This window comes from Canis lupus, chromosome 23 (assembly GCF_011100685.1).
Source record: "Canis lupus familiaris isolate Mischka breed German Shepherd chromosome 23, alternate assembly UU_Cfam_GSD_1.0, whole genome shotgun sequence".
Lineage (NCBI taxonomy): Eukaryota > Metazoa > Chordata > Mammalia > Carnivora > Canidae > Canis > Canis lupus.
The window spans coordinates 46,865,788-47,009,966 of NC_049244.1; the positions used below are offsets into that span (position 1 = coordinate 46,865,788).

The 144,179-nt window shown below is 36.3% G+C and overlaps 2 protein-coding genes, 2 long non-coding RNA genes and 1 pseudogene across 5 annotated transcripts; 3 read left to right on the forward strand and 2 right to left on the reverse strand.

The window, feature by feature from the left end:
- Positions 1-21,537: 21,537 nt before the first annotated feature.
- Positions 21,538-45,904, forward strand: AADAC (arylacetamide deacetylase). Its single transcript, XM_038571236.1, has 5 exons — positions 21,538-21,843; positions 33,678-33,900; positions 36,774-36,843; positions 38,233-38,404; positions 45,072-45,904. The coding sequence occupies exons 1-5, from the start codon at positions 21,706-21,708 to the stop codon at positions 45,666-45,668; spliced, it is 1,200 nt and encodes a 399-aa protein (XP_038427164.1). The 5' UTR covers positions 21,538-21,705; the 3' UTR covers positions 45,669-45,904.
- LOC106557649 lies at positions 23,507-29,370 on the reverse strand. Its single transcript, XR_005377213.1, has 2 exons — positions 28,981-29,370; positions 23,507-24,079 (listed from the first exon to the last, which is right to left on the reverse strand). It is a non-coding gene; the product is annotated as an uncharacterized LOC106557649 (long non-coding RNA).
- A 9,968-nt stretch (positions 45,905-55,872) lies between the features above and the next one.
- LOC119865429 lies at positions 55,873-86,914 on the forward strand. Its single transcript, XR_005377214.1, has 3 exons — positions 55,873-56,016; positions 60,386-60,494; positions 86,784-86,914. It is a non-coding gene; the product is annotated as an uncharacterized LOC119865429 (long non-coding RNA).
- Positions 74,221-75,588, reverse strand: LOC106557612 (annotated as a pseudogene).
- An 11,956-nt stretch (positions 86,915-98,870) lies between the features above and the next one.
- SUCNR1 (succinate receptor 1) lies at positions 98,871-106,849 on the forward strand. 2 transcript variants are annotated; one of them, XM_038570195.1, is made up of 3 exons: positions 98,871-99,090; positions 101,111-101,342; positions 103,815-106,849. In XM_038570195.1, exons 2-3 carry the CDS (start codon positions 101,334-101,336, stop codon positions 104,766-104,768), a joined length of 963 nt encoding a protein of 320 aa, XP_038426123.1. In that variant the 5' UTR covers positions 98,871-99,090; positions 101,111-101,333; the 3' UTR covers positions 104,769-106,849. The 2 variants fall into 2 exon arrangements, with proteins under 2 accessions (XP_038426123.1, XP_038426124.1); XM_038570196.1 differs by lacking the exon at positions 101,111-101,342 and having other exon boundaries at positions 98,873-99,090.
- Positions 106,850-144,179: the final 37,330 nt, after the last annotated feature.

Consider the following 144,179-nt stretch of genomic DNA (forward strand, 5'->3'; position numbering starts at 1 on the left):
CAAGATACATCTATGAAGGCAAGGGAAACAAAACCAAAAATGAATTATTGGGACTTCATTAAGATAAAAAGCTTCTGCACAGCAAAAGAAACAGTCAACAAAACTAAAAGAAAACTTACAGAATGGGAGAAGATATTTGCAATTGACATATCAGATAAAGGGCTAGCATCCAAGATCTATAAAGAACGTATTAAACTCAACAGCAAAGAAACAAACAATCCAATCATGAAATGGGCAAAAGACATGAACAGACATTTCACAGAGGAAAACATAGACATAGCACTGCTGGGGATTTACCCCAAAGATACAGATGCAGTGAAACGGCAGGACACCTGCACCCCGATGTTTCTAGCAGCAATGCCCACAATAGCCAAACCGTGGAAGGAGCCTCAGTGCCCATTGACAGGTGACTGGATAAGGAAGATGTGGTCTCTATATACAATGGAATATTACTCAGCCATCAGAAACAATGAATACCCACCATTTGCTTTATGTGGATGGAACTGGGGGGTATTATGCTGAGTGAAGTAAGTCAGTTGGAGAAAGACAAACATTATATGGTTTCATTCAGTCAGGGAATATAAAAAATAGTGAAAGGAGAGAAAATGAGTGGGAAATATCAGTGAGGAGAGAGACTCCTAACTCTGGGAAATGAACAAGGAGTAGTAGAAGGGGAGGTGCGCGGGGGGTTGGGGCGATTGAGTGATGAGCACTCTTGATGGGATGAGTACTGGGTGTTATACTATATGTTGGCAAATCGAACTCCAATAAAAATATATATGAAAAAAATAAGTTAAAAATATAGAAGGAAATTTGTGTGTATGTCTGTGTGTATGGTGCAAATTTCCCAGCCAGTTGACCCAAGAGCAACAGAGATATCTGACTTATTCAATCGAGACCAGGCATTATGTCAAACCTACATTTTTTTTTTCAGCAGGCAATTAACAATGACAATTTCAGCAGTCCATAAACTCATACATATTTTTCATACTTTTTTTTAATGTAGAAAGAAATTAAGTATGTGCAAAGAGCAGTTTGTCTTCAGTTTACTTTCAGCACCCAAAGGATAGGAAAACTTCTATGGCTATCAAAAATGAGAACAAAGTGAATTTCATTGGAGTCCATTATATTTCTTCTTTGAGGTTTATAAAATCTATATGGAAAGCTGATCCTATGACAAATTATATTGTCATAGTTCTGATTTAATTTCCTTTCAATTCTTTTAAAATATTTTTTTAAGTTATTGTAAAAAAATTTATAACAGTGAATCTGATTCCAATTCTTTTTCACCATTTACTATACTGGCCACCAGTTCTAATGAGGGGGGGGGGAACCTCTTGGAAACCTCTTTACTGTCACAGCACATTCAACCAAAAGAACTGATATGCAAGCAAACCACAGAAGGTGCAGCTCTCCAGAAAGCTCATTTTGTTGATTGTCCACTGTCTGAATATTCTTCATAGTGATTCTAGCCGAAAGCCTCTTTTAAGCTTTTGTGAGCATGAGTGTGTAGTCTCACTAGCATGCAATTTCATATCCTTGCACAGGAAGGCTAGCTCACAGCTTGAGAAAAGTTCAAGGAGTTTAATTCCAGAAAAGCCTTACATTCTGCAGAGTAGGAAAGCACTTTTCCTTTATGGTTTTAATTCTAATTTTTATTGTTATTTTTTTGGATACTTATGAATGTGGCAGAAATGTATGCTAAGGCAGCCCAGTCAATCCTCATTTATTTATTTTGTAGATTTGGCCTCAGAACATTTCCAAAAGACAGACATTTTGTAAAAGCCACTGCTAGACAGGCTTCCTTTGTAATCTCTGACACTGGGCTCTTGGCTACTCAGTGCCTTTATCCAGCATTGATGACTGTTGACACGCTACAAGGTTAGTTGGGCCATATTCCCAAAATTGGTTGCCTTTTATGTGGTGGTATTTGAGTACTGTGACAAAACCATCAAGATTGGAAACATCGGGGTACCTGGATGGCTCAGTGGTTGAACCATCCAACTCTTGGTTTTGGCTCAGGTCATGATCTTACAGGCCCTGGGGTCGAGCCCTCCTCAGTCAGGCTCCATGCTCAGTGAGGAGTCCACTTGAAGATTCTCTTCCTCTGCCCCTCTCCTCGTTTTCACTCATGAGCTCTCTCCTTCTCTCAAATCTTTAAAAGAAGATTGGAAACATCCAAGCAAAAGTCGTGTACTCTAATTTCTATATTGGTTAATATAAGAGGAGATCTGATCATATCCCATACCATGTCTCCTAAAATCTCCAAGCTTTTTGTTCTCCTTTCTAGCTAAGTTATCCAGACATTGATTAATTTCCACAGTTTGTCCCAAAGAGAAATAGTGATCTGGAACATGATAATCAGGGTAAATATTCTCTACATACCGAGAGAAAGGTTCACATTGTAGTTTGTGTCTTAGACCAAGTTTTGTGGATATATCTCTGTAATCTATTTTTGTAGTACCTGGGGAAATTATATAAAAGAAATTATTGATTTCATCTCTAAGCTCTGTGAGTCTTCTGTTACTTTTATTGGTAATCTGTCCGGTGCTCCTGGAAACATATAAGGCATAGACTTCCAAAGCACATAACCAACATGTAAGCAAGTAAACAAATTTTGAGGTGTTCTCAAATACCCATTCCAGCATTGTTTTATGTTAGGATTACTTAACAAAGTGGTTTAAACAACAAGAATGGGTTGTCTCACAGTTCTGGAACCCAGAGCTCTGAAATCATGTGACCAAAGGCTCATGTTCCCTCTGAAGCTGCTAGGGAAGAATGTGTTCCAGCCCTCTCTCCTAGCCTCTGAGAATTCCCTGGCTTGTGGCAGCACAACTCCTGTCATCACATGGCCTTCTATGTGTGTTTCTCTCTTCAATTTTTTTTTGAATTTTCTCCTTTTTATAAGAACACCAATCCTATTGGATGAGGACCCACCCTAATGACCTTGTTTTAACTTGACTGCCTCTATAAAGACCCTATCTCCAAAAAACGTCAGAATCTCAGGCAGTGGGGTTTGGGACCCCAACATATTTTTTCTGGAAGGTAAGATTCAGTCTTTGTATTTGAAATTAATTTTGACTGGGTTAAAAAATCATATATATATAAGACTTGGTCTCATAAGGGAGATTTGGAGATTTTCAAAAATTAAGGACCTATAGTGGAAGACTTGAACTCGTCCTTTTTCAATAAATGATATAAAAAAACCCCCACTACCTTCATAAAATTATGAAGTAGACAAGATTTCAACAACATAATTAATAAAAATGATTTATAATTTACACATATGGAACTGAGTAGGAAATAATGTCATAATACACATTCCAGTACACAATGAACATTAAAAAATCTTAGCCATTAAGCAATTGCCAAATTTAAAATGATGGAAACCATGTACAGCATATTCTCTGACTATAATGGAACTGGGCTAGGATTTTTTTAAAGATTTTTTAAAAATTTATTTATTCATGAGAGACAGAGCAAGAGGCAGAGACACAGGTAGAAGGAGAAGCAGGCTCCCTACAAGGAGGCCAATGAGGGACTCCATCCCAGGCCCCCAGAATCATGCCCTGAGCCAAAGGCAGACACTCAACCGCTGAGCCACCCAGGTGTCCTGGAATTGGGCAAAAAGTTAATAACATGATAATTTGAAAATCCCCATCAGTTTGAAAGTAATAAATGTATTGCTAAATAACTTAGAGTTAAAAACTCATAGAAATTAGAACGTATTTTGCACTGAAAGATAATGAAAACACATACATATCCTGGCTTGTGGGATGCAGGTAAAGCTGGTCTCAGAAGGGAATTAATAACACACAATTTCTAGCGCATACATTAGAAAAGCAAAGTCAATTATCAATTAGCTAAATGATCAATCTGATGAAGCCTTCAGCTTGTATTTCACAGAGTCCCTTCTGCCTTTCACAGTCTAATCATCAAAATACCTTACAACCCTATGATCACGTCAGGCTATCACACCTGTGGACTTGTGCTCATATATACCCCTCTCCTTAGAAGACCATCCTGGCCACTACTTGTGTCCAGCCTCCATTTTTGCTTTGTAGACTTTTATCGGTAACTGTAACACTTTGATTGTTTGTGTAGAGAACATGAATCTCATTTAAGAAGTTATATTTAAAAAAATTCCTTTTTCTTTTTCCTGAGGAGCTAGGGCAATCATCTGCTGAGCAGCACAGGGGTTTGGGGTGGGGTAGAGCCTATGAAAGTGTGGACGGCCTTAAATGGACTCTCTATCTGGCTTACATGTATTAGAGGTTACCCAGGCCCTTCAAGAGTGAATTAACTTTATCTTCTCTCTTTTGAAACTCTTAATAATAAAACACCATGAAGTCACTATTATGTTCACTTCAACTGAATATTACCAATGTGTTTTATCTACCTGTAGGTTTCTCCTATCCAGTCTCTGTTTCTCTTAAAATACAAGTAAAATTCTGATTTGGGGGTGTGAAATTCTCTCTCTTTTTTTTTAAATTAGAAATATTTTAAAGATGTGTATAAGCAGTCCTAAACAATATGTTTGGATTTGCTTGTTATAGGGGCAGAATATGGAATTATGTAGTCTTTCAAGACATGATTTTCCCTCAGTTGTATGTATAGTAGCCATAGATATTGCATGAAATGTAAGCTTATTCATTTTCACCAATGTATAAAATATTCTATAATGATAATATGCCACAGTTTATTTAAGCATTATCTTGTTTTGGAGTATTTAGTTTTTTTCCCCAGGTTTTGGGAGGATTTTTTGGGGATGTTATTTTGCTATTACAAAATACGCTGTTATAAATATGCTTTTCTAGGCCTCCAGGTGCACATATATAAGTTTTTCTCAGATACACACACACACACACACACACACACACACACACACACACACACACAGAATTGCTGACTCATGGAAAATTTAGTGCTGTATTATTTTCAAAATAGCAGTACCAGTTTACATTCTCAAAAGCAGAGTATGACTATTCCCATTGATTTGCATCTTTTCTAGTAATTTAAGCTTCTTCATTTTTGCCAATTAAATTTGTGTAACATAGTATTTTTTTGTGGTTTTAAATGCATTTCTCTAAATACTAATGAGTTTGGTTATCTTTCTGTGCTTTAATGGTCTGAAGTGTTTTCTTTCATGAGGTATGTATTCAAGTGTTTTCCTTGTTTTTTCATTGCTTATTTTTTTCTAATTGTGCAATGCACATATATCTTTATACAGAGGCATATGCATATATAGAATTCTGAATCTTTTAAAAAAGATTTTATTTATTCATGAGAGACACAGAGAGGGGGGGAGCAGAGACACAGGCAGAGGGAGAAGCAGGCTCCATGCAGGGGGCCTGACATGGGACTCGATTCCGGGTCCCCAGGATCACGCCCTGGGCTGAAGGCGGCGCTAAACTGCTGGGCCACCTGGCCTGCCCAAATTCTGAATTTTTTTGATAAGGTAAGAGGTACCTTTGCTCAGGTGGTGTCTGGAGTAGCTGTGGTTCATCCAGGCGGAAGGCCTAGTACTTGTGTATACCAACTGGAGAAGAAATACAGACACAATTTACCTTCGCTTGGATGGGACTCCACTATATGTTTATCATCTCCCCTCACGGAGGTCTGACCTCTCTCAAATACTGTCACTACTATGTTAGGGGCAATTTTAGCCTAGTGAATATTAAAAGAAAGGTATTTCATTATAGTAGTGTATCAGGATCATTTCTCACTGGGGAGAAAGCCAAAGACTCTACTGATGCTCATGATTAGCTGAAGACGGTTATTAAAAATAGATAAAATACAGGAACTTACCTAATCAGTAAATTTTCTAAGAATAACTTGATGCAGAATCTCGAGATACATGGCACAGAATAGTCTCTGCTGGATGAACACTAGGAAATAAACACAGTCCCTGCAGACTGTTTGGATATGGCTAGATGTATATACCAACATAGGCACCCTGCTAATTCCTGTACATTAAATTAATAAATTTGGCCAGAGTCTAGAACAAAAACTAGCCTGCAGACATGACACGTGGTCATTCTTATTTATGTCCTTTTGTAGTCAATATTTCTTTTTATCTCTGGATAGTTTGAGGACTTTTTTTTTTTTTTTGAGGACTTTCTTTTAAAAAACCTTTTTAGCATTTTGATTAAAATGTGATGCTGTCATCTATATTTTTATTCTCTTGGAATTTATTGAGTTTCTTTGATTATTGAGTTCACAGTTCTCTTTAAATTTGGAAAAAAAAATGTGACTCTTACATTCAAGTAATTTATCCTCTCTTCTCCTGCCCCAATGATATATCGGACTTTGGAGATAGTCCCTAACACTTGCAGATAAAGTCAAGCACTGCCACCAAGTGGTGTCTTTTGGGATTCTGGGTTCAAAATCTACGTGATGCGGTAGCAAAGTATTACTTCTGTGAACAATTGCTAGTCTATTATTGGGCCCCGATGCAAACATCTTCTGTTACAGAAGTCCAGTAGCTAATCTTAAGAGCTGAGACACCTTTTATATAATGTGAGGTGTCAGAGAGACATCCTTTTTGATAACATGGAAATTACATATATAGGACAATATCTGGAGACATAGAGGGATGGGATGAAATCATCTTGCTAGTTGTTTCCTGTTTGTTACATTTGATTTTTTCCCCACCCTTTGCCTTCTTTTTTTAAAAATTATTTCAGGTTTTTTAAATTTAATTGTTTTCTTTACTATTGGGTTATGAGATATACCTCTGGGTTTTATTGTTAGTAGTTGCTTTAGAATTTACAATATGCATCTTTGTTATCACATCTAACTTCAAATAATGTACTACTTCATGTACGTAGGAAGAACTTTCCAACTGTATGCCGCCATCTCCTCTCCTATCTTTTTTGGTTATTGTTACCATATATTTCAATGCTATATGTCATGAATGCAACACTATAGTAATCATTTTTAATTGTTGATTATCTTTTCAAGCATTTTGAAGATGAGAAAAAACATCTATATTGACCCAAATGATTATCTTTCTGTAACTCTTCATTCTTTCATATAGGTCAAAATTATCTTACTTTTCTCTTTCTGGAGACCTGTTTTTTATTATTTTCTGTAGTGCATGTTTGCTTGCAATGATTTCTCTCAGTTTTTATTTCTTGAATACATTTTTCTTTTGCTTGAATTTAAGAGAATAGTTTCGCTTTGAATAGGATTATAGTGTAATTTTTCTTCAGAAAGATGTTGATCTAGTTTTACAAATTTTATAATAAGCCTGTCAAGTTTTCCTCCAAAAAAATTTGAGATCTTAAGTCAGATTTTGTTGAATCTGTAGATCAATTTTGGAAGAACTGGTAAATTAAAATTAGTACATTTCTCAATCCATGCATGTAGTATATCTCTCAACTGATTTTAAGTCTTTTCTAATTTGTCTTGACAATGTTTTCAGTGTTGTAATCTTACAAATCTTTGGTTAATTTAATTATGGTTTTGATGTTTTACATTGCTATTATGAATGGTCTTGATGTTTTTATTTCCCATTTTTGTCATAGTGTACGGGACGATGTTTGATATTTTAATATCCGTATATTAAGACTTCATTAAATTTACTTATTAAACTGTGACTTTGTAAATTCCTTAGCAATTTCTTCTCACATGGTCATGTCATCTTCCAAGAGAGGCAGTTTATTCCTTCATTTTCAATATGTATGATTTTGATTTTTCTCCTGCCTTACTGCTTTGGCTAAGACCTCCAATGTTAAGGTGGTGAGAGTGAATATCTTAATTTTTCCCCCTGATTTTAGGAATAAAGTATTTCGTATTTCACTATTAAATATGAGAATATATTATGTCTGAGTTTTGCATAGATACTCTTCTTTAAAAAGACATTTTTTTAAAAAGTATTTATTTGAGAGAGCACAAGCAGGGTGAGCTGCTGAGAGAGAGGCGGGCTTCCCACTGAGCAGGGAGCCCAATGTGGATGCTTGATCCTAGGACCCCGAGATCATGACCTGACCTGAAGGCAGATGCTTAACTGACTGAGCCATCCAAGTGCCTTTCAGAGATACCCTTGAGGAAGTTCTTTTCTATTGCTTGTTTGGTGAGATTCATTATTATTACTATGATTATCATTATTACTGCATGTTGAATTATTTCAACTGCTTTTTCTGTAATTTATTATTATTATATTTTCCTCCATTAGTATGGTTTTCAAATGCTAAGCCGACATGTATAACCAAAATGAATCCCATTTGTGATCTCTCTCTCTCTCTCTCTCTCTCTCTCTCACACACACACACACACACACACATACACATAGTAGTTTGTCCTATTTTTTGTCCTATTTGCTAACCTTGTGTTTGGAATTGCAGTATTCACTCATGAGAAATTTTCATCTGTTAATTTCTTCCTTCCTTCTTCACTTCCTTTCTCTTCTTTTTTTCCTCTTTTCTTTTACTTCCCTTTTCTTTCTTTCTTTCTTTCTTTTTTTTTTTTTTTTTTCACCTGCACCTGGCATTGAGGCCAATTTACCTGGCTTCATAAAAATGTTTTGTGGATCAATCAGTTAAGCATCTGCCTTCAGCTCAATTCATGGTCCCAGGGGCCTGGGATTGAGCCCTGCATCTGGCTCCCTACTCAGTGAGAAGTCTGCTTCTCTTTCTCCCTCTGCCCGCCTCACCACTGCTGATATGTATGCTTTCTCTCTCAAATAAATAAATAAAAATATTTTTTAAAAAAGATTTGTGATGCACTCTATATTTTTTTCTCTTCTCTGGAAAGTTTGTGTAAGACTGATATTCTTTCTTCTTAGAATGTTTTGAAGACTTCAACAGTGAACCTATCTTGCCTATGGTTTTCATTGTTGGTAGTTTTTTTTTTTTTTTAATAGAGCTTAAATTTCTTTTATAGTTCTATTGACATCCAGATTTGAATTTATTCTTGGATGACTTTCTTAACTTTTTTCAAAGAATTTATCCATATCATCCGAGATTTTAAATTTATTGACATAATGTTGTTTATAATATTTTATCTTTTCAAATGCCAGTAGATTTTGTAGTGATGCCTTCTTTCTTATTTCTGTTATGTTTTCTTGATGGGCCATTGAAGGATTTACCACTTTATGCCATTTGCAAAGATGTTAGGACTTTTTGTTGATCTTTATTTCATATTTATTTTTATTAATTAATGCTCTTTATTAATAATTTTCTCTGCACACTTTAAGTTTTATTTACTGTTTATAATTTCTTGCAGTGGGTGATTGGATCATTGATTTTCATCTTGAGCGATACTACCAAAGGAACACTTTAAACATATATCATACATTTAGATGTGCAGAATCAACTAAACAACTTTTCAACTTTTTAAAGTTTGACAGCAATGTGGATTAATGAGGAATTCTTTCATGATAATAGATTTTGTTTCTTTGCCAAGTGATTTATAGATCTCATGATGAATATAGAAGTGATTTAATAATTACAAGAGTATAATGTTAACATCTTTCAGTTTCCTGTACAAAAAATAATTGTAGCACAATGTAAGGTAACAATACTACTGACCTTCATTAGGAAGATAGATCATCAGTCTTTAGTTAGGGAAAAATACATGATGTATGAATAATGGCAATGGCTTTGACACAAGCTTGGACAATAATTCAAATGAGACAAAGCAGTGAAAACTGTTTATTAAATGGAAATTTGACAAAGAAATTCTTGGTATTATATTTTGCAGATACGAATACTATATGGTGTTCATACTAGTAACCAATTTTATTTAAAGTAAAAACAACTTGTTTGCTAGAAGTTGCTGAAGAAATAAGCATTCTCCTATACCTTTACTGTTCAACTATTTTTATATAGTATTTGTTGTAAAAACAGTCCTTTCATTCTACTCTGAGGAAGTTGTCACACTGATGAAACACAATAAAAACTTTGTTTTTTAGATATTTTGTTATCTAAAAAAGCCTGTTAGATACAGACGACACTTATAAAAATCTCAGAGGGATTATGCTGAGTATAAGAAGGCAATCTAATTTAACTACATGTCAAAAATCCCCACACTATTTAAGGCATAAACTATATTTTACAACTAACAGTATAAAATTTATAATGCCTGTCATTTAATAAAAAATGAGAAGGTATTTAAAGCAGAAAAATATGACTCAAATCAGAAGAAAAATTATATAATTGACCTATTGGATATCATGACAGATGGTATAACTAATAGACAAGGACTTTAAAACAGCTATCATAAATATGTCCCATATGTTCAAGAAGTTAGAGAAAAATACGAGCATGATGAAAAAAGAGGTGGAAAAAGCATACAAAAACATATTTAAAAACTCAAGTGGAAGGTCTCAGGTTGAAAATTATAGCATCTATAATTTAAAATATATAGATAAGATTAACAGCAGATTAAGAGAAGATCCATAACCTTGAAAATATGGAAACATAAATACCCAAAATGAAACAGACAAAATTAATAGGAAAAATGAAGAAAGAGTTAGTGACTTCAGGAGTAATATCAAACTGTTTATGTAAATGTAATTGAATTCCCAAAAGTGGAAGTGGAAAGAGGGATCAGAAGAAAATATTTAGAGAAAAAATGTTGAAAATCTTCTCAAATGTGAAAAATAAGACTTCACAGATCCAAAAAGCTCACAGACTCAAATTTGAATGTAAAGAACATTGCAGCAAGCTATATCAAGATCACTTCCAGGAAATCAGCGGAACAGAGTAAATCTTTAAAACACAGAGAAAAGGGCTCATGAGGGAGATACAAAGATAAGAGTGAATGCAGACTGGTCATCTGAAAATATGAAAGGAAAAGATGATGTAATGGCATTACTAAAAAACTGAATGGGAACAAAAACTGTCGATGTAGACTTCGTCACGGAGGAAAACAATTATTTTAAAATTAAGACAAAATATCAAAGTAAAGATATTTTCCAAATAAAATGAGAGAGAATTTATAGCCAACAAATCTGCACTATAAAAATTGTTAAAGGCAGTTCTTCAGATAGAAGAAATGTCCTAGCAAATGGAAATTAGGATCTACATGAAGGACCGAAGACTCCTGGAAATGGGAAATATGTGTATAAATTAAAAATATTTCTTCCTATTTATAATCCAACGAAAAGGCAATTGACTATAAAAGCAAATTGGATTTAAAACATATTTAGAAGTAAGATATATGGCAAGTTTGGCACAGTGTATGATGGGGAATAATGGAAGCAGGTTATTGTGTTGTTCTTACACAGCTTCTGAGGTGGTGTAATATTGTTTGAAAGGTGAGTATGCCTACAGCATACAGTAAAATATAAAACAGAGATATAGCTATTAATGGAGGTAAAAATGGAGTCATTGAAAAAAAACTTCTGTAATCTGAGAGAGATGACAAATGGAAATATTTAGCAAGATGACAGATTTGAACTCAATCACATCAGTAACTAGTGGGAACCCTAATGAAGCATAAATTTAAAACACTAGATTGGTTTTATTAGTATCAGACAATGTTGATTTCACATTTAAAAAATTACCACAAATACAGAAAGACATTTTATGATGCTAAAAGGATTAATCCTTTAAGAGGGCATGACAATCATAAATATTTTTTTCACTTAAGAGAGCTTCCAAATGGAAGAAAGGAAAAATAATACAACTAGGAAATATCAGAAAGGGAGACAGAACATGAAGACTCCTAACTGGGAAACGAACTAGGGGTGGTGGAAGGGGAGGAGGGCGGGGGCTGGGGGTGAATGGGTGACAGGCACTGAGGGGGGCACTTGACGGGATGAGCACTGGGTGTTATTCTGTATGTTGGCAAATTGAACACCAATAAAAAATAAATTTATTATTAAAAAAAACCCTAAACACTGAAACAGACAAATCCAAAATTATAGTTGAATTATAGTTAACAATACTGTATCACATATTTGAAAATTGCTAAGAGAATAAATCTTGAAAGTTCTTATCATGAGATAAAAAAAATTTGTGGGGTGCCTGGGTGGCTCAGTTGGTTACGCATCTGAGTTTTGATCTCAGCTCAGGTCTTGATCTCAGGGTTGTGGGTTTGAGGCCCACATTGGGCTCATGATAGGTGTGGAACTTACTTTTTTAAAAACATGTATAGTTATATATGGTGACGATGTTAACAAGACATTTAAGAATAATACAAATATTGAATCATTATTTTGTATACCTGAAGCTAAATGCTATTTGTCATTTATAGTTCAAAAAATAATTATAGTTGGAAATTTCAACACTTTTAAAAAAGTAATTGGCTGGAAAATTAAACAGAAAATAATAATATAGAAGATTTGAATATTGTCAACCATTTTGACTTAACTACATTTAGGAAAGACTCCAGCTGATATTACCAGAATACTCATTCCTTTCAAGTATGTGTTGGTAATTTGCCATTGTAGACCATGTTTTAGCTATAAAATAAGTTGTGTAGATTATTGAGATGGCAGTAACAGAGACTGGATTCATACCAGTGCCTGAAATAGCTTAAACAACAACTTGACCCAACATATGAAACCATGGTTTTCAAGAAACTGGAGGTCAGAAAATGAAGGACGGTGATCTCTGAGTGGCCATAAACAAAGGAGGTGAACCCTGTATGTGTTCTTATTCCCTTGTGAGGGCTACACAGCTTTGGTATAAGGAAGGGAAACCCAGGTGGATGCTAATCATCTTCCTGATATGAGAAACCGAGAACAAAACAGCTAGAAGTTTCAGGACAAAATGCTAGTTTTGCCACATTAATAAAACTAAAAAGGGAGTCCAGAAATAGATGCCACACATATATGGCCAATTGATTTCTGACAAAGGTTTTAAAAATTTTTATTTATTCATGAGAGACAGAGGCAGAGACATGGGCAGAGGGAGAAGCAGGCTCCCTTCAGGGAGCCTGATGTGGGACTTGATCCCAGGACCCGGGGATCATTACCTGAGCCGAAGGCAGATGCTCAAGCACTGAGCCACCAGGCTTCCCGATAAAACTTTTTTTTTTTTTTTCCTGACAAAACTTCTTAACTAGGACACAAAAGCATGAACTAAAGAAGAAAAAATATTAAAATTTTTATCTTCAAGAGCCAGTGTTAAAAAATAGGTAAGCTACAGAGAAAAAATACTTGATAAGCACATATTTGAGAAAGAGCTGTAATTAGACTATGTGAAAAATTCTTCAACTCAGTAAAAGATAAAGTAATGAGCAAAATTTTTGAAGAGACTGTTCACTAAATAAACATACGAATGACAAAACAATACAGGAAAATTATTGTCATTTGTCATTAAGGAAACGCATGCTCAAACCACAATGAGGTCTATCTACATGTGCATTAGATTGGCTAAAATTAAAAGAATACTGACAATATCAAGTGTCAAAAAGGATAGTGGAGCAAGCAACTCAAACTCTCATATGTTGTTACTGGGAATGCAAATTGTACATTTGGAGAATATGTTTAAAATATTATCTTGCATGATTAGAAATCTCTTCTATGCAGTTAAAACTTTTTGGAAAAAAGTACAGTCATATTGGGAAACACTTTAGAGATTTCTTATAAAGTTTAACGTATGGCCCAGGAGTGACATCCTAGAAATTACTCAAGAGAAATGAGAAAGTATGTCCTCAAAACTACTTTGTAGACATGGGCACCTGGGTGGGTTATTCAGTCAAGGATCTGACTCGTGATTTTGGTTCAGGTCATGATTTCAGGGTTGTGAGATTGAGCCCTGCATTGAGCTCATGCTGAGTGTGAAGCCTGCTTAAGATTCTCTCTCTCTCTCTCCTCCTCTTTCTACAACACCTCCTTCTGCTGCCAGATTGCATCCTCTCTCTGAAAACAAAAACAACTTTGTAGACAGATGTTCACATAAGTCTTATTCATAAAAGTTACAAACTAGAGAAAACCCAAATGCCCATCATCTGAAGGATGGATAAGCAAATTGTGTATATTTATATAGTAAAACAATATTCAACAATAAAAAACTCAAAATGCTGATACATGAAATATCATGGATGAAACTCAAAAACATTTTACTAAATGAAAGAAGCCAGACGCAAAAGAATACATACCAGTTGTAGATTTTCACTGATGTAAAATTCTTGGAAAGGTAACACTATAGTGACAAAAAGCATTTCGGTGCCTACTGATACCTCGAGCAAAGGGGAGATGATAGCAACCATGGTGTTGGTAACAAGGCTGTATATGTTTGGCCAAACTCCTCAGACTATACGCTTAAAATATGTGAATTTTATCTGACATAAAATTTACCTCAATTCAACTGATTTACAAGAGGGGGAATTGGGAAGGGCAAAAGAAAGTGAGGATGCACCACCTTGGAGGAGACATGAACAAAGGGAAGCAAAGTGTTAGACTGGTGCAAAACCCTAAGCACCAAACTCATTTAATGCTTTGGGTTTGCAGGTCCCAACAATCAAAATAATAGACTATTTTAACCACTTAATCAGACTTTATCTAATTGAAGACCCAAAGCATTTATTCTTAATTGAAATAATATCCTTTATGATAATGATCATATGGAAATAAAGTCACTAGACCATTTAATTTCCAGATTTTGTCAAGTATCTTGCAGGCCCTATTTGGCAACATACTTTCATTAACTTAATCTTTTTAAAAATAGCATTTTATCAAACATTGAAGCAAATTTTAGATGAAAATTTTTGATAGAGGTGGCCTTAGAAAATGAACTAGATGTCTCTTAACTTTTATTTATTGTAATTCATTAGAAAGTTTCTTTAAGCCTATTTTAATTATTCAACTGGTTATAAATAATGAGTATATATTTTGTTGTCAGGTACATGGGGGATTTCTAGCAAATTATTTACCCCTGGCAAGGGAGAGGCCTTTGGAGAATATGTTTAAAATATTATCTTGCATAATTAGAAATCTCTTCTATTCAGTTAAAGCTTTTTGAAAGGGCTGCTAGAAAGTAACCACGCAGTAACACAGACAAAGAGAATTAAAATCTTTCTCAATGAAAAGGGCATCAAAATGTTCTCACCCTTAAATACAAATTTATTCAGAAAACAAGTACCAAATGTCTAGGTTAGGGATTAGGCAAATAACGATGAAAGAGGCTCTTGTGAAAAGTCATTATTAGGGTGCCAACCATCCTGGTTTTCTGAAGGCTGAGGAGTTCCTCGGGATGCAAGACTTTTAGTGTTAAATCTGAGACAGTTTAGACACAGAGACATAAACATGTGGAGACAGAGGAATAATTATGATGAAACATCATGCGTGTTTTGATAGCTTTGATAGAAATCTATCTGTCCGTGTTGGATACATAGGCCAGATTCTAGTCTATTCAATGCTCACATCTAGGGGATAGTCCATGAAACCAGCAGGCAAATTGTCTCCCTCCTAGTCTGCAAATTTCCCTGCTTCCCCTTGCACAAGTTTGTGACCGACCCTATGGTGAGGAGTACAGAGTCTTCATCGAGGCTCTCTGGTGGAAACCGGCAGGCTCTCATGGGGCCTGGACCTGGGAAGCTGATATTAGGACAACTTCTAGGTCCTCAGCCTTCATCTCATTTGAAGGTGACCCTATTTTATCATTCTGGACTTCTTTATTTCTTTGTGTCTCTCTAAGTACCCTTCCGTCTCCATTCTGGAACTCTGGGAAAGGATGTCTTAGACTCCTGGACAGGTACCTCCAGGAAGGTGGGGGGAATGGGGATGGGGTCATCTTGCAAACAGACACAAAGCATGAAACCGACCCCTAGAAAAGACGTGTGCTACTTTGCCATGGAATGCACCGTTCTTTCCCTCAGGTACTTGCATTCCCCACTGTGCCATCTCTACTCAGTATTTCCCATCAGAGAGTAAGAAGGTACTTCCCTTCAGCACCTTTGGGAGGCCTGGCTTACTTTGTCTTTTATATCGTCTGTTTTCTAGAAGGAAGAATATGACCCTGATGGATGCTGGGAAAGCTTAGCCACACAATTCTCCATGTTTATATGCAAGCTGCACTTCTTTAAATCTTAAAATTCTGCTTAGAAGAACTAATTTGTGCATGGTCTCTTTTATCCATTGGCAAAAATTATTGAAAAAAAAAAGATTGCTTCATAAGAAACAAAGAAAATAAGGTTTTGACACCTTTTAGTCAATATACCTCTATCCCTCCTCTCTTTCTTTGCTGTGCAGACATGGCTTTTCCTCTTCTTATAATGACTTCTGAGCCCTGAGAGATCCATAAATGACTTATGTTAAAATGCTGAATTTCCATTTACTCCAGTCCTTGAGTCTGGGCAGCAGCACGGGGGAAGGAAATACATGGTACGGATGCAGACGCATCTGGGCTTGAATCTTGACTGTGTCCTTTTCTCACTGTAATAACAATAACAATAATAGTCATTAAATGAACAACAGTAATAACGGTTAACTGTGGTGTTACCATTTATTGTTGACTGTGTGTCAAAACCTATGCTAAGTTCCCCAACTTCATTACCTAATTTGAACCTAGCCAGTGAAGGTTAAGTATTAGCATGCCTGTATTCTAGATGAATAGAGTCTTGCATCAGGAATCTTCATTATATCACATAGGTAGCAATTATGTAAGTGTCCGTTACCTCATCCATAAAATGCTCAACATAATATGACAGTAGGTATCCTATTGTGGAGTTTTGGATTAGAATGCCAAGCACATGTATTACACAGAATGAGATAGAACGGAAGTTTTATTTGGTTCTTTGAGTTTTGGTTTTCCTTAGATAAAACTCAAGATCCCTGCTTTCTAACATAATTCAACTGCTACTTTGCATTGGCCTGGCCACAACGTGATATTTATGATGAGCTTGCTTTCTGGAGCTGCTCTGTAGGAGGTTGCTGATCTTAGAGTTCTTTCTTCATATTGCTTCTGAATTTATCTTCACAGATTTGGGTGAAAAACCTTCTTCTCCTTATGTTTCTAAGTTAGTAATGCTGTAGCAAAAACAAACAAAAAAATAGACCTTAAAGATGAAGGACTAAATTTTCACGTATACATTTTCACTAAACAGGGTATTCTTGATAGAATTAAACTCATAGCTAACAAGGGATGTTTGGTAATTATAGTATATTATGGATATTTTATTTTGGTTTCTTTTGAATTTTGTTTACAATATACTTAAAATCAGTCATAAAGAGGATAGAAAAGAAAAGGTGGTTTGCATTGTATTCTACTTTTATGTTTTTTATATATGAGTAATATTTATTGTTTCTTCCAAAACTGTATCCTACATTTTTTTCACATTTTTAATATTTATTTCGTTTCTTCCAAAACTGTATCCTACATTTTTTTTTCATTTGTAGAAACACCTAGAAACAAAATAAGATATATTCATGGTACTTTAGGTGATTAGGAAACAAGAGATTGTCCAAGCCACTGTCCAAGCTTGGGAGCTTCTATTTTCTTGGTGTTCAAACTCCTTTGGCAAGTTTAAGGAAGACTTTTAAAGCTTTTTTTTTTTTTTGTCTGAAATAATATATTCTCATTTAAAAACATTTGACCCATATAAACATATGACTCAGATGTAAACATAAATACAACCTCCTATTTCCCAATCACTTATCTAGATTATCACTTTTATCAACTGGAGTATTTCATCATCATCCTCCTATTAACATATATGTTACTTTAAACATTTTCATAGCAGCAGGACAATATAATATTTCATGGATTCTTAATACTAAGGAAGACCATGTCAGAATAATTTAAGAGTTTTTTTTTTTTTAATCTTCATAGTACCCCTTATACCACATACCTCCCCTCCCCACATACACTGCCAGCCCTCTTAAGGATTTGATGCTTTGCTCAAGGGGCACTTGAACATCTCAGATGAATATAACTCCCACTGTGAGTCATCATTACTAATGAAGTTAGTTAAGGAATATGTTCCTTAACTCTGTTGAGGCTGGAAGGAGAGTAGGAAATCACCAAAGTAAAAGAAAGAGCAGAAGTCTTCTAGTCAAACATATCTAATTTTAGACCTCAGCTCTCTCTTGGTAGGAAAGTCAAGACCTAGGAAGCATCATGTTTGTTTAACAGACTTCTCACTATGTGATGATGGACAAAGTCCTTATTCTTCCCTGATCTTCAGTTTCCCCATTAGTAAGAATTGGTAAACTAGTACACAGCTCATAAAATAGTTGTAAAAACTGAATGAAAACAGTCTTTAGAAACTCCTAGCTCAGAACCTGGAAGAGCATGGATAGGCACTCTTTTTTTTTTTTTTTTTTTTTTTGAGTTCAATTTGCCAGCATGGATAGGCACTCAACATGACTTCTGTTTGAGCTGGGTCTCAAATAGTCACTTCATCCTGTCGACTCGTCTTCCCAAGTGAACACACATAAACAGAAAATTTTTCAAAAGATCACTTTATTGCCACGCAACATTACACATGCTAGAAAAGATTTGCACTGAGTAGTTTCCTGAGGGGAAAAAGTCAAAGTCAAAAATTTTAAGAGCTAGAAAGGAAGAGGAGAATTGTTCATGGAGGTAATAGCAACTGATGATTAGATAATGACTGAAAATGAGCTCAAAGTGTAGGGCAAATGAATCTATAGGTCTGTACATGATTGGTTAAACAAGTCTCATTGTTCTTTGGCCTAGAAAAAAAAATCTTCACTTACATTCAGTAACTATCTGACTTAGCACAATTACTAAGATCATGGTTCTTTCAGAGCATTAGTGTTAGAACAGTTGATGTGAAGTACAACGTTCAGCAAGCAATACTAGTGATATTATAAATCCAAAGTGTTCATTTTACATTCCCCCTCTATCTATGCAGGAATCCCCTCAGTAATGCAGAAGGACGTGCTTATCCAACACAAACACCCAAAGTCCATCGGCTCTGAATCAGTTTAATTAATCATCAACAAATAGGACAAAATTCCATTAGCTAAAGTTGTATATTAACTAAGACAAAACCTGTATGAAAGAATAGTTACATATTAAACAGAAATTTCTCTAAAAGTGTATTTACTGACTCTTCTTCAGGGCTCCTTATTTGAAAAGAATTTGGGCTGGAAAGTGTTACTTTCTCTGACACACCAACACATCACTCTTTCCCAAACAAGTGACTCAGTGTAATCTTTGCCACAAGCCTTTATGATTTGCATATTATGTAACTCTTATATTTATCTTCCTTCATAAATATTTCAAAACTTACAGAATTCCTTTAGTCTCCTCCCCTCCTCAATGGGGAGTGTTGACTTGAACATATGGCCCCCACAGAGATGAGCTCTTTGAAATCAGAAAACATTTTAATCTTTGCATTCCCAGCACCTAACACCATGTCATTCACATTGAATGAAGTAGCTACCCTGATGTTGAATGCTGGTAGAGGATTTGGTTGGGTCTTGAGAGAATGCAACTTGTTTGGAATAACCAATGTGGAAATGGAAAGGAAAGTTAATCAGGGAGCAAGTTACTGAACAGTATTAGTGGAAGTTTGAGGCCACTCTTATTTTCTCCCTGGGAATTCTATGTAAATTATAGAAAAATAAAATTATCATGGGGGGATTTCATGAAGAAAAAAATCACACGATTTGTTAATTCTGATTAATATTTTGATTTTGTCGTGGTTTTTCTTTTAACTCTTTAGATATGATTTCCTGTCGAGATGGACAATAGACAGACTTGATGCGCTATCAAGTAATTGAAGTGTTGATTATACTTTAACCCAAATGCACTATTTATCAAAGTCCTCTCAGCTTTCTTGAATGATTTATTATGCCCAAAGTAAATCTGTGTCCCAGATGGAACTAAGTATGGAAAGACAAGCTGATGTCAGTACGTTCCCTGAGAATAGTTAGAAAAGGACAGATACAGGTGGGTAAAAAGAGATGCAAGTCCTGGAAGTTCAAGAGATTTTTTTGAATAAAATAAATGGTGACACTCTATGGATGTAACCAGCTCCTATGGATTCCTACTTCTCATTGATTTGCCGACTTAAGAATAATGACCTCAGAGCCATTCCCCTTTAAAGGGGAAAGGAGAAAAAATGAGTGGGAAATATCAGAAAGGGAGACAGAACATGAAAGACTCCTAACTCTGGAAAATGAACTAGGGGTGGTGAAAGGGGAGGTGGGCGGGGCGTGGGGGTGACTGGGTGATGGGCACTGAGGTGGGCACTTGACGGGAAGGATGAGCACTGGGTGTTATTCTGTATGTTGGCAAATTGAACACCAATAAAAAATAAATTTATATATATATATACCTCAGAGCCAGAGAATCAAGGCTAAAATGATAGCTTTGGAAATATATAACCGTGTGACCTTGGGAAAGAAAGAAACCTTTCATAATATTAGTTCCTATGTTCTAGTGTCAGTATGAGAACCAAGTGAGGCAATGTATTTAAAGTGATATGATGATGAAGTCACACATTTTAAATTCAGCATGAAATTTTCTTGCTCCAGAAGTAGACTCTTATGGCCTTTGACCAATTAAAACCTTGGGTCCCTTAGCAATCCAAACAACTCACATTTTATGATACTCTCATTTTATTTTATTTTTTATTTTTTTATTTATTTTTTATTTTTTTAAAGATTTTATTTATTTATTCATGATAGTCACAGAGAGAGAGAGAGGCAGAGACACAGGCAGAGGGAGAAGCAGGCTCCATGCACCGGGAGCCCGATGTGGGATTCGATCCTGGGTCTCCAGGATCGTGCCCTGGGCCAAAGGCAGGCGCCAAACCGCTGCGCCACCCAGGGATCCCTGATACTCTCATTTTAAAAGATAGTTTCCAGGTCTCGTGGATCTTAACTACTTCTGTGTGGTACTAACACATGACTTTCTATCAGCGTCCTTTTGCCAGCACTAGGTCCATAACCTCGCTTAACCTCAAGAGAAGGGATCTAAAAATTGCAAGCGCACATGCCTAGTGAACAGTGAATGTCTCTTGACACTGCTTTTTGATTTTGTATGACCGTAGCAAGTTACTTAATCTTTTTAATCCTAATTATTTACCTGTAACCTGAAGACAGGGATAAGTGAGTATTTAACATGTACTTATGGAGGAGGACTACTGGCTTCACTCCATCCTATTGAATGAACTTGTACAAGTTTCTGAACTTTCCTCTGCCTCAGTTTTTCTCTCTCGTGTGACAATAATACTTTGGAATTAAATAAGATTTAATTTTTTTTTTTTTTAGTCCACTTGCTTCGATCAGAGTAAGTGCTCAAAAACTATTAGCTCTCTCCGTGATTATTGTATAATTTTAACATAATTGGCATTATTCATGGATAAGTTCAATTGTAGCAAGATAATAAAAGCAATATAAAATACACATGACCATATCTATCTTACTTTGTAAAAGCTCTCAGTACCTTCAAAATATTTGTTGATTCTCCTCCACTCTGAGATTTGTTATTTGAAGCATATCCTGAAATTCTTGTAATTTATTATGGCCTTTTCTTTAATAGTTAAAGTATTCTTCACCTAGTAACTGTGCAAAAAGTGTCTGTTCACTGACTGCCTGGCAGCATAAGAAGGCTGTTGGATATGACAAAATTTGCAGACAATACAGTTCTTTGTACTTTTACTAAGTATAATCGTATCTGGCCAGCCAATGAAGTGATAGCCTGAGCAGTAAAATATGTGTTTGGGAAGTTAGATAACACCTTACGATGGTGCCAAACGTGGGTGTAAATTTCAGGAGCTGAATATTTCAAGTATATCTAGTGTGTTGCCAAGTCAAGAGAGCAGAAGGGAACCATCATGGGAAGAAAGACTATTTTGCTTCTGATCATGGGGGTCTTCTGGGCATATTATATATATATTCCTCTCCCAGATAATATTGAAGAGTCATGGAAACTACTGTGCATGACCACGTATTGGAAAATTCTAACAGATTTGGTAAGTATAGAGTTTTATTGGCTCTGAATATTTAACATTTTAATCAGGAGAAAATAATTATTTGCATTATTGTTTTTATAAAAATTTCTACTGTTTTGGAAATTTTGTTCTTATTGCTTGCTTGCTGATGCTAACACCTTTTTTTTTTTTTTAATTTTAACTATTTAATGCAGATCCCTAACAGAATGAGTAGAGGAAGTAGTCAAGTAGCTTTCATTTAAAATTTTAAAAGACATAATCATTTAAATATTAAAAGACAGGAAGACAAAAAAATCTTATTCTGAGCCACAATGCAGTGCTTTTTTTTAAAATATGAACTTCAGAAATAAAAAGATTGAACAGTGTTGTGATTAGCTACAGAATTCTATGCGATAATCTTGTATTCTGACATGAAAATGCATTTGTATTGAAATATTTGTAAACAAGTCAGCTGGCAAAAAGCCAAGGGAAACTGGATGCACACAATTTCCAGTTGTAAAAGTGTGAGCTACTAAGGTAACAGGGTAGCTGGTTGGCTGACTGCCCATGGTGTCCAAGCTGCCTCTCGAAGATCTGTGGTTCTTTTCTAATAAGGCTCATTCTGTGAAATTGAAACCATTCTTTAAACTCTCCTGTAGACATCTCTGTAGTAAATTGCTTTCTGTGGCAAAAAGCAAAACAAAATAAAACATAAAATGAAATAAAAGTAAGTCAAGGACAGTTAGCCTGGGTATTCAACCTCTGGCTCATTATTTCTTTCCTTGCATATTTTTTTTAAGTTGTTTTTGTTTTTGTTTTTGTTTTTTTAAGCTCTCTTCTGGAATTGAGTGTAGCTCTGAATAAGTGCAAGGCATGTCTTACTTTCATTTTCTTTTTAGTGATTTGATCACTTGTAATAATTTTGCTAGCACATATGTTGTTAGATTTGGGTCAGTTTCACTGGAATAGAGTTTCAAGTCTTATTTTTTCTAAGTTATTCTTGAATTATATTTAAAATATTTATTTTGGAAAAGAATTTCAAAAAATAGAATATTTTCATTCATAGTTTTGTTTTCTTTTATTATTTAGATTAATTATATGTACATATATACTTACACATACAAATACATATATGGTCGTCTTTGTATATTTCTAAAACGATGTCATTTTTTTCTCCTAGTACTTTTTCATCTTTTTCTACATTTTCCCCTCTTTTTGTTTTTCTCATTTCTATCATATATAATACCTTGGGCTTCTTTTAATTTGATGTTTACTTCTGAAATTATTTTATCTTTCTTATATTCCTTTTCTAATTTCTACCAGTACCAGATTTTAGTCACCCTTCCTTTTGACAAGTGATCACCTCCAAATATCTTTCTATATCTTCCATGAATATGTGTATTTCTCCTTTGTGATATTTCTTCTTACATAATTTAAAAAATCCATTCTGCAATATTGTGTAATGTATTTCATCCACTTTGAAGCAACTTGTTTCTAATTTGTTTTCTTCATGTGTTGGAAACTGTTATTTTTCTTATAGTACCTAGTACCTTTCATGAATATCATATATATACAACTTTTGTATTATTTCTATTTGACTGAGATGGCTTTTATTGGACAAACTATTACAGGAATGTCCTGGAGAACAGAGGTAGGGTCAATATATTTTTTTTCTTTCAGTTTTTGTGCTATGACACAAAATTGCTAAGTTTATACATATATATTTATTCTCTTAAGAATGAAAGAGTCTCACCAAATCAGAGATTCCCACTAGCAGGATTAAAACATTATAAGGCTTGACAGTGGGAGAAGTAAAGAAAGTCAGAAATTACCCAGGAAGGTTTAGAGGTAACCGGTATCTTTGTCATTATTGATTTGTTGTTTTCTCTCTTGTTCTATGTGGTTTTCTACAGAAGAAAAATGTAGATTTACCTTAAAGCCTTCACTCCTTTTTTTTTAAAGAAAAAAATGAGTTTATTTATTAAATACATCAGATTACCATAGAATGTGACATCTTTCCAAACCTCTGTGAAGTCCATCACACATTGATGAAGTAGCCAGTTTTTTGCCAATCCTCTTTTCCTCCACCAAAAAGAAAAAAAACCAACAGTTTCTCAGTTGAATTTAATGCCATCGGGTCATATTTTGTGCTTCGCCAATCAATTTGAACTTAAGATAAAGAGTAGTAATTCAAACTTTTGATAATTCGGAGATGAAGATAAATGGAAGCCATTGAATACAATCAACTGTCAACTTGTTTGTGGTGAAGCATTATGTCCTGGAATAGAAATATCAAATATAGTTAACTAATATGCCAACTCTAATAGATTTCTCAGCATTACCTTGAAAGGACTAGGAGATTGCATTGAGTCTTGGTAATAAATAACATTATTGTCAAATAACATAATACTGTCAGACCCACCGGGGTGAGGGATTACAAGCATTTGTGAAAAGTGTTTTCCACCATTATACCAGAATGTAAGGTTTTCCTTAGCTGCACTGAGACAACTGGAAGCTTCCTAGGTTTGAGGCCATTTTTAAAAATACCAGGTTTATCATCTCTGTTCTTTGTCTATATTTGGCATTGATTCCTCTAGCCCTGCTGACTTCTTTTTGCTACTGTGGCCTCAAAGATAACCCTAGTTGGCCTTTAGGGGGTGAGGACCAATGGTCATTTCAGTTTCCAAGTTGCCAAATGCGTATCCTTCCTATGCAAAACCCTAACTTGGGTGCAGCCAATGACATAGGTACTGTTTCTTAACTTTGAATGATCAGAAATTCAATTTTATTATTTTTCCTTCAGGAGCTAGATCTATCTCTGTATGACAGATTAAGATACAAGAAATAATTTTGTCCATAAATTGAAGGATATAAATTCTAGAGTTGGTCAGAATTTTCCTTCTTTGTTATCTGATATTTCAAATTTACATAAAAAATTCCTTTTAAGGGTATAGAGTTATACAAAGAGAGTAAGTGATCTGAGAAGATATGTCTGTTAAGCTACTGCTCTCATTCATCACAGTTCACTAAAGGAAAGACAATTAAAGAAACCATAAAACCTTTGTGATTCAACTCAGACTCCAGGGACACTGTACAATATTTTTAACACATTGGTAACTTCTTAGTCCTTTTCATTTTTTAAAAAAATATTTTATTTATTTATTCATGAGAGATAGAGAGAGGCAGAGACACAGGCAGAGGGAGAAGCAGGCTCCCTGTGGGGAACCCGATGTGGGACTCGATCCCAAGACCCTGGGATCACGACCTGAGCTGAAGGCCAATGCTCAATCACTGAGCCCCCCAGGGGCCCCATAGTTTTTTGTATATATTTATTACACTTCCTAGTCGGATCCAAAAGCTTGTAAGATTATAAAGTCTCATCTTACAAAATTTTATACTTAGTACTGTCTTACACAGCATGGTATAATTACTATTTTTTTTTAACAATTCTCATCTTGTATAACATAGATAATTTTCTATCATTTTAAAAATATTTATTTGAACTAACCAGTCTCATTCTTAGCAGATAAAATACTTGGGTCTGGTGATTTATGTTTTAAAAGAGGGACTTATATTTTCTCTATTTGACTTTGATTTAAAGCCAGAGGGCCAACTAAATTAGCATCATTTACTTTTGTGACAACTACTTTGTGTCATAGGTTGTACAAAGTTTTAAGTTCTAATTTGTAAAAATTAAATAAATATATGCTTATAATCTATTACTTTTCTATGTTGACATTTAAAGTCAGCAGCCCTGATGTTTATGGGATTCCTTCAAACATTTTTGTTAATTGGTTGGAATGCTGTACAAAAATCATACCCAGCAGAAACATGGAGGATATTATTCAATGCTCTGTATAAATAATGTAGAAATAAAGAAGACAGAAGATGGTACACTGGAGGCAGGAGTCTCCATCCCTTGCATAGTTGTAGGGAGGAGCAGGTAAGAGACAGCAAAGTGTTGGGGCGCATGGTCAGCATATGTGACACTGTCTGTGTGGGAAGTATATGCAGAATATGGACAAGGCTTGAGCATACTTGTAGCAAGAATGATTGGTCTCCCATAGCCTTTTAAACATGGATTAGATGGGATGCCCGGGTGGCTCAGCAGTTGAGCACCTGCCTCTGGCTCAGGGTGTGATCCTGGATTCCACATCGAGCTCCTTGCATGGACCCTGTTTCTTCCTCTCCCTGTGTCTCTGCCTCTCTCTCTCTCTCTCTCTCTGTGTGTGTGTGTCTCTCATGAATAAATAAATACAATATTTAAAAAAATAAGCATGGACTAGGCATTTGCAGTTCACTCTGCATGAAATACTGCCCTCCTGGCTGCAATTGTAACATGAGGGCAGTCATTTGTTGGAAGTGTATATGTTTTGTGATGGGCCAGACCCAACGTGACCAGAGAGTTAAGTTTCTGCCCAATTTCTTATACCATGAAAAGTTCCATGAATACTGAGGGATCTTGGAGGGCTACATCTGCTGTCACCCTCTGTCTTCAATGGGCCTTTTGCAATGATGCTCACTAAGGGACAGAATATTAGCTAATCATGAGTGACACTCGACTCCAGAGTCAGACTTGGGCTTGAGTCCCATATCCAGCACTTATTGCCTGGGTGGACGTGAACAGATCTTTTAACCTCCCCTACCTCAGTGTACTCAACTGAATATCTGGGGATATAGTACTACATACCAGGTCTTACTAAGAATCGAATGGGTACAAGCACAAATCTGGCAAAAATTAAAAAACAACAAGTATAGTGTTATTTATATCTATCTCCATTCAACTGCCTTTGGTATCACTGGATGTTTGCGATTTTACAGCTGGATACAATTGCATGAAAAAAGTTTCCAGCTGAACGTTGGCAATACTGAATAATATAAATATGGTGAATCATGTTCAAGTCAAATTTCTGTAAAAATACCTGTAAATTTTATAGAGATAGATACAGACAGAGCTAGGGATATGCATATGAATACAGATTTGGACTTGGATTAGACATAGATATTAATAAGATCTATATAAATACATATAATACATTATATACATGTGAATATATGTATTATGAAGCTGTTAGTATTTATCAATCTATCATCAATCTGTTAGTTGATTGCATGGTGTCTTTTATCCTTTCTTTTGATTATAACTGACTTTTTTAAAACTAACTTTTTAACTTCAGGAAAATCTAATAATTCCACAATATCATAACATTGATTTTGGATCAAATTCTACTGCAACATTAGACTAAATAAAACAGGATAATTACTGGAAATGACCTTCAATACGTGAATTAGAAAATTAGAAATGGATTATTATCAGTGCAATTCACAGCTATTTCACAATGCCTACAATTTAAAAATTTTTTAATTTTAATAATTTCTTTGGTCATTATATTTAATGATACATGATATAAACCATTTATTTTGTTGTTAGCTAGTTAGAACACATTAAGCTGCTTGTTAAAACTCTTATAAAGAAAGGAGACCATGTTCTGAAAACAGCTCCCCACAATGCAGCCTCAATAGAGATTCCCAGTATAACTCAGTATAATTCAACAGTAAAGCTTAAGAAGGTTAGTTAGCTTCGAGATAACTTCTAGGTTTTTGTAAATACTCTGTCATTCATTTATTTCAGGCTTTTGATCAAATTGTCTTGACTCTCTTACTAAACCTAAAATTTTTAAACACTCATAATGTACAGATTTAACAGATTAAAAGCACCCATCAGATACTGTCTCCATATTGATCCCCCTCCTCTTCCTACCTGACCACCCTACTCAAAGTCTTTCTTTACTCTGTCTTCTATAATAGGTTCTTTATGTGAATGTCCATTTTTTCCAATGTCCATGAAGGTGAAAATTCTATCACAGGCATCTTGCATCAATACATTTTCTAGCACTGTACTTTGCACACACTGAACCAATGCAGGATATTTTGTGGAATTACATCACGTTCACTTGCACTGAAGAAACTTGCACTCCAGGGACTCCCCTGATGTGGGCCTGGGTCCCTGCACAGACTTCATTGGCATCCTGACTCCTTTATGCTTTCTTCTCTAAGGGACCCCAGGGGGGATTGTTGCTCCTGGAACTTTTAAAAAAAGATTTTATTTATTTGAGAGAGAGAGAGAGAGCCTGAGCAGGGTGAGGGGCAGAAGCAGAGGGAGAAGCAGACAAAGTACACCAAAGTATGATATACTTAAATATGTGTTTGTGTGTATGTGTGTGATGTATATATACTCATACTCACACGTATATTTTTACTCATATACACAGTCATATATATATGCTCATGTATAAACACACACCATATATACATATATGATTAAATACAAATATATTTTTATTTCATTAATACATGTTTATTAAGCAGAGGCAAACATGAGAAGTTTATAGGACAAAAGTGGTGCAGATGACTAGCGAAGGAGTAAGGCATTCTCATTGGGAATTTGTACAAAGTGTTGCCATTGCCTAAAAAAAAAAGCAAGTCAGGATCATTATCGCAGAGAGTGTATAGTTACTTGTAGAAGGGGAATAGGAATATATTTGCTCAAAATCAGAAGTTCCTGAATTCCTAACAAAACTTGCCACCACCTCCCTACCACACCCCTAGTTGCCCCAGACCTTTTGATCACCACTGGATCTGCTCTGGGACAGAGCAGTTTGCAGCAGAGCCTGGACCTGGTGCAGAGCTTTCCTTATCTTTTGTTCCCACTAAAATCCAATGGGCTGAGTTATCAGCCTTACTTGATAAGTAATTGAGAGTATTTTGCTCCCTTAATCTGAAGTGAGTCATGGAGCATTTTGCCCCTTTTTTAGTGGTGAGGATACAAATATAGCAACTTTTTCCTCACTTCAGAGATACTATCTCAAGAAGTCCCAGACTACTGAACACCTAGAAACCAGGGATCCCTGGGTGGCGCAGTGGTTTAGCGCCTGCCTTTGGCCCAGGGCGCGATCCTGGAGACCCGGGATCGAATCCCACGTCAGGCTCCCGGTGCATGGAGCCTGCTTCTCCCTCTGCCTGTGTCTCTGCCTCTCTCTCTCTCTCTCTCTGTGACTATCATAAAAAAAAAAAAAGAAAAAAAAATTAAAAAAAAAAAAAAAAAAAAGAAACCAAAGTAGCAAGTCCCTAAATTTCCATGAAGTTTACTACATGTCCTTTGCCACATATATGACTTACCAAGGCATGCATAGTATTTGCTGTTTCCCAATCACCAGATGTATCAGCTTGATGACACAGTGTTGTGGACCAGTATGATGTCCTGGAATATATGGAAACAGTCAAATCCTTGTAGACCAGATAATGCAGGGAGCAGGAGAGTTCCTAGAGACTTGAAACAAGACAGTGATGGTGCACTGTCTTCCTTGCTAACTGGTAGAGAAGGAGACAGACTCAAATGAATAGCTGTGTCCTAGAAGCCAGGGGCTCTGTGGATTTGTTCCGTTAAAGAGATCCTATCTGGAGTAGCAGCTACAATTGGATTTACTACCTGATTAAGATAATTATGTCTTTCTCAAATAGTCGCCTGTCCTCTGTATATATCATATAGTTGATACACTCTTTGACAAAATAAAACCAGGCACCAGTTAAAAGGGGTAAGGTCAGATTTTAATCAGTAATATATTATTAGAACAGGATAGTGAGTCAGCATGCTTTGAATTTCAACTTCAGTTTGCACAGAGGTGATTTGGGTATTTTAAAGGGAGAATGGGAGTAGTGAAGGGAGCAAGGGAGGGCTCAGGGATCAGGAAATGAGAAGTGACAAGAGGTTGCTTATTATACATGCATTTCCGGGCACTGGCAATTATGGAAGTTAGAATTCTATCCTTCAGTTCTTACTACTGATTACATCCCACAGGAATGGCTTTTAGGTCCTTGAGAAAGACACTCCTAAATTGTAGGAGATACATTTCAAAGAGGCAGAGAAAGGATTCACCATTGTAAACCCATTTAGTAAATACTCTCAGAAAGGATGATCAGGGGCTTGTCTCTAGGGTGTTGGCTAAGAACAGCAGTACATTTTTGCAATAGCGTTGAGCTTTCTCAGGCAGGCCCTTTAAGGAAATCTAGAGTTATCCTAGGGATGGACCTTGAGCTTGACCTAGTTAATGTTTTAGGTTTGTTAATATGAGAAGAAAGAGGGTGGATGAAGTCCTTAGTCCTTAGTGGATGAAATCCTAGTTTTCATAGGACAACATTGAGGCCCAGTTGAGAAGGGGGCTCAGAAGAGTCAGGCTAGTACTTAGGGAGAGAGAATCTTTGTCATTTTAAGACTTGCAACCGAAATGATGACTTCTAAATTTTTCAGATCTCTTAATTGTGGCAGTAATCTTTGTGATTCCCTGGGACGTATAACTGCTTTTGTTTTACTATTTCAGTAGGGAGGAGCAGTTCAAGGTGTCTCTACCTGGCCCTCACTTCCATGGAGGGCCTCTTGATTAATCTTTTTTTTTTAATTTTTTAAATTTATTATTTATGATAGTCACAGAGAGAGAGAGAGAGAGAGAGAGAGAGGCAGAGACACAGGCAGAGGGAGAAGCAGGCTCCATGCACCGGGAGCCCGATGTGGGATTCGATCCCGAGTGTCCAGGATCGTGCCCTGGGCCAAAGGCAGGCGCTAAACCACTGCGCCACCCAGGGATCCCCTCTTGATTAATCTTGATTAGTGGAATAAGGAGCCAAAGTAAGGACACTGCCAGTTGCCAAGTATGTCTATTTCAACTATCCATTGAGAGAAACTGGGGAAATAAACACCCACATGGATATATACACCCAGTGGACCCATTTCAATTTGGAATCAATCTAGAACACTATTTCATACTTTTTTTTTTTTTTCACTATTTCATACTTAATATCCTTAAGCTTCCACTCTGCTTGTAGGCCATGGAGGCTTTGGAGTCCCCAGGAATTAATAGCACTTCTGAATGAGTGCCTAGTATTCTCTTTCCAAAGTCTGGGCATTCCCCTTTCCCTCAATATTAACTCATCCAAACCAAAGGTCTTGGTTCTCCTGAGGAATGCTAGGAGGAAGATGTATAGTACATTTGTAATAGTTTTGCGTGAGTCTCTCCTGAGGAGACCCTGCCTTTCCTCCATTCAACGAGTCTGAGTCCTTAAATGTCTCACCTCTGGAAATTGGGTAAGAAACCATAATAATGCAGAGTAAGTCAGACTTCAGTCGATTGCCCTGCCATTGTTTTCAGACATCAAGATCATTTTATTGCTGCAGTGATCTCCGAAATTATGTTTCACTTCATCACTGCTGCTCATTCCAGTAACTACATAGGCCTTGTATTTGATAGTTTATCACTGCTATTTGGGTGATAACTTTGGGATTTCATCCTTTCTATTGAAATCAGAAGATCCATATCAATATCACAATCTTCCACTGTCATTTCTGGGCGATAGATGACAATCATTGCAAGTATTTTTACTGAGATTCTAGAGTTCCATTCACCAATACATTTCTCAGTGTCTTAGTATAGAGATTATTTTCTGGACTTGGCTGAAATACACAATATAGGGGGTGGGTTGTAGGCTGCAATAATAAATTACATCCAAGATTACTATTTCCCTAAGCCTTTGGCTTTCCTCCCTTACAATACCTGGGAAATTCGGCATCTCATTTTCCTCAAATGCTTCTACTGATGGGCTTGGTTTCTGTTGCTTCGGCTAGGGGAGGCCTGATAGGATTTGGGAGTTTAGGGTGTTCAGTACTCCTGTAGATGTTTCCAGTCTAGTACTCAGAATATCATTTACAAATGAAAGCCAGACCAAGCTTTAACTTCCAACTAAAATAGCTGGCAAGACAGTGACTTCACCTTGCATTGCAATTCTATACTTTGCAAGTTCAAACTTTGGTTCTATTTTCAGACAGAGAGGTAAGAGATGAGATTTCTTTTAGGGAAAGTTTACAGAGTATCCGCTTTACTGACTGATTTGATCAACTAAAGCCTTGAGAATGTATTTCTTCTTTCAGTAACCTTTCAAGTTCAGTCAGTGCTTGAACTCATTTTTTTATTTATAAATTTATTTTTTATTGGTGCTCAATTTGCCAACATATAGAATAACACCCAGTGCTCATCCCATCAAGTGCTCTCCTCAGTGCCCGTCACCCAGTCACCCCCACCCCCACCCACCTCCCCTTCCACCACCCCTAGTTCGTTTCCCAGAGTTAGGAGTCTCTCATGTTCTGTCTCCCTTTCTGATATTTCCCACTCATTTTCTCTCCTTTCCCCTTTATTCCCTTTCACTATTTTTTATATTCTCCAAATGAATGAGACCATATAATGTTTGTCCTCCGATTGACTTATTATTTTCTTCACAACATTTTATTGCAGCAGCTACTTGGTCTCTCAAAACTCTCCTTTAATAGGAACTGTTACAGGTATTCATTTAATAACTATTTTGCTACTACATTTTGTTCATTAACTGGTTCTATTTTACATTGGCAATGAGACCATTTAGTATCTTTAAAAGATTTTATTTGTTTACTTATTCATGAGAGATCCAGAGAGAAAGAGGCAGATACATAGGGAGAAGCAGGGTCCTTGGAGGGAGCCTGATGCAGAACTGGATCTGGGACCCCAGGATCACAACCTGAGCCGAAGGCAGAAGCTCAGCCACTGAGCCACCCAGGAGTCCCCATTTAGTATCTTTAAAGCTAACCAGGTCGTTATCTAATTACAACACATGTCTTAAATGTTCTCCTTTCTGAGAACTCTCCTTCTAGACTATATTCTCTACCAATTATCATTGTGTTAGAATATATATATATATATATATATATATATATATATATATATAATCAGTAGGAATACATTGAGATTATGGAATGTGAGATATACAACCTTGCAGCACCGAACTGGTAATTTTCAGAACAACCAGAGGCATGGAAAGCCACGTATTTGTCAGTATGCATATAAATACCGACAGGGGCTCAGAGAAAATAATGGCTTTTTCTTTATTTCTGCTCTCACAGTCTTGTAGGAGTGCCTCTTTGTGGCATAATTTCACCTGACATGGAGGTCTGGGAAATGTATTTCCCTGACATGCCTTTTACAGACAAGGTGGAGATGATTCAGTGTTGAAAACAGATAATTTTGCTTATTCCTTTTGTACCTATTTTATCTTCATATGATGGGAAAGGGGTTGACCCAACTCTTTAATCGATCTCCTAGGACCATAGTCCACATGTTTCCACTTTAGGATTGGAAAACAAATCTTTTGATTCTTGGAATTCCAACATGATAGATTCTTCATGGTTTGGCTCACACTCACCTCTTGGGGTCCCTTGTCTTTTATGCATCCTTGGGTGGACCTGATTTAATAGCTTTACTAAGCTACCTGCATTTCTCCAATTGCAGTAGGAATCTTTAAATTTGCCCAAAGTGAGATTTCCTCCTTTATTTGGCCAAACTCTTGCATAACAGAGTTCACCTACTATTTGAAAACTTCTCCCCAGGTCTCACGTCCAGGCAATTAGAGTTTATCTTCCTATTGACCTTTGCCAAAGTTCATTGTACATGTTTATGATACATGCAGTTATGTTACTTCATGACTGCTTATATATCATTTCTCCCACTTGGCTGAGCTTATTTAGAGTAGGGAACATACCCTGTTTGTCTTTGTACTCAAAGTAGGAAGCATAGAACCTTCCAAGTTGTAATACCTCAATAATTCTTTACTTTTTTTTTAATCTGAGGCAACTATTGTGGTAAAAAGTCTGAATCTCCAGTATTTCTAATTGTGTCATGCAGATTCACCTGTGACAATCTGACACAGGACCATTGGAAGCATGCAACATACTTCTATGTCTGTAAACAACATTGACCTTTGATGTTTATAACCTGGTGTACTCCCCCCCACCTCTTTAGAGTCTGTTTGCTGAACTACTGGGAGTCAACCATTTCATGAACATTTTTATGTTCTTTATGAACCTTCAAGAAGTTCCACCCACATCTGATGAAAATGTCACTGTGATGGAGACAACTTTCAACAATGTTCCTGTCCGTGTATACGTACCAAAACGAAAGCCAGAGAGACTAAGAAGGGGTTTATTTTATATTCATGGTGGTGGTTGGTGTCTGGGGAGTGCTGGTATGTGCCCTTTGTTGAAAATCTTAGTTTATTGTATAGTGTGTGTGTGTGTGTGTGTGTGTGTGTGTGTGTGTATTTAAAGATTTTGTTTATTTATTCATGAGAGATCTAGAGAGAGAAGCAGAGAAACAGGCAGAGGGAGAAGCAGGCTCCATGCAGGGAGCCCGATGTGGGACTTGATCCTGGGACTCCAGGATCATGCCCTGGGCCAAAAGCAGGGACTCAACTGCTGAGCCACCCAGGGATCCCCATATAGCATATATTTTATTAAGATGTTGACTTCAGCATATCAGGAAGATATATTTGTTAAACATCCTAGATAATATAACACTTAGGCTGTCTGAAATCCCTTTCTTTGGATCTATGTTAGTTTAAAGGAATTATTTCAGATCTCTTTCTGAAAGAGAATAATGATTTGCTATAGCAAATCTCGGGCCAGAAGGAAAAGTGTCTCATAAGCATTTATTATTTAACTTGTTAATTGCAGAAATAATGGAATGTTATGATGAAAACCAAAATGAAGTACATGGATTAGTGGATATGAAATGAGGAAATGGAGATGATGACTCTAGTCTTTCATTCAGCTTAGACAATAAAGAAATGAAAAAGGTGCTAGATGGAAAAGCAGCCAAAGTTGAGTAAGGGTATTTTATCTTTATTTGATATAAAGAAATAGTTATTTTAGTTTATTTTATGCATTTTAATATTTACATAAATCCATGAAATATATATTTTATTGTATATAATGTTCCTTTATATAAAAGTTTATACCTTATTTTATGTGTAAGTACATTTTTATATTATACGTATTTTATATTTACATAAGAAAGATCTATGAGCAGATTTATTTTACATTTTTTATAATAAATTTATTTTTTATTGGTTTCAATTTACCAACATACAGAATAACACCCAGTGCTCATCCTGTCAAGTGTCCCCCTCAGTGCCCGTCACCCAGTCACCCCCACCCCCCACCCTCCTCCCCTTCCACCACCCCTAGTTCGTTTCCCAGAGTTAGTAGTCTTTATGTTCTGTCTCCCTTTCTGATATTTCCCACACATTTCTTCTCCCTTCCCTTCTATTCCCTTTCACTATTATTTATATTCCCCAAATGAATGAGAACATATAATGTTTGTCCTCCTCCGATTGACTCATTTCACTCAGCATAATACCCTCCAGTTCCATCCACATTGAAGCACAGGGTGGGTATTTGTCGTTTCTAATGGCTGAGTAATATTCCATTGTATACATAAACCACAGCTTCTTTATCCATTCATCTTTCAATGGACACTGAGGCTATAAGCTGAAGGTAAAGATGGCAGTTAATAGAAGTATGTTGGAAGAATGGGGGTTAGCTGGGGGACGGAATGAGGTTTGCATGATCTTGGGGATATGAGAAGAAACTGGACTTAGTTTGGAGGAGAAGTACTAACAAAACATAGAAGGAGGAACACTTTCTCTGTGACAGGAGGAAAAGAGATGTCGATGGTATTGATGTAGACCGGAAATGTAAATCAGAGTAGTAAGGGGTGTGATCCTGTCTGTCACTTTCTATAAATACAGGCAGTGAAGTCATTAGCTGGCAATGAAGTGAGGTTTCTAAGGCAAAATTTGACTATGCTATGCCTCAGTTGGTTTCCATGAGTCCCTGCTGCCCAAAGCACTTCCTTAAAATCTCATCAAAGTATTACTGAAGAATGGGAATAAGCTTATCAGGATAAAGGAACTAAATAAGAATGAGCTCTGAAACAAAATGGTATTTTCCTGATTTTTGTATTTTTATTAAAAAGACATGAAAATGTATATTCTAATCCCAAATATAAGAATGACTTTTTACAGCAAATGTTAAATAAAAGCTTACAACTTAGTATGTATGTGATATTTTAGGAATATTCAGCACCTTACTTCAGAAATCATTTCAAGATAGTATCTACTCTTCATGGTCCACATGATTTAATGCTTGTGACAACTATATATTCTGAGATTTCCCCCATAACACTTTACGATTTGGCCCTCCTGTCATTACTGGCAAATTCCATTTTATCTTACAATTTTCTTATCTGCGAAAGGGAGCACTTGCCCAAGCCCAATAGCAAACATGTGTGACTCATCCCGACTCTATACACATGGCCAAAAAAACCCCCAGAAAACACATTTTTCTTCTTGTCTGCCTAGAACATATGAATATATAAATCAGGTTTTAGCTTTCCCTACTTCATCTTTTCTTTATCTTTCTCTGGCAGTTTCTTAATTTTTTAAAAATATTTTATTTATTTATTTGACAGAGAAAGAAAGAGAGCCAGAGAGCACAAGCAGGGGGAGCAGAGGAAGCAGGCTCAGCAGGGAGCCTGATGCAGGGTGGGGATCATGACCTTAGCTGAAGACAGGGAGTTAACTGACTGAGCCACCCAGGCGCCCCTCTCGGGAGCAGTTTTAATAAAGTCTAGTGCTATTTCCACACAACCCTTTGTGTACCTCTCCATTAAAATTGATGGGATGAGCACTGCCAATATGTTGGCAAATCGAATTAAAAAAAAAAAAACCACTAAAATTTTGCATGGTTGCTTTTTGTTTATATGCTTGCCCCTCCCTACCCCTGTCCCTAGTAGATTGTGACTTACTGGAAGTCAGGGATTTAATATGCATGTGTTTATTCTTTCAACACCTAATGTATAGGGAAGGACAAGAAAGCTGACGACATAGTAAAAGGATCCCTGAGCAGAAGAATTCATATTCTATAGCTATGATGAAATCTTAAAAAAATTTTCCCAGAACATTTCAGTGAGGAATAAGGTATAGTGATAAGCTTTCTGTTGATAGAAAAACTCACCAATTCATTTGTCATATTTTGATTTTATTCTCCTTTATTTCAGCTTTTCTTGGTTATGACTCTCTGTCAAGACGGACAGCTGATAGACTTGATGCTGTTGTCATTTCAACCAAGTAAGGAGCACTGTTGATTTGTTTGAGTTTGAGCCAGATACCTTATATAGTGAGATGCTCTCAGCTGTCTTGGTTGTTCTTTGGTTATGCTGGGAGTGTTACAAAGAAATTAAGAAGATGAGGCTAAAGTGATCTTGACATGACCAGAAACGAGTAAGAGAGAAAAGAGTTATACAGTTTGGTCAAACGGGGCTCAAAAACAGGAAGTCAAAAAATTGTTACAATAAAATTAAACTACTGCATCTAAGGGACAAATGACCTCTGTTGGACTTCTAGCCTACTCCTTTTTTTTTTTTTTTTAGAGGCTCCACATGGGGTTTGAACTCACAACCCTGAGATCAAGAGTCAGAGGCTTCACTGACAGAGCCAGCCAGGCACCCCTAGCCTACTCTTAACTAGCAAAGTGAGTAAGATAGGAGCTTTGGAGTCAGAGAATCAGGTTCAAAGCCTGGTTCTAGAATTAATTGGATGACTGTGGCCACTGAATATCATTTTAGCTCAGTTTTCTCAGATGTAAACTGGGAGTCATATAATATTTTCTATATCACAGAGTTATTTTAAAAATTAGGTGATAAAATGCATTTAAAACAATTAACATAGTGTATTTCATGATATAATCCTTCATTAAATGAAGTTAGTCAGCAAATAACATACAGGAATACAAGCAAATCTATTCTCAAGAAACATTTTATTTATTATTATTATTATTTAAAAAATTATTTATTTATTCATGAGAGACACAGAGAGAGAAAGAGAGAGAGAGAGAGGTAGAGATACAGGCAGGCTGCATGCAAGGAGCCCAACGTGGGACTCGATCCCAGGACTCCAGGATCAGGCCCTGGGCTGAAGGTGCTGCTAAACTGCTGAGCACCCAGGCTGCCCTCAAGAAACATTTTAGATCAATAATTAATAATAGAAAACAAACCCAATGGAATAAATAGAAAAATGAAGAAACTATGAAAAAAATCCCATAAGAGTGACTGCATGTCAACTTGATTATTAGATTAAGTTGAAATAGAATAATTCCTAAGCTTTGTTTGCTACTTATTGGTTAGTAATAAAGCATAATGATTACAAAGAAAATCACATTTTGGTAAAAGCTTAAGAGAAGTGATCACTTTTTTTTTTCTTAAATCTAATCCAAGTTTTACATTCAAGCCGTTACTTGTATCAAAATGTAAAAATTTGTAAAAGCTTTCATATCAACATTATCATAAAAATGAAGTTTGGATTCAAAATGACCGTAAATATCAGGTTTGCTAAAGAAAATTTTTTACTTTCGGTTTTACGGTTAGAGTATGCCCTCTCCTACACACAGATGCACATTTTTCAATGAAAAATAATTGACTTAAAGAATATCGCTAAAGAATATTGTTATTCTGCTTACAGCTACAGACTAGCACCTAAATATCACTTTCCAAATCAGTTTGAAGATGTATATAATGCATTAAAGGGGTTCATGCGCCAAGATGTTCTTGATAAATATGGTGTGGATCCTGAAAGAATTGGTATTTCTGGAGACAGTGCTGGAGGGAATTTGGCGGCAGCAGTGGCTCAACAGGTATGTTGCTTAGATTTGCTCCTTTTAAAAAACATTTTACACTTAAATATTTATTTCAAACATTAAAATATCAAAGCACTTATGTTACGTTCATATGTTAGAAATCAGAGATACATAAAGATAAGTATTAAAGAACATTTATATCCTTAGTGCTTCTATTTCTACTTTCTGCAGATTTCTTTTTTAAGATTGATTTACTTGAGAGAGGGCATTTGTTGGGGGTGTGTGTGAAGTAGGAACAGAGGGAGAGGGAGACAGAGTCTTTGTTTTTTTTTTTTAGATTTTATTTATTTATTCATGAGAGACACACAGAGAGAGAGGCAGAGACACAGGCAGAGGGAGAAGCAGGCTCCATGCAGGGAGCCCAATGGGAGACTCGACCCCAGCCAGGGCCCTATGATCAGGACCTGAGCCTATGGCAGATGCTCAACCACTGAGCCACCAAGGCGTCTTGAGGGAGAGAGAGTGTTAAGCTGACTCTGCACTGAGTGCAGGGCCTGATGTGGCACTCAATCTCATGACCCAAGGATTCCGACCCTGAGATCACAATCTGAGCCCAAACCAAGAGTTGGATGCTTAAATGACAGTGCCACCCAGGTGCCCATACCTTCTGCCAGATTTTTAAAAATAAAATGATAAAGTACTCTTCCTAGATCATTGGTTTAAACATAATTAATATGGTCAGCTAAGTGCTACACTATTTAGTTTTATTAGGGCTGGTATTTCTGAAATCAATGATACCAGTCACCATAGCTACAGAATCAGATTATTCCAGTATCTTTCATGGAATATACTAAAATTTACATGAAAACTATTATTATCAGAATACTCAATTTGCCTATAAGCAAAAAATGATAGCAGGTTTATAGATACTTTCCTTGCAGAAGGAATTATAACTTTCAGATATCAACCATTACACTATTATTAAGACATTTAGCTAAAACTGGAGAATTAGCTATCAATTTAAAGTGATATATGATCATGATTAGTTTAGTAATGAGTGAGAGTGTTTTTGATGCTGGTTATCTGACCTAAGAAATAAACCAGGCTCTGATGGCTTAGAAGCAATGTTCCTCTCTGAAAAAAGAATTCCTTGTTGATTTATAAATGAATGTCTGCAATTTAATAACTAACTCTAATCATAAATATTGCATATTAATTTATTTTGCAATCAAACCTTGCTGTTTATTTTGTTGATTGTATTATTCATTTTTGTACACGTATTTTAAAGTATATAAATTTTGGCTATTGATACCTTTAGAAATACCTTCTCATGATTTATAGCCAAAGAAAAGATATAAATTTTGTGTTTTGTTATAAATATACTACAGAACAGATATCTGCTACCTCTATATTGCCTACGATTGTCACCCTGAGAGGCATCTTGATGCAGTACAAGGGAAACACCAGGAGACATGTAGTTTTGGAGCTAAAGAAATGTCTAGCTCTGTGACCTTGGACAAGCTACCTAATCTTTTCAAGCATCAGTTCCTTTTTATTGCGTTGCATAGTAATCCCTTCCTCTTGTGGAGTTCAGGCTTCTATAGTGGTGAACCAATGAATTCTGACCCATAATTATGAAAAATCTAGTTAAAATATCTTGTGCTAATCTGAGAAGCATTAAACTGCTAATAAGGTAGGAGAAGCTTCTAGGCCAAAAAGTTTTTTAAAGACACACACACAAACAAAACACACACACAAAGATAACTCTATTACTTGATGTCCTCTCTGCTCTAATGGGATATATCTATCAGAAAAACAAAAACTGTTTGACTAAGATTAGATAGAGATTGAAGTCAAGTTCCTGGGCCTCCAAAAAATGGGGACAATTATGAAGTACTCCTGACTTTAAGTGAGGCCCTGAAGAGATACAGTCTCACTGTTGGGGTGAATGTGTTGTAAAACAAGACCCATACTCATTTGAAGCCTTGCTTCACATCACCTGGATGGTTTGGAGAAATCTCGATCTTTGAACTTAAATTAAGTTAGTATGAACAGTTAATATTCAAGTATACTTGATAGAAATGTATAAAACTTATCACTGGAGAAATATGGTATTGTTATGGACTTCAAATTATTCCTGCAAATATTTTTGGAATTCAGTATCCCGCACAGAATAAAACATATCGAGGAAAACAAGTAAACAAGAAACCATGAAGGAAAGCATGCAGAATTAACAGACAACAGATAGACATTTTAGAAAATTCAGATACTGCAGTTATCAGCCACAGAATATAAATAATTATCCTAGTTTCTTCAATTAATTCACAACCATAATTGCAAATTTCAGCAGAAAAGTAGTTTTGAAAAACAAATAAAAATGCCAAAACTAAAAAATAAAATTATCAAAATAAAAACTTTATGAATTGCTTAAGTGATTTTACATAGCTGAAGAAATCATTTATGAGCTGAAAGATGGGTCATATGACTCATAGGTGATTATGCAAAATGAAGCATGGAAACCCCCAAAAGATAGACAATACAGAAGAGAAGAGAAGAAATATAGCAGACACAGTATGAAAATCCAATAGACTTTTAAATATTATGCTAGAAGAGAGGGGAAAGAATGGGAGAAAGGAATATTTGAAAATATAATAGGACATTTTGCAGAGCTGATGAAGGATATCAAGATACAGATAAAAGAAGCTCATGAACCCTAGACATATTTTTTAAAAGATTAAAAATAAATAAGTAGCTAGAGAGAAATCTATATATAGACACTGCAAAGTAAAAGTTTAGATAACCACCAATACAAAATCAAACAAAAAGAAATAGAGGGGTGCCTGACTGGCTCAGTTGGTAAGGCATGCAACTCTTGATCTTGGTGTTGTATGTTGGGTGTAGAGATTACTTTAAAAATTGTTTTAAATCTGGGGAAAAAATGAAATAGAGAAAATCTTAGAGAAGAAAGAGTACCTTCACAGAAGTGCAAGTCATACTGACAGCTTACTTCTCAGTAGTGAGAATGTAATTTTTAAGTCAGTGGAATGTTACCAAAGAACAGCACAAAAATTACTGGCAACCAAATCCTTTGATGCACAAAAATATTACATACAAATAAAGAGAAATGGCATATTCAGGTACACCAAAACTAAGAGAACTGCTATAAATGGAACACACTAAAAGGTGGTTTAAATAATTTCAGACAAAATGAAAATGCAGATAAAAGTTAACAATAGAGGAAGGAGCAAAGAGCAAGAATGTGGTTACAATGTGGATAAATCTTAAACCTGGAGAGTTTAAAATAATAAGATATAAGAAAGACAAATAATCAGTTCAAGAGTGGAGGGGAGGGCAGATTATAAGTCTTACCGGCTCTTTTTATTATCTAAGAAGAAGTAAAGATTTAGATTGGCCTTTAATAATTTCATTTGTTTTTGAGAGGTTACAAATACACATTATAATTCTTAGGGTAATCATTTAAAGAATAGAAATAGGGTAAAACTTATAAACTATAAAAGGAAAAAATAGAATAATTTAAATGTCAACTCATCTAAGTCAAAACTAGAGAAAAGAGAAAAGAAGGAAAATTCACAAAATAAGGTAGATCAAAATCAACTGTTTTAGTAATTAGAGTAAATATTAGTAGTCTAAATAATCTGGTCGTAAGATCAAGTTTGTCAGATTAGAAATATGAGTAAGCAGAAAATTTGAAAGTAAATGTATGGAAAATATATGGATGTTACCTAAGGTAACATCTAAAAGAATTACTACTGGGATCCCTGGGTGGTGCAGCGGTTTGGTGCCTGACTTTGGCCCAGGGCGTGATCCTGGAGACCCAGGATCGAATCCCACATCAGGCTCCCGGTGCATGGAGCCTGCTTCTCCCTCTGCCTATGTCTTTGCCTCTCTCTCTCTCTCTCTCTCTCTGACTATCATAAATAAAAAAAAATAAAAGAATTACTACTATATTAAGAAGATCATATCATTAAAGAAAAAGGTTAAACCACCAAGAAAGTATGACAACTCTAGATCTGTATGGATTTAATAATATGGCCTTAAATGTATGAAGAAAATACTAGAGCTACAGGGAAAAACACAAATGTTCAAAATCACAATGAGAGATTTTAAATTACCTCTTTCAGTAATTAAGACAGCAGGCAAAAATAATAATAAGGGTATACAGGACTCGATCAGTACATTTAATTCGATGGGTCTATAAAAAAAAGGGAAACAAGCAAGTACTGTGATTATATTAAAAAATTGGCCAAATACTGGTCCATAAAGCAAGTCTCAAAAAATATCACAGAATTTAAATCACACATTTGGACTCTTAACCACAATGCAATGATTGGGAAATCAACAAGAAAGGGCAAATAAGAAAATATGCTTCTTTGTATGGAAATTTAAAAAATACATTAAGTACTTATGGGTCACTATTTAATAGAATATATATCTTGTATATGCTCCCCACATTTAGAACAATACTCTTAGGAAATTGTATTTCCTCAAAAGCATATATTGGAAAGGAAGGCTAGAAATAAGCATCTGACTCAAGAAAAAAAAATAGAAGGAAGATAATAGTAATGGCAAGAACAGAAATTATGATATTCAAAACCAAGGCTTATAAGAAATATGAACAAAAAGCAAAAAGTTAATTCTTTAAAAGGACTAATAAAATTTTTAAGTCTCTGGAAAGACAAAAAAGGAAAAGCAAAATCAGGCATAAGTAATGAACATCAGGATTGATAAAGGGACAATACTGCAGAGCCTTCAATATGAAAAAGAATTTGTCTTTGATGAGTGAACATTGTAGTCTTTGAAAGACATTTTGAAAAACTTCTTGAAGTTAAAAAATATCTAATAATATTTAAATTCAATGGAAAAATTCTGAGAAAAATATAACAAGTTATAAAAATATAACTTGCAAGCAGACACAATAATAAGTGAATTTTATCACATTAATAGATAAAGGAAGCAGAATCATAGATCATCTTGCAGAAAAAGATTTAGTAAAATTCACAATAATAATTATTGGTTCACTAAGAATCGATGGAATGTCCTCAATCAGGTAAACTGCTTTGATTAAATGATATAATTTTAAAGAAGTATACAATATTGAATTCCACAGAATGAAGGATGGGGAAGAAGAAGGATGAGTGGTCAGTTCAGGGTGTGTGGGAAAATCTTGAGCCTTAAACATAGTTACATTTATATTTATTATGAAGTTCTTTACTTGATTTTATGTGTATTAGCTATAAAGATAGTTTTTTAAAATCTATATGTTCAAAGATTTTAGCTACCTGTTGAGTTGAATTTATTGGTCAAATATAAAATATTTTTGTATTTCTTCTTAACTCAATCTAAAATCAGCCCCCCTTATTTATTACCACACTTCTACTAATGTAAACAGTGTTCTTCATACTAGGTATTGAGCTAAATGGAATGTGGTAATCTTACAGGAGACAAAACACTGAAATGATTATTTAAATTCATTACTTTTTCTTCAACATAAAATGGTTATTTTTACATAAAACAATCTGGTAATGGATTTATACATATTTTATTTTAGTAACTAGATCTAATTACTAGCTGTGCTTAAAATGCAATGAAATAAATAAGCAGAGCTGCCATTTGCTTTTGCTAGTGTGTGTGTATGTGTGTGTGTGTGTGTACAATGTATACCAAAGGAAAAAATGTCACAATGCTCTCCCTCTTTAACTCTACATTAAGTTTTTAGAAATAGACTTCAATTTAGACATTATACTTTACTCTGAGAAGCATCAGAGTACCTACAGCTTTGATAATTACTATTTGTGACCTATGCTAGCAGATCTCAAGTTTTTGCATGCATGAGAATAACATGAAAGACTTATTAAAACACAAATTGCTAAGAAAAAAACAAAAAAACAAAAAAACAAAAAAACACAAATTGCTGGTTCCTCCCTATCTGACTTAGTAAATCTGGTTGAGGACCCAAGAATTTGAATTTCTAATAAATCCTCAGGTGATGCAGATGCTAGTGGTCCAGGGGCCACACTTGAGGAATTAATTAACGTATGAGACACAATGGGCCATTCCAATGTTGTAAGACCAAATAATGTACATAAAAACATCTGCTAGACTGTAATCCTCAAGATTATTGGTCTCCAGATATTTTTGGTCATGTATCCTATTAATAAAAAACTTCTAGTATACCCCAAATATATGCATTTTATAGATAAATATGTTAATTCACTAATGTAGTTTGAATATTTAAAAACATAAATATTAAAATGAATTAGACTTTGGCCCAGGATTTATCTGTTTAGTATCAGAGCCAAATTGGAGTTCCTAATTATGTGGTTTTTCCTTTAAGTGTTAATGCCTGTTGATATAATAATATATGTACATATTTTTTTTTTACTTACAAAAAATGTTTCCTCTGATTGCCATTCCTAGTTGTCAGAGTAAATATTTTGCATTTTAATCACACATTAGATGGTCTCTTTCTCCATCTATGGGGAAAATCGTACAAATCAGTTTGTTTATATTCATAGGATTTAAGTATAGACATATATCTAATATTCAATATAATACTGAAAATTAGAAAGTTCTTTGAGATATATTTTTGTTGTTTCTGATTATCTTTTTGAGATTTTGGATTTATATCAATCTATTGTTTTTAAATAAAAATATTTTTTCAATGAAAACTACTATTTGAGCAACTAATTTAAATTATTTTCAGCTCATAGACGACCCAGATGTGGAGATCAACCTCAAGACCCAGTGTTTAATTTATCCTGCCCTTCAGACTCTTGATATGGATTTACCATCATATCGGGAAAATTCACATTTTCCAATTCTGCCCAAATCATTGATGGTCAGGTTCTGGAGTGAATACTTTACCGTGGACAAATCTCTTGTAAAAGCTATGTTCTCCAATCAACATGTACCAGTGGAATCAAGCCATCTGTACAAATTTATTAATTGGAGTTCCTTGCTCCCTGAGAAGTTTAAGAAAGGATACTTTTATAAAAGTCCAACTTATGGTAGTTCTGAGCTGGCTAAAAAATATCCGGGGTTTCTAGATGTGAGAGCAGCCCCCTTGTTGGCTGATGACAACAAACTGCGAAGTTTACCCTTGACCTATGTCATCACCTGTCAATATGATGTCTTAAGAGATGATGGAATTATGTATGTCACCCGACTTCAGAATGCCGGGGTTCAGGTGACCCATAACCATATTGAGGATGGATTCCATGGAGCATTTTCCTTTTCTGGATTTAAAATTGCAGATAGACTAGAAAATCAGTATATGAACTGGCTAAGTGAAAATCTATAGTAAAAATCTGAGGAAGGGGTTCATAAAAGTATGTAAACTTCAAATAGGAAACAAACTAGTGAGAATCAAAGGGTTATGTTTGGGTTGATGTTTATCATCTGTGACCTTTCTAAGTCTTCATAGCTATCATGTGGTTTAGTTTTTTAAATCAGAGGATTCTTTATTTCTTGTCCCAAATGCTGTTTACTCACTTCTGTACTTTAGAAACTATCTACTTTCCTGTATATTTTTTTCTGCTTCTGTTATTCATTTCTTAAATTTTTTTTTAATTTTTATTTATTTATGATAGTCACAGAGAGAGAGAGAGAGAGGCAGAGACGTAGGCAGAGGGAGAAGCAGGCTCCATGCACCGGGAGCCTGATGTGGGATTCGATCCTGGGTCTCCAGGATCGCGCCCTGGGCCAAAGGCAGGCGCCAAACCGCTGCGCCACCCAGGGATCCCTGTTATTCATTTCTTATAGCTGTAATTCACAGCCCTGGTTTTTAAATTGCCTACAGTATTACTATTGAGAAGAAAGTTTTAAACACATTTAGCTCGTGAAATGCCAGAGCTTCACCCAGCATGGATTTAGAGGCTTGCAATGCTGTTTTGTAGGCATTAATATGAATTATGTGCCAATTGTCTTTCAAAGCATTTGCCTCAATATGATGCCATTTGTCTATCACTACAAAAATCATTTCTTAATACAAGCTTTTCCTGTGCTAGTTACCAAATTTAATGCCAATGATCTTTTAGGCACTTTGGGGAAAAGCAGCTCCATACTTATAAAAATTAGGGACACTGAGGTAGGAGACAATAGCTCCACAATGTAGTAGTGGTGAACGAAGCTTGAAATATGGGAGAAATAATAAAACCAAATAGAAAAATTTGAATTTCTAAAAGTTCTTATGTCCATGTGGGCAAAAATTTGAATTTCTAAAAGTTCTTATGTCCATGTGGGCATAGTAGAAGGCAGCCTGAAATTAAGTTGTGTTCTTGAGCTGTCTTAGTGTGGATCGCTATAACATAATACCATAGAATGGGTGGCTTATAAACAATAGAAATGTGCTCCTAATATTCTGGAGGCTCAGCATGGTTGTCAGCATGGTCAGGTTTTGGTGTGAGTCTTCTGGATTGCAGATGTTAACTTCTCACTGTATCCTCACTTGGCAGAAAGCAGAGAGGAGAAGCAAGCTTTCTCATGATTCATATAAAAGCACTAACTCCTTATGAGTTCACCTATTCCTAATTATCTCTCAGAGGCACCACTTCATACCATCACATGGGAGCGTAGGCTTTAATGTAAGAGATTTAGGAGGATACAAACATTTAGTCTATACCCTAGACCATGAACTATAGTATATACTATGACCAACTATGAAACTTAGGAGGATAATAAAAACAAATAAAAATAAATAAATAAAAGAAACTTAGGAGAACACAAACATTGTCTATACCCTACACCTTTCTGTTCAACTATGAAATTTAGAAGGACACAAACATTTAGTCTACACTCTAGACCATGAAGAATAAATTGTAGTGACTGTAATTATCAATCTTGATGATCTTGTGGAAGCATTGAAGAATTCAGCCTAGGAGTAATATGGTGGTTTCTCGAAGCCACCAGAAATCAAGTCTTTACTTTTCTGCTCAACTATTATCAGGCAGAAAGAGGTTTTGGTCTTGGGATGGGAGAACCACAAACTTTCATTTCTGTTTCTATCAAGAAAAATAACAGAGTAGTCCTGGAAGCCTGGCCAATATATTTCTCATTTTATGTCTCATTTTATAGAACTACATTTCTTGTAGACACTGTCAGGGTTGCTTGAGGAATCATTTTTTTAACCTGGGCACATCCTCCTGAACAAAATTAGTATTCTTTCAAGTAAAACCATAAGTGAGAAGTGGATAGGCAATTGGCAAGCCACAAATTCAAATGGTTTAAGTAAAGTGGAAAAACAGAAATGTTTAGGGTCATATATTACACGAGATATGTATACAAATCAATCATACCTATGATTTCCAGTGGAGCATCATAGGGTCATTTGTATACTCAGTTGGAGAGGACTTTTTTCTTTTCTTTTCTTTTCTTTTCTTTTCTTTTCTTTTCTTTTCTTTTCTTTTTTTTTCTTTTCTTTCTTTTCTTTTCTTTCTTTTCTTTTCTTTCTTTTCTTTTCTTTTTTTCTTTTCTTTCTTTTCTTTTCTTTTCTTTCTTTTCTTTTCTTTCTTTTCTTTTTTCTTTTATTTCTTTCTTTTTTTTTTTGCATCTCTATGCCTCATTCTTTTACCTTTTTCAAACCACCTGCCGATCAATAAAAATAATCTATGTTAATAACTAGGTGGGGACATAGTCTTAATTTGGAATTGTAAGATTCATTTAAACATGGACAAAAGTTATGACACAATATACATTATTAAAGCTACCTACTTTGTTTTTTATGCCGTAAAATAAGGTAAATAATTATAGGTGTTCCTACCTTACCATGTGGTTTCTTGGATCCGAAGTTGCCAGGACTGGCTATTTTAATTGCTCTTTACCCCTCTCTACATTGGCCATCACTTCCAATTGCCCTCATTCCACACCTTAATTTCTGTGAGACATTCCTTGTCTCTGATTCTGTCCTTTCCCCAGTCTCTTCCCAATTTCTATTATCTTTTTCCACTCTGTTTTCTGGAACTCATGGATCATCATGAGCAGCATCCAGAAGCTTTTATCTTGCATTAACTTCCATCTGAGATGCAGTACTTAGGACCATGCTTCCTCTATTCTTCCCACATTCGTCATACCATAGTAGCTGAACATGTGCTAAATGTCTTCCTTGATTATTGCTGCTGCTGCCAGACAGTTCTGTCTCCTTCTGGCTTCCTGAATCATAGTAACAGACTGTATCACCAATTACCCTTCCATTTTGTAGTCAACTGTTGACCCCTGAGTCACTGGCTCTCATGCTTCAAAAATTTCACCTTTCAGCTCATTGTCAATACTTCAATATTACTATTGGGGATTTCAGAATCTATGTAGGTAACACAACCAGCAACATGGACTTACTTGACTTGTGCTTCCCCTAATGATCTTGCCCTCCATTCTGCATAAACTATTTGCCCTTATTATCATGTCTTGGACTTTCTTACAAACAAAAATTCCACTCCAATAATCTCAATGTTAAGTAGGCTACTGACTGTAATATGCTGTCTTTTTAGGTCATTCCCATCGATACTTATGATTTCTATAATACTTGGATTATACCAGCATTTAAAAATTCCTCATGACTAAGAAGTGTTTATGTCAGGAATGAAAGGATCATTCAACATTTTTGTTAGCAATAATGAGAAAAATCATATGTTTATTTCTAAATATCTTAAAGAGATAAAATTAATATTCAATTTTTAAATTTAAATAATCCTTATGTGATAGTAATAGAATAATAGAGTAATAGAGTAATAATGCTCTATTAATAGAGTAATAATAGAGTAATAGAAGGTTTATGTATACAATGGAATATTACTCAGCCATTAGAAATGACAAATACCCACCATTTGCTTCAACGTGGATGGAACTGGAGGGTTTTATGCTGAGTGAAATAAGTCAGTCAGAGAAGGACAAACATTATATGTTCTCATTCATTTGGGGAATATAAATAATAGTGAAAGGGAATATAAGGGAAGGGAGAAGAAATGTGTGGGAAATATCAGAAAGGGAGACAGAACATAAAGACTCCTAACTCTGGGAAACTAACTAGGGGTGATGGAAGGGGAGGAGGGCCGGGGGTGGGGGTGAATGGGTGACGGGCACTGAGGGGGGCACTTGACGGGATGAGCACTGGGTGTTATTCTGTATGTTGGTAAATTGAAACCAATAAAAATACATTTATTATTTAAAAAATTAAAAAATAAAGGGTTAAAAAATAGAAGGATATCTATATGGATAAATATTTGCCATATAAAATTTTGCCTCATGCTAATCTCTTTTAAAATTATATAGAAATTATGAATATCCATTATCACCTTTACTATATTTCATTGTTTTAGATAGATACTATCTATCTCAATTAGGCAAGAAAATAAAATTTAAAAGGTAAAAAATTGGAAAGGACTTAAATGATCACTATTTCAAATGACTTGGATGATTTAAGATAATCAAGCCATTATAATAGATATTCAGAAAGGTGACAGTTTAGCAAATTAGGAAGTAAAAATTGTTATATTTTGCACAAAAAACAACTAGTTAGAAGGAAAGTTAGAATCTATTTACAAATTTTCTCTTTTCTGTTTCACTTTGTTCCCTTGTCTCTGTAGAGCTTCTCTCTTTTCCATGCCCTCCCAATGAGCAGTGTACACATTTTATTAAGTCTCTTCATTTTAGTAAATTCTATGATCCACTATGACTCATGTACAGAATGTTCACCTCTTGGGTGTATTTTCTCATTTGGAGGTGGGAGGTGGGATTTTTTTTCCTCAGTCTAAGGCACTTCATTTTTTCATCTCTTCTTTGTAATTCACATCTAAATGCAAAAACCTAAAGCTTTAAAACTTTTAGAAGAAAACACAAGAAAAAAATTTTGTGTCAACTTTTTTTAGGTAAAGATTTCTTAGATGAGACTTGGGACAGAAAAAAGGTGCCAGACATTTAAAAAAGCAGGGGGTGGGGCACCTGGGTGGCTCAGTCGGTTAAGCATCTGCCTTTTACCCAGGTCATGATCCCAGGGTCCTGGGATTGAGCTCCATGTCTGGCTCCCTGCTTCTCCCTCTGCCTCTGCCTGCAGCTCCCCCTGCTTGTGTACTCACTCTCTCTGTCACATAAATAAATAAAATCTTTAAAAAAATAAATAACTAAAAAGTAAAAATAAGAAAAAAGATACATTGGACTTCATCAAAGTTCAAACCCTTTACTTCCTGAAAGGCATGATATAGAGAATAAAAAGACAAACCACAGACTGAGAGAACATATCTGAGAAGTATATATGTAATAATAAACTTGAGTCCAGAGTACAAAAAGGACTTCTATAATTCTGTAACAAGAAGCAAAATATACAAGGAAAAAAATGGGTGGAATATTCAAGCAGCTACTTCACTGAAGAAAATACATGATTGGTCAATGAGAACATAAACAAAAATTTAGCAATGTTAATCATTAGTACAGTTTATCCATTTCTTATAAAGTTAAACAGAACCTATTATATGACCCAGAAATTCCATTTCCAAAAAAATATGAAAACATATATCTTCATAAATACTTGTTTTTGTGTTCAAAAGAGTTTTAGTCATTATGGTCAAAACCCAAACAACTATTCATCACCTGGTGAATAAATTTTGATATATGTATATGATGGAACACCAATGTATGATGTAAAGGGATGACAGGACATGTACTTTGTAAGAGATGATAGAGATTCCTGTAAATGTATGGGTGCATGGATCACAGTTCAGCCTGTTTTGATGCTCTCTTCAGTGAGGCATAGATGCTAACTCATATCCTAAATCCTATGGTACTTCTAATGTTTCCTAAACTACAAAACTAAAAATTTCATACTGAGGAAATCACAAAAAAAAGTAATGACATCAGCCATTTCATTAGCCTTGTGCAAGCATTCAAAATCTCAGCACTCGGAGGTTGCAGCATGATAGAACTGTGGGGTCTAAGTTCCCCAACATTATTTTGTGCTCCTGACCTACAGTTAAGTGGGTCAGGCCATAAAGGAAGTAGCCAATGTGTCCAATTCCAAGTCCGATTCTCTCCTGCTTCCCATCATGCAACTAGTGACCCTGCCAGTTTGAGGCACTGCATTGCAATATTAACAATTGCTTTATTTTGAATGGCTTATGTGCATGATTCAAGATTTATGTCAGTGTTGGCTTTGTGTATTTCTACAGCAATAAATTGCCTTCATTAAGTTAAATCCCTTTAGTCCATCAACAACTAATTAGAGCAATTGAATAAACAGATTGCGCGGAATCAGCTGTTTTTCCTAGATGGGGTTGAAAACTGAGGGGAGTAAATGCAACCATTTGCATTATGTTTTCCTCTCTCTAAGATCTTTTACAATATCCACAATAACATTTCAAGTGCCTGAGCAGATTCTTGAATCCTTGGAAAGAAAGATAGGTATTAATTAAAAAGCTGAATAAATATGTAATATGAAGTGAATTGGTGAGAATCATAAGCTCTCAAATTGCAACCATTTACTAACCATGTGAGAAAAGCCTTAATTTTGCTATTAGAAACAGAGCTAAATATTAACACTTATTTGGGTCACAGAAAATAAGATCTTAGATCTTAGTTATTATTTAAAGTTTAGAAGCATTTCCATTACTGTTTTGGAAACTTATTCATAGCTGCAACATTGGAAGTTATACATGTCTCCTGCCTGGGTGAAATTTGTTTGAATATGAGTGAAATTATCAGAAAAAAATCACTCAGTACATAAGAGGCAAGCTCTTATGTTGTATTTTTACAATGCTGTTGTGTATGATGTTTTGATGTGCTATTATTTTTATTTCCTGTTTTAGTTCTCTAGATCCATGTAAGGGAAAAATGTCCTTTTCTAACCTTTGCCCTACACAGCATGCTTCTCTGTATTTGATATTTGCTCACAGATGAAGAGGTGACTTTTCCTATCAGCTTGCTTTTGGAAGCCTGACTGCCTTGATTCTTACATAGTGTGCATTATCTAAAAGACAGAGTGTGGTCTAGGTGGACAGTGGGAAAATAATCAACAAAAACATTTTCATACCTTTGTAAAGCTATACTTCTTTAATTTACAGGATTCCACTCAGAATGCATTATCTCTTTTCTACATTTTTAAAATGGTCATTAGTAAACAATTTGATTCTCAATGGTCATCACACTTTTATTCTACTATATCTTCTATATATCTTCTATCTATATCTTCTGCACTGCACAGTCTTGGCTTTTTCTATGTTGCCACCCAGTTTACTGGAGCAGTTCTTAGGGCTCGTTCAATAATTTGCTACACTTCACATTTCAATCCACCAGTTCAGGCAGCATCAGGGGGTAAATTTTTTTTAAATGGAGGATACTTAAGTCAGATCCATATGGGCATGAATTTTGATTGTGTTTCTTTCTTACTGTAATGTTAATAATAATATGTACAATTATAACATTACCATTTATTGATGACCTCCTAGATGCCTAGAGTTATTATTAGTTATTTATATTCATTAGGAGTTTAATTCAAACAACAACCCTAATAGGTATGTATTAACATACCTTTATCATAAATGAAATTATTGCCTCCAGAATAGTCTAAGAACTTTCCCTTATCATACAGCTAGTAATTTTATGTTTCAATTACTTTACCTTTAAAATTGGGGCACCTGGGTGGTTCAGTCGGTTAAGCTTCTGCCTTCAGCTCAGGTCAGGATTCCAGGGTACTGGAACATGGAGACCTGCATCGGTCTCCTGGCTGAGCAGGAAATCTGCTTCTTCTCTCTCCCTGCCCCTGCCCCCCAAGTCATGCTTGGGTGCTCTCTCTCTGAAATAAATAAAATCTTTAAAAAGATAAAATTGTAAGCATAATACAAACATATTTTTTAAACTATAAATACTTTTATTACATAAATTATGATTGAACGGAAGAGAGTTTATTTAGCTTTCTTCACCTTGATCCTACTCAGAGCTCTAGCTTCATGATCTTTGGCACATGGCAAACTTTTGATTACCCTGGAATTAAATTGGACTCAAAGCGATGAATACAAGAATGAACCCTGCTGGAATTCCAGCTGAAGTTTATTGACCTTAGTATTCTTTCTTCATTGCTTTTGAATTCTTCTCGGTATAGTGTGAATGAAACATAGGACCAGTTAGATAGGATTCACTAGGGCTTCTAGGTCACTCTGTGAAAGTCATCTCAAAGACAACCTGCTTAAAACTGTAATTTTTTGAAGACACACACACACTCACAACACACACACACACACATATTTAGGGAGATTCCTGCAAATGCTTCCCAGATTTTGTAATCTTGGGAGGAGAAGAGCAGCTGTTGCAGACGAATGACATAAGTTGACCAACACCCTTACCCTTTCTCTCTCCTTTATGAAGTAAAATCTTAATGAGCAGGAGACAAGGACACGGAAGTGTTGTCTTTCAGAGCATTGGTGAAAACCTATTACAGTTGTCAATAGGGAACAAAAATGGCAACAACAATAACAAAGACCTTCTAGGATCTGGGCAGGAGCAGTATTTAAAGTGAGATTACTAGTTAAGGAAATAGTTTTTTTTTTTCACTTCATTGAAGCATAATTCACAAAACTGTCATATATTTAAAGTATACAATGTGATGATTTTATATATATATAATATATATTTATATACACAATTTATATATATATATATATATATATATATATATATAAATTGTAAAGGATTTCTCCCAACAGGTTAATTAACACATCCATTACCTCACATATTTCCCTTTGGTGTTGTTGCCATGAGAGTATTTATGTTCTGTTCTTTTTTTTTTTTAATTCTTTTTTTATTTTATGATAGTCACACAGAGAGAGAGAGAGAAGCTGAGACACAGGCAGAGGGAGAAGCAGGCTCCATGCACCGGGAGCCCGATGTGGGATTCGATCCCGGGTCTCCAGGATCGCTCCCTGGGCCAAAGGCAGGTGCCAAACCGCTGCGCCACCCAGGGATCCCTATGTTCTGTTCTTTTAGCAAATTTCAGTTGTATAAGACAGCATTATAGTCACCATGTTATACTTTGGATCCTCAGACTCTCAGACCTTATTCATCTATACCTCAAAGTTGGTACTCTTTTATCATCCTCTCCCTATTTTCTCCAACTCCTGGCAACCACTTTTCTACTCTCAGTTTCCAGGAGTTTGATTTTTAAAGACCTGTTGACTTGAGAGAGAGCACGAGCAGGGAGAGGAGCAGAGGGAGAGAATCTTTAAGCAGACTTCCTGCTGAACATGAAGCCATAATTGGAGCTTGATCATGACCCATGAGATCATGACTTGAGTCAAAATCCAGTAGGACAACTAACCAACTGAGCCACCCAAGCATGCCCCCATGAGTTTTATTTATTTTTTTAAATATTCCTCATATAAGTGATACCATGCAGTTTCTGTCTTTTTTGTCTTTTTCACTCAGCATAAGGCCTTCCAGTTTATTCATCCAATGTTGTTGCAAATGGCAAGATTTCCTTCTTTTTTTAAGGCTGAGTAATATTCAATGATAACATAGAGTGATAGATGATAGATAGATTATAGACAGCCAGTGAATTGTAAATATTGTGCTACTGTAAATAATACTACAATAAAAATGGATACAGATTATCTTAGCCATGATTTTTTGTATTTGACACCACAAGCAATCCAAAAACAATAATAAGTCGGACTACATCAAACTAAAAAAGTTCTGCACAGCAAAGGAAACCATCAACAAAATGAAAATGTAACCAATGAAATGGGAGAAAATATTTGTAAACCACATACCCAAAGAGTTACTATACAAAATATACAAGGGACTTATACATCTCAATAGCAAAAAAATAAATTGCTGTCTTAAAAATTGGGCCAAGGATCTGAATAGACATTTTTTTTTCCCAAAGAAGATGTGCAAATGGCCAAGAAGTACATGAAGTAAGTGCTCAGCATCACTAATTATCAGGTCAGTGAAAATGAAAACCACAATGAGATATCACCTTGTTACTTGTTAGGATGGCTGTTTACAAAAGATGAGAGAATAACGAATGCTGACAAGAACGTGGAGAAAAGGGATGTGATGCTGGTGGGAATGTTAACTGGTACAACCCCTATGGAAAACAGTATGGTGGTTCCTCAAGAAACGTAAAAAGAATCTCTGAGAAGGGTTTGCTTTTTGATAGGAAAGTTATCACTCACAATTTCTATTGCTTGTATTTATTGTACCAACTTATTACTAATCTTTAATTTCTTTAAAGTATATTTTAAAAAGGAAATAGTGTTGAACAAGGCAAGAAACAAAGGAATAAAGAGATAGAGAATAGAAATGTTGTAGGTGATCTTCAATAATCTTTCCCTCTAGGCCTTAAGCTGCCATTTATGCCTGCCCACTACCTTCATCCACTGTCAAATAATACAACAAAGGTTATGCTTTTTTGCTTTTGGTTGTTAATATTGAGTAAATTGCCACGCAGAGTACATACACCGGACAAGAAATTCATGGAGTCATTTCCTAAGGAGGAAAAGCAGACTTTTTTTGGTAAGTACTAACAAGTGAAAGGGCATGGTCCACATTGGCTGTGATAAGTAAGAACTAAGAACTAGCCATGTAGTAGAGATGAGTCATGTCTGTGCTCAATGGGTTCAAAACAAGTTCCACTGGTGACGAGCCAGAAAAGAATCTTCAGTTAGATTCAGGTAAGTGTTTCTTAAAGTTCATGGTTCTTTAAGAGCATTAAGGTCAGAGCAGTTGTAGAGACACACAACCTTAGGTTTGATTCTCAGCCAGGCAAGTACTCCTGGAAATTTACTTCTTTGTTTTTACCACCCACTTTCCACACAGAATTCCCTTGACAACAGAAAAAGGGTAGTGATACAAACTATTTTTCTTGCTTTTCTAGAAAGTAGAACAATGACAAAGAAAAGATTAATAATCTTACATTAAAGTCAACAGAGTAGCTTAACAATACCCCTAAGGTGCCTTTGTTTCTGATACGATTTGGTGGGGTTATTAACAACATATCAACTGAAATTATGTATTAGCTAAGATAGAATTTGCAGGAGCAAGAAATGACATATTAAGCTGAGAAATGCACATTAAAAATAGGGCTTAGAAGCTCTACATCAGTGCCTTTTGTTTTAAAAGGTCCTTTATCTTTCTCCAGCATACCAAACAATGGACCTTTCTAAGACTTGACTGTCATCTTTGCAACAAAGTTTTCATTATTCCTCCAAACTATTCCAATACTACATAGCACTTAATATATTCAATTCACATGTAATAATTTTGAATTCATGAAGGATATAATAAAAATTAGATGTACCAGTAAAATATAACAAAACTTTTAATTTATTGTTATTATTGTTTATGTTATTTTTATGACTCCCTTTGCTTTCCTTCTCTTCTGGGGGGAATCTGCTTCTACTATATTTTCCAGAATCTTTGAGAATTAACATACTCTTCTCCCAGGGGATGTTCCACAATTATTTGCGCTGTGACTATCTGAAGGTAACACAATGCTGGTAGATTGGACAGGACTTGCCAGAATGTTGAATATTTGCTTTTACACCATGTACATTGAAACTTGAGCTCTTATTAGCAACACCTGATATCACATGATAAAAACTTTTGTGCTAATTCAGGGAACTCTGTGGCTAAGAAGTTAGGTAATAATAGTTCTGGGTAGGGCTTGCCTCATGTTTCCTTTGTTTTAGGCATTGAAATAAAGTATAATACTGTCTTGCTGAAGAAACAGAACCTGAGTTACAGGATGGTGGAAATATCTTTTCACTTTCTCATCTTGGGAGTCTTCATAGCTAGCATATTATACTCATACATGCCTCTCAGATAATGTCAAGGAACCGTGGAAAATGGTGTTTAATGCTGTTGCAAAAATGGCATCATATTTGTTAAATCAAATTATTTACTAATCGAGAGAGACAAGTTTTCTAGGATTCTAAGGGTTTTTTTTGTTGTTGTTGTTTTTGTTTTAAATTCTACATGTCTCTGGCTTCCTATTGTCAAAGTTTCCTGATTCCTTTATTATATCTCTGAATGACCTCAGAATTGATCTTGATAACCAGATGAGCAAGGAAGCATTCAATTTATATTTCTAAAATGATCCATTTTAAAGTAGCAGTGAATTTTTTTAAGTGACAATTTTTTCCTTCAATTTTTTTACTTACATGTGATTTTAATATTTTATACAAAACTCAGAAGTCAGATGTTTAAATTACTCTGTAGTTATCCATGACATGTAAGCATTAATACTGGATTTGGATTATAAACTATGGACATGTAAGTAGGTTCTTATGAAAATATACTATAGATTGTCTGACTGAAAAGAGTGCCTTTAAAAAACCATGAGAGAAAAAAAAAACACCATGAGAGGTTAGTGGCAGTGGAAGAATGTCTATTATTATCTCTTTTAGGGCTACTTCTCTGGGAGCCTGACCTAGTTTATTTCCTCTAATCCTCCCACTACCAAATTAACCTTCTCTCCTTCCCTTTCTTTTAACTTTTTACTTTAATCAGGAAAGATTTTTTTTGGTGGTAGAGATTGGAAACTGCTAAAGCTCTGATAGGGAGAAATCCTTGATCTTCATGTGCACATTTCCAGGAATGGAGAACTCATTACTTTTTTTTTAAGGTAGCCAACCCCATTTTTTCTAAATAATTTAAAATTTTATTTTTTGAATAGTAATGCATTCATATAGTTCAAAAATAATGTAATCAACATGAAAAAGGTATACAGTGAGGCACCCTGCTTCCATTCCTGTCTTTACCCATCCTTTAGACACTGAGAAATTATCATTTTTGATTTTGTTTCCAAGATATGTGATAAATTATATTCTAGTACAATTTTGTTCTGTGTTCTTCTTAATAAGAGTAAGTTTTAGAATCAGAAAAGCTCCTTTGTGCCCAGTTTTCAATTGAATTTTCTTTTTCTTTTTCTTTTTCTTTCTTTCTTTCTTTCTTTCTTTCTTTTTTTTTTTTTTTTTTTTTTTTTTTTTTTTTATTGTCCTAGGGAGATTAGGCCTTGGTAGAAGGAAGTGTAAATTTTGTTCCCCATTTCTCTTTGTCTTTAATACAATAAATTGGCCATAATGAAGTGGTTTTAAAAAAACACTTTTCTTCATTTAAAAAATTTTAGGGCAGCCCTGGTGGCTTAGCGGTTTAGTGCCACCTTCAGCCCAGGGTGTGATCCTGGAGACCAGGGATAGAGTTCCACATTGGGCTCCCTGCATGGAGCCTGCTTCTCCCTCTGCCTGTGTCTCTGCCTCTCTCTCTCTCTCTCTCTCTCTCTCTCTCTCTCTCTGTGTCTATCTCTCATGAATGAATAAATAAAATCTTCAAAAAAATTTTATAATTTATCCGTGTTTAAATTATATCTCCTGGACTTTGATAGTTAGAAAGGCTTTTTCCATGACTACAGGAGAATTCACTCAGTTTCTTCCAGTACTTTCATGGCCTTTTTTATACTTTTTTACACCTTAGTTCCAATTAGAATTTATGTTAATAAATGATGAGTGATATAGATTGAACTTTACTTTTTTCAGCTTGTTATCCCAGTAGAATTTGTTTTAAAGTCCCTTAGTGATTTGAGAAAATATAAAAGATTCATACAGACTTCTAAGAAATAGCCAAAAGGAAATGCCTCCGACATTATATATCAAAATATATTAGAATAGAATGTGTATTGCTATGGTTGGGTGGAATGTTTTCAATCTGTCAGTGGATTCTGTATGTTTCAAACTTTCTTTGTGCCTACTGTTTTTCTGTTTTCTTGCTCTATCAGTTAATGAGATGAGTGTCGATCTTCTCTAAATTATTAGTGAAACTAATACTTTTGGATATTTCTATTTATCTTTTCAGTCTTCCCAGTTCTTGCTTTCAATTATGAAGCTCTTTTACTGTATGCATGCACAGTTAGGATTGCTGTGTCTTCTTGGAGAACTGGCCTTTTATTTTATTATGAAATGTCTGTAATTATTCCTGGGTGTATGCCTTTTTCCAGAAGCTTGTATGAATATATTTATCTTTTTTAATGTCATCATAATAAGATTTCTCTTTTGCCATCATTTTAATAAAATTTGGAGAAATGAGGAAAAGTTAAAATAATGCTTATTTCACCATCTTGTTCTATAAGGCACTACTTTTGAATTACACATTTGAAATATGAACATTTTTTTGTTTCTTAGAGCCCCAATCATTCTAGACCTTTATGAAACAACTGAAATCTTGAAATCACAAAGCCTTCTGCTCACTTTGTCTATTGACTAGTTGGACTATTTATTTCTATAAGTTATGTATTCTAGGTACTAATATTTTCTTATTTAAATGTATTGGAAGTATCATTATCCATATTGTGGCTTTTTTTCAATAGCTTTATAAAATATTTTGAGTAATATAAATTCTTGACCTTAGCCAAACTGAATTTATCAATATTTATGTCATAATTTCTGTTTTTTTTTTGGGGGGGGGCTATGTATGTATATTTTATTAAATTCTTCTGAAGCATTCTTTGCTCTCCTTTATCCTCATGGACTCTGGAAGTATAGGGAAAGCAAATGACCTGAAGTTCTCTATCATCACATATTTGGTTTTCTTCAGGTAACTTTAACCTGCCTGAAAGGCCTTCTGCTCAGTTAATCATACAAATTTATCTTCCCTCCAAGTCTCAGTTCAGTTACAGGTTAAAAACCCTTTTAATTTCCCAATATCTTTACAGCAATCCTGAAGAACATTGCCCTTACTTATAATAAGATATTATCTTATAACTTATGTCTTTCATTTGGCTCTGATTTTTTTGACGATGAGGAACATTTAGCACAGAATTATATATTCCATAATAGTATTCCTATGGGTGAATGCATAAATAAGGATTAATTTCACATATGGTAATTCATCATATGGTAATATAGCATCTGGATTTCTATATCTTCTGGTGCTGTCATGGCCAGTTTTTCTGAGAGAATGTAATTAAGATTCTTTGAGTCACATCAAATATTAATGTGCACTTCTTTGTTCAAAACATTTTGACACTGTGTGCATGTTTTATTTTAGGCCCAGCTTGTTGAAATGTTGGGACTAAACTACTTCAGGGAATCCATGATGTTCTCTTCAAGCTTTTAGTATGTTCCACCAACATCAGAGGAAAATGTGACTGTGAGAGGTACAACATTTAACAATACTTCTGTCCATATATATGAACCAAAACAGAAGCCAGAATCATTAAGAGGTTTATTTTATATCCATAGTGGTGGTTGGCATTTGGGTAGTAATGATAAGTGTGATATGTTGGAAAACTCACTTTATTGCTATAATTAGCTATTTTTCAGTTCATGATCTATAAATTAAATATTATGTTCCTGATTTTGGAATTAGTTTCATTAAGCGACATGAATTAATGGAGTTTTTGAAATCTCTATTTAAATAAAAATTTAAAATATTTTTGTTACCAAAATTATAAGAGTTTCTGACCTTACCACTGTGACAGAACTTAGAAATTTTACAGGATGATGATTAAGCTCCCTAGCAAATATATAAGGCTTTTTGTGTTGTGAACTTGCCAACATATAGCTGGGAATGTTTTATTTTTCCTTCAAGACTCAAATAATTATTTTCAAAGTATGCTTTCTTAATGTCCCCAGATGAAGGTGGAAAGACTATAAAGTTTCTCTTTACTGAAATGTTAGGGTCTGCTTTCTTCAAATTGTCTCTTGCTAACAGTATAGAACTAAATAGGAGTTCTTTTCTTTTTTTTTTTTTCAGTTTTTTTCCTCCAATATACTTATCCCTTTCTCAGATCAAAATGAACTCCCCCCACAAAAAATACTTCAGATCAAAATAAACTCCAAAAAATAAGAGATTTCCCTCCTTTGGGGTATTACAATAAAAAGGAAAATAGACTAAAGGTAGAAAGACTGCGTTCAAGGCTCCAAATCCAGAGTAGGGAGTAGGGAGTGTGGTCTATAAGGAAAGACATGCCATGGTTCTGGTGGCTCTGTGCTCTCTGACAGCACAGAGGAAGTCCAAATAGTCCTTATAAGTGTGGGGCCTGGACAGGGGCCCAGATGCTTAGGTCCAAGGGGGTTCTGATGGTCAGTGTTCTAGGTTGGGTGACTCAGAGAGTGCTGGCATGAAACTATTTTAAAATGGTGAAGAAATGGGTGAGTCCATCATTTCAAGTGATTGAGAATGGTCAGAGATATGAGGGATACTATGAGAGAAGAGGATATCTAGAAAGAGGATGGAGTTGGCAGTACCAAATGATGCAGGAATCCTGAACTATTGAAAGAATGCTTCATGGACTTGGACATTTATCCAATTTGGGTGAGGGCAGACGTTATAGAATGATAGGACATTAACTCATGATGAGTGAAGAGTAAAGGAGAGTTGAGGAAATTTAAGCAGTGATTATATATAGTATTTCAAGAAGCTTCATCAAGGAGGGAAAATGAGAAAGAAAGAGACAAAAAAGGAAATACAGACATGAGAATTTTTACATTTCAGTAGAGGAGAAATGTAAAAAAATACATAAGATTTAGTTTAAAAATAGTTAAATAGCAATATGTTGAAGGAACAGGGTTGATGACTGGGGCAGCATAGTCCCAGATGCAACGGTAGGGAACCAGGGTGAGATCTGAGGGCAAAGAATTTCCAACACACAGGAGGAACAAGTCTTGCTATGAGGGGGAAGGAAAAGAAGGCTTCAGTTGAACGATTGTATGCTAGCAGCAGGAATGTGCAAGGTAGTTGAGAGAGTGCAGCTCAGTGACATCTGTGAATGAGTTTGTCTTTTAAATGGGTCCAAATTCTCAAAGTTCTTGCTCTTCAAACTATTTTGCTAAAGCTGTCCCTCTCTGAGTGCCAACCCTCCACACACACACACACACACACATACACTTTTCGCAGAAACACCCCTCCAACCTTGTTGTCTCTAGTCTACCCAAATACTTTTTAAATTATTTTCAACACCTCCTGACTGATTAATGAAGGATCTGTCCTATATGTCAACACTGTTCTCTCATCACCTCCATTAAGGAAGCTATTTTTTGTGTTTCTGTTTTTGGCCTCTCTCTTATAGATGTGACATCCTTAAAAGTTAGAGAACATGTCTCTTCAAATGCATATGCCCAGCCTCTAACTACATGCCAATCACGTAATAGGCAACCAAAGCAAGCTAGTTTGGAATAGACTATTTGGAAATTTGGCAAATGGAAAGGAAGGCTTATCAATGGCTAGTGAAAGGGTCACTGAGAAGAATAATTCACATTCTATTGAGATGTGAGTATGAGCATTGATTAATATGAACCTAGTATTTAATTTTTTTCTTTATGTCATAGTTCAAGTTAAATGGAAGAAATAGAAAATCATCACAGTGATTTCAGTATTCTTTTTTCTTTTATTTCATATCTTAATACCTATGACTTGTCAAGATGGATAGGAGACAGACTTGAAGCAATTGACATATCAGTCAAGTAAGAATTATGTTGATTTCATTGTAGACTAGATGCCTTACATGCTAATATTCACTCAAGTATTTTGTTTTATTATGTAAAAAAAATTAATCTATGTCACTGATGATACTAAGTATGGCCAGAGAAACCTAATGTCAGAGGCTGTATCAATGTCAAGTCCAGCATCAGATAAAAAAGGCACATAAACCTAATGTCAACCCCAGCATCAGAGAGAAAAGACACATACATACAGGTCAAGAAAGCATGAAAGCCAGAAAGTCAAGAAGTTGTTCAAGTGAAATTTAACTGTAGTATTACTTCTAACATCCCCCTCCTCCATTAATTAGCAGAGTATTGAGGATGAAGACTTTGGGAGGGGGTCCAAAAGCACCCCCTAGGCATAGGAAGATCTGCACTCAACTTCTCCCAAGGACACATGAAATCTATAGCTACACGTGGGACATTTCCCTCTGAAAAATAACTGAAAACTACATGAACCACTCTCCATGATGTAAAAGGACCACACAGAGATGAATAGGAGAGGCAGAGACTCAGTCTCACAAAAACCTCACCTCTGGTGTGGTGATACACAATGTGGGAGGGGGCTCACCAGACAGGTGCTTCACCCAAAGGAATGAGGCATTGGTGCCCTACCTCAAACACCCTGGCCCTTGGATCTGCACTGGAGAAGACAAGACCCCACAATGTCTGACTCAGAAAACAAACAAGGCTGATCTCTGGGCATCCCAGAGTGCTAAGGAAAATTGAAATTCTTCCCTTGAGGGACTCATATGTGGTCTTGCTTGCCCTAAACCCAGCAATCAATCAATCAATCAATCAATCAATCAATAAATAAAATAGCAGTTTGAAAAGCACCTGGATTGTATGTGAGGGAGAGTCAGTTGCTTGGAGGACAGTTAGAAGCTGTCTGGAGACAGAGAGGCTGGCAGATGTCACTGTGGCAACGTCCACATAGCCTGTTAGCATGGGCAGCAAGCTCACAGCACCCTCGCACTGCCGTGCTGGGCCACCGAGGGTGGGGGCAAGCATTGGACTCTTGGTTTGGGTTCAGGTCCAGCTCAGGTCGTGATCCCAGGGTCATGAGATAGGTGATTGCAGAGTAGTTCCATTTTTAACTGTTTGAGGAACCTCCATGCTGTTATCCAGAGTGGCTGCACCAGTTTACATTCCCACTAATAGTGTAAGAGTGTTCTTCTTTCTCCACGTCCTCACCAACACCTGTTGTTTCTTGTGTTGTTGATTTTAGTCATTCTGACAGGTGTGAGGGGATATCTCCTTATAGTTTTGATTTGCATTTCCCTGATGATGAGTGATGTTGAGCATCTTTTCATGTGTCTGTTGGCCATCTGGATGTCTTCTTTGGAAACAACGTCTATTCATGTCTCCTGCCCATTTTTTAATTGGATTATTCATTTTGGGGGTGTCGAGTTTGAGAAGTTCTTTTTATATTTTAGCAATTAACCCTTTATCAGAGATCTTAGTTGCAAATATCTTCTCCCATTCTGTAGGTTGCCTTTTAGTTTTGTTGTTTGTTTCATTCACTGTGCAGAAGCTTTTAATTTTGATGTAGCCCCGATATTTTATTTTTGCTTTTGTTTCCCTTGCCCCAGGAGACATATCTAGAAAGAAGTTGTTATGGCCAATGTCTGAGAAATTACTGTCTGAGTTCTCTTTTAGAGTTTTTATAGTTTCAAGTCTCACCTTAGGCCCTGAATTTATTTTGTTTATTTTTGTATATGGTGTAGGAAAGCAGTCCAGTTTCATTTATTTGTGTGTAGCTGTCCAGTTTTCCCAACATTCGTTGAAGAGGCATTCTTTTTGCCATTGGATAGTCTATCTTGCTTTGTTGAAGATTAATTCACCATATAATTGTGGGTTCATTTATGGGTTTTCTATTCTGTTCTATTGATCTATGTGTCTATTTTTTGTGCCAATTTCACTTACTTACCAAACCATTTCACTTACTCTAGTTTTGTGATATAACTTGAAGTCCAGAATTGTGAGGCCTCTAGCTTTGCCTTTCTCTTTCAACGTTGCTTTATCTCTTTGGGATCTTTTGCGGTTCTATGTAAATTTTAAGATTCTTTTTTCTAGCTCGGTGAAAAATGCTGTTGGTATTTTGATAGGGGCTGTATGAATGTGTAGATGGATTTGAGTAGTGTAGACATTTTAACAATATTTGTTCTTCCAATCCATAAGCACAGAATGTCTTTCCATTTCTTTGTGTATATTCCATTTCTTTTATTGGTTATTTATTTATTTATTTGTTGTTTATTTATTTATAAATATTTTATTTATTTGACACAGAGAGAGAAAGCACAAGCAGGGGCATGGCAGAGGGAGAGGGAGAAGCAGGCTCCCCACTGAACAGGAAGCCCAACATGGGGTTCGACATGGGGTAAATACTATAAGTTTTACTTCCTCCTTAGCAATTTGGATGCCTTTTATTTCTTTATGTTGTCTGATGGTTGAGTCTAGGACTTCCAGTACTATGATGATTGGAAGTGGTGAGTGTGGATATCCCTGTCTAGATTCTGACTTTAGAGGAAAAGCTCTGTTTTTCCCTATTGAGAATGATATTACATGTGAGTTTTCTATATATGGCTTTTATTATGTTAAGGTATATTCCCTCTAAACCTACTTTGTTGAGGGATTTTATTATGAATGGATGTTATACTTTGTCAAATGCTTTTTCTATGTCTAGTGAAATGATCATACGGTTCTTATTCTTTCTTTTACTGATGTGATGTATCACGTTGATTTGTGAATACGGAATCTCTCTTATAACCCAGGAATAAATCCCACTTGATCATGGGGAATGATTTTTTTAATATATTACTGCATTCAGTTTGCTAATATTTTATTGAGAGTTTTTGCAACTATGTTCATCAGAGAGATTGGCCTGTAGTTCTCTTTTTTAGTGGTATTTTTATGTGTTTTTAGTAACAGGGTAATGCTGGCCTCATAGGATGAATTTGAAAGTTTCACTTTCTTTTAAGTTTCTTGGAATAGTTTGAGAAGAATAGGCGTTAACTCTTCTTTAAATGTTTGGTAGAATTTGCCTATAAAGTCATCTGGTCCTGGACTTCTCTGTTTGTTGGGAGTGTTTGGATTACTGATTCAATTTCTTTGCTGATTATCTGTTTGTTTGTTTGTTTTTTAAGAGTTTATTTATTTATTCATGAGAGACACACAGAGAGGCAGAGACACAGACAGAGAGAGAAACAGGCTCCATGCAGAGAGCCTAATGTGAGACTAGATTCCAGAACTCCAGGATCATGCCCTGGGCTTAACCGCTGAGCCACCTGGGTGTCCCTTACTCTAAGCCTTATTATTTCCTTCTTTCTACTGGCTTTGGGTTTTGTTTGTCTAGCTTCATTAGGTGTAAAGTTAGATTGTTTATTTGAGATTTCTCTTGCTTATTGAGGTAGGCCTGTATTGCTGTATACTTCCCTCTTAGGACTTCTTTCCTTCCTTCCTTCCTTCCTTCCTTCCTTCCTTCCTTTTCAATTGCGTTCTTTATGGATGTAGGGAGGGAGGGAGGGAGTTCTGGAGGGGAGGTAGTTTGGGGGTATGAGGGAGTTTAGGGAGGGAGGAGGGTGGAGGGAGGCGGGTAGGGGGTGCGTGGGTAGGGATGGGATGTAGTTGTCTTTATGTATTCTTTTTTTCTTCTTTCTTTCTTCTTTCTTTCTCTTTTTTGTTCTTCTTCTTCTTATTTCTTCTTTACTCTTTCTTTTTCTTTCTTTCTTCTTTCTTCTTTCTTTCTTTCTTTCTTTCTTTCTTTCTTTCTTTCTTTCTCTTTCTTTTCTTTCTTTTCTTTCTTTCAGACTGGTTTTGCTGCACTCCAAAGGTTTTGAGACTTTGTGTTTTCATTTTTATTTGTCTCCCTGTATTTTTTTTTAACTTCTTCTTTGATTTCCTGGTTGGCCCATTCATTGTTTATTAACATGCTGTTTAACCTCCATGTATTTATGGTCTTTTCAGAATTTGTCTTGTGGTTGACTCCCAGTTTCATAGTGTTGCGGCCAGAAAAGATGCATGATATGACTTCAATCTGTTTTGAAGTCTAGTTTGTCAGACATAAATATTGCTACTCTAGCTTTCTTTAGACATGGATTTACATGATAAATGTTTCTTCATCCCCTCATTTTCAATCTGCAAGTATCTTTAGATCTAAAATGAGTCTCTTGTGGGAGGCATATAAATGTGTCTTGTTTTTTTATTCATTCTGACATGTCTTTTGATGAAGCATTAAGTCCATTTATATTCAAAGTAATTACTTATAGATATGTATTTTTTGCCATTTTATTACTTGTTTTGTGGTTATTTCTGGAGATTTTCTCTGATCCTTTCTTTTCTTTCTCTCCCTCATGTCTTGCTGATTTCTTTAGTGATATATATATATATATACATACATTTCTCTCTCTATTCTTTGCCTGTTTGGTAGTGGTTTTTGATACGTGGTTACCACTAGGTTTGTATATAACCTCTTCTGAAAATAGCAACCTATGTTAAGTTGATGGTCATTCACATTTGAACTCATTCTTCTCTCCTCCCCATGTTTTAGGTATATGTTATATTTCATATCCTTGTTTTGTGTGTGAGTTCCTTGACTGATTTTTACAGAAATATTCATTTTTACTGCATTTGTATTTCCTGCCTTAATACTATCACTTTTAGTCTCTCCATTCCACTCAAAGAATCCCCTTTAATATTTCTTTCAGAACTGGTTTAGTCACAAACTCGATTAGTTTTTGTTTGGGAAATTCTTTATCTCTCCTTCTATTCTGAATGATAACCTTGGGAGATAGAGTATTCTTGATCACAGACTTTTACCGTTCAGCACTTTGAATAGATCACACCTGATTTGCTTAGACTTTAAATGCCAGCATTTGAAGGTTGTAAAATGTGTCCAGTGATAACTCTCCAGTGGCTTACTTTGACAACTAAAATGTCAATATTGATTTTGTATGATAAATCATTAAATTTTTAGCATTTAAACAGGAATTTTCTAAACTATAATATTATTAATCAATATTATACTTTACTTAGCTTTATATTACTTAATCCATATCTTTTGTTTTATGTTTTATATTACTTGCAGTTTTTTCATGCATTAGAGGGTTTGTTTTTGTTTTCTTTTATTTTTTTGGTGGGGTAATTTGTGTTTTTAGTTATCCGTATTTGAAATATAGAGTATTCTCAAATGAAATGTATAAAGAATAAACATAAGTATTATAATCAGTCACAATGTCATTTTCCTGAGTAGTGTTTTGATATGACCATAATCTCTAAGTACAGTGCAGTATATTGTTTCTGATTGGAAATGAAAGAAAGCCAGGTGAGCACAAACATATACTCACATATGTACACATGTACACACAGACACACACAAAATTTTCTCATCAAGACTTTCACCTCTTTGGATTTACATTTATTACATACAAAATGCTAGTGTGGGAGGTGGTTAGTATTTTTCAAATGGAGGTCTACAGATCTTAGTGCCCACCAGCCTTCCAGAAAAAATTTACAAGTATTTTGTTTTCATGATTATGATCATCTAATTATACATATAACTTGTATATCATTTAGATGAACACTTTAAAATTGGGCATGTTCATGAAGCCAAAACCTAAAGGAAAGCCTTTGAATTTGTAAGAGTTTTTCAATACATAGTCCAACAACCTTTGTCATCTTCAAAGAATTTCTTGATAGTCCGCAAGTGCTTAAATATGAGAAGCATTTATTAAATTCTTTTCAGCATTTGATATTTATTTTAAAATATGATACTCACTTCCTTTAAGTGAGCTACCAGCAGAAGGCAGCACACCACAGAAGAAAGACAAATTGATTTTTCTCTGTTATTTTTGAGTGTTCAGGTTCTACAAGCATTTCAAAAGAAGCAAACTGATTTAGAAGACTGTTAGGCATGTGATAGCTAAAGCAAAACTGCAATAGTGTTGTGAAAGAAAACTGACAACCTCCTGGAAGTGTTTGCTGAAATATCTAGCATAATGATGGTAATCTGGAGTGCTTCTTGGCAGAGTGTGCAGAAGGGATATCATGGGATCTGAGGGAAAATGAAAGGAAAAAAACCCCATATTTGTAAAATCAATCATACTGAAGCAAAGAACGTTAAGAGTTTTAAGGAAATATATCCACAAGCACACAAGTCTGTCCAGTAAGTCTTCAAAATAATTGAGCTTATACAGAGGTGAGGTTATGAACAAATGGATTGAAGAATAATAAGAGCAATCGATCAAAAGGCAGATTGGTTGCTGATCAGGTTCAGACTAAGCATACTCCAAAGGGGAAGATGGTTCAGAATATTTATACTAGGCAGCTGGAATAACTCCAGACAGAAGGAAATAGGTGATATATAGACTAATATTTATTTATTGGACTTCTTACACTTGTTTGTTTATAACTAAGATCATAGGACCAACAAAAATGATAGAGTCAAACTCCATTACCATTAACAAATAGTTTAAGATCCACAAATTTGTTAGGACCAATAAATAGGGCAATATTCAAAAATTGTCAAATATAGTATTTCTTGCTTTTAAGAGGCAATATAATTAGCTAACTAGTTAATATATTGATGATACTTTCCTGATTTGATTATTTGAATTTTATTTGATTTAGTCTGATAATTTGATTATAACACAATTATGAGTCTGTTACTAAAATATTGAGTGGTTAAAATTTTTCATTAAAGCATTATAACTAAAAATTCATCACTAAATAAAAAATTTTTTATACAACATATCATATCTCTCACTTACACATATGTTTTATTTTGGTACATAGAATAGGAGAATTTATTATGGTATTGTGACTACTTTTTAAAAGCTAAGATTACTTCTTTTATAAAGAGGATTTTTTTTTATCATAAAGAAGACTCCTTATGGCCCCATATAGTCATTCCTGATTAAACACAGCCAAAATAAATACACAAACTCAGATAATAACAAAACTAGACATCTATGTTGGCTCTGCCCCTTCCTTTCGTACCAATAGAGAAAAAATAACCAGCTTGAACAACTTTGTAGGAGAGATGCAACTGACCTAGAGGTCAAAGACAAACAGCAGAACAGGCCATATTTTATTATGATGTTAACACAAATAAAAGAGAGAGCAAACATCTCTCCCTGCTTTCATAATACAGGATTAAAAGCAACAGCTGGCTTAGCCTTCCTAAAGCCATCTATCATGAACGCAATTGCCTAACACTTACTTACAGAGAACACAGTTTCAAATGAATTGAAGGTATATGAAGAGAAGGAGCCTATCATTTCTCTCTTGGGACTTCTAGATGACTGAGTCTGTTAAATCTACAGCACACCCTCTCATGTTCTCCCTCAGCTCAGAACAATGTCTCAACACTTCACTAATTTGTGTAAGAGCCTCCTGATTTTGCTATATCCATGTGCCTCCTAGACTATCAGTTCTCTATTTTTTTGAGTAATTAACTATTGTAAATTAAACATATTTATTCTTAAAAAGCGAACTTCATATTATATCATCAGCAGGAAATCAGTGTCACCTCTCATGAATGTAATGAATTTAGAATACTAATAAATACATACTATCCGAGTCTTTTTGCCTATCAATGCTCTGAGCCTGAGGAGATTGCATACCCCCTTTTAAAAAAGAGTAATAGCAAGTGCTAAAGAATATTAAAAACGTGAGATAATCTAAATCAGACTCTCTTCTTGAAAGGCAATTGAAAAGGAGGTAAATATTTTTCTTATGATGTGAATGAATGTCATGGTATCTCCTAGAGTCATCTGATGTCTTGCCATCAATAAGAGGATGACTTTCTGAAAGTACAAGTGGGATCCAGGTATAGCAAGTCCAAGATTGATGATAGTCCAGATCCTTAACTTTCTAGGCACATTATACAGAAAAATATGAATTTCTTATCAAGTTCTTATATGACTTGGCTTAGCCTATCAGGTCTCCTCAAGTAGAGGTGGAGTCTGTTCAGAACTTACTGCAAGAGGCATAACAGGTTTTATCGTCCAAAGACTCTGCTTTGCATTTGTCCTTGCCATTTCTCTCTCTTGATAGGCTGTTCTTTCACCATGTTATCTCCAAAGCAATTGGTCATTGACATACACTAGCTATTGTATGAGACTCAGAGCAACTAAGGGGTGTAAATTAAACACAGTTTAAAAAGATTTGGCAGAAATGTGAAGTCTGGAGTATGTTGTTGTTTCCAAGTTCACTTCCCTCCAAGTGCCAGGTCGAGGTCAGAGTTATGTTTTTGTTTTCTCACATTTATCAATCATTGAATGTTTAAAATCCATTTTTTGTTTGCCTCCAAAATCTGCCACTGATCAACCTATAATTCCATTTCTAGGAACAAATGATAAAACTTGACAAAATAAATTATGCCAAATCACATTAGGACTTTGGTCAATTAACACCACTTAGGTGAACACTTAAATCTCCGAGATTCAAATCAAAAGCATACTCTCTTCCTTTAGTTCCTTGATAAAAACTTTACTTCTTTAATTTTAGTGTTAATTAATTTCATCCTCTTTTTTGTTACTAGTTTTTCATTTCTGTGTTCCCCTCTGGTGCCTATCATAGTGTTTGTATTTAAAAACCAAATAAGTCTTTCCTGAATCAGTTTAGGGAAGGAATAACTAGGAAGTGATGATATTCACGTAATCCCTATTCCAGTCTTCACAAATAATATGTTGATTTTGTAAAGAAGATATCTGTTACTTCTTGCATAACAATATATTGAATCTCTAATAAAAATGAGCTTTGAAATATAATATTTAGGACGTTAACTTTGTATTTTAAAATCCAACATGTAGAATTTTGCCATGCATGACAAAGTTCAGCATACAAAGGTACTCTCTTCTTCCCCAAGAATGAATAAAGTCATACTTTTACCCTTATTTCATTTAATAGAAATGTATATCAGCCCTCAGAGAATTTATTTCACCGAAGGTTTATTTTTTATAAATCAAAACTACTACAACTATGACACAGAATAACAACTTATATTCAGATGTAGAGGCTAAAGCTTTTAGAGTTGTTTCACAAAAACAGGACCAGCAGACTCTTTTAAAATGTTTATTTTTTTTACGTAACTATAATTTATTACTGAATAAGATGAGTCAAAGTTAAGCATTCTCTCTATTTGTATTGTTTTAAGAATGTGTCTGAAATGGTGAATTATTTTCTCATTGGAATTTTAATCAATTACACATGTTATATTTTATAAATTATTTAGCTAATAATTAATCTGCTCTTACGTGTTAGGCACTTCAAGTATATCATGATTAATCAGTTTTTGTCCATTCTGTTTATTTGGGGCTCTTTGGGTTCAAGTTAAAGAAACACATTACAGCTGGCTACAGAATAGAGCAGTTAGTGGGGAAAGAATGTGAGAGTGAAATTATTAAGCTATGAAGAATGGCTCATAGAAAGCCAAGGGCAGGACCACATAGAGCAAAAGTTCAAGGGAATAGAGGATAACAAGCCCTGGGAACCTCAGATTCTTAATCCCAGGATGGGGGTTCCTCTTCCTTGCCTCAGAATTCTGATATAAAATGGAATAAATGACACAACCACACTCTTCACTTCATATGAAACCTTGATATATATATATATATATATATATATATATATATATATATATATATATAGTGACTTCTGCTCTTGATGCTGCCTTATTTCGTCAGTGACCCAAGCTTTTTATACATTTTTATTTTTTTAAAGATTTTATTTATTTGAGAAATGGAGAGAAAGAGAGAGCATGAGCGGGTGAGAGGGGCATAGGGAGAGGAAGGAGGCTCTCTGCTAAGCGGGGAGCCCAACCTGGAGCTCATGGCCCCAGAACCCCAGGATCATGACCTGAGTCAAAGGCAGATACTTAAATGATTTAGCTACCCGGGCACCCCTGACCTGAGCTTTTCAAAGAGAAATCTGATTGTTAGGCATACTTTCCCAAACCAGGCCATTTGAGTGATAAGTCAGGTCAAGACCTGCTACCCCTTTTCCCACAGAAGAAGGACTCACTTGTTCAGCAGGGCCTGGGGGTGAGCAGGATCTTCTAAGTGCGAGTGGGCTTTCTCATCCATTTCCCTCCAAAAGCTTATGATTTTGTTAAGGTAGGCAAGCATATTATCCCAAGCCTTCTTTGCATATTCAGAGGTAAAATCTAATTTCACCCATTCATTTTTCAAATAATATGTTGATGTAATAATAGCACTTTTCTATGTCACTTTCCAAGTAAAAATCTTAGCAGGTTACAGACTTAATTCTACTTTCTGAGATATTTTTCAACACTCTAATTAAAAATCCTTAAAACTATTTCCTAAGATTTTATTTCAGCTCCGTGTATCTATTTTCATAATATGCTGGTATTAATATTTGCCTTTTGGTTTTGCTCTGGTCAAAACTGGGGGAAAAGTCACATTTTTTATCCTTGCTAAGAGAAATCAGAAATAAATCATGCTTTTTATATCTTTGAGAAGTGTTTGTAAAGCGGATACCATAAAAATTATTCAACACTAAAAATTTTTTTAAATTCTGTGCAATTTATTTTTGAGGTTGTTTCCTTTTTACCATTAATTCCTCTTTTATTGTTCCCTTTATGTTCCCTACTTGATACTCTTATTTTTTGCTATTTTGTGTTTCTAAGAAGTTTTCCATTTCCAGTTGGGAATAAAAATTTACATTATTTAAATATAGTATTTAGACTTTTTAATGGATAATCTTTCTCTAGTTCTAATTTTATTTAATGGCACATCATATCGGTCTTTCATGAATTAAGTTGATACTTTGACCATTTGGAAATCCAGATAATTGATATCACTTAGCTTTCAATTTTATTTACTTCCACTCTTTTCAAAATTTCCCCTTCTGGGTTCCGTTTTGGTTCTGTAAGTGGAGACTTACTGGTAGTAGTTGCATTTTGGTTGTTTTATGAATATAGACAGGTCAATACATTACCCTTAAGGAAGATCTGGTGACATGCCTTTTGTAAAAGATTATGTTGTTATTTTTATTTTTTTGTCCTTTCTTTTCCAACACTTAACATAAAAAATTCTTTTTGTTTTAAATAAGTAGGATTTGATTTGGACCTTGAAATATCAATAGAATTTTTTTTTTCCATCAAACTTTTGTTTTAATGGGTCTCAAAATTCTGTTACAGATTTTTGGTCAAGTTGTTTCCATTAAAAAGTACTGATTTTAAAAACTAATATCTTAAAACTGCTCCTCCCCCAAAACCAAATGGTCCACAACACATTCTTCTTTCCTTCTGAAGGTTTTATGATTCACTGTTATCATTAACCAGTCTTTTACTATTAAACTTAAAAGGCCAGTTGACAGAAACAGTTGTGAGACTTTTCTTCCAACACTGATTACACTGGCAGATATTGGGGAGAATATTCATTTAGCCTTCTGAGCTTTCTGGGCAGACTTGGTGACCTTGCCAGCTCCAGCTGCCATCTTGTCCACTGTTTTGATGACACACACAGCAACTGTCTTATGTCATGAACAGCAAAACAGCTCTGAGGATAGTCAGAGAAGCTCTCAACACACATAGGTTTGCCAGAAACCATATCAACAATGGCAGCAGCATCAGATTTCAAGACCTTGGGACCTCTTCCAGCTTTTTTTCCAGAACGACAATCTATCTTCTCCTTGAGCTCAGCAAACTTTCAAGCAATGTGAGTCATGTGACAATCCAGCACAGGTGCATATCCAGCATTGATTTGGCCTGGATGGTTCAGGGTAATCACCAGAGCCATGAAGCCAGTTGCTTCCATTGGTGGGTCACTTTTGCTGTCACCATTGCCATGCGAACATCATTGACAGATATGTCCTTGGCATTGAAGCCCACATCGTCCCCAGGAAGAGCTTCACTCAAAGCTTCATGGCGCATTTCAACTTCAGTTGTAACATTGACTGGAGCAAAGGTGACCACCATGCCAGGTTTAAGAACACCAGTCTTCACTAGCCCACAGGGACAGTACCAATACCACCAATTTTGTAGACATCCTGGAGAGACAGACACGAGGGTTTATCAGTTGGACGAGCTGGTGGCAGAGTGCAATCCAGAGCTTCAAGCAGTGTGGTTCCACGGGTATTCCCATCTTTATGGGTGACTTTCCATCCCTTGAACTAAGACATGTTAGCACTTGGCTCCAGCATGTTGTCACCACTCCAACCAAACATTGGCACACATGCTACTGTGTCAGGGTTGTAGCCAATTTCCTTAATGTAGGTGCTGATTTCCTTAATGATTTCTTTGTATCTCTTCTGGCTGTAGGGTGGCTCAGTGCTGTTAATCCATCTTGTTAACAGCAACAATCAGTTGTTTTACACCCAGTGTGTAAGCCAGAGGGCCTGTGCACAGGTCTGCTCATTCTTGGAGATATGTGCTTCAAATTCACCAACGCCAGCAGCAACAATCAGGACAGTGCAGTCAGCCTGGGATGTGCCTGTAATCCTGTTTTTAATACAGGCTCTCTGTCCTGGGGCACCAGCGATGGTCACATATTACTGGCTGGTCTCAAATTTCCACAGGGAGATGTGAATGTTGATACCACGTTCATGTTCAGCTGTCAGTTTATCCAAGACCCAGGCACACTTGAAGGAGCCCTTTCTCATCTCAGCAGCCTCCTTCTCAAATATTTCGATAGTTCTTTGGTTGATCCCACCACATTTGTAGATCAGATCACCAGTAGAGGTAGACTTGCCAGAATTTACGTGTCCAATGACGATGATGTTGATGTGAGTCTTTTCCTTTCCCATTTTGGTTTAGGTTTAGTGGTGGTTTTCACGACACCTGTGTTCTAGTGGCAAACCCATTGCGAAAAAGCAATAGGTAGAATGTTTGACAGGAGGTATTGGAGGGAGCATTCCAAGAGGAGGAGTATCATGAATTAAAGAAAAAAAGAGTGTGTCATCCAACGTGTGTAAGAGGCAGTATGCAAAAGAGTAACACCGTGGACTAGAAGGATAGAGTAGGATGTATTGGCTACGCTCCTTGCATTGGAAATTGGGGGGTTTAAAGTTGAACCCATAGGGTAGGGAGCTGCTGAAAGTTTTTGAGTGAAGGAACATTTTGATTAAAAAAATTGCTTACCACTCAGATATTTTGAGGAATAATTGAGCTAGAAATAAGAATCTCGTGAAATTATTCTAATGATTCAACCATGAGACAATAAAAGTCAAAATTAGAAAAGTAGAGAAAGCGTGCGTGTGTGTATGTGCACACATGTGCACATGTGTGAGAGAGAGATTCTTTCAAAATTCAAATGTGATTATGATCCTGTCATTTCTAACACTTCAATTGTTCCCTCTGCCTTCATGATATATATTATCTCCAACCTTAAGCTGGCCCACGTGGTTTTGCTGCCCGAGGTAGCCCTGCATATTTTGTTTTTTTTTCTGTTCCAGTTTCACTGGCCTCCTCTCACTTCCATGATGTTCCCCCTCGACACAAAGCCCAGGTTCCTTGCAATCCTCACCCACACTTTACTGGTTGACACAAATTGCAATCTTCACCCTGTTTATGCCCATCACGATGAGAAACCTGGGCCTCCCAGTACTATTCAGGTTTCAGCTACTCGGGGCTCTGAATATTATCTTCCTAACTTACCTCATCTTGCACTTTCTCCTTCTTGAATCATTCTATTGTTCCCTCCAGTGGTCATGCAGCTATTAATTAGCCGTTAATAGTAAGATTTCCTTTACTTCAAACCTCAAACTCTGCTCTGAAAATTTTTTATCTTCTCACTCTAACTAAAACCTATCTTTCATTCTCCTGTAGCCCTTGAAGTCAGTGCCTCCCTTATACTAATGCACCGATGTGATTCTTCACTGCCTCTTCCAGCCCATTCTCCTCTCTCTTCTTTAAAACCCCCAGAATTGAAGCCCCCGCTTCCAGACTATAACCACCCTCTAGCCCTCCTTATTGCTGTCATATATAGACTTCTGAGCCACTCCCATTTTACCTTGCAGATTTCAGCTCCTGGATTACTGATAATTCTATCCACTCTCTTCATTCAGAATTGGGATTCCAATATTCACCTAGATGATCATTCCAGTACCCTTTCAACTCAGGCTTTTGGTCCTCCTCACTTGGGATGTCCAGGTCTCAGCCACTCATAGCCACTCATAGCTCCCTAGATTTTATCATTACCAGTAATTGCTTTTCCTTCATAAACTCAACTTCTGATACTCCACTCCCTGACTGCTTTCTCCCATCTTTCAGATCATTTTCTGTTGATATCCCAACTTCAATAATTTTTCAAACTTACGAGGATATTAAGCCATGAGAATCTATTACAAGTATTGCTTATTTTTTCTCTCTCACTAAATTAATGCTCTTACATCTTTGCTTTCCCAGCTTAGATTCCATGGTCTATCATTTCCATCCAACCATTTTACAAACGCTAAATTGCCTGCCCCTCCCTGTCACTCCCACACTTATCTGGCACAATCTTAATTGTAGTTAAATCCAACTCTGCCTCCATACTCACAGCCAAATGAGCCTGGAGAAATACAAACAATTATGCAGACTCATAGCAACTAAAACCAAGTGGACCCTTAAAACTACCCAGAAATCCCACACTTTTTCCTATTGCATTGGCAATGTCTAATACATAAACACCTACTTCACACCTTTTCTTTTCTCCCCAGACCTCTGACACATACTTCTCTTTACTATAGTAGACCACCTACTTAACTGAAGCAAATAAATGTAAGAGGACTTCTCAACATTCCCCACTACCTTTTCTACCAGCATATCTACATTATTTGCAAACACTCTTTCACTTTGTAACTATGTGTTCTTAAATAAAACTGAGCCATCTATAGATTCTTTTTTTTTTTTTTTGGTATATATATTTTTGGAGTTCAATTTGCCAACATATAGTATAATGCCCAGTGCTCATCCTATCCAGTGCCCCCCTCAGTGCTCATCACCCAGTCACCCCATCCCCCTGCCCACCTCCCCTTCCACTACCCCTTGTTAGTTTTCAGAGTTAGGAGTCTCTTATGTTTTGTTACCCTCTCTGATTTTTCCCACTCATTTTCTCTTCTTTCCCCTATGATCCCTTTCACTATTTTTTATATCCCCCTTATGAGTGAAACCATATAATGTTTGTCCTCCTCCAATTGACTTACTTCACTCAGCATAATACCCTCCAGTTCCATCCACATTGAAGCAAATGGTGAGCGTTTGTCCTTTCTGATTCCATATATAGACCACAGCTTCTTTACCCATTCATCTGTTGATGGACACAGCTGGCTCCTTCCACAGTTTGGCTGCTGTAGACATTCCTGCTATAAACATTGGGGTGCAAGTGTCTCAGCTTTTCACTGCATCTGTATCTTTGGGGTAAATCTATCCCCTCTTGCCTGACAAAGCCATTGCTCCAAAACAGTGTTAATACTAGACTCCAATTCCTCGCCATTTATCCTCTCATATCCACTGCAATTTGTTTTATTCCATAAATCCATCAAAATAGTTTTGAATGTGTCACCAATGGCTCCATACTGCTAACTGTAGCCATGAATTCAGCCAACTATGTCTTACTTGTCTTATTGGTTAGGAATCCTACCAGTTGATGATCTGATTTTGGAATGTGGAACTTAACAGTCTTGATGTTTTGGCTTTCTCAGTTTCCTTTGTTAGTCATTTCTCCATTCTTCAATTTTCGAGTGTTGGCATACCTCAACGTTCAATCCTTGATCTGTGGTTTTTCTTTTTTTCTCTTTGGATGATCTTTTATTACCCCTAGCTATATTGAGACATGATTGACATTCAACATTGTGTAAGTTTAAGGTATATGACATAATGATTTTCTATATGTATATATTGCAAAATGCAGTATTATTAATTGACATATTTATATCACCTCACGTAGTAACAATTTTGTGTGTGTGTGATAAGGACTTTTAAAATCTACTCTCAGAAACTTTAAACATGCAATACAATATTGTTAACTATAGTCAACATTACATCCCCAGAATTGATTCATCTTATAACTGAAAGTTTGAATATTTGACCACTTTCACTCATTTCCCCCATTCCTTGCTCCCTGCCCCTGCTAACCACCAATCTGTTCTTTATTTCTAGGAGTACAGTTTTTTTCAGATTCTACATGTAAGTGATACCATACAGTATTTGTTTTTCTCTGCCTGACTTATTTCACTTAGCCTAATGCCCTCAAGGTTTATCCATGTTGTTGTTAATGGTAGGATTTCCTTCTTTTTTTATGGCTGAATTATCTACCTATGTGTGTATACGTTTACATATATCCCATTTTCTTTATTTATCTATTTACTGGACACTTAGGTTGTTTCCATGTCTTGGCTATTATAAATAATGCTGCAATAAACATAGGAGTGTAGATATCCTTTCAAGATAGGCATTTCATTTGCTTTAGATATATATCCAGAAGTGGAATTGCTGGATCACATGGTAGTTCACTTAGATGATCTTTTAAGATGGCTTTACTTACCACCGAAGAGGGCTTCAGATTTGTATCTCCCATTTATCTCTATATTTCCCATCTATTTCTCTCTCCTGAGCCCCAGAAACATATGTACTATTGGAGATTTGACATATCTAGCAGACAATCAAATATCACAAGATAAAAAATAGCTGTTCCTATAGTCTTCCAAACTATATGGAATTTTTCCTTCAGTAATCTCATATTAGTCTTTTCTTCGTCCTTCCCTTACATCTCACATCTATTTCATCAGTAAATCAGTTGGCTCCACTTTCAAAATTATCCCAGTAATCCCAAATATATTTCTCATACTTGCTGTCACTACTAATCTAGTGGAAGCCACCATTATCCTCATTGAAATAAACTCTGATAAACTGCTATACTTTGGGGAGTGAATTAAAAATTGATATTTTAAGACATAATTTGTTATTTCTTATAGTCAGCCACTATAAAACATGACCAATAGAAACAAACTTGTTTTTAATTAAGGATTAAGTAGGATATTTACCAAATAATTTAAATATGTTTTTTTGTTTGTTTGTTTGTTTTGTTTTACCACAGAAATGAAAGCCCAGTACAGAGGTTGCTTAGAATGCTGTTATAGTTCATACAAAATGTTTGGGTCAAAGCCCCCCCTCCTTTTTTAAAGAATCAATAACCAAAAATGTGGAATGCTTTAAAATCAATAAGATTTGTTGCATGTATCGTATGTCCCTTGGAACTCCTAATGAATATACCCTCGAGTTTAATTCTAAAACGTTTAAGAACAAAGGACAATATTTTTAAAAATATGAAGAAGGAATATAAGCATAAGATTCAATCAGTGTAATAGTGCTTCCCTTTAATTCATGTAACATTTATTAAACTCCAAGTATGTGCTTTTCCTATGAGAAGTGCTCTAGAACCTTAACAATGAAAACAATAAACTGAATATAATTATACATCAGAATGTGTTATTTGCCCTAACAAAATTATATTAAAAAAATACTAGGGAAGGCTAAATTTTGAATTGATTAAAAGTAAGGAGGATTAAGAGCACAGCACAAAATGGTGGCCATTAAAGCAATTACATTTTTTTTCTAGAAAATAAGTAATAGAGATCATAAATCAAGGTCCTATAATTTTGACTGGAAGTCATTTTGTACATACACTTCCAACCCTCTGTAAATATATTGTTGCAAAGTGAATCAGAAAGTGGGACACTGTAAAATAGTTTATAGATTTCTATATAAATCTGACCAAGAATCAACATCACATAAATTACAGCTTTGGTCATCAAAGTCATAAGAACAGATATGCAATAATTAGATGCTTATTATTCAAGTTAAAACAATTTACACTCTTTCTTGTACAAACATATGCATGAAGACATTGGGGCACACAATTCTCATGAGCAAATATTTGTAAAGAATAAAGACTGTTCTATTCTAAATATTGAGGGAAATATCACTGCAATTAATCAAATGAAACAGGGCCTAAGATGGATAAAGAAAAAAATTATAAGAATAAAACCAAAATGCAGAATTGCTCTTACACCCAAAATTTCTTTAAAATATGGGAAAGAGTAATAAATTGTGCCTCTTTCTTTATCTTTTATTTCTAGGTAGTGCTACTCATGAGTTTGCTGAAGTAAGGCTAGATGTATTTAAACTTCTCATTTCAAACCCCATAATGCAGAGGCCCAAGCGCTGAACTGAGCCAGGTATTCTGGGTACCAGGGATGGTAAGGAATCCTGGCTGGAAACGGGAATGGAGTCAAGAAATAATTCAGACATAAGAAGTGAATAGTCATTATTTTATCACTATCCAGTTAGCTCCCTTGCTGTTGATTAAGGTAGGAATTAATAAGTAATTTACCTATTAAAGGATTAACAGTAGTGGCAAAATAACTGCAGCAAATCCAAGGTTCCTTGACTTTCCTGGTTACAAATACTCAAATCTCCTGTTAGAGATTTCCAAGGGGAAATTTGGCCAAGGGGATTTCCAGAGTCAGAGTGCCTATGCTAAAAACCCGGTTCTGTCTTTTACTATGTAGGTCATTTTGAATAAGTTACTTAACTGCTCTAAGTCTCCATTTCTTCATCTATAGAATATGGATACTATATTAAATTTGTACTTTTTCTGAAATTGAATGATAATAATATACATAAAATTCCATCAAGTGAATGGCACTTGAATCATATAATCAGTGTATTATCAGCTGTTAAGAACAAATTGGTTATGTGGAGATAAAGAACGAAAGCCAACTGTATCTCTCACCTTTTTTTCTTTAAAGATTTATTTATTTGAGAGAGGGAAAGAGAGAGCAGGGGAAAGGGAGAGAGAAACCTAAGAGTATACTCTGGGCTAAGCATGAAGCCTGACACAGGGTTTGATCTCACCACCCTGAGATCACGATCTGAGCCAGTACCAAGAGTTGGCCGCCTAACCAACTTTACCACCCAGGTGCCCCTCTCCTATCTTTTTGGATTAGATAACTAGATGAATGGTGATGCTTTTCATGAAGATAGGAATATAAAGAAGACAGATACAGTGTGGATATGGGTTGGAAAGATGTGGAGAAAAGAAAGAGGATTCTAGTTTTAGGCATATTACAGTTAAAGCTTAAACGAGGTGCCATTCACCACTTTCCATCAATATCCCTTTCTAAGGAAAACTACATTCAGCAGGTATTGAGAGATGATAGATGGACAGATAGACAAATATAGATATGTAGAAAGAGAAACTAGCTTTGATTTTTAAAATTGCTGGCTTTTAAAATTCCATGTTCTTAGTGAGGCTTAACTGTACTTGCATTTATATTCTTATCTGTGATTGCTTCCTGAAAATATGCCCCCTTTGCAACCAGATGTACCCTGACTAGTGTGGGTGAAGCCATCCATCTACTGGTGTTCTCTGTTTTCTGTAATTCCCCAAAGGGCTCTATATCATTACCACATTTTCTCAATAAAAAAAAAATGATAGATTCTATTTTTAAAAGATTGGGGTGATGATATTACTGAGAAGTTCGTATCATACTCATGTACTTTGAACTCACATATGTATATTCCTCATTTCAGAGTTGGCCTGACATGAAGGGCTATGTTTATTTCAAGCTACTTAATCTAATCCTCCTCCCAGAAACCCAAGAAAAATCATCACTAAGCAGACAGTTTTGTTGCAAGCCCTTCTGACATGATGTCACATAAAGTTTAATAAAGAAACATAGCAAAAGGCATAAGATGCAGTGTGCTAAGAAACCAAGAGTCACATAATTTCATATTTTTCTAAGTCCCATATTTAGTATTCCGCATGCCAGTGAGTCTTTGAGGAAAGAAGGGAAAGGTGAAGCCTCACATTAAGAGTCTAGCTCAATCCTCACTCTCATACTTCTGTGGTTCCTGGGAGGTAACTGATAGTTCCAAATACATTATTAAGTTGTTTTTAAAGGTTGGGGCTTTATTTGATTCATGTTTCTTTACCTGGAGACAACTAATGTAATATTTAACCATAACAGGCAAAATTTAAACATATCATTAGTATATTTATTAACAAATCTACGTGAAAAGGTGGCACTCTTTTATTTATGGAATGTTGTGAGTAATACGATGCAATGTAGCACAGAAAAATTAATGTGTTTTTTAAGTTACACTTACTCCTAAAGATTTTGCCCAACTACAAATAGTCTGCAATAGACATCATTGGTTCACTGATTCAAGCAAACTGCTTCTTAGCTTGCCTTCCATGGAACTCTGGTCTGAGGAATCAAGAGGGTAATACGAGACTCAGAGTCCATGGCCTTGGAAAGGGAGTATCATTGAATTATGAGCTGTGGGAATTGAAAGATATAAGAGGTCAGGGAACTGACTGTCACAGGACATGGCCACACAACAACTATGAAACACAAGAAAATACACTTTGTGAAAGAAGATCGAGGGAACATAAAAATGCAAGTAAAAGATCTTTGAAACCATCATGCAAAATTTTAACTATTGATGAATAATTGTGGTATGTGAGTGCTAGTATGGAGAAGAACTCACTAGGGTATTCTATCGGTAACAATAAAATGTTGCCTGTTCAAAATTATAGTCCTCATTGGGTCTTTCTCATGAACATTATCAGAGCTGCAATTTTTACCCTGTAAGCTTTGCATCTCAGGGACCTTTAAATCTCAGAGAAAAAAAATGCAAGTCTAAAAAAGAAACACTATAATTAGGTGCATTCTCTTTAGTATAGTTCTCTCTCATCCAGAATCTGAAAAGTTCCTTTCTTTAAGGCTTGGCCTCTGGTAGGTGGGAACTCTGTTACATCCTCTGTGTATAGACATTGTCTCAGAGACATGACAATTTGCTAGTTTGAATTACCTTGCTGACTTATTTTAAATCTGAAATTTCCTCTGTTTTACAACTAAATATGACCCAATGTCATGTTTGTAAAGAAAAAGGCCATTGAGAGGTGGTGTGGACACATGACTCATATTCTTGTAATCAGTTATCACATTACTGGCCGAGCCATCATGGAGGTAGGGAAGACTCACTCATTAGGATTACAAAATCCCAAGCATTTGTCCCCTTTGTCTGCAACAAAGGACAGAGGAGAGTGGAATTGCTCTATTCTGGGAACACTTTTGGGATTAAGCATGGGCTTCATTTCTCCCTACAAGATGAAGAGTGCCAATTCTTCACAACAGAACACTCATATCCCTTGACCCTGATAAGGCCCCAATCTGACCTCCTAAGATTATGCCACTTTAGGTTTCTGGATATACAAGGTCAGGGAAAGATTTTTAAGGGGCATTTCTTTCTCCTTTAGATGAGAACTTTTGTAAGGACAACAATGAATCATATTTTTTTTCTAGTTCATTTAAATCAATTCTCTATGGAAGTTATAAAGCCTTTATTGCCAGAGTTAAGACAACTTATATGTTTATTTTTTTTTCTTTATGATACTTGTAGAGTTTGAAATGGGATACATTAAACTAGCAGAAATTTGAGAACAAAACCATACAAATGATAGTCAGTACCATAAATGCTATCAAGAGAATATTTCATTTGCTGTTATGATTACAGCTAATACAGTATGTAACTTTAAATTAAACTAAGACAGGTGCAAATCTAGATGCACATAATTTTCCCTCTGAGGACTGTGTGGCAATTATTTATGTGATGACAGAAATAATACTCTTAAATTTCATAATTTGAGCAAGCTACACAATTTCAAGCCATTTATCATTTAGCTCCTTAAAAGCAATAATAAGACATTAAAACAGAATCATTATCAGTTCAAACTTAATGATCTTAATCATGAATTATATTTTCTCATTGTACAGATATTTTATTTTTCTCTATTTAACTGATAAATGCCTGAAGGAGACCAAAATAAAATAAATCGACATTCAACATTTATATTATACAGCTTTCTCTCCCTTCAGGCCTAAACAGGCAGTTTAAGTGTTTCTATATTAGGAAATTTTAAAAAAAATTTGTAGTTGGGAGTGAGAGGAAGGGCAGGCGTCTTATTGAAAGATTTGAATGAGGGATCCTGGGTGGCTCAGTGGTTGAGCATCTGCCTCTGGATCAAGACTCCCCAGTCTGCTTCTCTGTCTGCCTGTGTCTCTGCCTCTCTCTGTGTCTCTCATGAATAAATTTAAAAAAAATTAAAAAGGGAACAAGTTGAGGTTAAGGGGTATGATTTTCTCAGTCTTTTTTTAAATAAATAAATAAATATTTTTTTTATTGAAGTTCAATTTGCCAACATATAGTATAACACCCAGTGCTCATCCTGTCAAGTGCCCCCTTCAGTGCCCGTCACCCAGTCACCCCATCCCCCTGCCCACCTCCCCTTCCATTACCCCTTGTTAGTTTCCCAGAGTTAGGAGTATCTCATGGTTTGTCACCCTTTTTGATATTTCCCACTCATTTTCTCTCCTTTCCCCTATAATCCCTTTCACTATTTCTTATATTCCCTGTATGAATGAAACCATGTAATGTTTGTCCTTCTCTGACTGACTTACTTCACTCAGCATAATACCCTCCAGTTCCATCCATGTCAAAGCAAATGGGGGGTATTCATCCTTTCTGATGGCTGAGTGATATCCCATTGTGTATATAGACCACATCTCCTTTACTCACTCATCTGTCGAAGGACATCATGGCTCCTTCCACAGTTTGGCTATTGTGGACATTGCTGCTATAAACATCGGGGTGCAGGTGTCCCATTGTTTCACTGCATCTGTATCTTTGGGGTAAATCCCCAGCAGTGCAATTGCTGGGTTGTAGGGCAGGTCTATTTTTAACTCTTTGAGGAACCTCCACAGGGTTTTCCAGAGTGGCTGCACCAGGTCACATTCCCAACAGTGCAAGAGGTTCACCTTTCTCCACATCCTCTCCAACATTTGTTGTTTCCTGTCTTGTTAATTTTCACCATTGTCACTGGTGTGAGGAGGGATCTCATTGTGGTTTGGATTTGATTTTTTTTATTTTGTATTTCCCTGATGGCAAGTGATGTGGAGCATTTTCTCATGTGCTTGTTGGCCATGTGTATGTCTTCTTTGGAGAAATGTCTGTTCATGTCTTTTGCCCATGTCATGATTGGATTGTTTGTTTCTTGGGTGTTGAGTTTAATAAGTTCTTTATAGATCTTGGATGCTAGCCCTTTATCTGATAGGTCATTTGCAAATATCTTTTCCCATTCTGTAGGTTGTCTTTTAGTTTTGTTGACTGTTTGCTGTGCAGAGCTTTTTATCTTAAGTCCCAATAGTTAATTTTTATTTTTGTTTCCTTTGCCTTCATGGGTGTATCTTGCAAGAAGTTGCTGTGACCAAGTTCAAAGAGGGTGTTGCCTGTTTTCTCCTCCTGGATTTTGATGGATTCTTGTCTCACATTTAGATCTTTCATCCGTTTTGAGTTTATCTTTGTGTCTGGTGTAAGAGAATGGTCTAGTTTTATTCTGTTGCACGTGGCTGTCTACTTTTCCCAGCACCATTTATTGAAGAGAGTGTCCTTTTTCCAGTGAATATTCTTTCCTACTCTGTTGAATATTAGCTGACCATAGAGGGTTTGTTTTTGTTTTTTAATATTTTATTTATCTATTCATGGGAGACAGAGAGAGGCAGGGAGAGAAGCAGGACTGATGCGGGACTTGATCTCAAGACTCTGTGATCATGACCTTAGTCAAAGGTAGATGCTCAACCCCTGAGCCACCCACATGTCCCCTAATTTTCTCTGTCTTAAATGTGAAGCCATGAAGCGAGATGGGGAGGGCTGAGCTGGGGCCAGGAAGAGAAGGAAGCAAAGTTCTCAAAGACCCTGAATCCTTGTGGTGAGTCCTCCTTCCGTGCCCAGCTATAGTCACACAGCTACCCCTGCCTATCTGCTGCATCTAAGCAGGAGAGACCTGCCTTTCCATGCTTGTGATGGATACCTCCTGACAACGGGAGGATTTCTAGACGCTCCTGGAATGTATCCTACAGTGCTCTATGTCACTATTATTTGTAACTTCCTTTAGGCAGAGAATCTGTGCATGCTCCCCAAAAGTGCTAAGGAATTTTCAAGCAGTCATATCTGTAAATATTTGTTTAACTATCAGCTGTCTGTAAGAAATATTTACTTCACGACTCCAAGAGGAAAATGAGGCAAAGGTAAGAAAATGTCACAATATTATTTCTTGTTTCAAATTAGGGTTTTTCCTAAAACTAAGGCGGGGATTTCTTGAAGTCACTTGTGTTCCCTAATGGACCTCGTACAGGTTCTACCGCAGGGCAGTGTTTAAAACACATCCTGGTTGGAAAAGTAATCTTGGACTATGTGTGTATATGTTTATATATAATCATATGTGTGTATATAATTGTATAATAAATAATATGTATATAATGTTAGCTATACACATTGGCTGTATTTATCTATTTATTTAATATATATTTAAGTGCTAGTTAGTAATGATGGCAAGTGTAAAGATTTATGGAGAGGTGTGCTGGCAAATGTTTAACAACTATCTCTTCGAAAAGCGGGTGTTGAGGGGAAGATGGTGCTGATTTAAATGCTTTGCCAGTTTCCATGATGTAAATTTTCTCCTATGTCCAGTTCAAACACTACCTTGTCCCCAACTAGCTCAAAAAATTGCTGAAAATTTGACAATAGGATCTTAGGAGCTGGTCTGAGCGGGATTCAGCACTCCATTGACTATGGATGTATGTATCTGCTTGTATATGTAGGTAGTCAGAATAAAAGGTATCAAATTATGTAACAGTATTCCCTGAATCCCTGAACAGTAGTCAGAATAAAAGGTATCAAATTATGTAACAGTATTCCCTGAATCTTCCAGGAAGTGACTTTTTTGTGTCATATTCCTCTAGACATTCTCATTCTATATTGCCATTAGCTTTCTGTGACTTGTGTTGCAATACAGTAAATCAAATTATAAGTGTATCAACCATGGACAGTCTTATCAGTGTCCTTAGGTAGTTGGATACAATAGATTGAGCACAATTGATCTGCTGGCAAGAATACATAAATATTTTTTAGAATTTTAACAAAATAAAAATAAAAATTTTAACTGGCATACATCTATAGTATACACATGTATTTGGTTCTGAAATTTCTGTGATACATAGACAATGGAAGAAATTAAATGTTTCATTACATGAAAGAAACTACTATTTTAGTGATACAAAAGTTTAATGTAAAATATAACAGCTATTCTCATTTCTTCTTAGCATTTATCTTCAAAAACTCACTTTCTAACTCACTTCCTATTTTCTTTTCAGATGACCTCTGGCAAGAATAACCTTTGTAATTAAAATTGAAAAGAAAAAGAAAAAGAAAAATCAGTTTAATATCTTTGAACTTTCTAATGTCCAGAATAATTCTCGTGTTATGCTGGCACCTTTTTGAAACTTTTTGAAGTACCTTTTAGACAGATTTAAAACTTAATTGGGGGACTAAAAATTAGTATATCTGAGCCTTGAAGTTCTTCCAAGTAACTGAAGTCATTTCAGTTATCACTTATCCAGATAATTTTGTGCAAGAACACTTCCAGAAGCCAATCATGGCGGTTTTCTTTTAACATTGAAGCAGCCATGACACATAACTACAAGAGGGAAATACAAGAATGTATATATCAACACTGTGACTTATTTCTGTTATCTTAAAGGAAAAAATGATTAATTTATGTTGTTTAATTTAAATTACCATGTTAGAGGACCTCCGCTTCCAGGAAGATGGAAGACATATAGTTTTTCCTAATCTCCTTGTTAAATGCAACTAAAAAACATAAGACAGTGAATGTGGGAGAAAGGAAGGCAGACCAGCTGGAAACTTTGGTATCCAAAGAATAACAGTGGTGACAGTGGTGACTCTTTTTTTTTTTTTTTTTTTTTTGCCTCATATATGCCAGACCTGGAGCTAAAGAAGCACAATCTAAAAATGCCAAAGAGCATAGGCAGAAAAAAAAAGAGCTCCAAAAGTTTGTCCTTTCTAACCAAAGGGATAGATAAAAAGGCGAAAGGATAGAAACCTTTCAGGCAAAAAACACTAATGAAACCAGACACCAGAGAGAAAACTGGTGCACCACCAGCCACTGCAGGAAAGGCTGAGCGAGGAGTCTAGGATCCTACCCTTGTCAGGCTTTTAAGGGTAGACTTCTGTCCTTTCAGGTACCCTGTGGCTGCATACTCTCCTCTGGGGAGGCAGGACTTTCATCCCCATCGGGCACTAACAGGGCACCACCCTCACAGCTATTCCAGCTGGAGTGGGGTTAGAGGAGGCCAAGTGGAAGGTCAGGACTGTCACCAACTTCCCGGTGGTAGTGAGCCACCGACACAGCAATGTCAGCAGAAGCCCCATAGGGAATAGCAACACAAAATACTGATGAGGATGCAGAAAAACTTGAATCACTCATATGGTGCTAGTGGAAGTGGAAAATGGCAAAGCTAGGTGAGGAAAACAGTTTAGCAGTCTCCTAAGAAACGAAATAGACAACTACTACGTAACTCAGCAGTTTTATCCCTGGGCATTCATCCTAAAGAAATGAAAACTTAACGTTTACACCAAAATCTGTACACAGATGTTCATGGCAGCCTGATTCCTAGTAGCTCAAACCTACTGGAGAGAACCCAGACCTCTTTCAACAGTTGAATCATTAAACTAACCATGGTACACATATCCGATAGACGACTACTCAGCAGTAAGAAGGGATGCACGATGGATACACACGACAACGTGGATGATTCTCCAGAGACTTAGGTTGAGTGAAAAAGAAAAAAATAAATCCTAGAGGGTTACATTCCACCTGATTTCTCTTACATAACATTTTTGAAATGACAGACTTGTAGAAAAAGAGAACAGAGTAGTGCTTACTAGGGTTCAAGGAAGTGGAAGTGGGTAGAAAGTGAGAATGGGTATTAGAGGACATCATGGGGGATCCTTGTGATGCTGGAAACGCTTTGTATCTCTGTCAGTGTCCTGGTTATGAGACCATACTACAGTTTTGTAAGATTTTGCCGTGGGGGGAAACTGAGTCAAGAATGCAGGAGATCCCTCTGTGTTACCCCTTACGATAAGCATGCATCTCTACTGTCTCTTAAATAAAATTCTTAAATATTACACTGTGACTGAACCAGAAAGTGTGAAATGCAGATACTCTTATATGAATTCAAACGTATTTGTAGGCATAGTCATATTCATAGTCCTTGCTTTTTAGTGCCGTGACTGTGATGGAAACTCCTATTGGCTCATGTTAACCTTTCATCTGCACAAATAACATTTTCCCACCTCCCCTTTCATGCCAGACAATCAAATCTTTGTTCTTTTTCCTTTATTTCTCGGTTTAACAGTACAGGTTTCTTTCTAAAAAATATGATCATATTATTTTTTAATTTCCCTAGAGCTAAACATAATAAAACTTCACCTGCAAATTTAGAACTTTGTATTGCTGAATACCTATAAATAAACTTTAAAAATTATGATTGGCAAGTATTTCCAACTTTGTCAAAGCATAGAATGCAAACTAAAATTAACAAAAACATATCAGTTCTGGCAAAATCTTTCCCATCTGTGTAAATAAAACTGGATAGTTATAAAGTTAATGGAGGCCATGGACTGTCTTAATTAAAATAAATATGCAACAGACCCAGTTAAAGAGAAAGGTAAATCAGATTCCTTAAATTTTGCTAATTTTTATCATCAACAGTGTATTTATTGCTTATTGTTGATGAAGTACTTGTTCTTCCCATTAATTTCTGTTCTTTGACCTTGGCATGCATGTATCTATGCTTCCAAACATTCCTCTATGTCAGCACTGTCTTTGATGTCCTGGATTCTCAGAGGATTTTCCCCCATTTCTATGATTTATTTTCTTCTTCATTTTCTTCTTGAGTTCTAGAATTGTTTTTCCTGCATTCCCTCCTCCCACAGATTATCTAAGAGGCTGGGATTTCATTTCTCTAGGGAATAATATTTGGAAACTTTTTGTCCCTGTTCTGTATACATAATTCTTTCTGCTATTTAAAAGGAAGCTTAGGGAGCAACCAAAGGTAGACAAGGCCCTTGCATTAGTCACAAGTCTACATATTACAAAAATGAATTGTGAAGATTTCAAGCACTATATGTTGGCACATGGTCTGGATTACTTTAAGGTGAAACTGTTACCCTATAAACCTTGAATGAGGGTATAAAGGTCATACAAAGAATAATCACTGAAACAATAATTCACTTATTATTTTTTAGAAGCTGACATTTTTCAGAAAGTAGTTGAAGCAGCTTATAATAATTTTCAGACATAATAAAACCATTAAATCCAGAATAAACAAATCTAGCTAATGTGTCAACTGTGGTCAAACTCACAACCAGGAGTTTTCTAGAAACCTGGACAATAAGGAAACATGAAAGGGTAGGAAAAATTGGGGGAAAATAAAACTGCCATATGATCCAATTATTCCACCAGGTATTCATCTAAATGCCAGGTATTTATCCAAAGAATATGAAAACACTAATTCAAAAGGCTTATATGTTCCCCTATGCTCGCTGTAGCATTATTTACAATAGCCAAGATATTGTAAGTGCACATCAGTAAATGGATTAATAAAGACGATAGGGTCTATATATACAATGGAATACTGCTCAGCCATTTGTGACAACATAGATGGACCTTGACAGTATAATGCTACATGAAAAAAGTCAGAGAGAGACAAACCATGTTATTTTACTTAGTTGTATGGTCTAAAAAAAATGAAACAAATGAGAAAATGAAACAACCCAAAAACAAACTCATAGCTATAGAGAATGGATGGATGGTTACCAGAGGGAAGGTGGTGGTGATGGGCAAAATGGATGAAGAAGATCAATTGTGTGTTGATGGATGGTGACTAGACTTACAGTGGTATTTACATTGTAGTGTGTACAAACATTAAATTATAATGTTGTATGCCTGAAACATATATAATGTTACATACCAATTTTACCTCAATAAAAACAATGAATAGAAAAGAAAAAAAACAAATTCTCAATTGGTACTAGATCTTTGAGAGGAAGTTATCACATGACAGAACCAAGTAAATTATAGTTAAATGAGAACGCCTATATTCAACCAAAATGTATCAAGAATGTTATCTTTAATTTGTATGGAGTTGCTGGAGCATTCTGTTAAGAAATATTCTGGGCATAAGTTTGTATACAGAAGCAGCAATAGCGTGATTGATAAATAATGTTTACCATGAACTCAAGCATGGGGAGGGGCAGCCCTTGTATCTCTTATTTGCCATTTGTAACTCAGCTCACCAATTTGCTCCATCTGTGAGAAAATCAAGGCTGGGTAACGATGTAAAATGTTCAAGATCACATATGAAATATTTGTCTTCGGCAATCAAGAAGAGTTTTTCAGGGACTATGGAAGACCTAGATCATTAATAGAGTATGTAAAAAAATTTTTTCTTCTAAGAATTCAAACAATAACAAGCATATATTATAGACTAGTTGATGTGATGTGAGCAAGAAAAGTTCCACGGGGGATTAGACTTTATTGAGAATTCTTAAAGGATCTGAGTGTAAGAAGGCCATTAATTCCTTGAGGTTAGGTTTTGTAACTATTCATCCTTTTATTTTTTGTATCACTTTGAACATAATAGGTGATCAATACATTTTTGTTGAATTCATTTAAAATGAAGGCAGGACATGAGCTAGGCAATGAAACATTAGTGTCTGACTAATGAGGAAGGAATGGAAATAAGGAGAGAAGAGAAATATCAGATATTGCTTGTGGAAGTCTTTCTTAATCTCTGCTTTTTCTCCTCTCACAAAGCTTGTTATTTAACATTCAAGAATCTAGTATCATTGAAAAATTCATATTTTATTTTCCCTATATCCTAAGCTCTGCTATAAATGAGCATCTCACCATTTCCAGTTCTTGATGGATATACATAGAGGTCTTTAAAAGATGTTGAGGAAGGAGAAAGAAATGATAGAATAAAGAGATTGGGCCTCTATTATTCAAAAAGTTTGCTTGGAGTTTGAGAGTTGCAGGCTTTATCAGTGGCAAAAACAAATTGATGCAGCTGGGGCATTTCACTATGGTCACAATGTACAAACAAAATAGGATTTTGTTTGGAGTTCATCGTCTTTGACATAAGCTCTTGTGTTTTGAGTTCTTTGGCAGTGAGAAGCTCCTGATTTGTTATACCCTTCTCCTGAAGATAGAGGCATCATGGTGGGTCAAATTGTTGGAGCCTTTTTCTCAAATTTGCTGTTATTTTTTCTTTTCTTCTTTTTTGTTAAATAAAAGAGACAACTTTGGGCACTAATCTGGGGATGGATCATGAGTGGTTTACTCTTCTTTCAATAGGAAGCAAAAGATAGAATAGATCGATCGATCCATAGATAAATATCACTCCTTCCTCCCTCAATACGGATCCTGGCATCTCTGTTGTGCACAGAACATCCCTCCGTGTTCCCAGAGTCAACCTTCTCCATGTCCTTCAAAACCGTTGAGCCTGATGTCCTTGTGCTCAGGGTGAGGCAGCTCTACGCAATGGTTTCTAAGCATTTTCCTGATCCAACAGCCTGTACTAGAGTTTTGTTCAGCAATAATAACTCTTTTACTTACTTTTTAATTGAAGTATAATTAACATAAAGTGTTATGTGAGTTTCAGGTTTGCAATATAATGATTCGACAATTCTATACATTACTCAGTGCTCCTCTAGGTATGTATTCTCTTCTTTTAAATCATACAAGCGGTGTTGGGTTTTAAAGTTAGGTTAACATGAAAAAAAATACTACTCATAGACACAAAGAATACAGACAGGGTGGGAGATATTTTGAAAAGGCAGTGTTTGAAATATTTTCTTAACATTTTATGTTTAATTGCTATCGTCAGAACTACTACAGTCTGAAAATTCTTCATCACATTACGTCTATTACAATACTGGCCTAAGGTGAAATCAAATTTTATTAGTTTTGTAGTATAGTAAGCATAAGACATACTTCAAAATTAATAGTTGTATCAATGAGTATGTTGCAGAGGTAAAGATACTAAAACAGAAGAATTACACCACTAAATGTTTTATTAATGGAGCAGGCAATTTCCTTAATTTAACCTATAATGCACTCACAAAGCACTTAGCTCTCTAAATGAACATATTTCCCATACTCTAGGGACTTTTGAAAACTTCTCAACTCAATTATTAAAGTGCACAGTGAGACTCAATCAAACTGACTTCTTGTTCCTTGTTCCAAAGGTAAATGATGAATTAGAGCAAACAAGTAATGCGAGATGGGGAATGGTTGATTAGTACCCAACTGAAAGCACATGTATGTACATCAAAACAATGAACTAGCTGTTTTTTGTTTTGTTTTCATAAATAATGCAAAATATTCCAAGAATTAAGTGAATTCATACAAAATACAATAAATGTGACTGGAAAAAGACTGACTAGGTCAATAACCAATTAACAATTGGATAAATTATTTCAATATTTCAGGCAAACTCTTCTTTTAATCAAAAAGGCTATGCCTTAGTGACTGTTAATAATGAAAATTGTCACCATATTTCACACAAATGTTTAAATGTTTAAATTTCATATCAAAGAAACAAGACAACATTATTTTTGTTGGGAAACACCTGTGATTAAGTTTGCCGTCTATCAGTAAAAAATCATTTATCTGCTGGAATTTGAATATAAGCTGAAAATTAAAAGGTGACTTTGCCGTGTTTCCCAATAAACTATTATTAGTTCAAAGAACTTAGAACTTTTTCAGCTGTAGCCAGATACTTTTAACAAGTAACATATTTTATTTAAATCAGCAGAAAACAATTTCTTTGAATTATGCCCCAAAATAATAAACATGTCACATTCTTCTAAATTGCATGATACAAGAAAAAATACTGGCAACAATGTTGTACAAATCTGCATTACTAATGTGACTCTTACGTGACAAGAACTTTTATGTAAAGAGGAAACAGATTGCTTTGCTTCAGCTTGCATGCCTATCTTGAATGGACAACTTTCCTGGTAAAGCATTTTTGGTCAATAGATCGTTTGGCTTCTAGAATCTGGAAGGGTTTACAGGCAATGCATATATACCTTGTATTATGTTTCCTGTCTTGCTGTTCTCTTATTAATTTCTTATGTAGAACCATAATTGGATGGGAAAATAATCATGTAGCCCCGGGTATGTCCACCCAATACAGCAACACCAAAATATCCTCCTCAAAAATCTTGATTTGTTTCAATCTCTCTAGAGTTGTGATATTAGTAGTAAAGCAATAATATTGTTACCACTCCTACAGGTTTAGGAGAAATTCCTCGAATTGAATTAATTGTCCTTTTCATTTTCTGCTTGTGATTCCTTGAAGATGTCTGTGACCCTTAGGCCAGCTTGTTTTCCACACAGACTTGTTTACGCTGTTGCAAAAAGTGCATCTTCCAAACATGCGTAAGGATGTCACTAGTAGTACCTTCCTGTAAACACTTTGCTTACTCATTTTCAACATTTCTGGTTTCTTATCTAAAATGTTTTATTCTACTTAGATGGTAGATAATTAAATTTGATAACCAGTAAATCTAATAGCTAATAAGTAAACTTAGTGAAAGTTTTAAACTTACTTTTATTAGGCCAAAACACACAAAAGTGCCATATGTAGGAGTCAAAAAATATCCAGCAATAGTCATTTTATGTTTTGACCTCATATTTCCATGAGAGGGACAAAATAATAGTCAGAGGTTTAGTCAGGAGTCAAACAGATAAGACTTAAAATTATAACCCAAGCACTTATGAGCTGTGTGATTATAGATAATTATTTAATCTTTGTTCCTCTTCAGTTTCTTCATCTGAAATTAGGGATATTAACAGTATACATTGCATTGAATCCTAATAAATATTAAAGGAACTAATGCACACAGTGTTGTTACAGAGTGAGTCCTCAGAAAATGCTGGACTGATTATGAACATTGGATTTAATTGGTATTTTGATTGTCCTTCCACCCTTTTATTTTCCCTCTTGAATTTCCTGCTGAGTGCTCCTGGTTTACATGAACTGCCCTTTGCATTCCTGGTTGATAGCATTTTTCATATAATATCTTATTTGATGTGAGGAACACTATGAGGTTTATGGGGTAGGAATTATTATTCCCCTTTTCCAAATGAGGAAACCAAGTTACGTTGCCTTTTCAAAGACCACACAGAGAGTAAAAGGCAAGGCCAGAATTAGATTTTTTTTTTTTTAACCATACCGGTTTTAATAGCGTCATTTTCTTTTATTTATTTATTTATTTATTTATTTATTTATTTATTTATTTATTTATTTATTTATATCATTTTAAATGGACATTCCTGGGCAGCAAATATTCTAACATTGATAGTATCGGATTGACATGATCATTTTGAAGAGGTCTTCTTCTCATTTGTCATAAACTTCTAGAATAACCAGCATTTTTATAGAAATTAATAAATACCCATATCATTTATTATATGTACAAATTGTATTATCCCTCATTTTCAGATAAGAAAAGAGCAAGATTTGAAAGGGGGCAGCGTGCCTCCAGGGCATCTGCTCTTAGCCAGTATGTTACCTCTTAGACAGTAAATTATACGGCAAACTTCCATTGCCTTTGAAATTTAAATTGCTCTTCCAGCAGTAAGTTTCAACAGGTCACACTGTTTCTAACAAAACAAAAATCCCCAAACCAAAAACGTTGCCCGGGTGAAATTTTATATGCTGACTAGAAGTGATTTTCTAGATGGGGACTCTCACAGTTAAGACCGCTACACGATTTGCACAGCCCAGTGCCAAATGAAAAGACAGGCCCCTAGTGAAAAAGTCATTAAAAAATTTCAGCTGGAATGAGACAGTAGAGCATTAAATCCAGTATGTGGTCCTTTACAGCGTAAGGTCCTGTATGGCGGAAAGGTAGCACAAGCCCAGGCCATGAGCCCTGCTCAGAGCCCATAACCCTGACTCCGGCCTTGACTGCTCAGTAAGGTCCTGCAGACCTGAATAAAGACTCATAACATGAATAGAACAGAAGTGCTGGAGACCTTTTATTAAGTCTGTCCTAGAGTCACTCTAGCTTCTCCATTAAAAGCATCCTGAGGAGGGACACCTGGGCGGCTCACAGGTTGAGCATCTACCTTGGGCTCAGGGCGTGATCCCAGGGTCCTGAGATCGAGTCCCACATCGGTCTCCCTGCATGGAGCCTGCTTCTCCCTCTGCCTGTGTCTCCCGTGAATAAATAAATAAAATCTGTAAAATCAATCGATAAATCAGTCAATCACCCTGAGGCAAGGGGAGCTTTAGTAAAGCGAGACATAGTAGGGAAGTGAGGCTACCAGGCAGTAAGTCTGATCACATAAAAGGAGAAAGGAGAAGTAGAGGCCACTTTTCATCTTAGAAGTCTAACGTCAGGATGTGGGGAGACCAAAGGGGAAGTTCTGGGGAACTCACAACACCCCACAAAGAGGGAATAGAACTTGGCTTTTCATCAGAATAGCACAGGAACTTGTGACATATATCCATGTGCCCTGGTTGTTTGGAGGGAAGCTGTATTAATTTTTATTTAAGTTAATAAGCCTGGCACTGATCATCCCAATTCTTTGCTTTTTGCCCTTTTAAAATCATAGACAAAAATGATGTTTTTAGCCCTTTTTTCTTCCTTTTAAAAATAGAAAAATGCTGCAATTCTGAAAAATAGTTTTCATTAATTCAATCTGTCGTGTACATTAAAGGTATTGTTATTCAGTTTTGTAGACAATCAAGAATCAGAGCAGGTGATTTTAGAATCAAAATATAGGGATCCCCGGGTGGCTCAGCGGTTTAGCGCCTGCCTTCGGCCCAGGGTGTGATCCTGGAGACCCGGGATCGAGTCCCACTCTGAAGTGGGAGCCTGCTTCTCTCTCTGCCTGTGTCTCTGCCTCTATCTCTCTCTCTCTGTGTCTCTCATGAATAAATAAATAAAATCTTTAAAAAAAAGAATCAAAATATATAGATTTAGATTCAAAGATCTGATTCAAGAATCAGAGCAGGTGATTTTAGAATCAAAATATATAGATTCAGGTCCCTCTTACAGATTCTGTGATCTTGGAAAAGTAAATTAATGCATCTCTCTGAGCCTCTGTTTTTGAATCCATAAAATGGGAAAATATTTAAAAAATAATAACCTTGGAGAGTTTTTGTAAGCATTCAGTGTATAAAGGTTCTAGTGCAAAACCTAGAATATCATAAGAACCCAACAAATTATAGAGACATCATTTGATATAAATACACATGCATTTCCTATATAAATACATTTATATTTTATGCACATGTATACTCTTTTAAGTATGTAACCATATATATGGGGGTCTCTATATATAAGGTATGTTTTTTTTAAGTTTCTAAGTTTTGGGCTCTCAGAATGGGAAAGGCTTGGCTAGAAGAACTGGGTGTAATAATAGAGTTTCTCTGGGAACTTCTGCTTGTCACTGCTAACTCAATATTCGACTTTATAGTGTTCCAATGAAATGACTACATGACAAGAGACTTCCTCAGTATAAACCCTATGCTTCAAATTAAGCAGACTGAGTGTTTACTTGAATATAAATCTAATACTCAGAAAAAGCCAGGTGTGCTTCCTGTCTGAAATCGTAGTGATGTGCTTTCAGGTGCTCTGGCAAACATTGATTGGGACGTATGAATTGCCATGTATTGAGGTTATTTTACCTCCCTAATCCTCAGCCATCTGATGTGTGTGTGTGTGTTTTAATGTGTCTCTTGATTTTAATCAAGAAAATAAAACAGGAAATACCTGAAGCTCTAGTGTCCCTTTTGCTGGAACACTGACAGAGCACATAACCAGAGTAGTTTTAAAAATTTCAGTTTTACAGCTCCTACAAAATTGTTGATAACGGTTGCTTAGTTATATGCCCAGTGTGGAATTCACTAAAAATTGTCAATTTGAGAAATATAGAAAAAGTCTAAAACACAGAAGCAATTGTATATCCTATAGGAACTATGCTAACTTTGACTATGCAAATCAACATGAAAATACCGAATGCTTCTCTGAATGTCACTGTTTTGACAGTGAATAAAATGATTTCGACAGCAGTCCTTACAAACTCTACTTGTGAAATGCATAATTTGTGTCTTGACCTCACAGGAAATTCCTCTTGAACTGTACTTGGAAGTTCGACTGAATAAATTATTCCTGGACTTTTGAATTATTAATCTTGTCTGCATGATATGCAAATTAGACTTCACTATGTCCAGTGACACAGCTTTGGGTTAGAAGCTGTGTCAAGTTGCTGGCAAAGAATATCTGTCAAGGGATCAGGGCCTTCCAACGGAATGGTAAGTTATAATGCAACTCATGTCACACAGGTATACAAAGTAAGGCTGGACTTCCCATTACGGGTTTCTTTTAAAAGTGGCCTGTGAACAGTTAAGATGTGTAAATGAACTATTATTCATAACACATAGAACAACAACAAAAAAAAACTAAGAGGAAGTCATAATTTTTCTCCTGTGTTTATTTTTTACTAAATCTAATACCTTTTTAAATTGCCAAATACTAAATTTATTTTACAGAGGTTTATCACGTTTGCTAAGTGGGACAACATATTGGTAACATTTCAACAAAAAGGGTAATCAGGTTTAGTTAAATATAACTACTTAAAAAAATTTCAAGTTCCTAAATCCAATGAAACAATGAATATATATAATAGTTTATGTTTAGAAAATACTATGTGAGAGGAAATCTCAAGGCATTCTAAAAATTAAATTTAGCATTTAGGTTATAAAAATTACAATTATGTTTGTAAAAATTGCAATTATTCAAAATGGGGAATTGCAAAAACTATTGCTGGCATACCTTTCCGAACTTTTTATAATTGGTGAGTTATTCTTTTAATTCATAAACGTATAGTTTGATCTCTTACTATCACTTTTTAATGTATTGATTTACAGTGTAAATTCTGGAATATATAAAAAATGTAGTTATCAATATTACATGATTGTCTCTTTTCAGTATGCATTTCTATTTGTCCATTCGAATTGTTTATTACTGAAAATAGCAATGGATTTAAAAATGCTCATATGTAATAATGAATTAATACTGCAAGTGTGTCTTGAACCGGGTCAGGGTTAAAATGCACAAATGATCTTTGTTTAATCGTGATATTCGTAAGAAAAAACAATTTAGGGGGGCCTGGGTGGCTCAGACAGTTAGGAATCTGCATTCAGCTCAGGTCAGGATCTCAGGGTTCTGGGATGGAGCCCCTGTACTCGGCTCCCTGCTCAGTGGGGAGCCTGCTTCTCCCTCTCCCTCTGCCCCTCCACCCTGCTCCTGCTCTCCCTCTTGCTCTTGTGCTCTCTCTCTTACAAACAAACAAACAAACAAACAAATAAATAAATAAATAAATTAAATATTTTTAAAAAAGAAAAAGAATTGAAAAGCTAGCAAGCTATCAAATATGTTTTTAAATCTAAGCTTCAAAACTGTACGTTTTTAAAAGGCTGAATTCAGCTAAAGTGAAAGAAACATTATTCCAAATTAAAAATGAATACTACTGATCTGCTTCTGTCAGTAAATTGAATATTGCTTTTAACTTAATAATTCTAACAGGTTTAGATATATATTTGGATATGTAATTAAAGACTTCACTTTAATTACTGATAGCTTAAGAATAGCTAAAAATAATTCATCCCAAACAGCTATAACCTATTTATCATGATTTCTATTTCCTGAAAATTGAACATACAACGACTAGAAAGTGGAAGAGAGAGTTATAATTTTTCATGAGGGACTTTTCCTTCAATTGAGAATTTCCCTTAAAGGATCAGCTTACTTCACCAATTTGTAGAACTGTAATCCCCACACTAAAAACACATTCAACTACAAACATCATCTTATTTGGACTCTAATACCCAGAAAATTATGGGTCTTGGTGAGGTTTAAATTGACCTGCAAACATTAGACAGATTGACATTTAAAAACCATAGCTCTTTAATATTAAGGATTTAAGAAAATTATTGTAAGAATAAAATAAATGTATCCAAAAGCAGATTACAAAATATCATAAAGAGCATAATATCATTTAAAAAAATAAATTCAAATAAATATTAAACTGTAAGAGGATATCCAAATAGTGGGAGTGTTTGGTTTATGGACCATTTTCATTTCTTCTTTTTGCCTACCTGTGTCTTCTTAGTGAGTGCTACAGAATATCATGCATTTTTAAAAGTTATTTTTTTTTAAAAAATGGATAAAGCAACCACTCTCAGAAGTAGGATAAAGGTGAATTGTCATTCATTGTCCTTATTCCAGTTCTGGTATTCTCTACCTATGATCTCCCTCAATTTCCATTCCCAGTGACACCTCGAAGCAGGAGACTTCTCCATGGCTTTAGCACAGCCCCTGACTTGCCCGAACGGTAGATATTGGGAATCTGGCACATGCAGTTACACGTCTTTACGGCTGTCTTTTCCTGCAATGGCAGTCAAAACCTCCTGCTGCATGACAAGCTAGTCACATGGATCATCTAAGAACTGAGTAGTTGGAAAAATAAGAGAACTAGAAAAAGAGGAAATGCAAAATGAAACAAGTGAGTCTTATGGAAACTTTCTCTTGCCTTAATATTCCTTTGAGGGAGTGCATCTGCTTTTTGAGCTTTCCCAAAATAAGGACGTTGCCCAGATCTGAGCTCTGAGGAGCTCCAACATTTAAAGTTGGGGCAAATAGTCTACAAAGAGAGGTAGGAGAACCATAAGGATATTGCTGTAACATAGAAGGCAAGGAAGAGAGTGCTTCAGAAGTCTTGGAATTGAAAGCAGCTGGGAAGAGAGTTAAAACTAATAGTGAAGAATTATCACTAATCTTTAAAACAAAGCCTTTAAAAAAAAAAAGACCATTAAACTTTTTGCTTTATTTCTACAAATCTTAATAATATCAAATACAGGCTGATTTGGGGAAACAAATAGAGAATCCAGATAAACTAAAAGGAAAAAGGACTCATTAAAAATTATCTGGTGTCTCATCTCTAGGAATAAAATTCTTAATGCCTTGGTTACATATTCTAGGCTTTCTGATGCTTATTAATTTCAGATAAAAATTCCTAATTTTAAAATAACCTCAGTTTTTTTTTAAAAAAAATTGAGCCTGAAGATATATATGAAATTTTGCCTTTCACAAATGTGTGTCTAAGCAAAGCTACCTACTTCAATTGCCAGTTTTGAATATTAGTCATATTACGTGCAGTGTCAGAATTATAGTGAGATAAAGCAATGCGCTCAATTTGGTGGACTTACTACTACTTATCTGACCTTAGAGGAAAAAATATTTATAAAAGTGTTTTCCAAACAGTCAAATATTTACCTTCATCTCCACGCAGCAGGCATTTACAGACCATCTCCTATCTGGCGGTCACTGTGCCAGATGTGGAAGATAAACAGGAGTAACCTAAAGTTTCAAGAAATTTGAGCAAGCTTCGTAAACGATGAGAATATCAAATGGGGAAACTGAGCTTAGACTGATGGGTCAGAGTTTGTCTTGTGAAACCCGCTCTTACACTGAAGCCTAAGGCAGTGTATGTGATGGGGCAAAGGTCACAGGGCGGAAAATGTGAGTAGTGAACTGAGCATTCAGTGAACTGAGCATTGGGAAAGTTCTCTGTGGGGTCTAAGAACAGGAAGACAGAGGCAAGGAGTAGAGCCATGCTAAGTGAGCTGCACTGGCCTAGAGGAGCCAGATCATGCCTGCCTGAATTCCTCATTCCCTGGAGAGTGAAAGGTCATTAAGTGTTTTGGGTGAGGAGAGTAATATGATCTGAATCTTGGTAGTAGTTTCCAAGATTGTTTGGCTCCCAGGTTGAAGGTAGGTTGAAAGGGAGCCAGAGAGGATGTGAAGAGACCATAGAAGATACAGTACAGTCTAAGATAAAGGTCATGGTGGCCCGGATTTGAATGGTGATGAAGGCCATGGAGCAGCGGTGATGGACTCGAGAAGTAGCCAAACATTACAGGCAACAAGACTCGGTAGCTTATTTGTTATTGGAGAAAAGGTCCAGCTGACTTCAAGGAGACGGCTTAGATATGCTACAAGATTTCAGCAAATCGTGGTCACTCCTCTTATTATTACTGAGATTTTAGGCTTCATATTTTAAATTAAAAAAAATCATGTTTTAAAACTGAATTGAAAAAAAATAAAAATAAATAAAACTGGAATTGCATTTTATAAATTTAGGAAAATAACCATAAGTCTTTGACAATATGGAAGCAAAATAAAATCTATTAAAATAGCAAGACTGGAGTTCTAAGAATCTCTGTGTCGTCTCCTAGATTGTGCTTCAGTTAAATCTAACTCAGCAGACTTCGTCACACAGTGGTGCTATGCTGGGGATCATGGTAGGTGCTAGAGACAGAAAAAGGAATTAGATGCTCCACGTGTTTTGTTGCACCATTTCTTGGCCCCTGTGCTATTTGTCAAGTCCTTTGTGTGTGTTTCCACCTCCAGGCCTTTGCACGAGCTTTCCCTTCCATCTGGGATATATTTTTACCATTATGTGTGACATGCATTTATTTGTGTCCTGGATCTTTCCAAGATAGTATAAATTGTTTGAGATTAGGAACTTTGTTTGACTCAGTGCTGTTATTCCCAGTGCCTACCATATAGTTCAAAGGTATTCAATATTTGTTAAAATAATATATTAGTGACATGTCCGTATATGAATATGTACGTATATGCACTCCTTCCCAATATAGTCAGCCTTTCATAGTTCAAGTGTTAAGTGGTTTTTAAATTCTTCTTTTAATGTTTAAAATATTTAATCAATTAATTTACTTGACAGAGAAAGAGAGAGATTGAGCACAAGCTGGCAGAGGGAGAGGCAGGGAGCCCAATGAGGGGCTCCATCCCAGGACCCTGGGATCATGACCTGAACCAAAGGCAGATGCTTAACCGACTGAGCCACCCGGCCACGTCAGAGTGGTTTTTTAAGAAATTATTATTATGTTCTGTGCAGTTTTGTCTTTAGTCATAGTCCAGAGTTTCAACCTTCTCTTTTCTCTTTCTTTTTTAGGCGTGGAATGCAACTTGCCTGAATTGGCTGGCAGCGGAGGCTGCCCTGGAAAAGTACTATCTTTCCATTTTTTATGGGATCGAGTTTGTTGTGGGAGTCTTTGGGAATACTGTTGTTGTTTTTGGCTACCTCTTCTGTCTGAAGAACTGGAATAGCAGTAACATTTATCTCTTCAACCTCTCTATCTCAGACTTGGCTTTTTTGTGCACCCTTCCCATGCTGATTAGAAGTTATTCCCATGGAAAGTGGATATATGGGGACGTGCTCTGTATAAGCAATCGATATGTGCTTCATGCCAATCTCTACACCAGCATTCTCTTTCTCACTTTTATCAGCATCGATAGATACCTGCTCATGAAGCATCCTTTCCGGGAACACTTTCTGCAAAGGAAGGAATTTGCTATTTTAATCTCTTTGGCTATTTGGGTTTTAGTAACCTTAGAGCTACTGCCCATACTTCCTCTTATAAATCCTGATCTAGCTGCCAATGGCACCAACTGTATTGATTATGCAAGTTCTGGGGACCCCCACAACAGCCTCATTTATAGCATGTGTCTAACCTTCTTGGGATTCCTCATTCCTCTTTTGGTGATGTGCTTCTTTTACTTCAAGATTGCTCTTTTCCTGAAGCAGAGGAGCAGGCAACTTGCTACTGCTTTGCCCCTTGAAAAGCCTCTCACCTTAGTCATCATGGCAGTTGTGATCTTCTCCGTGCTTTTCACTCCCTACCACATTATGCGGAATGTGAGGATCGCTTCACGCCTGGAGGAGTGGAAGGAGTACCAATGCACCCAGGTCGTCATCAACTCCTTTTACATCGTGACCCGGCCGTTGGCCTTTCTGAACAGTACCATCAACCCTGTCTTCTATTTCCTTCTGGGGGATCACTTCAGGGAGATGTTGATGAGTAAACTGAGGTATCAATGGAAATTCCTTACATCCTTTAGAAGATGAGGTCTTGGATGGATGTTCCCACTCATCAAAAGTGAGATGCTTCTATAACCCATTGTTTTATATATGCAGCAGTCGGCCAGTTACATTTGGATTCAATGCACAGATGTAAATCAGAGAGGGACAGACCTGACACTTGTTTGAAAGACACACTGCGTCTGGATTATGTGAAAAGAAGAAAATGGGGGAGTATGTATTGGTTTCTTCACCTAAGAACTGAAAGGAGTTAGGCCGGCATTGTCTAACGTTTTGAACATGGAAGTCCAAAACCCTACGTGTTATGAGACTGTCTCATCAGTATAGAAGAAATAGCAGATAGATGCAGCATCAAGTAGTTTAATCATTGGTCAGATCATAAAAAAAGAAAAAAATATCTGTGTTGGCAACATTGTCTAGGTTATTCTTATTTGTTTGATGTTATTAATGTGAAAACTGAGTAACAGATTAGGCATATATGATTAAAGTTTGTGTTGAGAAATTGTGCTCTTGAACAAAATTTAAAGTAAACAGTAGCAGGATCCCTGTGTGGCCCAGCAGTTTGGCACCTGCCTTTGGCCCAGGGCGCGATCCTGGAGACCCGGATCGAATCCCACATCAGGCTCCCAGTGCATGGAGCCTGTTTCTCTCTCTGCCTATGTCTCTGCCTCTCTCTCTCTCTCTGTGACTATCATAAATAAATAAAAAATTTTTAAAAAAATAAAGTAAACAGTAGCAGTAAGCAAGAAACCAATGCCTTGAGTTCAAGGATGCCTATATGACATTTCTTTAGGTTGGTCATGAATTGGGGTCAAGTTGTAATCAGAAGTCCTATTTTGTTATATGGCTTTTAGTGCAAAGAATCATATTAAATGGAAACCAAAGAGATGGTTCAACAAAGAGAGAGACAGGTTTGAGCTTGTCTCTCAAGGAATTTAGGTTTAAATGATTGTACCAGAATACTAGAAGAGAGGTATCAAGGAGAGCTGCAAAAATCTCAGAGTTCTAGAACAGAAAGCACCTTTCAGAAAACCCAAAGCAAATTAAAACAAAAGAAAACAAAGGTAAATGCTTTTGGACAACTTTATCTCAATGACAGTGACTTACATCTGGAATGAGCCTTGTTTTCACAGAACATTACAGAAGGCCTTGAAGTAAGTGTACTAAACACAATGCACTTCATGAAATTATAGAAAATGGGGAATATTTATGTGCATATCAAAATGGATTATCCAGATACTACTCCATGCCACAAAATAAATATAGGAAAAAAATAAATGGATGCTCCATTAGCTATTTAGGGTCAAATTAAGTATCACACAGTAATTAACTTATACACAACAATATGCATCCAAGGCCACATATCTACACTCTTTTTCTTAAGGTTATTAGCTGTAACATAAAGGATACAATAAGCATTATGAGTGCAAAGAAATAAAATTCTCTTGCCCGTCCTGCTCTGAGATGCTCTGGTGCTGTTGTAATTCTGACATTACAAAAACCCAAAATACTCCCAGTTAATGCTTCCAATATGTGAAGCTACTGAGGTATTATAAAAACATATTACTCCCAAAGTATGTATTTTCATACTTATCATTAGGCTTTAAGATATTTTTTCATGCCTTGCCTTTATCGTCAATATTTTAAAAATTTTAATGTGATTTCATAACTGCCTCATAATAAACTGAAAACACAATCTCCTGAATTTCCTCATCAAAAAAGGCTACGAAAGGGCCTTAGGAAAGAAGCATTCGCTTATTTCTGCAAACGTAGACATGATTTAATTGTAATTTGTGTTTTATGCATGGGCTTTAATTTGTAAATATGGCATTCAGTTTTCCCCACCCCTACCCAAAGAAGTAGTGGACTCCTCTAAATAGTACAGCGAAATATTTTATGAGACCATAAACTCTCAGATACATCTTGTAACCAAAATGTTAAGTAATTTCATAGCACATTTCTTAATCCTCTTCTTGCTCAAATCTATCATCCTGTAACCTAATCCTCAATAGACTAAAAACATCTGCCCTAAAATTATTAGGGCTATTCCATTTACCTTTTGTACTAGGTGATTGTGAGAAGCATAAACAATAAATAATGGAAATCCTTTCTGGGTTTGTAGTTTTCAAAGGAAGTGATGTTAAGTTTCTACGTCTTGTCTTTTAATTGGTTCCTTACTGCTTCTAGAATCATGTGTAACTATTTGGCCCAGCATTTTGCAACCTGGGCCCACCTACATTACCATATATTGTCTCCTCCTACTGTTGTCACAAACTAAACCCTCCACCCAAAGGTGGCTACTACATTTCATTATATGCAGAACTTTCTTCACTATGTACAGCTCAAGGCTCACTCCTGTCCCATCATGCCCACATATGAACACTTTAAGCGTCTTTTAAAGTCCATGTCATCTGACACTCCTTCTTAAAGCCCCCCTTTAGATCTCCTCCACAAATCTGGAAATAAATGTATCAACCTCTGGGACATCAGGCTGCTCTTAAACACTTTTCATGAAATGCATTATTTTTTACCTTATAATATTGTTGTGTACATTCAAGTCAACTCTAAGATCTGTGACTAGAAGAACCACATCTAATTTTTCATTCCCCTCTAGCACGCAGCAAGGTCTACTTTAAATGGTTGCTAATTACAAATGAATGTCCTACAGACCAAATTTGAATTCAATGCTCCTCTTTACTGTGCATAATTGAGCTACCTTCTGTTCTCTCATTACTTTTATAAGTAATGCTATCTTATATGAAGAATAGAGTGTGAATACACAAGCACGTGTGCCAGACACCATTGCCCCCTTATATTTTCCCCTATACCTTTGAGCATAGTTTTAAGAGATGCTTAAAATCTGTGTTACTAGTTTCAAACTTCAGTCATATCAAAGTTGATCTCCATTGATTGCCTTTTATCTTGAGTATGGGCTACAATTTCCTGTTTTTTTTTCATATTTAATAATTTTAGAATGTATTCTGGACATTTTGAGTAATATATTGTAGAGTCTCTGGATTCTCATATAGTCCATTGAAGAGTACAAATATTTTGTTTCACGGCTGAAGTCAAACTCCAAACTCTGCAATCTCATTCCAGTTATCGTAGCCCTAACCGAGCTGCTTAGAATCTATGCAGCACATCCATAGTTCAGAGGTCGGTAGGGTATATACAAGGTGTACGGTTCCCTTTCTGTGGCTCTTTCTTCTCCAGGATCCTTTTCTTCATTTTCGAGTTGCTGAGTTCACTCTGAACTTGCCATTTGCTTTTTCATTGCCAGATAGACTGTGGGTTTCTTTCTGAATTTTAGCAATCCTGCATGGCCTTATAAGGACCTGCACCCAGGATAAAATTACTTTAAAATATAACTGGGAATGTCATTCAATGCCTTTTACTTCTGCCAAGTATTGGTCCCCTTCTTGAGCTTTATTTTGTTCACTTTCTAGTGTCTTTATATAGTTGGTTGTATATCATGTTACTGGAGTTTAGAGATGTTCTTTGCAAGAAGCATGGTTTGGTAGGAGTTACTAGGCCATTACCAGAGCATACAATTTTCCCCCCTTTGAAGTTAATGAACTTAACTAGATAAAATAACTCTATATCCTAAATGGTTTAGATTCCCACTCATAGCTTCTAAATATCAAGGGCTTACTTCATCTTGACCATCATTTGGCTTTAGTTTCCGCATTCAATCATGCTTTTTCTCTTTTCCTTTGTACCTGTTTTGGTTTTAAACCTAACCTCTGCAGTCATTTCCAACAAAAAGAGTAGTTTAAAAAATAATTTTCCTGAAAACAAATAGCATTCACTGCTCTTCGTTCCGCCTTTTGTTGGTCTCCATACCTCCCTCAGTCTAAATTCCCACTCCATGCTTTGTGAAGGATAAATTTGCCCGACTTGGAGAGAGTGGTACTAAGAATATCTGAGTATTCCAGTGATCTTAACAAACAACTCTTTTAAAAGGAATGGGTGATGGTGTTAAGGAGGGTACTTGTTTGATGAGCACTGGGTGCTATATGCAAGTGATGAGTCACTAAATTCTACTCCTAAAACTAATATTACACTATAAGTTAACTAACTAGAATTTTAAATAAAAACTTGAAATGTTGAAAAAAAGTAAGATCATTCCTAAAGGAAACTCTTGTCTCAAATCCAAAGGGAATTGAATATTTTTCATTCTCCAGATATACTTCTCATTTTCCTATGAGAAATGTTTAAAACATTTTCTCGTCCATTGTTATAGGAAAGGGGGTATATAGGGAAACATCTTCTCCTGGAGAATTTTTTCCACTAAGCAATTCTCTGTGACACCACCTGAGTATCCTATAACTTAACTCAATTCTGATACTATTAGAGAAGATAGATATACCTATATCTCTACAGATCTATATCTATCTACCATCACGTGAAAGAGATTCTTCTTTATTTCCCTACAAAAATGTAGAAGAGGCCTCAGGTTTTCTAGTTGTCATATCTCTGATTAGATTCATATGTTTAAATTAGTGGCAATACCCCACTTCGGTCTTGAGTTCAAGCTCACTTTGCAATCCAGGCTTACCAGTAACAAATCAGGTGCTTTGATCTCTATTTGCTATGGATTCCTGCAGGGATGCTCTATTATTCAGAACTCTAAATGAGATTGGTCAGGATTGAGTCACCAAATCCCATCCTAAACCATCAACACAAGTAATAGTAATAGCAAACACTTAGGTTGCACTTAAAATATGCCAGGCATGGTTTGCTCTAGCGCTTTATATATTTAAGTCATTCAACTGTTGCCAAGCACTATGAAGATTTCAGATGAATAAACCAAGGCACAGAGAGTTTAATAATCACACAGCCAGTAAATGGTGTGGCTGCACTTCAGAGACCATGGTCTTTACTTCCATACACTAGGCTACAACTGCATAGAAGAACTTCATGGTCATTTTCAGATTCTTTTTTTTTTTTTTAACTTATTTTTTATTGGTGTTCAATTTACTAACATACAGAATAACCCCCAGTGCCCGTCACCCATTCACTCCCACCCCCCGCCCTCCTCCCCTTCCACCACCCTTAGTTCGTTTCCCTGAGTTAGCAGTCTTTACGTTCTGTCTCCCTTTCTGATATTTCCCACACATTTCTTCCCCCTTCCCTTATATTCCCTTTCACTATTATTTATATTCCCCAAATGAATGAGAACATATAATGTTTGTCCTTCTCCGACTGGCTTACTTCACTCAGCATAATACCCTCCAGTTCCATCCACGTTGAAGCAAATGGTGGGTATTTGTCATTTCTAATAGCTGAGTAATATTCCATTGTATACATAAACCACATCTTCTTTATCCATTCATCTTTCGATGGACACCGAGGCTCCTGTTTAATCACATCGTTTGATCCCAGTGTCATCTTGGAACAGAACTTGAAAGAAGACAACTCCAGGATGATGTGAGAATGAGTTTTAGAATAGGCTCTTGAGTCAGTCACATTGTATTTACACATGCAGGATATTGGACTCATTTGTAATCTTGAATTTAACCATGTGGTATGAAATCCATGGATAATGTTTTCACAAGATAGAATTATCTTGAGAATATGTAACATATCAGAATAGAAATTTCTATATATAATGACCAGGTGTACAAGGTTTAGAGGTAGCTGGCTCCTTTAGCAATGCAATGTTAAGTCCCATAACCCAGAATCTTGTGATTATGTTTTAGTGAGATTCCCAGATAGAATCATTAAGTCATGTTCATACTTTGTCCAAATTTTAATCATATGGACAATATTTTATTAGAAAAATTACGCAGGACACCTGGGTGGCTCAGTGGTTAAGCATCTGCCTTTGGCTTAGGGTGTGATCCCAGAGTCTTGGGATCGAGTTCCACATTAGGCTCTCTGCAGGGAGCCTGCTTCTCCCACTGCCTGTGTCTCTGCCTCTCTCTATATATCTCTCATGAGTAAATAATTAAAATATTTTTTAAAAATTACTCTGATAACTTTCTATTGAAAGTAACAATGTATTCAAATACAAAATTTGCTCTCATTCTATAAAACATAGAATTAGGTTTATAAACTCTTGCTGTGAATATATGGACTTGACTTGATCCCCAGAGATAGTAAATCATAACTTTTTCATGTCACCTTTAAATCTATGTAGACCATTACTTGAAATACACAATGTTATACTGATTCATAAAGAAGATGACCAAGGAATGCTCTGTAGAAAATAATTGCTATGTCTTGGTAACTCATTAGATCCCTCAAGAGCCTTGCCATATTGGTTGTATTATTGTTTCCAATGTACTGTTGAGGAAACAGGATTTAAGAAATTAACTAAGGCCAGTGTCAGAATTGGCTTTGAAACTTACACCTGACTTCAAAGAAACATGAACTCTCCAGGACAATCTCTGTTAAGAAGTCCAAGTGATCACCCAAGTTTTAATCCATGAAAGTATTTTTAAAAAGCTATTTACAAACCATTATGGAACATTATTTTCAATAAGAAAACACTGATATGAGGAGGGGAGATTTTTAATTTCCTCTTCCTCAAAATGTAGGTTTCTTCATTTGAAATTTAACTTTTAAGAATTCAAAGAGTTTGACATTAATTTAATGAAAGCTAATTTCAGAGCTTTCCATTCAAAACATACCAAGTTAAGATATATAAAAGTGCATGTTTTAAAAGTCTCCATTCAAATTAATTTGTAGAAAAATTTAAAATTACTATCATGGGGGAAAGGATGAGGGGATTCATTCTTTTTTTTTTTTTTTTTTTTTTTTTGAGGGGATTCATTCTTAAAGTCAACAGCAGTTGCTGAAACAGCTCTCAGCTTGCATGCATTACATTGTACCCACTTCCTGTGGTTTTAACGATCAAAAATGAAGTAGTAACTATTATGGTGTGTTCAAAAATTGTAGAAAATCCTACAAGTTATCATGTGTGCGTTAGAAACTATTACCTCAATTTTAGCTTCAAGTTGTCTGGAACGAGGACAAACTCTTGCTCCGTGAACCATGGGGCAGGGCAGCATGCATTTTGTGTCTGTGAAGGGTTCCATGGGGGAAGAACTCATCATCAGTGAATACAGGTGAATGCAGCCAATTCTTTTTCTGGACAAGGCCTTTGACATGAGAAATAGGTGATTCTGAGTGCAACACAATTTGGGTCACTTAGGTTTGTTTTTGTTTTTGCTTAAGTCTCACATAGTCATGTCTGAGTTTTGTGGAGAAGAGTGGATATAAGTTAATTGAAAAAGAGTGGTTCCGTTAAAATCTTTGTAAAACATTGGGGCACAAGTGGCATAGCTTTGTGAGCAACACCCCCTACCAACACCTACACCTATTACCCAAAACTTCCACATAGTAGAAGGTAAATATAAAGAAGATTTCCCCATGTAAACTTGGAACATCAGGCTATTTTGAAACTTGAATAATAGTATAACATCTATTGGCAATGATGGTGGTTTCCATTAGAGCTTTTGATGCGAGATCTAAGTGGAAGTACATATCAGAAGCAAAGTGGTTAATCAGATTTGGGTTCAGCAATCCCAGCAGGACGCCATGAGAAAGAATCTGCCAGAAGCAGAAAAGGAAGTAAAAGCATATTTATGATCCTAAATGAGGCATTTCCCAGTGGCCTTACATCAATACACACCTGGGCAGGATTTCAGACATGTTGAGTTAGTGGAGCATAAGTAAGACAAAGCACTGGTAACTATGACTCTACTCATCCTCTCAAATTGGTGGACCTGGAGGAAGTCTTGACATACCCATATAAATGTGTTAGATAGAGAGATAAATATATACATATATAATAGCTTTAACCAGAAAGTTCATTATATCCATCATCAAATCGGTTCGTTTCTATGTCATATTTTCTCATTAAACTTTTGTTTATACTGGAGATTGATGATACAAAATAAACTGAGATTGCCCTTGGTTTTAGATACATTCAAAATTGAGTGCTGATTTAGTTGGGTGATTCAGTTGGTTGGGCAACCAGTTCTTGATTTCAGCTCGAGATCTTAGGGTCATGGGATCAGGCCTTGTGTTGGGCTCTGCCCTAAGGGGGGAGTCTGATTGAGATTTTCTCTCCATCTCCTTCTGTCCCCCACCCCGATATCCCTCTCTCTTAAATAAATAAATAAATCTTAAAAAACTAAAATACATTCAAAATAAAAATAAAAATCATATTATGAAAACAGGCAGAATGATGTGGCAACTTGCCACTTCTATTAATAAATATACTTATTCAACAAATTGCATAAATATTCAACAAATAGTCACCAAATCCCCAGTATTTGCCAGAAATTTTGTCATTGTTAAGCTACGAACAACAAATGTTCCCTCCCTTCAATGAGCTCATGATCTTAATAGGAAAAACAGATGTATAAACAGACACGCATAATGTGGTCAGGGCAAAATCAGAGGTATGCCCAAATTGCAAAAAGTGCTTGGAGGAGAAGTCCTAATTTTGTCTTTGTAGTTTAGAAAATGATCTGAAGGTGCTGCTAATTCTGCTGAGGGCTGACATGGGAATGAGCAGGGCTACAGAGCAGGACGCTGAGGTATGAAGGCAAAGGCCCAGAAGGCAGACGTTGGGAGGCAAACTCAGTGAGGGAGCAATTCTTGAGTAAGTGTGCACTTTCAGCTAAGATAATGGGTAGCAGAGACACCATACACATAGGCAGTGCTATTCAGCTTGTAATGCAGACTACATGGAACCATTAAGAATTCTCAAACTAAGACTTTTCTCCAAGTCTCTTGGGGAGACTGAAGCAAAGACAGAAAATAAAATTTACCAAACAGTTAAATCATGAATTTGACAGACCTTGTCCTACTCTTCTTTCTATCACTCCTCTGCAAGCTCTGTCCCTTATGTTCTAGCCAATTGTTTAAATACTGTGGTTTTTGGCTCCCTCTTCTTTTTTACTCTTTCCCCACCTCCAGAAAAATTTATTCTCATCAATTGATTTATGTCTTATCTCTGAGCTTGAATGGATTCCAATGCTACCTAGGCAGGGAAGGTTGATTTTATTTTCAAATCTTCTTTCAAGATTTTATAGATATCCTGTCAGTAAAGAAACACATTTTAGAAATATTAGTACTGTTAATTACGGTGTCAAATAAGAGAGAACGTCACACTTTAGCTCTTTATAGTAGTGATCCTCAAGTTACATAAAAAAAAGGGGGCTTGAAATTAGCACCATCTATAAATCTCTCAAGCTGTTCTTTCCAAATCCCTGAAAGTTCCTGAAAATGTTCATACCCCTTTTGAGGTGAGGGGATCACTTTGAATGTCTGTTCATTTCCAAAAGATCTCCGGTATGCAGCCTCCAAATGGTAAGTGCCAAAATATAGAAATATCTACCCTTTATCAATTATAGCAAGCAACTTCACCTTGTTACTGGGTTCCTTTGTAGAGGTCAAAGACAAAATATTCAGTATAAAAGATAATTTTTTTCTTTATTGGTGTAGGTGCAATCATCACTAACATAGTTTTAGCAATAGTTTCTAATCTTTTCACTAATTATTGTTTATAATCACAAAAAGATAGGTGTTTGTTTTGGTCTTGTAACTCCTCTTTAGCAAGCACCTGTTACTCTGAACTGTAATTTCTGAATTATAGTTAAGAATAGATATTAGGAAATCTCATGTTTTAGTTTAGACAGTGTTTAAATATTTTAAGATATTGTTAAATCAGTCTGACACAAACAGATCAAGCTAAATAAATAAAAGATATATCCAGTTTCAGGCTTACTAATATTTTCAAAGTTATGGGCAATCAAGAGGCATAGGCCCAATAAGGAGAGCTCCAGAACTTCACAAACACCTTCCCAGGTCTGTCTTTCTCTCCTTGGACAAGCTCTCTGACCCAAAACAATAGATAAGGTATCTAAGAAAGCTACAGGACACTTTAGCATTTAGATTCTGATAGATTGATGTTTTATAGCTTATGTGACATCTCATAGGAAACCATACTTCATAGAGCCAGATTCTAGCTTTACTTATCAATATATCAATCATAAACCATAGATATTCTGCTAAAAAGTATCCCATTATTCCACAGATAAGATCTCTCTAAAAAATGTCACGCCTATTTTTCAGGAGGTTCAGTTACTATGTTTCCGAAACTAGACCAGGTCATCTCTAGCTTTTTTCCTTCTGAGATCCCTCTCCACTCTCCAAAATAGGAAACAAATGGATTACCGGCAGCTGCTTGAAATCTTTCCTTCCCAGTTCCCACTAGGTGGTTTGAAAAAGAATTGTGGAGAGCCCCAACTGTTATTTTTAAACTCATTTTCAGTGCACTCCGGTTTCATCAGTTACCTTTTGTAAATATCATCAAAACTCAGAAAGGAGGAATACCCACCATCTGCTTCGAGATGGATGGAACTGGAGGGTATCATTCTGAGTGGAGTAAGTCAATAGAAGAAGGACAATCATTATATGGTTTCACTCATATGGGGAATATAAGAAATAGTGAAAGGGATTATTGAGGAAAGGAGGGAAAATGAGTGGGAAAAATTAGGGTGACAAACCATGAGAGATTCCTTAACTCTGGGAAACGAACAAGGGGTAGTGGAAGGGGAGGTGGGCAGGGGGTTGGGGTGACTGGGTGAGGGGCACTGAGGGGGGCACTTGGTGGAATGAGCACTGGGTGTTATACTATATGTTGGCAAATCAAACTTCAGTAAAAAAATATATTAAAAAACTCTGCTCAGTTATTAATAAATATAATTTTTATGCCTGTATCACATACATATTCAAGTGAGAGTCAAAAGCACAATTTATTTTCAAATGAACATTATGTAAATGATTTCTACTAGACAAAATACTCCTAACTCTAAATATTTTATTTTGTTAGAATACTGGATTATTTTTATAATTCCCATATTGTCATTTAGGGAATTATGTCATGGATTCAATGTGTTGGAAAGAAATATCAGCTCTAAATGTCTAATAATTAGGAAAGCACTATTCATAAAACCTCCAAATTTTTTCAACTCTGCTTTTTCGCATTTTTGGAAAGTACACCAAGTTTTTGAAGAGTAATAAGGATGAGGCTCATTAAATGGTATCCACAGGGCTCATGTGAGCTTAAGGTACATTATAAGTTATAGATGACATGTCTTAAAATTTAGATGAATAAAATGAAGAACTAAATAATTTCTATATTATCACATCATGAAACAAAAATGTGAAGTGATTGAATGATCTTGGGAACAGAAGGAAAAGAGTTTGTAATTTAGGCAGCAATTTGGTTATGTAGAATATGTGTTGAAAAGAGGGATCAGAATTTTATTTTTTGTTTCATTTAATAATTGTGATATGCTTAAGAGGAAATGATCATTTATCTTCCCAGATAACTCAATAATCACTAAATAGGTGATTGTGGATATATCTTGTTTATAGAATTGAGATGGTTTTATTGTGAAACATTAGTCATTTATATTAGCATGTATTACTCAAAGTTTCTCAGAAAAAATAAACCTACATAGTTTGTGGTCTCATTTTTCACAATTCAGAATTACTTCACTTTTAAGAAATTCACTCCCTAAGATCGTATTCAAAACTATTTGTATATCTAAGAATGTTTAGCAAATGTTTGCTCACAATACTATGATCTATAAATAATGATGAAAGGGCATTGGGTATTTGTTTTTCAATCATCCTGAAATTTTAACCTTTTGATTTTGGAGCGAAAAGTAAACTAGTAATAAATAAACAATAGTAAAATGAACTCCCAATGTTCTCATCAAATAACTTTAATATATACGAACACATGGAAGATCTTGTTTTAGCTGTGCCTTCACCCTTATCATTTTGAAGTAAATGCCAGGCATCACATCATTTAATCCCATTATTGTTTAATATTTATTCCTAAAAGATAAGAGTTTATTTTTAAAATAATCATAGCTATATGGTAGAATGAGTTATTGTTTTCATGTCTTCACTTCTCTTCTGTTATAGACTTATATGTCCTTGATCTTTCTTTGTGGCTTTGCTGTTCCTCCCCTGTGGACAGAGTTTATGTCCCCACCTGTGGATATTGAACTCGGTCATGAAGATAGTTCATACTATTAGTGACATGACATGACACCAGCAGAGACTACATAGGGCTATGTGATTAAGTTGGGCCTGTGTGCTCCTGCCATCTGCCATGAGAAGACCATGTAATCTAAGGAGACTGAGAAACTCATGGAACACAGGACTGAAGTAGAATCACCCAGACAATGCAAAAATTAGAGGGAAAGATAAACACATACTTGTTAAGATTTGAGATTTAGATAGACTTATTGCATCTGAAATGTCTTAATATTCCTCCAATATCATATATTAAATATTCAATTTTAAAATACCTAATTCTATGGAAAATGTGATATATATTATAAAATGTATAAAGTATATATATAATAAATGTATAATGTGTGTATATGTATGTGCAATGGAGTGTATGTGTATAAACCAAATTCTTTTTCAGCTTTTCACATTAAAATTAAATTATACTTGGTTAATGTCTCAAATCTCTAGGCATCTTTTTCATTTATTTTATTGTTATTTACTTGTTGAATAAATTAAGTTGTCTTCCCTCTAGATTTTGCTGTGGTCTGAATTTTGCTGATTACATCCCTGTGACGCTCACTTAGCATGTTCCTCTGGCTACTGAATTTCTTATAAATTGGATTTTGAATCTGGAGGCTTACTCAGTTTCATGCTCACCTTTGCTTGGTTGCTTTCATAGGGCAACTTCATAGATGCTGTTGTGTTTTTTCGTCAAGAGACACATAATGTCTGGTTCTCTCCACTTCATAATGTTAGAAATCATTAACAGTGAATTAATTGATTCATAAATTATTTGGGGAATTGAAATGTGATATCTTAAATCTGATATTCCTTCTTTACTTATTAACTGTAATGCTTCTATAAGGAGGCATTTTACATATCTACTATTCCCCAGGGGTAACCAAATACATGTAGAAGAGAAAGGATAAATGCTTGTTCTTTTCCTTTATTTAGCAGTTTTTAAAATAATAAGCTGGGTCCTTAACATTCTCCCATGCTGATAATATTAAACTCATGGATTTAAACTGTGTGATATGTTTAAGCTTATATCTTTGTTTGTGGTCAAGTTGTTCCCTCTTTGGCCATTTGGCCTACAGAGAAATTACTCAGATAGGCGCCTAAGTGTTTTGGCATGACTCTTTTGGTGTTTTGGTAGTTTTCTTTCTATTTGGTATGCTCATCTTATATGGTTCTTATTACCGAAATCAGCCATTTATTAAGGAACTCTCATTCCTCTTAGTGAGATGTAATATTTCAATATGAATGCTAATTGTGTATTTCTTCTATATTGCTCATTTTTCTAGGAATTTTAGTGAATAGGATCTTTTAAAATGAAATATAAAGAAAAAGGTTAAGATAAAATATAACATGAGTTTGTACTATCTTCTTTTTCCTGTGCTGAGAATCCTGATTCCCAATCCAAAAAAGGGATGATAAATTTACAATATCATGTAATTTTCTCATTAGTTTTTTTCTAGCTTACATGTAAGTCTCAGAATGTCAATATCAACCTTACCACAAATAATATTCTTTTAAAAATTATTTTAAGATTCATATTTCATTTTCCAGTTATTTTTGTCCTTAGAATATAATACTAAAGATGTATATCTATGACTGTATTTTAAAGTCAGTTGGAATAATGTGTAGTTATATCGACAACTGGATATACTTTCATTATTTGTTTGCAATACAAACATGCATGCTAGATAGACTCCAAGGATGGGCTCCATCAGTTCTTTCCTTACTGGTCATATGTGCCACTCTCCTTTTGAGAGGTGGAATTTATTTCCCCACACCTTGAATCTGGGTTGGTCTTATGATTGTTTTGACCAGTAGAATGTAGCAGAAATGATTTCCTGGGATTTCTGAACCTAGAACTTAGGATAACTGACAGCCTTGCTTTCTGCTTTTTTCTTAGGTCTTCTTGGAACCCAGTCCTCAGGCTTGAGAAAGTCTAAAAAGCATTGATGATAGACCCATGTGGAGAAGAAGAATCAAGACCCCTGGTGAGAGGCCCAGCTAAGCTCCCTGCAAATGGTAGGCAATAGCATGAATGGAATAATTTTGGACCCTCTAGGTCTTCCAGAACCCCAGATTTAGAGCCTGCTATTTTGTGTTTTTTTTTTTTTTTTTGTAGTGAAAATTTAAAAATTCTCCTATATTTCCTGAGATGTCCTGGCTCTGCCCACTTACACCCACTTACTTTATCTGGAACTTCTCTTTTCTTTACTTCAGTTGACATTGTTCTTTTCAGTTTGGATTCTATGCCCAGAAGTTAGTTTCCCATCATTGTTGGCCTTTATCCTAGAAGATAGTTTCAATTGATTAATTTTGAAAATTCGTAAGACTGAATTGTTCGAGCAACCTCACACCTGACCATGGACCCCTGTGCCAAGATGTAAAATTTAAAAATCTAACCTCCTCACCTAGTTGCTACCGCTGATTCTCAGATTGGCTCTTCATACCTTTGATGAGTGATTACTTGGCAATTTGGGGGTTCTCGTGTTTTCAGATCCATCAGACATCTCATTGCTTCCATCTACTTCTTCCCACTCCACTATTGTCATCATTTCCCCAGTTGTATTGGCGGGGGGTTGGTTGTGGGGATACTTGGCCTCTAGTTTTGTTGTAGTTGTTTGATAAGGAATTTTGGTTTTGTTATCCTAGTTGCTTTATCTGTTTTTATGGAAGCAAATTACGGAGATGACACCATTCTTGCTATTGTAAATGTTAAATCAACTCATACCTCAAGTGAAGAAAATGAAACATAGAAGAGGATTTAAAAGGAAATCAGAGAGATCTGAATTATAATTTTATTTTTGCCACTTATTAGCTATATGAACTTGCAAAAGTTTTTTTAGTATCACTAAGCCTTAATTTGCTCTTCTAAAATGGAGATACAAATGGCTTTTTGCCTTATAGGATTATTGTAATGTTATTGTAATGAAGTTAGTGCATGATGTATCTAACACTTAAAACAGCAAACAACATATAATAAACATTCTGCAGCTTTCACCACATGTATTACCTATAAGTGATTTCAAATGTCTTATGAGACCCTAAAATTTAGCATTAGATCACATCTAGGAATAGTACAGAAAAAGATAAATAATTATTTCACTCTCTTCCACATGCTGGTACATTGAACACTTTCATCAAAGAAGGTCCAGAATAGCAGCAGAAACATTCTATGTAAAATAGTAATTATTAGGATAATTATTGTTATTATTGAACACCTATGTTGTGCCTAGTATTATGTATGCATCTATTCATACATTTAATCCCAAAAGCAACCTTTAAAGTAGGATATTTCCTCTCCCATCTCTATGAGGCAGATTCCTCTGTGAGAGGAATCTGATAATCTGCCAGGTTAAGCACATGGAAATTTATTGTCCTCTTAGTCAGATATCTTATACAAGCTTATACAAAGGAAGGGATTCAGCTTCAAGAAAAGAGGAACTTGGTATTTTGCAGAAAAGAGTAGATTTGAGTGCTATTTGCAAATATTCAAAAAATTTTCATAAGGAGGAGAGATTAGATTTAGTCTGAGACACTTTACAGGACAGAACTTATCCAGTGTTTAGTTCCAGACAAGGACAAACTTCCTATCCTATGAGTATCTGAAAATTGGATGGGCTTCTTTGAGATGTGTTGTGTTCCCCTCATTGGCTATGCTTTGTGTTGTTAGAAATGCTGCAAAAAGTGTGCATATCCTAAATGGACCTGGATGACCCTGGATTCCCTCCTACTTAGAGAGGCTATGACTATAAGTACTGTTCCAAGCACAACAGAATCCTGGAAAAGAATTAATCCCAACCTTCAGGCACCTGAGGTTAGTTTAGACAGTCATACAAAACAAAACAAAACAAACAAAACACCAAAACCAACACCAACCCCCACCCCCCAAACAGTCTCTAATGTATACTGAAACCACACTTTCTTATGATCAAATTGCCTCTGTTCAGAGTTCTTTTAAACCATTTAAAATTATACAGATGCAATATCATCTAACATTTAGAGTGTTTACTATTTGTAGAATCTAATGATTCTAATAGCTCCACCTGAATTAAATCATTTAATCTTCCTAACAAATTCATAAGGTAGATATAATTATTTTACAAGTGAGGACATCAAGGCACATCAAGGGTAAATAACCTGTCAGGGGTTACAAAGTGACTAAATGAAGGAGAAAGGATTTGAACCTAAATAGTCTGACTCCAGTATCCACAATCTTCGTAGGCAATGGAAGTGATGATGATAATAATAGCATTAATATTAGCTACCAAGAAACAAATAATGTTTTCTGATTTTGTGGAGCTAAATCTTATACCACACTCATGATACTCATCAATGTTAATCTTATCCATAACTCTAGGAAGTATAGCTGAGGGAGGGGACTAAGCCATAGCACAGTTAATGTATCTTGTTTCCACAAATTGTAAATGGGTGAAGGATTTGAGCTTAGGAGTGTGTAATTCTAAAAGCTCTGTCCTGGGGTGTCTGGGTGGCTCAGTTGGTTGGGGCTCCAACTTTTGATTTTGGCTCAGGTCATGAACTCAGGGTCGTGAGAAGGAGCCCTGAGTCTAGCTCCACGTGCTGTATGGAGTCGGCTTGTCCCTCTCCGTCTGCTTCTTCCCCCACCTCTTGCTTGCTTGCTCTCTCTCTCTCTCTCAAATAATTAATTAACAACTAACTAACTAACTAAATAACTAAATAAATAACATCTTTAAAAAAATAAAATCTCTGTCCTTAAACACTGTGCTTTCCATAGACTTTTGTGCTGATAATCACCCCATTGATTATTTTCTTTTGGTGTGATTCAACTCTTTTTTTTTTTTTTTGGATTCTATTTGTTTTTTTGAGAGAGTGAGTGAGAGAAAGAGCACGAGCAGACACAGAAGGAGATGGACAAGTAGACTCCTGACTGAGCAAGGAGCCTGACAAGGGGCTTGATCATGACCAGAGCCAATGGTAGAAGCTTAACCAACTGAGCCACCCAGGCACCCCTCAACTCTGTTTCTCTCTCCTAGAAAAACCTACCTTCAAGATATCCATTTGTGCCAGTATGACAAACAGGCAGCCCCAAAGCAAATCAGCACATATGGACTAAGGAGATGACTCTGCTTCATGGGCTTACTCACACCATCGTGCTCTGGTTCTCTTTTAAGCAACCTTGTATCAGTTACTATGTGGCACCACCTTTTAGGGAGAGCTATTTGCATTTACTAGAGTTCAAAACTCTTACCTGAAGGACATCTAAGACGATGTGAGATTTTAGGCATGAATTAATTTCCTATTTTATTTTCCAATATCATAGAATTTATAACAGGTTAACATTTAGTTTATTATATGTAAATCTAGCTCAGACTAGAAAATCGCTTTTCACCTTTTCTTTAATACAACTTGATGATATTTATGTCCTATCATTTTTTCTTTACATCATTAGCACTTTGCTTTTAATAGCCAATGCTTAGTCAAATTGATTTAATGATTCACTGTCCAGATGTTGGATTTCATGAAAAATAGTAAAAGAAAATAGAGCTCTCATGTCTCTCCTAGTGTAATTTCACGGGCTAAGGTGCTGATGACTACATGTAAAATGTGCAGAGTCTCTTAGAGACTCTGGTGACCAGGACAACCATTACCACTATGGTAGCCACGCTAAGTACATTAATAAGGAGTAGTGCTGATAAGACTTTCTGTTTTACCTTTTAATAGTTGTCTTTTAACAAAAGTGATGTTGAGGGATGCCTGGGTGGCTCAGTTGCTTGAGCGTCTGGCTCTTGATCTAAGCTCAGGTCTTGATCTCAGGGTGTTGAGTTTAAGCCCTGCACTGAGCTCCACACTGGTCATGGAGCCTATTTAAAAAAAATGGGGTTGAATAATAATCTGTTGTTAACAGAAGCTTTCTTCCTGATTTTCTTTGCTACATTAACTCTTCAAGGTCATGACTAATGATTTTCTCATGACCCTGAGTTTCCTGAATTTGTTTACTCAGGGCAACTGAACAGGTCATTTTTATACATATCTTAGAGTCTCAATAATGAAAACTGTCTCATTTGACAGTATCAAAGGTTATGAATGAAACTGATAAAGAATATAAAAAACATGAATATATAAACACACTTCTACCATCTGTGCTACTAGATGAAGTGAAGTCACAGGCAATGCTATTCAAAGTGGAATACAAATGAAATTTGAATCACATGACATTTTACAACAGATTTTCCTTCCTTGGAAATGCTTTAGTCCAATATTAAAATTAATTTGCATTCTTTAAAAACAAACAGACTGGCATAAGCAATAGTATATTATACTGGAAAAGGAGAAGAAATTGCCTTGGGATTCATAATTTATCTGAATAACACACACACACACACACACACATCATCTTGTGAAAAATCAAGAGTTGTTTTATTTCTTTTTGTTAGTTTATATATCACATGTCTTAATTTCTACATAGTTACATAAGTCCAATCTATCAACCTTAAAACAGCCAGTTATTTTACCAGCAAAATGGGTTTATTTGGGGATAAGCAGGGGAATTGCAACTGGGGACATGCAAGCTCTGACAAACCACAGGCAACTCTGAAGATCAAAGGAGAGCAACATTATAGAGAAAGGGAGGAAGTTGGGAGGGGCTGCTTTGTAAAAAAAATGTCTATTGGAAGAAAACAAAGAGTTCAGAGTAGTGATGGTTTTCCATTGGCTGAGTTATAATATTTCCTTATTGGCTGAGTTTGTTGCTGGATAAGAAGAAATTCTTCCCTCCTTTTGCTGGAGTAATAAAGAAGTCTTCTTCTCTTTGGAAATGCAAGGCATAGTCTCTTCCTACTGGAATCTACAATTCTGCAATTAAGGAGGAGGCATGGTGGAGGGTGAGCCTTTTGGCTTCTGAACTCCATTTTAGATGAAGTTTTCTTTAAACAATTTCACAAAACTAAATAAATTGTAACATACATTAAAAATCCCACTTGTAGAAACCATACCAATAACAGTGAGTCACAGACTAGGGCTCAGATTCTAGATAGAAGCCAAGTCACAGTATTAAAGGAAAAATGAGGGTTGAGAAATCTAATAAGGGTCAGCAACCAAAAGCAAGCACTTTATTATGAGTCACGGAGTACTATCACTTCAGTAAGCACCCCAGGAATCAGAGAACAGGAAGAGGTCAGACAGCTCCTATATAGGGTGTGAGGCTGTTAACCTGAAATCCTTGCTAGTTCAGATATACCTACATAGCCAGAGGCAAGTGATTAAATCTCTCTCAGGCTCATATTCCTCAGATTAAATAGGGATCACAACACTGCTTTGCAGGTCATTCTGAAAATTAAGCGACTAAGTGAATATCAAGTGCCAGACACATCATAGAAACTCAATAATGGTTATTTTCTGGTTATTTTCTCTAACCAAGATCAAAATGGAAGAAGCAAAATAAGTACAAAATTGAGATAGTAACTTGTACTTCATCAATGTATCATAGGGTAGTCTACAATCTCTAGATTATTCATAACTACTTTTGTTCAACTCAAATAACTGAGTTGCTCACAGATCTTGTGTTCTCTAGGAGAAGAATCTCAATAGCGAGGCCTGGTGGAGGGTGATGCCTATGAAGGAAATGGATATGCCTTGTCAATTCTGTACTTTGTTTTCACTAGCTGACAGCCTGTTCACAACTCCAGGAGGCAGTGCTGTTAGTCAAGGATGAGGTTCCTCTATTTTTTTTTAAAGATTTTATTTATTTCCTTGAGTGAGAGTGAGAATGAGAGCAAGAAAGAGAGAGCAGAGGAGAAGCAGACTTCCCACTGAGCAGAGTCCCACTCAAAGCCTGAGAAATTCTCACTGAGATAAGTTCACAGACTATCAGAACAAGTCTAGAAATGACTCCTGCTATCTACTGACTTAATCAGGAACAAGGCCTCTGCAGCTGTAACAGAAACTTCCTCTTATAGATAAAAATTTGCAGATTCAGCCCCAGCCCTAGGTCCAGCCTCAAACCCAGAACTCCCTGAGGAATAGACCACACCTGGGCCCCAATCCTAGACCAAGTCTTATACCTAGGCCCAGAGCTAATCCAGAACCAGGCATAATCTAAACCCTGGTTTAGGATTAGGCTTTGTTCTGGCAGCAGCTTCAGGTTCCAAGGCTAACCTAAGATCTAGACCCAGGTCCAGGCCCAGCTCACACCTAGCTAGTGACCCAGCCACAGACTCACTACAGACCCACTACGAAAAACTGTGGTTTTGTGAGCCTGGCCACCCAGAGTATATAGTTGATATCACTCTTGTGGCACTGATTCTGTTTGGCTTTATTTATTATACAGAGCTCCATTGATCCTAGAGCAATGGAGGTGGAGAGGCAGGCTGAAATCTCCCATTCCCATATACAAACGAACCTCTAAGGTTTAGTCCTGTGTCCTATAAGGCTCCCTTTCCTAGTGACAGGTTGAATTTCTGTCTCTTTTGACTGAGAAAACTACCTTTAAATCCTCATGCTTTCCTCTTTTTAAGATTGCTAATCTGAAAGTTTGGTAGTCTTTGCATTTTGGGAATTTTCTCCTTAAGTACCCTTTTCTTCTCATAACTGGCTCTTGCGGTAGTAGGATTCATGACTTAAACTTAAGGTTGATTTCTTATTTATACAATAAGGACTTTTTAAAACCATATGTAGGAACCAACTGACAATTTGTTTTTACCTCTATATATTTTCTATAGCAATAAATGCCCAGAATCCATTATTGGAGCATTGAGCCCATTTGAGAATGTGGTAGAAAGTTTCAGATATCACCCCAATGTTCATTCCACTACATTTTTTCCCTCTATTCCCTTTTAAATACTATTTACTTTAGTCCACATTTAGTACTTTCTTAGAATTTGGAAACTACTGTCTTTGTCCAGAATCCATTTCTGCAAAACATCTCCATGACTAGGCAAGATTTTGTGGATCTTTGAAAGATTTCTCACCTTTATCCACTGGAGGTCACTGTGTATTTATGTAGAAGGCCTATCAGATTTTTCTTTTTCTTTGGGTAAGTTGTCAATTCCAGATTGTTTTCATTCCCATTCCCTTTACTTTTCTTGAAGGGATGACATAAATTATTTTTTAGATTGTATTCAGTCCACATTGGCCTATATAGAAGGGTAAATGGGTTTACTTCTTTTCCTTGCTTTTTCTCTGTCTTATGCTGGGGTTTACTGCTATTTGTCCATCAACCTCAAGCCTACTTACACTCACTATCGTAGCACCCTCATACCCTCTACTTTCCCTCTGCCTTGTCTAAGGTCACTTCCCATCCTGCTTATCCCACTTGTTAAGGTCTGTTCAAATTCCTAATCAGCTTTCTTCTCCCCCTTCTCAAGAACATGGAAAACTCTTCTGCACTAGTTCAAAACTGTGAGAGACTTAGGCTAAGATATCTGTGGCCATCTCTGATGAAACGTCTCTGATTCTACTCTTTTATTGCTATGCAATGATGACTTTGGTTGGGAATAGTACACTGAGGGGACTTTGAGACTTGCACTTCCTTAGGCTCCATAGAAAACTTTTCTCCTCTGACCCCAAATCCTTACTGAATCCAACTGCACTCTGCATTTACCCCATTCAGAGTTTGGCTAGACTAAGGGTAGGACAATATGCCATGTCAGTCACCTGTTTCCAGGTCTAGCCCCTTTCCCTCAGATAATACTTTTCCTACTCACATGTTAAACTTCATCTTCTTTCGTGTGGGAAAATACTCTTATCTCAACACACATTTTTCCCTCAAGTTTATTCTTCAGACTTCATGATCAGCAGTCTCCAGAGGCTTAGCCTTTTGCAGTTTAAAAGTCCTCCGTAATCTCAAAAAACTTGGCTCTTTTAAGGCTTGGCTTTTGAAATGCCTGGCTCATTGGAGTTTCAAGATATCTCTTCAGGAACTCAATTGACTTCCCCTTTCTCATCTGCATTTGACCTCCTCTGAGAGATTGAAAACCATTTAATAATGGGTGGAAATATAGGCAGCAACTAGGAAGTGCAGGAGAAAAAAATGGTTATTTTTTCCAGATTATATCCCACAACAAGAATAAAACAGAGTCAGGTATTTGGTAGCTGATGAAAAAGTTACTATTTTCACTATTCCTTAAATCACTAAATAAGGCATCTGCCTCATTCCTAAGATCTCTTTTCCTTTCAATAAGAGTCAAATGGTCATCTCTTTCTGGTAGACAGAAAACAGAATATTTTTTCCTATTAGATGGCCATATATACTAGTCAAAATTCCTAAGGTAATAAGTAAATAAATTAAAAGCAATACTAATACAAGAAAAGAAAAAAATCAATGTACATTCTAAATTCTACAATTAAAAAATCACCATGTCCTACCACGTCCTACAGTTTGTGTGATCTTTGGGTTATCAGACTGCTACAAAAGCCACTGCATGCAGAAAATATGGTCTCTTTTGAGATGTGGTCTTCTTCCTACTGTCTGCCAATATCATATATTTATCAGTTTTTAATACTCTTGCCTACAGTATTCTAAACCATATGTGTGGCTGTCTATCTCCTGTGGTGCTACTCCAAGCCATCAGCCAGAACAACAAAAACTATATTGATTTTGTGTTAGAGTAAAAGCTAAGTTGCTATCACAAAGGATCTAAGCAATACTGTGATTCAAAGAAATTTACTTTTTTTTTTCTTCTCATGTGATAATCAAACAGAAGCAGGACAAGACACGTAGGTAACTCTGCTCCACGAGGTCATTCAGGGACACAGGTTTCTATGATCCCATTGCTCTGCGTTTCTTGTGATTTTACCCACATCTGCATGGACAAAGATCATTCACACCCTCTATATTCATGTTGTAACTTGCAGGAAGGAAAGAAGGTAGAGTACCAAGGTCTTCCTTTTTAAGAACAAAGGACACATCATTTCTACTACTTTCCATTGGCTAGAATTCAGTCCCATCCTCAATCTTGGCTATAAGATGAGACATATAGTCTTTAATTGGTCACCAAGGTCAGCCAAAACTGAGGATATTTTATCACTAAAAAAGATAGGGGAGATTTGCTGTAATGGAACCAATAATATTTTTGACATCAGCTGTTGGTATTAACAACTAAAACCCAAAAGCATCCTTCCTGTTCCATTCAGCAAGAAAGAGTCTTAATCAGAGAAAACTCTAGTGCAGTTATTTCTCAACCTTGACACTATTGATAATTTGGACCAGATAATTCCTTTTTGTAGATAGGTGGGGAGTGAGGCTGTCCTGGCATCTTTAGCAACATATCTGGCCTCTACCAACTAGATAGTAGTAGCCACCCCAACTCAGTGATGACAAACAAAAATATCTCCAGATATTGCTGTGTATGCCCTGGGAGACAAACTACTTGTGACTGAGAACCACTATTCTAGCTGGAACATGCTATCTCAGAGACCTCTTCTTTTAATGCATATCCTCCTTGTTTTCAAATAAGCTATCCTTGAATGTCAGCATTTTCAATAGGAGTCAAGTTATTTCTATTGCATCATCATTTTCACTTAGTTAACAAATATCTATTAAGAACATACGGGGATCCCTGGGTGGCGCAGCGGTTTAGCGCCTGCCTTTGGCCCAGGGCGCGACCCTGGAGACCCGGGATCGAATCCCACGTCGGGCTCCCGGTGCATGGAGCCTGCTTCTGCCTCTGCCTATGACTCTGCCTCTCTCTGCGTGACTATCATAAATAAATTTAAAAAATTATTAAGCACATACTAACTAAATTATAGACCTCATGCTGTTTGTTGGGCAAATATGGATATGAATTAGGAAATATGTCCTCAGAGTTGCATAGTCTTATAAAGAAGATAATATACGTAAACTATTACATAGGTTAAGAGATAAATAACAGTAATAATACATTATAGAAAGTGAGACATACCCTCATTTTATCATCTTCTTTAGAATGTGCCTGCTGTCTGCATAGCTGAGATGGCAATTTTTATTTTGTTGCTGTCAGGATGACTGAGTTATCACCTGAACATTGCGTTTTCTCCACATGAAGACCTTAAGATTGTCCTTCTATAACCTTCCAGAGATTGGTCTCATTACTTCAGATGTTTCTCCTTCTGTTAGAAACTGACTTAGAAAAATGAAAATGATGTGATTGCCTGAAGATCTACTTAAGAGCGTAGTACTTCATATTTTTAGGATCCTTTGGTTGCAAGTAACAGATTCGTAAAAGTACTTCAGGCAAAATAGAGAAACTTATCAAAAGGTTACAGAGTTATTTCTATCTTATTACTTCCATCTTCCCAGAGGAAGGAAGTACATTCAGATTTTATGAGAAATCTTTCTAGTGTTCTATCTATAAAGGCTGGTAGAAGACTGGTTTTGCCAGCTTTCATCAAGTTCAGCATGGATAAATCTAGTGTTTATCTTAAGAATAAGGAGACAATATGTATCTACTCCTGAACTTTGAAACTTGAGCTGTAATTGTAACGGCACATAAAAATTGCCATAAAATATGTTTTCCTTACTAGTCTATTTATTTCACTAGAATGCATTGATCTTTAAGATCTAAAATAAAATCCTTTCATTTAGTAAAAGGATAATTCTTGTAACTGGTGATGCAAATGTTAACTATTATAAGAAACTTTAATTTCCATTTTACTTTTTATCACTTAAAAACCTATTGGTATGCTCCCACTAATTTTATATAACTTGTTAGATGAGTAAGTGGGGCTAGTACAAAATTTATACTGAAGAAGATTTACATCAAAAATAAACCAAAGAAAAAAAATTAAAAAAAAATAAACCAAAGAATTTACACCAAAGTGCAGTTTATTAAAGATCTATTCTCTTTGAGGTATCCCAGTTTCTGAGTTTTTCTCTTCTCTCCTTGATGTTTACACCTTGTAGAGTTAGATTTTGGAGGTATAGTAGACATGAAACCATCCTTTTCTACTCTGCCCCACTCGCCCTTAATAAATCTGCTAAATTCCTCTGATCAGAGAATCTGCTTCCAGAGAAACTTCTAAATGGGCAAAAATCACAAAACTCCATCTCCTTGGCCACAGCAGATGGAACTAAGATTTAATATTTAATATCAATTTCTTTCTCAAATGAAGTTCTTGGAGTAGTAGATCAAATAAGGATAATAATCATATATTTAAAATGTTTGTTATGTGGTTAGCAAAGAAAACAATTTCAGGCTACAGGATAGAGCACAGTAAGAGAATTCTTAGGAGACCAGGCATATGCTCCTTGTGTCCAAGAGCATATGTGAATGTAATGGCTTAAGCTGCTTCTTACCCAGGAGACTAAGTAGACAAAAAGCTTGCTGAATTAGTCCGTATTGGCAAAGATTTAAAAGGAAGTAACAGCAGTGTAGCCTTCACTAGCCTGGCAAGGTCATGTCAGTTTTCTATTAGTCAGGGATGTTAAGTTTGAGCCATTTCTCCAACCCCCGGGCCAGAGGGCCTTGATCTAGGTAAAATGCCCCAGGAGTAAGTTGGAGCTGTAATATGGTTGGAAAAAGCCTACTGGAAAGCACAAGAACACACTAGACAACTAGAGTGAGGCCATTCCTATAGGTCCTCCAAAGAACTCACACTTGCATCCATACAGGCCACTATTAGGAGACCCGCCACTCAACAGATGTAAAGCTGGGGACTGCAGCAGGATGAGTTATGCAAAAAGATCCTTCTTTCTCCTAATCCCATCTCTCCACCATTTGATTCTGGAGGTATCTGAAGCAGAAGAGGAAAGAGATTATAGTCATAAATAAGGAAAGGCTGTGAATTAGAGTTTTCAGCGACATTTTCATTTAGGTTATCTATGATTTTAATATTAAAAAGTGATAGTATGTTCTAATAACAGAATATGGCTATACTTACCCACATGATCGTTGAGACTGACACCTCAGAAGACCCAAAGAAGTCATTTTCAACAGCTTAGGCTAGTGTTTCCAAAAGAGAGGAGTCTGAAGTTTAGACAATTTTGATTTCAGTGACTCCTTCTAGAATTCATGCAATAGATGGAGAGAATAATAGGAAAGCTATCTGTTAGGAATGTGGTATTCTCTAGAATGAGAATTGGTTGTCGGAAAAAGGTACAGTATAGAACATTGTTATGAGATACTTGACCCTTAATGGAATATGGTTAAAAAACCATCAGAACTTGTTAAAAACGCTGTAGCCATCACAGTACTAAGTTATGGAATCCAAATGAGACTTGAGAAATCTAGAAAGGTTAAAAATAGATATTGACTATAATATACTAAACAAATGGACTAAATCTCAATATGCCTGGATGTTAGTAGACCCTGGGCTTTCTAGCAGAGGCAGTGGTTCTCACTGCTAAAGAATGGCTATTATGAGGCTGAAGGAGATGAGAATTTAGTACTAATTTGTCCAGAGGGAATTTTTTACTGTCTGAAAGAGCACATCCTCAGGACTTCTTGAGATACCATCAACCTACCAGTGACTGATGTGGAATAGCATTTTAAGGTGTTGAAATATTTAGATAATATGATTGTATTTGGAAAGACTTTGGGGAGATGAAAACTGAACCCTTAGTGTTAGACTATCTCAAGGAAGCAGAATAGGAAATGTTCCCTAAAAAGTGTTAGTTCTGCTAGACCTAGATCTCTGTTAATTATAGAGCAGTCATGGTCTCTCATCAGCGGAAATTTTGTTCTATCTGCTGATTGATTCTGACTCATAGGTCTTATGAATGGTATTATAGTTTTAAAAATTAAATAATTAGATAAAGTAAACTGTGGCATTTGCTAGCCTATAGTTAAAAGCTCAACTCCCCATTCATAAATTACAATTTTTTTTTTTGCACTGAAGTGGGCTGCATGGTTAAATTTAAGGTGTATATGTTTGGAAGGTCTTTCAAGAGTAGACTGGCAACAATGCTTTTACTTCTGAATTATGTCTTTTCTTGTCCTAAACTGGATGGGATGATACTGTAAGGTTAGTTGTCTTCACCCTCACACCACTGATACCCTCAGTATATAAATTGGATGGGCCTCTTAAAGCTGGGGTGGGCAGAGACATGATTGAAAATCTGAGGCTTTCACCAAAGATTGCACCAATAGCAACTGAGAAATAGACATTTAAATCTAGTCTCTCTGTAGATGGAGACAAAGGACTGAAGAAGAGACCCCTTGGGAAGTTTTGGACACAGAGGAAAGTGAAATAAGAAATAGGGCCACTGCTGACAGGGTAGCTCTAGATCTTGCCTAAAATTATGAAAATCCTAGTCTAAGGATGGGAGAAATGGTATGTGACATCGTGTGCTTTTGTCTAGCACTTGGGTTATGGAAGCAATTGGTTTTGCTTTAGGAATACTGCTCCCTGGTGCTGAGAGCGATGCATGATGACTTCAGGGCTCTAAGGAGGAAACACGCCAGAGCCTGTCAGAAGACATGATTTGGCTTCACTATGGCAGAAGATGTTTACGTAAAATGTGACTTCTTCCCCTGAGAAAAATATGACCCAGCAAGTCAGCCTCTCTAGAAAAGCCACCACAACCCGTAATCAAGATGCACTGATTTTCTGTCTTTAGTACCAGAAAGACAAAAATCTGGACAATGTTTTCCAAGTTATGAACAACTTTATGATTGCTATGGCCAGGAAATCCAACCTGAAATTTCCCCACCCCATTCAAGGGAGGTGGGTTGTTCTGTTTTGTTTTGTTTTAGGTCATTAATATGGGAGTATTTTTACTTGGTGAAGATGTAAATGTCCATATCATTCCCAAAGGGATCCACAACCAAAGACATTTAATAAAATTTTATTAATCATATTAGGAACCTCCCAATGGGAACAAAAAGACAACAGATTTCCAAGTCAAGACATCCAATGTCACTAAGAATGTTGCCCCTGGATACCTTCTCTGTCCTGTAATGGACCCATCAGAGCCTGATACTCATCTATGGTCTCATTGTAGACCACTTCTCCTACACTGAAGGAGAAACTAAAAAAGACTTGTCTAATGGCTCTCATACCAATTCATCATAGCAATGAGATAGAATAAATTCAAGATGCCCCGTGTAAAGCCTTGCCACAGCATTGAAGTTTAGATAGACATAAAATAATTTATGCTTGGTATTGAACCCCATGTCTGAAAGCACATCGGTTGTGATTTCATCCTATATATACAGTAGAGCCAGAAACTAAGAAATAAGGGGTGGGTTTATTTAAGGGGATCTTAAAAGCAATCTACCAATCATGAGGCTTCACGAAGAAGCACCCCAACCCCTATTCTCACCTGCAGGCTCAGGAAACACACACAAAACCCACGACAAAACTTTATTATCCCTCATCTAACTTTGAAAAATTGTCTGCCTGTATTAGTTTCTAACTGTGAGCTCCCCAGGACTGTGGGGCTGTCTTAATAATTTGCGTATCGGTAGAACTTATTACTGGTTCCAAACGAAGTAGATGCTCAAGATATTTGTTGGATATGTCTTCTCTCCTATTGATGAAGGCATTAATATCTTTACAAAGTTGGGACTATTTAAACTGTTTCTCAGATAAATAGTTTCAAAATCTCCAGCTTTGGGTAAAATTTCATCATTGTAAATGATGTGGCTGGGCATTATATTGGCTTTTTTTTTTTTCCTGTCTCTATTTCTGCTGTGCTTCTTCAGCAGGAAGCCTGAGAACAAAATAGCAGAGGGCAAGAACTTGTAAGTTCCAAATCAAAGCTGAACACTATCCAGAACTTGCATAGGAAGGACCAAAAACTGAAGTATTAACCCTTAGCTTCCCACCCACCTAGGCCGTATCAAAGAATTGAGGTCCAAAAAGTCAGAGAAGTTAGAGGAACGATTGATATATTGACAATTATCTGGAGGAAGAGGGGCTTGCTGGAATACACAGAGAGCCTAGATGGGATCACTGTTGCTGAGGAACACAGTAGAACCATGCCTACTCATGCCTGGGAAGAAATCTCCAGCGAGAGGTTGGCTGAGATGGCTTGTGGCCCTAGCATAGAGATTTACCATAGCTGTACTCCCAGCAAGTGCTTGCTTTCCTGGAGCAAAAGAACCCACACAAGGCTTGGAGTCTTTATTCATGGGGTTCAGCCCAAGAGGGTTTCTGCTGTGGATATAATCTGACTAGAGAGAGGCTGAGAGGAGATTATAAATTCTCAGTTGAAGAAGAGGCCACACTACCTTGCAATAGATGTGCACTTTGGAGGGACTCAATCAGTACTAGCTTTGTACTAACTTTTGGGTTCCAAAGAAAGGTGAAAATGCAGGGTCTTTCATTAAAAATCATTAAAAATTTGAAGGTGGTAAGGATGGAGCATTAAGCCAGCCACAAGGCCTTTCTAAACATGCGTTCTGGGACTTCCATGGGTCTCACACTCATGAAGCCGGCCGTTTCAGTAGGATAATCAGTTTCCAAAAGCTCCCAAAAGTTGCTTCTAGACAAACAGGCAGAGGTAAATTTCCGCCACAGGTGGAGATGAACAATGTCAGATTACAGAGAAATCCATGAAGGAGACATCCCCTGCTTTTTACCTCTCTTCCAACCCTGCAGGAGTCAAGAGGCCGCCTTGTGAATGGGAAGATGAGCGGAAACAAGGAAACAGACCTGAATGGTTATGACTACCCCACCACTACTCCTCAGTGCAGGCTTCTAGTGGGAAGCAGACAAGCAGAAGGGAGAAGTTTAAGTTTGGAATTTTGAATATTATACAAGATGCATGAGTTAATCCCTGAAATGAGATAATTGAAGGGAGGAGATAAAAGTAACTTGAAAATCACTTTTATTTTTATTTTTTTTTAATTTATTTTTTTATTGGTGTTCAATTTACTAACATACAGAATAACACCCAGTGCCCGTCACCCATTCACTCCCACCCCCCGCCCTCCTCCCCTTCTACCACCCCTAGTTCGTTTCCCAGAGTTAGCAGTCTTTACGTTCTGTCTCCCTTTCTGATATTTCCCACACATTTCTTCTCCCTTCCCTTATTTTCCCTCTCACTATTATTTATATTCCCCACATGAATGAGAACATATAATGTTTGTCCTTCTCCGACTGACTTACTTCACTCAGCATAATACCCTCCAGTTCCATCCACGTTGAAGCAAATGGTGGGTATTTGTCATTTCTAATAGCTGAGTAATATTCCATTGTATACATAAACCACAACATCTGAGGAATTATGGGACTTGCCCAAGATGTTATCTAAGGTGGTGATGAGAAAGAAGCCTGCCAACACAGTGGGTTTGCAGGGCAGTGATGGGAAAGAATAAAGGCACTGTAGGAACATACCCCAAAGAATTCTGTTTGTTCGCTGTTTGATGCTTGTGGCTATATTTATTTACTCAACCTTCTGTTGAGTAAACACACATACACTTGCACAAACACACATGCCTACATACATGGGTGGACAGTAGGATACACTTACATGAGACGAAAAGGTGGTTTGAGGTGAAGAATTTGAACTCGGGACTTAATTGGGCGACGTTTTGTAATTATATCTGTTTTAAGCCACAGCAAAAATAGAGCTAATAAAACAAACAAACAAAAAGAATGTGTACATTCAAAATATTTTTGTTGTTGTCGCTCTACTTTTACATGAGGGAAACTCTTTGGGAACCTGAACTATGGAAGTGGGCGATAATAACTCTCCACCAAGGTAGATATACAAAAAAAAGAAAAAAAAAAAAAAGGCATTTTGGCCAAGTGTTTAAAGATGTAATTGAAGCCTATGCAATATACAGACAAGAAATGTGCTTTTACTGCCCTCAAGTGGTTGTAATTTATCACTGCAGACTCCCAACCATTTCAAAATTTTTTTTTTTAAATAATAAATTTATTTTTTATTGGTGTTCAATTTGCCAACGTACAGAATAACACCCAGTTCAAAATGTTTCCATCCCAATCGCATCTCAGAGGCTATTTGACAAAGGAAATTTGGAGTAATGATCATTAGTTCCAAATATTTTCTAAATAATCAAATAATCAAATGGACCAGGTAGCTTTGTGCAGTTGTATTGAAGTATTTCCACTTTGTACAGATTTGCAAAATTGTTAGTTTTGTCTTCTCTTTACATTTTTATCTGTAACTTCTAAGTTCACTGGGTAGGGAAAGTGTTGGGAGATTACTTTCCAAATAAGCCCTGAAAACAGTTTAATTTCATACAGATCTTTGGAGAGTATACGGTTTGCCTCTGTTCCTTCTACTTCAGAGGAAGCTCACCAGACCCTCCCTGAGCGCTGGGTCTTTGTAGACCTGGCTGGTTGATCCACCATGTTGCTGCTTTGGCTCCTCCTTGACTGTTTCAGATGTTGTCAATGCCTTGAATCTCAGCCATGCCCTCCACCAACCAACCTGGCCTAGGGGATTCCTGGGACCTTTGGCTCCTGGCATTTACCCTGGACTGTGGCAGGGCTATTCCAGGTCTGCTGGCTCTCACCAACATTCTTCCTCATACCCCCCCGAGGAAGCAGAGTTACGTCTATATGCCCTCACATCACAGGAGAGCCTGTGTTCAGGCAAGGGATCTATCTTGTGCCCTCTTTTTTTGTCTTTAAGATTTATTTATTGATTTTGGAGAGAGCGAGAGAGAGAAGGGGAGAGGGGCAGAGGGCGAGGCAAAGAGAATCTCAAGCAGCCTCCCCACTGAGCATGGAGTGGGGTTCAATGCCACCACCTGGAGATCATGACCTGAGCCTAAATTAAGAGTTGGATGGTTAACGAACTGAGCCACCTAGGTGCCCCACTGGCACCCTCTTTTGTGTGGAATGTCATCTTTCTCAAATTTTAGCTGCATCAGAATCTCCTGGAAGGCTTACTAAAACACAAATGTCTGAAAAAAGTATCACCGATGTCTCCCTGCACCCCACCTCCCAGGGTTTCTCATTGGGTACGTCTAACAGGTTTCCAGATGATGCCAAGGCTGGTCCCAACACCCTTCATAAGCTGTTCACCTAAACCAGTACTTCCCTGAACTTTTCGGCAAGAAGCACCCCGCCCCCCCCCCCCCCCCCCCCCCATGTTCTTATCTACCATTTGGCCATCAGCAGTTTCAATTACTGGCCTCGCTCTCTGAAAACATGTGATTCTCCTTCTGACAAATCAGCAGGTCAGTCCCAGCCTGAGAGCCCGGCCCACTGCCTGCCTCACTCACCACCTCTCCTCCTCGTCTCCCGCAGGCGTTTCTCGCCTCCCATCCTCCCAGGAAGAGTGGTGAGTAAAGCACAATAAGATATTTTGAGAGAGAGAAAGAGAGAGAGAGAGAGAGAGAGAGAGAGAGAGGCCGAGTTCACATGGCTTTTATCACAGCACGTTGTTATAACCGTTTCATGATTAGTTCTGGTTGTTAATCTCTTACTGTGCCTGATGTATAAGTTCAACTCTATGGTGGGTATGTATGTGGAGGAAAGAAAACACAGCACATGTGGGGGTGGGTACTGTTCAGGGCCCCCCTGGGGTTCTTGGAAAGTATCCCTGTGGGTAAGGGGGCGACTACTCTGCACATAAGAAACAATAAAATGTATACGTCACACAGGGTAAACCTGAGGGGTAAGACTTCATTATGGAGAATGTGCTGGGTGTTTTTTGATTTTTTGGTCTTTTAATTATGTATGTAGGTATGTATGTATGTAAGAGAATGAGAGGGATCACGGAGAGCATGAGGGGAAGGAGGGGGGACAGGGGAAGAGAAAGAGACGGAATCTTAAGCAGCCTCCATGCTCCGCGTGTTGCCCATGGACAGGAGCCTGGACCTCATGACCCTAAGATCATGACCTGAGCAGAAATCTCAAGAGTCCGCCACTCAACAGACTGAGCCACCCAGACAGGTGTCCCATCCAAGCTCTGGGGCGTATTTCATGTTGCCCAGATACCCCTCTCCTTGCCTCCAGTGAGCTTTTGTAGACCTTCATCATGAGAACCTGGTAAGGGGCTCCTAGAGGTAAAAACCATGAAAGTGTTGGGAACCCTCTAAGACTACAGCTCCCAGGACTTTCTCACTCTCCCCCTCCAGCAATTGGTAAAGATCAGCATTTTGGTATTAGGGCTCTACTGGCTTCTACTTCCGGTAAGCTGCTTGCTTGGATGAGACTCCCCGGATTGGCCTGTGGATTATTTTATTATTGGTACTGTAGACAAGTTACCACAAACCTGGTGTCTTAAAATCATACAAATCTCTTCTCTTATGGTTCTACAAGTCAGAAGTTTGTATGGGTCTTCTTGCAAGGGCTTTATTTCTTCTGGAAGCTCTATGGGAGACTCTTTCTCTGTATTTTTTCCATCTTCTAAGGCCCACTTGCATTCCTTGATGTAAATTCATTTTTTCATCTTCCAAACCTTGAACATCGGGCAGGGTACTTTTCACACCGCCACCTCTATGATCCTCTTCTGTCTCACTCTTCCATGTGTAAGGCACCTCTGTGATTGCATTGGGCCCAATCGGTAATTTCTGTATTTTAATATTGGTTGATTATTGACTATAGTTCCATGTGCTGCCCAAATTTCCTTTTCCTGTGTAAAGTAACCATTCACAGGTTCCAAGGATTAGGATTTATGGACTTTGTTGGGCAGCTGTTTTTCTGCCTGTCATCACCTGTCTCTCTCAGATTTCAGGGTGGTTTGCCCTACAACCTGAGTTCTGTAATGGGTCTAAGAATAGTTGCTAATTTTCATTCGGTTCAGTTTTCTCTTCAAGGACAGTAGTAATGACTTCTAAGCTCTTTCCACATTGGGGTTAACACTGGAAGTTGTGAGGACTTTTTTCGTATGAGGCCTAGAGTTCTTAAATACCAGTAACTGATTCTCTTACATCTTTTGTCTTCGGCCTTAGATACTCAGGTGTTAAGAGAGAGGAGTGGAAGGAAGTCAATCTCTCCATTATGACCACTTGGCTTTAACTTTGGAGAATTTAGAGCAAGACAGAATATGAAAGTTTACATTTCTTAGTGTTCATATAGTCTTTTGAAAATAAGAAGACAGTTGTAACATACACTGAGACTAAGACTGAATGATAATCTGGAAGTCAGGCCTTGTACTGTGTTTTATATACTCTGCATTTCAAAATGTATATTCTATTGCATATATTTAGGTGAATCCAGAATTTAAAAAAAAAAGAAAAGAAACTAGAGCACATTATTCTAGGGAAATTAAAATATGTGTATATATATCATTTAAACTACTTTCTTACCATAGTCACAGAGTACGTTTAAAGACAACACTAAAAGCCAAGAGTTTAATATGAATGTTAGGAACAAGGGAAAAAAAGCTTAAAAATCACCCACATACAGTGATTTTCTAGACATTGTTGTTGAAATGTATGTGATAGAGAGGACAATTGCAAAATGACATACAAGCATGCTAGGAGGCATAACATGGTTTTATTGCAATAAGAAAGTCATTATTGCATTGCAATGTATGCATTATTACCCGGGTCCATAATTTGATGATAATTATGTTAACGCGTTCTCGCATCTTTTAGACAAATGTTGATGTACTTTCTTCGTTTCCCTCTGGCGAAACATCTCAAAATAAAGTCCCCCCTTTCTTGTCTTTGTACAGTATAACCACATAGCCAGCTGAGGACTTAGGATGTGGTAAACTGCGAGGCATCCAGTTCCTCATAGAGTGTGTTTCTCCTCCCGTTACATCAGAGGGTACGAACTGGCAGCCTCAGATAAAGTTGGGTCTGCAGACACATTTCCTTCAGGCCATATCTATTTTTAAAAATCACATTAGTTTTCAACATATAAAAATCAGAAGACTCAAGTCTTAACATTTTGGATTTCCAGTGTTTATATGAGACACATGTTTCCATCAGTCAGCAGAAGACTGATCTGCGAAGAGATTCCCTTCTTGGGAAGGGGCCCAGCGAGGCACAGAATGGCATGCCTCTTCAGTTGGCAAAATTCCTGCCACTCTGTATTAAATTATACCCCGTCTGTGCATTAGTGTCCCCTGTAGGCATTTGAGTTTGCCCTGCCTGATGCTCCTCTGCCACTTTGGTCATGGGCTCAGATCACTAATATCCACCATCTCTTTGTAGTGGACATAAGGATGGAATTACATAGAAGGGCCAACCCATAGAAATTCCAATGTGCATAAACAGCTGAATCTGTTAATCAGTGTTTGTAATCATCGGTATGCTCTAAAATTTGTAAACCACAGTTGAAAGGAAGTCTTGTAGCCAGATAATGTTTGACTCATTTTTTTTTTTTTTTAGGATGACTCATTATAGTATAAAAAGTATTTTTAAAATATAGTTAGGATTCTTTTGGACTCCTGAAACATAAAAACCACTCAAACCTAAATGGATTTAAAACTAAAAGTCAAGAGTGAGGGTTGGAATCTAGGAGACATTTAAGAAACCAGTAGTGAGAGCAGCAGAATTAAAAGGCAGGCTTGGTGCTGACCGCTATGGGTTTGCAATTCTCTTTTTTTTCTCTTCCTCTCCGTAAGTGTTTCTGCTGCTTTGTGCATGTCTTACAATGCCTATTTTTCACTCCCTTTTCTTTCAATTGCTTTCTCCTGATTTTAACCTTCACACTGTCACACTGTGGCTGCTCAGGCCCATGACCTTTATGAGTCAGTATTGGTTGGCTCTCCGAGAGAGGCTTTGATTGGTCTAGCTCACCTTTTGAAACCTGCCACAGGGATCAGAAAACAACATGCAGCTTCTTGATTGGTAGCTTTTGGCTAAGAGCATGTCTTGTCTAATCAGTCATGGCCTGTGATGTGTTAACATTATTATAAACATCATCACTGTCATCTCTTAGCATCACAGTCAGTATCACTGCTGACATTTATTGGTTGCTTACTATGTGCTCGACAATCTCCTAAACACTCTAGACATGATTCATTTTAATCCCAATAACAACTTGGGAGGCAGACACTATTTTGACCGTATTTTATGGATGAGGCCAGTGAGCATGGTTGTGCATGCTCAGCAAGGACTTGAAGGCAAGGGCAGTTTCCCTTCCAACTAGCTGAGGGTGGGACAAGCAATAATAGACGTGTCTAGAACAAACTATTTTCCCTTTGGGCTTGCAAAATAGGAGGTTCACAGAGAATTACAGGGTAATCCCTTCATTGAGAAATTACTAAAACTGGTTTGCAATTTGCTTTGTTTGCACAGTTGTGCATCTCTCTAAATGTTTTACAGGCTGGTACAGTCAGCATTTGGGACAGGACAAATCCAAAGCCAGATTTTAAAGTATATAGAGTTTTTTGCTCCCATCCCCCTTTCCATTCTCCCAGATTCCAGGGGACTCCTTTCTTATACTCTCTTTCCTTTTCCTCAGTCTCTCCTGTTGCTAGCTCCTTCAAGGTCGATCCATTAATTCCCTCCTCTAAAACTTGATCTCACCCACAGATTTATACCACACTATGAACATGGGACTTGGCATGGTCTGGGGAGTGGCCAGATTGCAGGCATGCTTAAGAATGAAAGTTCTTAGGGATCCCTGGGTGGCTCAGTGGTTTAGCATCTGCCTTCAGCCCAGGGCGTGATCCTGGAGCCCCAGGATCAGGTCGCACATCGAGCTCCCTGCCTGGAGCCTGCTTCTCCCTCTGCCTATGTCTCTGCCTCTCTCTGTATCTCTCATGAATAAATAAATAAAATCTTTAAAAAAATGAAAGTTTTCTGTTTAATCTGAAACACCTATAGTGTCATAGGATTTGTGCAGACCTGGTATCTTAAAAGAGCGGTGGAGCATTCCAGGAATTAAGATGGGACCTCAGTTAAGGATCAGCAGTTACATAAAGTCAAAGGGCAACATGATGGGTGATGCAGACACATCTAGGTGCTCCGGGAGGGAAGGACTATGCATTGGGAGGTAAGTCAGAGGCCAGACGGGGCTTTGGAGTGACTAAACATAAACCTTGCCAAGAGAATGGTGTGCCAACTATCTTATAATCATACTCCCTTGAGTATGTTGTCCATTCATTTGTTTATACCAGAGATAGACTTCTTCAGGATAGCTACATGCTCATTGGACTCCCGAAGACCACATGCTCTAGATTTCCTGTCCCTGGGTGATCTCAGTAGGCCTCTGCTCCTTCCTTCCTAGAGCAAATATTTATTGAGTCCTTCCCATGTACCAGGCACTTTTCAGGGGCTGGAGATCTAGCGGTGAATAGAACAGTAATACTCTTTATCCCCAGGAAATTCACATAACAGAGGTGGAGACAGGCAATAAACAAAAAAATCCTCCTGAGATTTCTAGTGCCAACCTGTTGTAGTCTTTGGACATCAAGTCAAGCCTGACCAAGGGTTCCCCATTAAAACAAAAGTCACCTTGCAGTGTCTCACCAGCCTTAGACATAATCTAAGATCAGTCACGTGCACCTTAATATGAATTCAAATCATCATGCCACCTTTCCTAGGCACGCTGTCATTTTATTCTTAATTTGAAAAGTTGAATGAGAGTGACTTTCCCCTGCTACAGAGATGTGAAAAGTCAGGATTAGAAACAAAGTGAATACCAGAAAAAATAAATAAATAAAACCCCTGTCAAAATACACATCTTCTTTATTACATGTGAGGCTGGCCTTCATTTAGCGTTTCCTCTGGTTTTAATTAGAAGCAGAAGCACCTCACACCTTCTAAAATGCTCAAGGGTAATGCAGAACTAAGTGTCTTTTCCTAATATTCCCAGGCTTAAACTTCCCAATTACAGCTGCTCGCCAGCAGTTCTTTGTTAGTCCAGTGTCAGCTTTCTCATGTGGCACTGTGGCAGTCCTCCTAGGGAAGAGTCAGACGGCTGGAAGTCCCTGACCAGTCTCACTAAGTAGATCTGGAACAAATAGGCTGAGGGTCCAACATAAATGTAAATAGCTGAAAAGAGCAGTGTCTGCAATTGCCTCACGTTGAAGTCAAGGCAGAGCGCCCCTATTTATTTCTGACAATCTGAGACCTCATTAACTAGACACTGCTTAGGGCAATTTAATTGTGTCGAAAGAGAAAGCACTCATCAATGCATTTATTAGGTGTATCCCTATTATTAGAACCTTTATATTTTATACTTTATGTAGGGTGGAGACAGGACCTTGTTCTATAAATGATCAGGAAGGTGTTTCTTGTGTGTTTAAGTCAGACTAGGAAGTGTCCAACTATGTACTAATGGCAACCCAGTCTCTAAAAATAAACTCTGTGTCTGTTACTTACAACGCTGGCTTCATTGAGAATCTATTTTACATGGTTTTTCCATGCCCAGAAAAAAAAAAAAAAAAGAGGTGTGGTTCTTACTGCAAACACTTTTTGGAAATCTATTTGATGATTTTGTAGGACCCATAAAATGTCTAAGGATTACTCAGATTGCTGGCTTCAGAGTAATTGAAATGATGGTAGTGATTGTTTTTTAACTCCCTACAGATGTTGGAAAATTACAGGTCTAGTGCTTCATAAAAATATCACTCTACCTAGGCCTGGCTCCTTTATTTTAATGAATGGAATTCTTTAAAGACCTGGAATTGTGCGTGTTTGGTTTTTCTAGGCAATAAGTAAGATTAACTAATTGTGCAAAGCTCCAGAAAATTGAAACTGGGTTGCTATATTTCAGGAACTTCTATCAAGAGAAAACAAGATTTTCTTTCTTTTTCTGCTTTTATTACCCCCTTCTTCCCCTTATGTTTTATTGAAGGATGGATAATGATGTTTATTTTGAGGGCTTAAAGAGAACAGGGCAAATTTTTCCCTGTTACAACAGTTTCTTATAAAATCAGGTCCTGTGAAGCAAAACGTAATACAAGAAGACACGATACAGCCCACCTTCCTGGGATTTCCTTTTACATTTTACACATGGGCAAATGATGTCCAGAAAGGTGAAGTCATTGACGAAGGTGACAAATCAATTGGGAAAAGAACAAGGACTAAGTATATTCTCCAGGCTTCTGGTCCAGTGCTCTTGCCACTTAGGAAGAACAATGGTGGGAGGGAGACTTTTATGAACATAATAACAAATGAGCAAATTTCTTTAGATCTTTACGGGATGCATAGTTTATAGCAAAGCCTTTGGAAAACTTACAGAAAGGAGGAAGAACTGAGCCCGCCAGCTGAAACAGAGAGAGAAAAAGATATTTTACTTGTAATGTTTTGCTGATTGTATAGGGAAAATTCTGGAAAGGTTAGAATAGACAGCTAGCACTTATTGGCGGTTGAGAAATTTAGCTGGCCCTCAACACCTCTCCCTGCTAGTGAGCGAAATCTGCACCAAAGCAAGCGTATTCACTGGGTATTCCTGGACCCAGAAAGCCAAAGTTCCTCTGTTCAAGCCATATAACTATCAAAGTTCCCCACTGGAACTAATCAAATCTGACTCTGGATGAGTCAAATCCAAAAGAAATTTCTCAAAAAGCTTTTTGGATATTGGCAGAATTTTGCAGAAAAAGTTGGGCTATTAGGCTCAGAAAGCAAGCAGGAACCAAGAGAGACT

What these genes read in the sequence shown, in the direction of transcription:
- AADAC (XM_038571236.1), top strand. Translation starts at nt 21,706, where the DNA reads ATGGGAAGAAAGACTATTTTGCTTCTGATCATGGGGGTCTTCTGGGCA. An exon ending in GGAAAATTCTAACAGATTTG is followed by an intron (nt 21,844 to 33,677) that starts GTAAGTATAGAG and finishes CCACCTCTTTAG; the next exon opens with AGTCTGTTTGCTGAACTACT. An exon ending in CGGCAGCAGTGGCTCAACAG is followed by an intron (nt 38,405 to 45,071) that starts GTATGTTGCTTA and finishes AATTATTTTCAG; the next exon opens with CTCATAGACGACCCAGATGT.